The sequence below is a fragment of the Hyaena hyaena genome, unplaced genomic scaffold (assembly GCF_003009895.1).
Source record: "Hyaena hyaena isolate Hyena2069 unplaced genomic scaffold, ASM300989v1 scaffold_356, whole genome shotgun sequence".
NCBI lineage: Eukaryota > Metazoa > Chordata > Mammalia > Carnivora > Hyaenidae > Hyaena > Hyaena hyaena.
The window spans coordinates 643,673-787,851 of NW_024080985.1; the positions used below are offsets into that span (position 1 = coordinate 643,673).

The 144,179-nt window shown below is 39.3% G+C and overlaps 2 protein-coding genes and 1 pseudogene across 3 annotated transcripts; all 3 read left to right on the forward strand.

Annotated features, from left to right (window-relative positions):
- Positions 1–1,825: 1,825 nt before the first annotated feature.
- KLHL2 (kelch like family member 2) lies at positions 1,826–112,493 on the forward strand. Of its 2 annotated transcripts, XM_039249954.1 has the most exons (15): positions 1,826–1,945; positions 15,179–15,304; positions 27,165–27,271; positions 43,879–44,000; positions 63,589–63,751; positions 86,630–86,739; positions 93,222–93,338; positions 94,787–94,936; positions 99,867–99,984; positions 103,506–103,703; positions 104,348–104,449; positions 105,708–105,836; positions 106,451–106,591; positions 109,644–109,787; positions 111,375–112,493. In XM_039249954.1, the coding sequence occupies exons 1-15, from the start codon at positions 1,920–1,922 to the stop codon at positions 111,401–111,403; spliced, it is 1,782 nt and encodes a 593-aa protein (XP_039105885.1). In that variant the 5' UTR covers positions 1,826–1,919; the 3' UTR covers positions 111,404–112,493. The 2 variants fall into 2 exon arrangements, with proteins under 2 accessions (XP_039105885.1, XP_039105886.1); XM_039249955.1 differs by lacking the exons at positions 1,826–1,945; positions 15,179–15,304; positions 43,879–44,000 and having other exon boundaries at positions 27,182–27,271.
- Positions 80,237–81,278, forward strand: LOC120243723 (annotated as a pseudogene).
- A 4,109-nt stretch (positions 112,494–116,602) lies between the features above and the next one.
- MSMO1 (methylsterol monooxygenase 1) lies at positions 116,603–130,778 on the forward strand. The gene is made up of 6 exons (XM_039249956.1): positions 116,603–116,681; positions 122,008–122,287; positions 125,927–126,075; positions 127,080–127,206; positions 128,495–128,649; positions 129,765–130,778. Exons 2-6 carry the CDS (start codon positions 122,033–122,035, stop codon positions 129,958–129,960), a joined length of 882 nt encoding a protein of 293 aa, XP_039105887.1. The 5' UTR covers positions 116,603–116,681; positions 122,008–122,032; the 3' UTR covers positions 129,961–130,778.
- Positions 130,779–144,179: the final 13,401 nt, after the last annotated feature.

Genomic DNA, 144,179 nt, shown 5'->3' on the forward strand with positions numbered 1-144,179 from the left:
ATATAAATGATGACCACCCCCATGTACCCATCACTTAGCATCAAACATTAACCTTTTGCTCATCTTTTTTCTAAAGCTTTAAGTGTTTGTTTATTTATTTTGAGAGAGAGAGGGGAAGTAAGGGGGGGGGGAGAGAGAGAGAGAGAGAGAGAGAATCCCAAACAGGCTCCATGTTGTCAGCACAGAGACCAATGAGAGGCTCCATCTCAGAAACTGTGATATCATGACCTGACCTGAAATCAAAATCACCTTAACTGACTGAGCCACCTAGGTGTCTTCTTTCCCATCTTTTTTTTCTATTCTCTCCCCCTCCCCCATTTTTTTGTAGAGTATTTTAAAACAAATACCAGCAAAGGTGTCCTTTTAATTATCGGATCAAGCTGCTCACAACTTTCCTGTTGATTCTCGGTAATAGTCAAATCCTTTATGATGGCCTTCAAGGCCTTTGTGATCTGTCAGTCCCACACAGCATGTCGTCTGTTCCCTGTCCTCACTCTGCTTCAGCTGCACCAGAGGTTCTCAAACCTTAGCGCACATCGGCATCATCTGGAAGGCTTGTTACAGCAGACAGCTAGGCTCCACCCCCAGAGTTTCTGGTTCGGTAGATCTCACGTGGGCCTCCAGAATTCGCATTTCTAGCAAATTCCCAGATGCTACTGTTGTCCAGCGGGCACACCTGGACAACCACCTGCTACACTGTTCTCCTTCCTATTCCTCAACAAGCCAGGCAAGATTTTGCACAGGAGTCTTCGCATGACTCTTCCCTTGCCCTGAGCAGTCTTTGCTTTTCTCAAGATTCATTTTATTCCATCTCGGTCTAAATGACATCATTGGCGGGGCCTTCTGTGGCTACTCCTAAAATAGCATCCCATCTCCTCACTCTGATTTTCTTCATAGCAGGCATCGTTCGTTCGTTTCTCAGTCCGTCTAGATTGACAGCTCCACAAGCACACAGACCTGGCTTTGCTCTCTCATCGTATCCCGTACCAAAACCTTGTCTAACAGTAGGTGCTCACTTCACTTCCCCAGCGAATGCATCAGACACTGAGGAGGGAGGCCCGGCTCCTTGCCTGGAACACAGGACAGGCAAATTCATTTCTTCCTGCCTCAGTTTCACCATTTGTAAAGGAAGTGGCTGGTTATGCCTACCCTTCCCATCTCCCCGGGGAATAGGCTCAACTCAAAAGGGAAGGAGGTGAACACGCCTGCAAAGCAGAGCAGTAAGTGAATAGCGAGCGCTAATATGCTGTGCTTTCGGGTGCCCTTTTTCCGCACAGACACCTCCCCCTCCCCATTTTGTAGCTCCCCCGCCCGGGTGACCCACAACCCCAGCTGCGGGCGGCCGCCGCCCCCGTCCCGCCCCGCGGGCCCGCGTCTGGGCACGCCCGCCCGCCCGCTCCTGGCTGGAGCCCGCCCGCCTCCACCACCAGCAGCAGTAGCGGCGGCGGCGGCGGCAGCAGCACCCTCAGCAGCAGCAGTAGCAGCACCCTCCGCCGCGGCAGCACCCTCAGCACCCTCCGCAGCGGCAGAGGCAGGAGGAAGGGGAGGCGCCGAGGGAGGGGTCCTCGGCTGCCGCGGGAGGCCGCATCGCCGTCCCGTCACGGCGTCGGCGCGGCCGGGGCCAAACCCGGAAGTGGCCGAGCCCGCGCGCCCGCCCGTCCCGCCGCCGCCGCCGCCGCCACCGCCCGGCACTCCAGCGAGCGCGGGAGCCGCGCAGGCAGACGGAGCGCGCCCGGCCGAGCGGGCCATGGCCGCGGGGGCCGCCGCCGCAGGTGGTGGCGCGCGGTGAGGCGAGCGCGGCGCCCCCTCCGGGGCGGATGGAACGCGGCTCGGCGGGCGGGCAGTGCCGGCGTCCGCGGCTGGAATGGTGCTGGCGGCGGCGGTCGGTGCCTGCGTTCTGAAGCCCGAGAGGAGCCACAATGGAGACGCCGCCGCTGCCTCCCGCGTGAGTGAGCGGGCGGGCGGGCTGTGCGGCTGCGGATGAGCGCGCCGCTGCGGCGCGTGTCGCCGGCCACGGGCGCCGCTCGGGAACGGCCGCCCGGTGCCCGCCGGCGGAAGACGCCCGGAGCCGCCGGGGAGCGGACGCTGGGGGCGGCGGGAGGTGGGAGCTGCGGGGCGTGACGAGGCGCGGTTCCCGCAGTCCTGAGGCGGACGCGGGCGGCAACTCAGGCTGGCCGGGCAGCGACTTAGCACCCTGGCTGGTATCTCGGGAAGGGTCTTCCCGATCCCAGGCGAATAGAAGATTCGGGCTGGGATGGGCTTGGGGACTCTGCCCGTCCTGGGTACGCCTCCCTGGAACGCATGGGTGGCTGGTGCCTAGCCTGCCACCCCCTTTCTCAGGGACGGAGATATGCTGCACGGGAGTCCGTTGAAAAAAGGGTACTGGAAAGTACCAGACACCGGTGTCTAAACGAATTGACCTTAGAATGCTTGTTTCTTCGAATTCCTAGCAAAATTAATATCTGAAGAGCTTTTACATCACTCTCAACGAGCCACGGCTGCTCAGGGCATGTGACCTCTTTTACCTGGCACTGCAGAAAATTGTATCCAGAAACCAGAGCATCTTCTGTTTCCTTGATACCCTGGGCAAATTAGTAGTGTAGCGACCTGCCAGGCACAGGTGTTTTTTTCCTTGGTACCCAGATCCATTCAAGGTACCTGCAGCGAAACTACTTTCCGGAAATATCAACAGCTGGACAATTATGTGGAAGCTATCGAACATTTGCATTATTCAGTACAGTGTATATTTTTTGAAAGTATTTGCTAAAAGTGGACTGTAAATCCCCAGGAGTTTTGAAAATTTCTATTTTGATTTGCCTTCCTTAGTTTAACCTTTATCAAGAAACAGGAGCCCGTTGAATCTGACTTTTCAGACCGCAGGCAAACCTCCTTCTGAGACCGGTGTACCTTTTCATGAGAGCTTATTCATGGAGCTTTATCGTTTTCCACTTAGATTTGGCCAGCTTCGCTCCTTGCCGGTTGTACCGCACCAGCCTCTTGTGGTTATTTGGCAGAATTCCAGCGAAAATATGGGTATTGGGCCTGGGCTGAATAATTTTTTGATGTCCAGTCCTTTTAAGGAGAGCTAATAGGATCCTGGGACTATAATGTCTAAAAGTGCCTTACAGAATTTTTAGCTTGAGTGGAACAGAGTCATGGGGATCTAAGGAGTAGATGATAAAACTGATGATGAATGGACCTTTCCCGGCGGGTAGAAGCAAGGGCTCCGTGGCTTCCTGATCACTTAGTTCTGAGGGCTTTGTGATCAGGTCATGTTCTTCAGCAGGTTTGGGAAGGCTCCTGAACCCCTAGGAAACATGATGGTGGATTGTTAGCATCAGCAGCGTGAATATAGCACCAGCACATGGGTTCTGTCCAAGCTCAGAGACAGTTAAGGCAGGAAATGCTTCGTGTATATAGACAGCACATAGTGTATAGAATATATCATGTAGGCTTGTTATCTGTAGTAAACCTGTTCCCTTTGTATCAGTTTCCTGCAGTCCCCTTTTACTTTTGGAGCAGGGGGGGGGGACTACAGGAAAAAACAAGGGGCTCTTAGAATGCAGGTGGAAAAAGGGTGTGGACAACAAGCAGCCTCTGGAGGAAGGGACTAGAGACAGAAAATGATTTAAATAGAGGTAATTGAAAATGAAATGGACATGTGCATGGAAATATTGATACACTCAATCTAGGACAGATCAGTTAATCATAATTTTGGTATCCACCACAATTCTTTGGTATTGAGACTCCATCAATAATGCTGGAACAATGACAGGCTGAGATATAATGGAAAACAAGGAATGTCAGCAGGGATGAAAGAATTGTTAAAACTTCTTTTAATCAGGGGTGGCTAAAGTTGTGAGACTTCCTCATTGTTGATATCCATTTAATAATAAATACAAATTAGGGTTTGTTTTCATTTGGTCCATCCAGAATTAACCCTCATTCTGGAATTTGTTAGAATCAGAAATAGTTTCCCTTCCTACCCCTTGGCCGACTTGCCTTCGCTCCCGTTAGCTTACTTTTTCCTCTCACGCTAAATCATGGGTGCTGTATTCGAGAATTGAAGGCAGTGTCTTTGGGAAGGAGCTTTATTGGGCCTCAGTGGGCTGGAGTTGGGTAGATGGAGGCGGTCGAAGTTATTGGGAGGGCTCAGCTTTTCATAAGGTTAAGATTTTTAGCTTGAGCTTTAAGGCAAGGAAAGATGTTTGATGTGGACTTAAAATGCCTTGGGTGATGTGGTTGGAAGCAGGGACTCAGATCCTCTTTGGGCAAGTGTCTGTTTATTAGTTCGTTAATTCTGCAAATATCTGAATGGCCATCTCTGCCTGCCACTGTGGAGGGGCTCATGCTCGTCCTTCTGTAACAGCCAGGCTTACCCAGTTTTCAAATCCCACCTTGCTGCCCTTCGGCCTGGTAGCACATTGCCTTGTAGGAGTAGAGAGGACTGCCTGGGTTCCCTAGCTCCTTCGGGATGGGATGGGCTCATTGAAATTAGGTTTTGATCTCTTGTGCTCTTTCCACTCTTCACTCTTTGCCTCCAAGTTCTCTTCATCCTTTTTGATTCTCATATTGGCACTGGGCTTCATAGCTCTGTTTTTTTCCATCTTCTATGTGGCATTTAGATTCTCTTGCATTTGGGTGATACTGAAACGTGGGACCTTTGCCTCTGATCGAACCCAAAGATGTGTAACTGAAAATTAGATGTAGGATCAGTAAAGGAATTAGGGGTGGTAAACTGAGATGTGCAGCCCTGACCTCAGGACTGCTTTGCGTATTCTAGCTTTTTTGGCTCTTTTGGTAAAGGATTTTCATAACTATGAAATTGAGGGAAGGCTGAGGTATAGGATGGAATGCATCCCTTTGACCGCCCCTCACCGGTCAGTGTTTTGGTCCCTGTTTTCTTACTGGCTCTGCTTTTACAGGTTGGCTTTCTCTCTACAAACCTTACATCTTTGCTTTTCCTTCATAGAACTCAGCAAACATGTCTCAGATACAACCATCTCTTGGATCCGTGATTCCACATCACTGGAGACTCTTGGCATCGGGGTTGTTCAAGCGCAGGCAGACAGACATCCTGTTGACCGTGTTCTAAGGGATTTAGGCAGCCCAGGGTTGGTTGAATCAGAGCAGAGGTTTTCAGAATTTTGGATTTCACTGACCTGTGAAGTTAAAAAAAAAAAAAAACACCCAAAACTGAGGTCCATCACAGAATTGCTAAGTTACTCATTTTGGTCAGTAGAAAAAAAATTGATAAAGTAATAATTATAGCTGCTATCATTTTTTTTTTTTTTGTAAAAGAAAAGACAGTCTAGTGTCCCTTTCCGAAAACAAAGAAGGACATAGTCTCAGACTAAAAGATAGTTCTTATATTGAATTAACTTAGTTTTATGAAAACGTACTACATTTTCCTTGTTTGACACAGATGAGTAAAAAGTTTAGTGAAGCCCGACATTTGTGATCCACTGGGCCAGAAGTCCTTTAATGTTCTTTCTAATTTTAAGATTCAGCTACTGTGAATTTGGAACCTTGACACAGGTTACGCCAATATTCATTGGCTTGTCTATAGCACACTTGAATGTAGTCTTGTTTTTGTTTAGCTAGACATGAATGTAAATTGGGCATGTGTCAGATCATAGGTGAATTGCCTCAGTGACGGACAAAGCTATTTAAAATATGTGGAAGCAATAATGGCTAAGAAAGTAATTTGAAAGAAGACATGGATCAATGTGTGTTGAAAGAAGCATTATATAAGGAAAATTCTAAGGTGTATTTGGGAACTTAAGAAGTGGATTCTAGAAATGGGTAACATTGATGCAGTAGTCTTAAATTTTTCTGATGCTGGTAAATCACTCCTCCCTCTCCCACTAAATAGCCCCAAATCTCGTTTCTATAATGCACATAGTAGGCATTCAATAAATGTTAGTAAGCGTGCTTTCTTGAAGGTGACTGTAGATTTACTCATCTGTGGTTGTAATGGAATTGCACTAGCAGTGTTTATGAAAACAATTGAACTTCTTCCTTAAGATCAGGTGGAAGGTTCTTTTAAGGTGATAGAGAAAATGAAAATTGCTTTTCATATGCTTGTCTATAGAATTCTTCCAAATTCCAAATGTTATTTACTATTTATAATAAGGGAGATGAGGTTTTTCATTTGTGCTTACTGGGTGCTTACTATGACCAGACTTTGGAGCTATCTCAGAAAACAAAGTCTTTTTCCCTATGGTTGAAACTGATAGGAAACAAACATATGGTACAATCACTGTAGTGCTAGGATGAGTATACTTTGTGTGTTAACATGCTTTATTGTTTTACATTTCAGACAATTGGCATTTGCTGAAGTATTTTTGTGACCTATTCTTTTCACTGATCCTGCCTTGAAAATATGCCCTTGCTTTCTATGACACTACTTTTTCTTGGGTTCCTCCTGTAGTTTTTAGGTTGCTAATGTGATTTACTTTACTTTATTACTTTATCTCATTTAATCTTGTGAACAACCTTATGGTGTAGGTCTCTTATATTTTTTCAGATGGTAAATTACTTTTCGAAGGTTGTTAAGTAGGAGGTGAAGTTGGGACTCCCTCAGTGATCACTGTTTTCTGTCTTGACATGGCTTTTCTCCTGTTGCTGTTCATTGGCAGTGGCTGCTCTTCACAGATATAGGTTTTGGCCCGTTCTTTTTAACCAAGTATTAATCACTATGTTGTGGCTCCGTCTGTATCTTAAGCCTAGGCTCTAGATCAGTGCCTGGTCTTGAATTTTCAGCTTCTTACAGAACTTCTGCTCCTAGCTTCTATATCAGGTTCAACATGTTTAAAACTGAGTTCAGAACCTTTGCTCTCAAACTGATTTCCCTTTATAACATCTGCACATAAGCAATGGAATAATCATTCTTTTGGTCCCAGATACCCAAAGCCTTGGCATGGCCTTTGATTTCTCCGTCCCCCTCCCTCTCTCCCACCCCCTTCCTCTTCCTCCCGTTACCTCTCCCCTTCCCCCTCTCTCCCTCCCCCTTCCCTCCCCCTCCTCCCTCCCCCTCCTCCCTCCCCTTCCCCCTCCCCCTCTTCCTCTCCCCTTCTCCCCCTCTCCCCTTCCTCCTCTCCCTCTCTCCCTTATCATCCTCCACATTTTATCAGCTCCCAGAAACTGTAGTCTTGGTTTCAAGTATCCATTCTGACCCCTCCCATCCTGAATATATTTTATTCCTTGATACCTACATTTTTTTCTCTTACCTTTTCTCCTGTTGAACTCTATGTGTTGTTTCCTCACCTTTCAGTCCACCTACTATTTGGTCCCAACATCTTAGAGTCACATCAAGTGACTTACCAAAACCAGTTATCTTATCCAGAGGGTCAGAACCCGCTATCATTTTGTCCTAATCTTACAATGTGTTTAAAAGTATTATATGCTTTGACCTCCTAGAGTAAACTCTACCTTATCACAAGCCAGGAATCTCCAGCCTTTTCCCATTCTGTCCCCGGTTCAAACAGCTTGGAATTCTTCCGAAGCCCACTTGGAACCCTGTCTTCCTTCACAAAGTCTTCCCTACTCTAATTCATTCCAGCTGCTCTTCGCATTCCGGTAGTATCAGTAGCCCACTGTTTTTGCACCTGTGTACTGACTTGTGCCATTCCCTGGTGGTTGCAGATGTGCCTCCCCAGTTAGACAGTAACTGGAGAAGTGTCCTGCATTCAGCCTCCTTCATATCCCCCATTCTGCTTATGTCAGGGTATGCAGTCGGAGTCGAGGCAGTGCTTATCTACTTGATTTATTAGCACTGGTGGTTGTATGGAGTATTGCTAATAATTTTTAATTGAATGTTGCAATTAAAAACTAGGGAGGCCAATAAAAGCCATAAAAGTATATCTCTATATTCAGTTTGGCTCCTAACCTCAACATTTTTCTTCTCAACTCTGTGTTTACATTCATACAGTATTTAATGCTTGTACAGCTCCCTGAGGCAAGTAGGTGAAGTGTTATTATCTTTGACTTTCCTATTACATTTCGTATTAGACATTTTTGTGGAATAACAGCACCCTGTTTTATAAGTAAACAGTCTGAAGCCCGGAGAGGCCAAGTGACTACACCCAAGGTCACTTGGTTAGTATTTGACATGGACAGGAATACAGTTCAGGTCTTTTAGCTGATTCTGGTCCTCTTCTAGTGCCTTTCCATTCAAGTGTTGGAAAATGTAGCCTAGATAGCTGAATTGTCAAATCAAATTGCTGCCCTCTCTGACTAGCCAAGTGCCCATAATACTAGGGAAAGTGGCAAAAGAAAGGCCAGAAACGAGGGTTGATAAAAGACATGGGAGTGTTTGAAATAGATCATCAACCTCCTCCTCCCTATTTTAGCACATCACAAATACCCCACCCTGACAGTGCTTTGTTAACTGTTTGTTTATAACATATTCTTGAAAATAAGATTGATCTTGCATAAGACATGCTTTTCCCCTGGTCCCTTTCCTGGTAATAGTCACTGCCAGGGACAAAAAGTGCCTGATTGTGCTCTGTTTGTCATGTAGGTGGGAGGGAAAGAGGGAGAGTGAGCTGAGTTGAACTGAAGCAGAGCTTTTTACAGCTCTATTGTTCTACTATCAGAGAGCAATTATATTCCAACTTCCATCAACCTCTCCACTTCAGACATCTCAACCACCTCCTCCTGCCAGTGCTTCTCCGCACACTTAACATAAAGCCACACAACTAAATCCTAGGGAAGAAGGGGTGGGGAGATCTCCCTCTGTCCTCCAGTAGGTTCAGTGCTCTGCCTTAGCTGCTAATCCTTTTAGGAAAATCAGGCATTTCCAGCTCTTCCAGCTCAGACAAATCTGAAACATAACTTTTGGGAGGGTATGTGCTGTACTGACGTATTCAGTGGCATTCCCTTCTATTCTGTCACCATGCAAAGCTAATACAGTATTACAGTATTGACGATAATTCCTGTGCTGTACTTTTCATCCTTGTGACTTATTTTAGAACTGGAAGTTTGTACCTCTTAATCCCCTTCACCTAGTTCGCCCACCCCGCCAAACCTTCTCCTCTCTAGCAACCAGTAGATTGTAGTCTATAATCATGAGTCTTTTTCGCTTTTGTCGTCGTTTGTTTGTAGTTTAGATTCCACATGTAAGTGAAATCATGTGATATTTGTCTTTGACTTTTTTTCACTTAGCATGATACCCTTTAGGTTCATCCATGTCGTTGCAAATGGCAAGATTTCTGTGGCATTATGATGTAAGGTGTTCTGTGACTGGATAGCACGATTTGGTTTTGTTTTGTCTCACAGGATGTCTTATATTCAGTTCTGTGGGTCTCCAAATTCTTACATGTAAATAGGGTAGACATTAACTTTCTTTAAGCTGTATTTATTTGGTAACAGGACCATATGTTTATAGATGGTAGTCTGCTGGCTCTATACCTAATGAAAGTTTAAATTCCAAACAATTGAAGAGAATCTGCAGAACATGTCTCTTTGTCTTTAGCTGATTACAAAAACTGAAGCCACAACTCTACCACAAACCAAAACACATTTCCAGTGGAGAAAGCCCTCTATTTTTACAGCCTCTAAATACTAGGCGGTCATTTGGGTGAGATGAAGGATGTGAGAGTATTTCGTTGGGAAACTGTCGAGTCACATGACATACTAGTTAAAATATTGACCATAGTGGAATCTCTCTACTTCTGATATCTTGGACTTGCAGATGAGAGCGGTGTTAGTCTAATCAGCTTCTGAGTGGAAGTTTAAGCTAGGGAAGACGGCAGAGAAAATGGAAGAGATATTATAAAGTAATGGAGAAACTTCAGAGCAGTGTAGCATGGATGGTGACTTTGAAAACAACAGCTGCTGATGTGAACTTGGCAGAAGTTTGTGAGTAATGGTGGGTGACTCATTGTGAGCAAGGGAGTCTTGCAGCTTTTGAAGTGAACAGGCAGAGGGGAGAGCAAAGAAGGTGGCCACCCAGGGGCTAAGTATTTATGTCCTAAATGTGAAAACGCCTGGTCCCCTGTTAAATTTTGCAGCTGCATCATTCACATGAGTTACAGCATTGTTTCTACCAGAAAACCCTAAAAACATGAACAACCCATATTATCTAAAGTGTTTGTTCTCAATCTGAGATGATTGTCCCGGGTGGGAGATAAGTGGGAAGTGGGTGGTGGGGATATATGACATCACTTTTTTTTTTTTTTTTTTTTAAGTATTATACATAGCTGCCTCTCACCCCTGCTCCTGGAGATGCTGTCATTCAGATATACCTAGTCTTATAAAAAGGGTTTGCCTGAATCCTTGTGGGAAAAGGGATGGTTATGTGCAGTTTGAAAAATTGTTTGGGGGTGCCTGGGTGGCTCAGTTGATTAAGTGTCTTGACTTCAGCTCAGGTCATGATCTCACGGTTTGTGGGTTTGAGCCCTGCGTCAGGCTCTGTACTGACAGCTAGCTCAGAGCCTGGATTCTGCTTCAGATTCTGTATCTCCTTCTCTCTCTGGCCGTCCCCTGCTCACTCTGTCTCTCTCTCTCAAATAAAATAAAAACATTAAAAACAATTTAAAAAAAATGAAAAATCGTTTGGGTCATCGATGTAAATTTTTTTTTAAATTAAAAACAGTTTTTTAAATTTATTTTTGAAAGAGAGACAGACAGTGTGTGAGCAGGGGAGGGTCAGAGAGAGAGAGAGAGGGACAGAATCTGAAGCAGCCTCCATGCTCTGAGTTGTCAGCATAGAGCCCGACACGGGGCTCACTCAAACTCATGAACCATGAGATCATGGTCTGAGCCAAAGTCATACGCTTAACTGAGCCACCCAGGCACCCCTAAAATTTTTTCTGAATTTATTTATTTTGAGAGAGAGAGAGAGCACACACAAGCAAGCAAGCATGAGCAAGGAAGGGCAGAGACTATGGGAGAGAGAGAATTCCAAGCTGACAGTGCAGAGCCTGACACGGGGCCCCATCTCATGAACCATGAGATCATGACCTGAGCCGAAATCAAAAGTCAGACACTTAACCAACTGAGCCACCCAGGCGCTCCTTGCCTGGGTCATTCTGATCCTTCTGCCCCCCACCATTAGGGATCACCATGCCAGAGCCAGTAATAATATATATCTAAAGAAACTATGCCTCATTTCTAAGATGGCCTCAGAATTCTTGTAGTAGATTTAAACCTTTGCTTGATTACGGATCTTGACTCTTTGAGGGAAACAGTCCTGTTAGAAACTTTGTTTTCTTCTCTGAGAATTCATTTCTGTCACTAGCGTGTTTTGGGACAGAGTTAGAGTTACCTAGTTAGCTAGTCTGAAAAGCCGACCTTGCCCACAGCTGGAAATTTGCAGAAGAGTCAGTCATTGAAGGAAGGCTCAAAGATTATCTATTATAAAACATAGGCATGTATTGGGATCCAGACTCTTGGAAGCCTCAGCTATTTTGAGTATTTTTTGATAATAGTAGGCTATAGGATAGTTTTAAGACTGGTTGCGAGTTAGAGTTGGTGAAAGACTTAAAAATGAAAGAACCTTGAAGAAGTATCTCTTCTAGATAATTTTAAAAAGGCGGTTCTCAGAATGAGAAGTTTCTCTGGAAAAGGCTAGCTCCCTGCTTCAGAAGGGAAGCAGGGAGAAGGTTTAACTGCACTTACTGATGTACCTTAAAGGGTAAACCTTGACCTCCCATTTAGCTGCTTCCTAGTATATGTTCATTTTCCACGTCTGTAGTTTTAGGCATGATGTGTCATTTTGTTACTCAGTTCTGCTTCTGAATGAAAGACTGTCTAACACAAAACCACATAGGAAATGGAAAATTGTGGAAAGGACGTTAGCATTGAAAAGGTAGCCCGGTGCAGCAGGGTGCTGTATTTGTAAGTAGCTCTCAGTACAGAGAACACTTAAAAAAAAAAAAAATCAGTGTTATTTCTTACTTATTCCTTTAAGCCTTTGAATAAAGTCTTTTCTTTGTAGAGTTTCTGGAGTACATCAGAAAAAGCAGGAGCTGAAAATAGCTTTAAGAATGTGCCAGTATAGATATTGATTGTTGTATGGTAACTGTCTTAAAGTTAATTCTCTAATGCAGGGAGTTTTAATTCATAATTTCCTAAGCAAATATACACACCCTTGGCTCTTAAATAATGGTATTTTTCTAGGGCTGAGTTGCTTTCACTTCCATTCTGAGCATTAAACTAGAAGCTGATGTAAACCTTCTTAACTTGCTATACATGTGGACATTCAGTGTTAAGTGGTCAGAAAGTTTGCATCGGTTGCCTATATCTATATAATTTCCCTTTCTTCCTACTGTTTTCTTTATGAAAGGGTGGTGGGAAATAGCCTTATACTATAAAATGTTTCCCAGTCCCCTCTGCCAGATCTGAATGTTCTTTCATCTTTGGCTTCTAGACTTTCTAGCTCTTTTTCTCAGGCCAGTGTAACTCTCCCTCTCCACACACATGTGCGCACACATACACACGTACACACACGCATGCACACACACATGTGGCCACAGGGAGTAGGATGTACCGTCCATTCCCATTCCAGGAATGTCCCATTCCAGCTATGGGCTCACCCCATGGAGTCAGGGTCTTGTACCAATTTGCTTGTAAGGCACCCTTTAAAATCTTTCACATGAAGGGGAAACAGGACTTATCTCCACTTCTGGTATGCAAACCCTCGAAGAATCAGATGCCTCAACTAGTGTTGATTCTTGGGGAACAGAGGACCGAGCAAGGATAGCATCTGTGGTTAACGATGGAGGTTACATTAATGTTTGAGTGCTTGAGTTCCATTGCTTCATGTACCTTCTGTGTAATCAATGACCCCCATGTTTCTATCCAGCTGAAGTTTTCTATCCAATTCTAGACTCTAATATGCCAATTTGATGTCTTCACTTGGATGTCTGGTGTCTTAAAACCAACATGTATGAAGGCTTAGCTCTTGACCTTCCTACCCCCAGCCTGGTTCCACCTGCAGCCTTCCCCATCCCAATTAATGGAAACTCAATCTTTCCAGTTGCTCAAACCAAAAAATTTCGAGTCATTCTGATTTTCTTTGATGTGCCACATGCATTTCATCAACAAACCTCGTTGGCATTACCTTTAAAATATACCCAGAACCCAGCCACTTCTCATCACTGCTCCTACCGTGCTCCAAGCTCTGGCATCCCCTACTGACTCTTCTAAATAGTTAACCCTCTTTTATCTTTGCCCACATCGGCTAGTCTCAGCCAGCAGCCAAAGTGATCCTTTTGAAAACGTAAGTTGGATTGTGTCACCCTTCTGGGATGCCTCCCTATTCACTCAGGGTAAAAGCCAAAGTCCTTATGGTGTCCCATAGGCCCTACGTGATCTGCACTCCTCTCTGTCCCCTGGCCCCAGCCCTGGCCCCACTGTTCCTGGAACACACCAGGCACATACAGGCCTTTGCTCTGGCTCTTCATTCCTTCTCGATCTTCTCTCACCTCCTAGTCCTGGTTCAGGTCACATTTCTCAGTTGGACTATTGGTGACCTGATGACCCTGTTGACTTGTGCAAGTTGTGTCACTCCATCCTCTTGATTTTTTTTACCCTGCTCTTTTTCTTCTATCCATAGATCATTTTCTGACGTGCTTCCTATTTTAGTGATTGTTCTGTATATCATCTCCTCCTCGTTGCCCCTGCTGGACTCCAAGCTGTGTGAGGAAAGAGCCTTTTTTTGTTCATTGTTCGCCTGGATTCCAAGTGCCTAGAGTAGTGCTTGGTACATAGTTGGCATTCAAAAAATGTTTGCTGAGTGAATTCATGAAATGTAATACTTTAAAAAATAAATGATTCTTTCAGAATGGGTCAGGAAAGGAAGAGGAATGAAGAGAAATGTGGCAATAAGTAATGATGCTTGCCTGTTGTTCTTTGTGTGATATATATGCAAGTGTGATTTCTTTAGGCTTAATTTGGTATCCTGCTTTTTTTCTTTAATAGCTTTATTGAGGTATAATTTACATGCCATAAAATTCACCCATTACAGTTGTACAATTCAGTGATTTTTAGTACATTTCTAGAGTTGTGCAGTGGTCTTCTCAAAAAGTTCCCTTAGGTCAATTAGTAGTTAATCCCCACTCCCTGCCATGGTACCCTGATTTTATTTGTTAATTTTTTTGCTCCCAAGTCTCGAAAAAGTAATTTATACAGCAATATTAATTAGAGTCTGTGCTCTTAAAAATTGTTTTTTTTTTTTTTAATTTTTTTTTTTTTAATGTTTTATTTATTTCTAGGAGAGACAGAGAGACAGCAGGAGCAGGGGAGGGTCAGTGAGAGAGTCACAGACTCTGAAACAGGCTCCAGGCTCTGAGCTGGCAGTCAGCGCAGAGCCCGACGCGGGGCTCGAACCCACGAACCACGAGATCATGACCTGAGCGAAAGTCGGACGCTTAACCGACTAAGCCACCCGGGCGCCCCTTAAAAATTATGTTTAAATATGAAGTTAAATACCATTGCTTAAGGTAGAAAATGGTATTGAACATTAGTGAAAAGAATGAACTCAGAGTCAGACTGACTTTGCTCTTACCCAGCTCTATGATTTAGTTACTTAAATTATTTTTTGCCTTCATTTTTTCATCTGTTACATGGGGATAATAATAGTAATGAGTTCACGGAACTGTTGTGAAGATTAAGCAAATAATGCAAGTAAACAACAGCACAGTGGCTGCTGAATAGTAAATACTCAATAAACTTCGGCTAATAGGATTCATCTTTCATTACAAGAGTAGGTCTGAAATATATGGGATAAATAGCCTGGTAGTAGAGAGCAAAATTCAAATCCGATTCTACATTTTTGAAGTTTGTGTAAAATATGATTCTGTTCCTGTCTTGGTTTGTAAATAATGTATGACTATAGCAGATTGTTAAAAGCAGGTTAATTTCCAACAGAGATCATTTCTCAGCATTTTTATTTCAAGGTATCTGCTGAACCACTTTTCCTGAATTTTCTGAGCTCCTCTGTGGTAGAGCTTTGACACCATGGAGGTGATTACCCACTTTTTTGTTGAAATCACAGTGACCATCAGAAAGTGCCCTGAATTGTTTCTTCATCTTACATTGGGATACACTGTGAGACTTCCTCTAAATGAGTTTGAGAGATTCGTTGTATCTCTTGTAGCCTAATTACCTGAACTAAATTATTTTTAATAAGATCTTTTCTGTTTTTTTTTTCCTTTTCTTTTATGTACAGATGCACAAAGCAGGGTCATCAGAAGCCTCTCGATTCAAAAGATGATAATACTGAAAAACACTGCCCAGTGACAGTGAATCCTTGGCATATGAAGAAAGCTTTTAAAGTCATGAACGAATTAAGAAGGTATTGTTACATTAATATACATGTAACCATGGATCTCCTCCTTTTATTTTGTAGTTGTTTCTAGTGAATATTCTCTTCATGCCTTATTGGTTCTTTGATATAGAGAACATTAAAATCATTTTCTCCAGGTTTTTTTTTTTTCTTTTATTAGAAGCATGAATAGTATAAGGCTTTCTGTCTGATATGGTAGCAACTAGCCACATGTGGCTAATCTGAGTTAAGATGTTCTGTAAGATACCATATGTTTTCACTCATATGTGGAACAGGAGAAACTTAACAGAGGACCGTAGGGGAGGGGAAGGGGAAAAAAATAGTTAAGGAATGGGAGGGAGGCAAACCCCAAGAGACTCTTAAATGCTGAGAACAAACTGAGGGTTGATAGGGATGGGGGAGAGGGGAAAATAGATGATGGGCATGGAGGAGGGCACTTGTTGGAATGGGTACTTGATGTTGTATGGAAACCAACCTGACAATAAACTATATTAAAAAAAAAAAAAAAAAAGATGTCTGTAAGTAGAAAATACAAAATGGATTTCCAAAATTTAGTACAAAAAAGATTGTACAATGTTTCATTAGTAAGTTTTGAGAATACTGACTACATTTAAAAATAATATATGGGATATTTTGGGTTAAATAGAATATATTGTTGAAATTATTTTCACTTGTTTCTTTTTTAATGTGATTACTAGAAAATTGTGAATTGCATTATATTATATATTACATATACTATATTTCTATTGGACGGCTTGGTTTCTCACTTATCACAAAGAATATGGAAAGAGAACTGTCAGGGAAAAATGAGACAGTTGGCCCAAGGCCAGAGTTTGTCCCTAAATCTTGGTCAACCACCTCAGGGGAAGGTGTCCCCTTCCCTGAAGTTTAGTGAGTCACGCCTGGGTCAACAGAGGCCTACTCACACCAGTTGTTTTGAGGACTGGTGACCTGCCCATTGTTAATGTAATTCTCAAGTATGGTAAGAATCACTGATATGAAAGGAGTGACTTTAAAAGTTGATTGGAAAATGAATAGTTTTTTTTTTTTTTAATTAAAAGACTAATGTGTGTATTAACCATCTTGGTTTAGTTTTTTCAGCCCTTTGTGAAAGACCTCTATTTTTCCCCCCATTGTTCTCTTTGTGAAAGTACATATATTTAAAAGCTTGGGGGGCGCCTGGGTGGCTTAGTCGGTTAACTGTCCGACTTTCGCTTAGGTCATGATCTCGCGGTTCGTGGGTTCGAGCCCCGCGTCAGGCTCTGTGCTGACTGCCAGTTTGGAGCCTGGAGCCTGTTTCAGTCTGTGACTCCCTCTCTCTCTGACCCTCCCCTGCTCACGCTGTCTCTCTCTCTCTCTCTCCTAGAAATAAATAAAACATTAAAAAAAAATAATAAAAGCTTGGGCTAAAAAGAAGGGGCGCCTGGGTAGCTCAGTGGGTTTAGCGTCAGACTTGAGCTCAGGTCATGATCTCATGGTTCGTGGGTTAGAGCCCTGTGTCAGGCACTGTGCTGACAGCTCAGAGTATGGATGGAGCCTGTTTCAGATTCTGTGTCTCCCGCTCTCTCTGACCCTCCCCTGCTCATGCTGTCTCTGTCTCTGTCGCTCTCTCTCTCTAAGAAATAAATAAAACATTTTTTAAAAAAAGGGAGTGACAAACTCTTCTTCAGTCTCTCTGCTATGTCTTCCTAAAAGTCCACCCTTTAGGCCCATCATTTGTTTGTTTTTTCTTTACTTAAAGATTCAATAAATATTTATCTGTTGGGTGCTGGAGATACAATGGTGAGCATGAGACACATAGCTTATGGTTGAATGCAGGAAGCAGGCATTAATCAGAGGAATACACACATAATTTACTGTAAATTTTCATGGCAGTAAGTGCTACAAAGTAGAGCTGCCTGGTGCTGTGAAGGTTGATAACAGTGGTCAGGAAAGGCTTCCTTGAGAAGATAGAAATAATTATGCTTAGAACTAAAGCAAAACAGAGGTGAGGAACTGAAGGCAGGATGGGGGTGGGAGAGGTTAGAAAACTGTTCCAGGCACAGGGAATGGCACTGCCCAAGTCTGGTGGTTGGAGGGAGCTGGCCTCATTGGAGGAACTGAGGGGCAGCTGGGCAGCTGGAGCATACATGGGTGGGGGGCCGGGGAGAAGTGTGTGGGGGGGTTGTGGGGAGCGTCACTGCAAGAGAGGAGCCTGAGTGGGCAGATGGGGCCCAGCATACTCAGGGCCTTGCACATTCCGCCTTTATCAGGAGTTGTCATGGGAGGAAGCCACTGGAGAGTTAAGCAGGGTAGTGACTTGATCAGAGTTGTGTTTTTTTAAAAGAACATAGTTGCAGCTAGGAGGAGAGTGGATTGGAGAGGGACAAGAAGGTTAAATTGACTAGCACATACTTGATTTGCTTCCTAGTCATGCCCTGACAGTATTTTTAATGTTTTTATTTAGTCTTTGGGAGAATATGCAGTTGGGATAATTCAGCAGGTCTGGGTGTGCTGTTCTAGTTTTTTAATCCCATTTTAAAAGTAGTTATTGAATGTAAACTGCAGTGGTTACTAAATGGAACTGAAAGAAAAGTAAGAAAAATAGTCTGATTATTTAAAATTGTTTTTAATTTAATGTTTATTTATTTTTGAGAGAGAGAGACAGAGTGTGAGCGGGGATGGAACAGAGAGAGACAGAGACGCAGAATCTGAAGCAGGCTCTGGGTTTTGAGCTGTCAGCACAGAGCCCAACACGGGCTCAAACTCACGAACCACAAGTTCATTACCTGATCCGAGGTCAGATGCTTAACCGACTAAGCCACCCAGGCAACCTTAGTTTGGTCATCTTAAGACTGAGATTTTTAATGGCTCTTCTTTTCCTTTGAAAAGTCTAGAAAGACTGACTTTTCTGAAGCCTGTTCACATTTCCTCTCCCTACCCCCTCCTGTGGGGGCGCCATAGCCATGGCCTTCCACTGGTGTGAGTAGGCCTCTGTTGACCCAGGCGTGACTCACTAAACTTTGGGGAAGGTGACACCTTCCCTTGAGGTGGTTGACCCCAGTTTAGGGACAAACTCTAGCCTTGGGCCAACTGTTTTACTTCTTTTAGGCTTAACTATAAAATGAAGGGAGGAGACAAAATGGAATGTGAGGTTCATTGCTGCTCTGATATTCTCTGAGTCTGTGAGATTTTCCTGCTTACCTGCGTAGCACTGATGTCCTTGCTTCATCCTGGGATTATTTTGTTCTAGCCTTCATGTACCTATTTGTCCTGTTTTGGGTGTGAACTATATGGCTGTGAAACAGCGTTTTATGTTTTATTCTTTGTGTCGTACCATTTCAGGAACTAATGTGTTCCTAGTTCCTAGGCTAGTTAGTTGATGCTGATTTTCAGAACAAAGAACGACCTTTAAATGGCCGGAGGGTGTTCACTGCCAGCTCTATATATCCAGGATTGTTTTGATAAACTCACTAACTGATTTGTTGTTGTTTTTTTAAATGAACTCTTCTTTGTGATTCATCAGAACTCTTTTTGTTTAGTTTTAAACATCATTCACTTCTCTCTTGCCCCTTATGGCCCATTTGAGTAATTAAAAAAAAATATCTTGGAAGAGGCCTACTCCTTAAACAGCTGAAAGAAAATCTTTGATTTCCTGCCATTGCATCAACTTCCTGCTGCCAGGAAAAGGTAGCTGAGAGTGGCTTCCTGACTTCTGGGAAGAGAGAACTTCCTTGTTCTTACTGGTCTGCTCTTGGGCCCTCACCTCTCACTGGTAGAATAACAGCTGTACACTAGAGAGTGTTTTTATGAATGTTTAGCTGATGGAAGTAATATTTTAGGAGTAAAAGACACCTTTTTTCCAATTATGGTTGTTGTAAAATGTGGTTGGAGGACTGGGGGTGAGTGGGCAGGAGTTTTGTAAAGTTTAAGTTCAAGAATTATAGTTTATAGAAAAAGAATGTGGCATTTTCTTTAAACTAGTTTTTTGTTTTCTTTTTTAAGCAGGAGGCCCAGGTATAGCCCCCTGTCCTAGCTCAATATGAGCTTGAATAACTTAAAATTACTTGGTTTAAAAACCCTGCAGCCACTTCTAAACAGTGTATTCTACAGGTGTTTGTAAGCAGCTGGTTCTCCTTTGAAATCAGCGAGCATACGCAGCTGTGCAGGAGCCAGAAACAGCATCAGACTTGGCCCGGGCCCTGTGGATGTCTAGATTGCTGTAGGTGATGTCCAGAGGAGAGGATGAGGTGGGAAAGCGTGTGTGCTGAAGATGTTCCCGGGAGAAGTCCACAGCAGCCCAAAGGAGAGGTTTCTGCTGGACCTGATGGCGAGCAGTAGGATTCATACAAAGGACAGGAGAGGAAAGGCAGTTCCTGGCCTGGATCACTGCATAGGCCACGGAGGGGAGAAACGGGGAGAGACAGCTTGTTGGTTAAAGTGAATCAAGAGTTGGTGCTGGGGAGTCTGTGCAGAAAAGGTTAGGAAGCCGGAGAAGGACAGAATTGTGCAAGTTTAAATAGTGTGATGAATTTGGACTTAATCCTGTGGGCACTGGGAATCAGTGAAGGTTTTTGAAAAAGGGAGCCACATTGTAAGATGAATGGTGTTGGAGCCACAACCTGGCAGTGGAGTGAAAGAACGGGTCTTTTTAGCAACGCATCTCTGGCAGGAAATTCAGCTCTTTCAACTTCCCAAGCGTGAATTGGTGGGGGTAGGACTCTTTCAGGATACTGACATTTTCAAAATTGAATCAATAGATCTAATTATGTACAAACCACTATATTGAGTCTGTGGAGAAGACAAGCAGACTAAATCTCAAGACAGGTTTTATTGAGAACTTTATGCTGTGGGCTTTTTGAGCTGGCCCAAAAAAGCAGATGTTAAGAGGTAACTTTTTGCCTTTACATTTAAAAATAAACAAAACTTCTGTTTTCTAGGTTATGGTATAAGACTGTATCTGAGATTTGAAAATTTCAGTGACTGTTAGGGCCAACCTGTTGCTTATTTAGGAGGAAGATAATTTTGATCCTTAAGTTATATTAAAAGTTTTTAGTAAGGATATATTAACGTTTTTATTAAGGATAAATCATTTGAAGCAATTCAGGTGCTCCTCTGTATATCATACGTAAGTCATAAATAGTAGGTCAGTTATAACAGCAGTTTTTATGAATATAATTTAACCAAAAAAGCCTGAAGCTCCCTCTTAAAGGAGTGCTTATTGTATTTTTCCCCCAGGACGTTTAGACATTATGGATCCAGATCACCAGTATGATTAAGTTATCTGTTGTGCATCTGTGAAAAGTTTGAGTTGTGGCTCTTGAGTTATTTGTACTTGGTTGCTTAGATGGCAAGTGAATTAAAGAACAAACTTAATTAAATGAGTCCACCTTTCTCTTCACATCTTTATATATGTATGTTTATATAATACAATTTACATATTTATGAATTTTAAAAAAATGTTCATTCTTAAGAGAGAGATGGAGTGCGAACAGGGGAGGGGCAGAGAGAGAGGGAGACACAGAATCTCTAGGCTCTGAGCTGCCAGCACAGAGCCCAACATGGGGCTCGAACTCATGAACTGTGAGATCGTGACCTGAGCCAAAGTTGGATGCTCAACCGACTGAGCCACCCAGGTACCCCATATGACTGTTTTTAAAAGAGATTTCAAGAAATTACATACGGTGTGAATTTTTCAGTTGCTCTAATATATATACTTTTCTGTAGTAAACATTGTCAGGTTCTTTTGTTTTCATGTTATACTAGAGTAGGATATAAAACATTCCTTGAAAGACAGAGCAGTTGGGGAGAGCCCTAAATCAAATAGACTTATTTGTTTAGAAAGTTTAAGCTACAGTTTGAAGCTTCTAGTCTCACTTTAACTTGTAATCTTCTGCAGTGTTTCTTAAGGACATGTGATTAATCTCTTTTAAGTGGTGTTTATTGAGCATGGATAGGGTCATTGAACATTTCAAAGAATACAAATAATGGGTAGTAGTAAATTAGTTTACTGACCTAATTCGTTTCTTTTCCCTTTCTCCATGTTGTTGAATACCTACCTGCTTCAGAGCCCGCTTTCACTATGCCCTCTTAAATAAAAAATCAGAAGATCTTACTCTAGCTTTTTTCCTTAAATTATTATAACTAAGAGTACCTCATGATTTATTTCACCAATTAAAAAATCTTGTAAAGAGGAAGTTTCCTTTGTATATATACATCCTACATTTTCTACCACAGAGGCTTTTCATCCGCATGTTCAGAAACTCATCTCTGTATTACTGTTCCCCACCCCTGAAATCCTTCACCTTCCGCATTTCTCAGTTGTTGTTCTCCCCATCAGCTTTTCTCTCTCCCTAATCTCTTCTTTCTCTTTATTTCTAATTATTGTTGGCATCTTCTCTCAACCCTGACCAAGTGTTCTTGCAGGTCCTCAAATCTGTAGATGTTACCTTCCCTTCTCTGCAGGTATCCAGTAACACACTTCCCTCCTTGTCTTCCTGGGGCTCCATTTTGTCACTTTTCACTGTCACTCTTTTTTAAATTTTGTAATTTTTTTTTTTTTTTGACAGAGAGAGAGTACGAGTGATTGAGGGACAGAGAGAGAAGGAGAGTAAGAGAGAATCCCACGAAGGGACAAAGAGAGAGGGAGAGAGAGAATCTTAACACAGGCTCTGCACTGTCAGTGAGGGAGCCGGAAGCTGGGCTTGAGCTCACCTAATACAGAGCTTGAACTCATGAACCGCGAGATCGTAACCTGAGCAGAAGTCAGATGCTTAACTGACTGAGCCACCCAGGTGCCCCTCACTGTCATTCTTAACTGTCGTTCTGCTGTCTTGATTCTGTTTGAAAAGAATAATCTCTATATTCTGGGACCCTTTACTAGTTTAAAGCCATTTCTAAGTTATTGACTGTAGTAGGTTTTCCTACAACTTTCCAAATTGTCACCACTTTCTGCTTCCTGTTTGAAAATTTTAGCAGGTGCAAACCTGTTGAGCGGGATGTAATGTTTTTCAGGACTTTTTCTGTGGTGGTGAATCTGTGTTGGGTAAACCCAGCATCTGAGTTTTTCCCTGTGCTTAACTGCCACAGAAATTCAAATTCATATCAAAATCGAACCGTCATGGTTTTAGGAAGAAAAAGAAGAAAGACAGCGGTGACATGGGCCGTGAAGTTGTGTTAATCTCCGAGATTACTGACATTATAAGCCAGATTGCATCTCCCTTGTCTGTTAAGTGAAATTGTCAGTTAGAGGAGCTTTGGTTAAATATGGCTAAGTAAAGTCAGCAGTTGTGAAGCCTCTTGCCTTTAAACCAGCTCATCTCCCTTCATGCCAAGTGGCCCATACTCACTGACACAGCCAGCTCTACATCTGGCTCACCCCCTGCTTCTTGACCAGTTTTTAAATTTCTTGGCTTCTTTCCTCCTTTCCTTGACCTCTGACCCCTTGCCTCGTTTCTTTTTATGTCTTGGTATTGTTTCTTTATCCTAACACCTGTTGCTGCTGCAGAGATGACTTTGGACGCATTCCTAGGCTATGGTTTGGGGATTGCCCCTCGGTGGTGGCTGACAGCTCATCTCAGGAGCCTGGCACTTTTAATGTTACTCCAAGTCCACTCCATGTGGTAGGCAGTGCCTTTAGGTTTTCCGTGGTGCCTGAGGAAGAAAGATGGACAGATGCCATGTGATTGCCTCACCACACCCCACTTCCTGTAGAAAGTCAGTTCTTGTTTCACTGACTACTAATTATTTTTGACCCCTGAGAGCCTGATGGCATATTTTCCTTTAAGAAGATACATACACAGCAGCGATTGGATTTTCTAGCCTTAGGAATTCATGACTCTGTGTCAGGAAACTGAAGGATGGCTTGGTATGTCAGGCATGTTTCATTAATTTTCAAAGCAGTATTTTTCCTGAGAAGGAACAATTTGCATGATGCTGTTTCATTTAGGTTTTGGAGTGCCTTTCATTTTTCTAGGCAATTTGAGTGTTACATAAGGCCTATATAATTTTTGTTCTCTGTATTTGAGCTTAGAGGCATCTTCCTTTGCAAATCCTCCTTAAGGTTGGGCTTGGCACCTCTTAATAATGTTCCCAAACATGCCACACCCGCTTCATCTTACTTGTCAGCTTGTCTGCTTCTCTCCACTCCATGGGGAACTCCTTGCTGTCATGGACCTTGTCTTGCTATTGTGGTAAATGACCATAGTGCTTGGCACACAGTAGCCACACTGGATGTTTGATGAATGAATGAATAAGTGCAAATTTTGCTAAATAGCAACTTTATTTGTCTTATTATTCTGGAAGACTTTTCCTTCTACTGTTCATTCTTTCGTTGGATTTCAGGTAATTGGAACATAAACTCAGAAACTCACTCTAATTTGTAGCTCTCTCCTCCTCATCCAAAAGTTATTGTATTTCTAATAAACGTACACATTGGAAAGAGGTAAGGGCCATACTCAGATACACACTGGCTGAAAGAAAGGATTAGTCAGATATCTCTTGTCTTTTTTTTTTTAAAAGAGAGAATGAGCAGGAGCCAGGGAGAGGGACAGAAGAGAGAGAGAGAGGGAATCTTAATCCATGCTAAGTGTGGGTCCTGACTCAGGACTTAATCCCATGACCCTGGTATCATGACCTGAATTGAAATCAAGAGTCAGACGCTCAACCCACTGAGCCACCCAAACGCCGCTGGTTTCTCTTGTCTTTGAATGCTGTTTTAAAATACATTATTGCTTGGGAATCTGGGTTGCTCAGTTGGTTAAGCATCCAACTTCGGCTCAGGTCATGATCTCACAGTTTGTGGATTAGAATCCCTCGTCAGGCTGTGTGCTAACAGCTCAGAGCCTGGAGCCTGCTTCAGATTCTTGTCTCCCTGTTTCTCTGATCCCCCTCTGCTCATGCTCTGTTTCTCTTTCAAAAAAATAAATATTGAAAAATTAAAAAAACATTAAAAAATAAAGTATATTATTGCTGAATACAAAAAGATAAAAAATGAAGCACTGGAACTAAATATGTTATTGTTTTAGAATGTGACCCTTAGATTCTTTGTGACCTAACCCAGGATGTGGCTACATACTAATTTGGCAGTGTTTCTTACCTTCCTAGTTAAACTGTCATCAGCTAATAAGCTAGTAAGGCTGAGCTGATTATGTGACAGCCAGCAGGTGTTACGTTAGATGGTTTCAATCAATAAGTAATTGTAATTGAAGCTAAGTGTAATTAATTATGTGATTTTGGGGTGTTCAGGTGTGATTCCACTTGAGTTCCATCTTGAACTTAGTGCTTTAGAGCACTAAGAAGGATTACCACTGACAAAAGGAAAATCGGCATAAAGATGTACTTGACTCATGTTTGAGTTGTGTCCAGAGGCGCTGGCCACAGTAGGAAAACCTGACCGGCCCGTCCTTGAGAGACTGTGTGCAGCTCTGCTGACCTCCTCTTCGATCGCCCTTCTTTCTCTCTATTTTTCTTTTTCCAAGGTTCCCCATTGTGCTGTGTTGCCTCATGTCTCTGTGCAGTAGCACATACTGTTCTCTCCGGTTAGGAGTTCTCTTGCTCTTTCTCTATCCTGCTAATGCTTACTTGTTTTTAGAACTCAGCTTAAGGCCAGTAGCTGCAGGAAGACTTTTCTCACCCCCAGTCTGATTCAGATGTTCCCCCATAGCACCTTTATGATGATGTTTTCCACTTTATCCTGGAATCTTGGCACTGTCATTCCTTTCTGCTAGACTCATTTTTAAAAAAAAATTTTTTTTTAATGTTTACTTTTTGAGAGAGACAGAGCATGAGTGGCGGAGGGGCAGAGAGAGAGGGAGACACAAAGTCTGAAGCAGGCTCCAGGCTCTGAGCTGTCAGCACAGAGCCTGACATGGGGCTCAAACTCATGAACCACAAGATCATGATCTAAGCTGAAGTCGGATGCTTTAACTGACTGAGCCAGCCTGGCGCCCCTCTCCTTAAGGTCAGAGATGATCTTGCAGCGCTTTGTTGAATTTGATTTTTCTAAATATTCTTGTAGAGGTAGTGCTAGAACTCCACTAAAATCAGACCTTTTATAAACTATATATAGAACTTTAAAAAATTGTTTCTAGTATATAGTATGTCAAATAATAAATTGATGTTATTTGATTTATACTTTTTATTCCGTTTTATTCAGGCTTTAATAAGTCTTAAAAATACACAGGTGGTTTTGTGTCAAAAGACTTTGGAGCCAGTCTCCATGGATTTGAGTCCCGGCATCGACACAAGTGGGGACTTAAGGCTGATGTTCATCTTTAATCTTGAATGCCTCAGCTTTACATTTTGGGGGTGAAAATCATAATAATACCTACCTCATAAGATTGTGGTGGGTCCTAAATGAGATAATACATGCAGGTAAAGCTCTTGCATAGTATCCACCACTGACTTTCCCTACCCTGGTTACTTGTGAATCCATGGAATTCATAGAATTGCAGTATGGTTATTATATTCTCAGAGCAGACATAGACTTTGTCAGTTTTTACAGTGGAAGAATCACGAATAGTGACCTTAGGCCACCTTTGATGACTAACGTCCGTGACTCTAATGTGGGACCTGCCTGATTTCTCATACAGCATCGTGAGCCATTAAATTGACACCCATAAGCCATACTTTGGTCTAAAGGACACAGCAGGCTCATCAGCAGTGAGGCCCTGGAGCCCAGTTAACACCAGTGCTGCACTGTTCCTTTTTCTTACGGTTTCTCCTAGACAGAGGGAAAATCAATGCTGGTAGGATCTCCAAAAGCATTTGATGTGAACTCTACAGAAGTAAGCAGTGTAGAAAAGTGGGAAACTAAGGATTTGGTTAAGGTCATGTGAAAATATGGCTTGTGAGGTACTAGAAAAAGTATAGCAAGCAGGCAGGCCACCCTTGTAGGAAATAGAATAGTGGAGGGGGAGGTGAGAGTGACCTGTGTGTGCTGTACACACACATTCATGCTTGGGTATTTGAGGTGTGGAAAGGACTTTTGGGCTCACCACGCCTGTTTCAGTTATTAATGACATGACTACCAGTATGGTCGGTTTTAGGCTGGAGCCTCCTGGCTTGTTCTGGAATAAGCATCAGCATCACTTTTTGCCAAAAAAGATATTCTGTGACATTCTTATTTAGCTGGAGAATCTCATCTAGCAGCTTGTGTAGAATGTAGAAAGTGTTCACCACATGGTTTTGAATAGTTCAAAATGGATATTTCAGAACTAGAGGTATAATTATGCTTGCTGAATAATGGTTTGTTTTAAGGTAACAAAATGCTTTTTAGTTTTGTATGTGGTAATGTTTTCCAGCTTTGAGGGATGAGATAGTTTGCACTGGTAAAATGTTCTGATTAAGTTAAGCTTCAAATGGCTTCGGTGCCTTTTAAATAGTGGGTGTAATTGAATATAGTTTTACCTTTGCTTGATGACCCAGCATCATTTTAAGTATCTTTTTTAATTTTTTGGTACTTTGACCCAATTTGGTTTTCTACATACATTTTATTTTGTCTCATCTTAATGTCAGACTGCCATCTGCCACTTCTGCTGGTGCTGTTCTTAATTCAAACATCTTCCCCTTTTACAATCCATTGATGGTTTGCTGCCAGTAATTTATTTAGTTTGAGAAATCAGTAATCAAGTTGGGAAAGATCTCTCTGTTGAACAAAGGCAAGATTCTGAGTGAGGGCCCAATGCATGACGACGGGTCTTCGTCGTGACCATTTTCTGTGTGTTTCACTTTAGGAATTCTGTTTTAAAGGATGGCAGTTTTAAAAGTCTCAACCTCAGAAGAGAGTGATATTTTGTAATTTTTACTATAATCCCCCGTTTGCACAGCATGCTCAATACAGTTTTTATCAGTATCATTAAAACTTTCTCTCTCTCTGCTTTGTGAACAGTCAAAACTTGCTGTGTGATGTCACGATTGTGGCTGAAGACATGGAGATCTCTGCTCACAGAGTGGTGCTGGCTGCCTGTAGTCCTTATTTTCATGCCATGTTTACAGGTATGAAATGTCTTAGTTCTGGGTGTTCTTCAAATGTATACAGATCTGGGCTTTCTTTCTTTGCCACACTTTCTTTTCTTATTAATATTTTATTGTTATGAAATGAAGTACTGTCATGGCAGGAAGCGATCTTGCTTTGTTTCAGGTTCCTCCTCCTTGTTGTTTGGTTTTATAGTCATGTGTGTTCATGTCCATTGTATTCATATACTCAACAGTTTTATGCTAATTTTGTATTTATATTTACATATACCAGCCCAATTTATTTTCCTGGCAATTATAACAACTTTTAGCAATTGATTATTTTGGCAAAAGAAAAATGCTTTTAGTGTTTTCCATTGTTTTTCAAATGATTTTCATATATGCTTCATTGAGTGTTTACAGTGGATAAAGAGATGTTTATTTAACATCCTTTGATTTAAATATATATAAAAAAATAGGGTGATCACTTAAGTAACTATAAAAATATATAGAATGACTTTAGTACTTTTGGAAAAAAAGTAATTTCTGCTTGCTCTCATTCTCTTAAAAAATTAAACATATATTACTGTACAAAGAAATGAAGTTATTGTCTGTTGGAACAGTTAGTTTATAATCTTAAGAGTATTGGTAGGACAGACAAAATACTTACAAATATAGGCGTGTTTGGGTGGCTCAGTTGGGTGAGCGTCTGACTCTTGATTTTGGCCAGGTCATCATCCCAGGGTCATGGGACCAATCTCTGTGTCAGGCGCCACGCTAAGTGTGGAACCTGCTTACGATCTCTTTTCTTTTCCTCTCCTCCCCACCCCCACACCTCGTGTGCTCTCTCTCTTAAAAAAACAAAACAAAGCACTTATGAATACAAATATAGTTACGTGAAAAAGCACAAATGACAAAGATATTCCTACTTTGGAAATCATGAAGTATTTCTTGTGCCTAACACTTTGCTTAGATACTACAAGAGTGTAAGTGTGGCCCCCACCCCCAGTAACAACATGCACACTTTACATATGTAGTAGGGTATGGAAGATCTGGGTGCCTACACAGTGATGCAGACGGAGAAGGCTGTGATGGGCAGCTCCGAGAGAAGGGGATCTGACCTTTCCTGAAGCCAGATAGGTTTAAAGCGTTCACAGTGATGAAGAGAAGTGTAGACGGCCACGCGAAGAGGATGGGCTTAGTGGTTTGGGAGTAGAGGTGAGTCTGGAGGCCCCTCACTATTCAGCCTGTTGCAGCCTTGCTGTTCCTAAACAGAGTTAAATAATCGAAAATGTAGGAAGGGTAACGGGCTGTGAGTCAAGTTGGGAGGGTGTCTTAGCTGAGGCTGATTTGAAAAGTCAATACTAATGATGTGGAACTAGTCAGATTTTTATGTTCATTTCAGTCTCGTGGTTTACATCTTACATCTTTTTTTTTTTTTTTTTTTTAAGATTTTTTTATTTATTTCTAGGAGAGAGAGAGAAAGACAGCGTGAGCAGGGGGAGGGTCAGAGAGAGAGGGAGTCACAGACTGAAACAGGCTCCAGGCTCTGAGCTGGCAGTCAGCACAGAGCCCGACGCGGGGCTCGAACCCACTAACCGCGAGATCATGACCTAAGCGAAAGTCGGACGCTTAACCGACTAAGCCACCCAGGTGCCCCTACATCTTACATCTTATTTATTTCCCCTGGATAGTGCTCTAAACAGACTTTCCAGGTTTATGAGGGGAAGGTTCTGGCTGCAATGTGTCAGCCTAATTTAGGAATTCCCTAGTATAGGGCTGTCCCCTGTAGGTGGCATTCTCTTACATGACACTGCTGTTGCTACTTCCTTGTTGGAAACCATGGGAAACTCCTGTCATCAATTTATGCTTCAGTTTTCCCATCTGGAGAAAAGGGGGATGATAATTTTACCCACTATCTAGGATTTTTGTAAACATTAAATGAGATCATACATGTGAATTTCTTGGCACTCTACTTGGCACAAAAAATCCATAATTAATTTTGGCAGTAATTATGTCATTATTATTATTATTTGAATTGAAGAAGAGCACACACACAGTGTTGTGTTAGTTTCAGGTATACAGCATAGTAATTCTGCGTCTCTGTGTGTTATGCTGTGCTCACAACAACCGTAGCCACCATCTGTCACCATACTATGATATTATAGCATGTGTTCCCTCTGCTGTATCTTTTATCCTCATAACTTATTGCCTTACTAGAAACTGTATCCCCCACTCCCTTTCCCCCCTTTTGCCTATCATGCCCCCCTTTCTCCTCTGGTGACCGCAAGTTTGTTCTTTGTATTTATGGCTCTGTTTCTGCTTGTTTGTTTTGTTTTTTAGACACCATATGTAAATGATATATGGTGTATATCTTTCTCTGTCTGACTTATTTCATTTATCATGATACCCTCTAGGTCTACCCATGGTGGCACAAATGCCAAGATCTTATTCTTTTTTTATAGCTAATATTCTGTTGTATACCAGATGTTCTTTTTCCATTCATCTACTGAAGGCCATTTGGGTTGCTTTCATATCTTGGCTGTTGTAAATAATGCTGCAATAAATATAGGGGTAAATGTATCTGTTTGAATGAATGCTTTTGATGTTTTCTTTTTATATAAATCCAAAATATATAAAGAACTTTTATAGCTCAGTACCAAAAAACCAAATAATTCAGTAAAAAATATGCAGGGGACCTGGATAGACATTTCCAAATAAGACCAATGATGGCCAACAGACACATGAAATGGTTATCAACATCACTAATCATCAGGGAAATGCAAATCACACCTATCAGAACAGCTAGAATCAAAAGGACAAGAAATAACAAGTGTTAGCAAAGAGGTAGAGAAAAAGGAACTTTTGTGCACTGCTGGTGGAAATGTAAATTGGTGCAGCCCCTATGGAAAACACTATGGAGGTTCCTCAGAAAATTAAAAATAAGAATACCATATGATGCATTTTTTTTTTTAACTCTAAATTTCTAAATGTCCCTATATTTTGTAAGAGTAGAAGATTGAGGAAGGCTTAGACTAGAATTTCTTTTGATGAATGTTTTCTTTTCTGTAGAGCTACACAAATATATAGTGATTAACTTAAAACTGCAAGATCAAGGTTAGATTCCTTCCCTTCAAAAGGCAGTACTTAGAGTCTCCAATCTACCTGAGCCTTAGATATCCAGAGACGTGAGTGCTAAATAGAGATGGGGGCTCTTGTTGTATATATCTTTGTCTTCCTTTTCTGTTTACCTTATGATCTAAACTACATTTCACAATGTTTTAGCTTATACCCAATTTATGAATAAGGGGGCTTTGCCTAATGATAGGAATGACAGGCCCTGAAGACATTCTGATTCCCTAAGTATTCCTAGTTCATTAGTTCATTGGCAGATGGGTACTTCTTGCAGAAGTAACAGAATCCTGTTTCTGACTGAGAATATACCTTTTGCACGTAGTCAAATTTTAGATCACGATATTTTAAGGTGAATGCAAAATAGGGATACTATATTAATTTCTGATACACATAAAATGAGTTGAATACTTCAGTTGTGTTTTTTTCACAACTTTTTTGAGGCATATTTTATGTATCATAAAATCTACGCAATTCTAGCATAGTAGTCAGTGAGTTTTAGTAAATGTACTTAGCGGCCATCACCATAAATCAATTTTGGAACATTTTAATTCACACATTAATGATTTTGGGGTTATATATATAAATTACTTCTGTGTTATAGTATTTATCATGAGTTTGTTCTTTTTTATTGTTAAATATAAACAGTTGTGTGGATGTATCACATTTGGGCTGTCCATTCTCCGGTTGATGGACGTTTTGGTTGTTTCCAATTTTTGGCTGTTGAGAATAATGCTGATGTGAATATCCATGTGCTGTTGTTTGTGTGGACATTTATTTTCATATCTCATGGGATTAGATACCTAGGAGTGGAATTGCTGGGTTCTATGGTAAATTTCTTTAAACTTAAAAATGACTGTTATGCTGTTTTCAAAGGTGCACCATATTACATTCCTACTGTTATTGTAGGATGGTTCCTATTTTCTCCACATCCTCATCAACACTTATTTTTATTTTAAAATGTAGTCATTCTACTCAGTGTAAAATGGGATCTCTTGTTTTAATTTGCACTTCCCAGATGACTGATGATGTTGAGCATCTTTTCATACACTTGACTTTTTATTTTTAATTTTTTTATTGTTTATTCATTTTTGAGAGAGAGGGTGAGAGACGGAGCATGAGCAGGGGAGGGGCAGAGAGAGAGGGAGACGCAGAATCTAAAGCAGCCTTCAGTCTCCGAGCTGTCAGAGTCCAATGTGGGGCTTGAACTCATGAAACGAGAGATGATGACCTCAGCCATAGTCGGTCACTTAACCAACTGAGCTTGAGCTTTCCATGTGCCCCTGATTTTTTGGTTCTTTAGCCATAGATACTATTCACTTTTCTGGCAGTCTTTATACATTTCTACTTTTGAATCCACTGAATAACCCATCATTTGTCAGAGATTAGGTAAGGAAGATAAGGAGATTTGGTGTTTGTGGTTTAGTGTACATGTATTTTTTTTATAATTTGCTAAAAAATTAATCCATTGTTTCTTTTTCTGGTTTTTTTTTGTTTTGTTTTGTTTTCTGTTTTTTTTTTTGGGGGGGGGGCGGTCTGAAGTCCTGTTAAACTTTATTATAAAAAAAAGTAGAGTGAGGCCAACCAGTAGGCCTTTGCATGCTTCCATTCCATCATACGTTTTGTGGATTGATGTTCTCCTGCCCAGTGGGTAGTCAGAAGTGCCTGCAGTAGCATAAGGCATCACCCTACTCTTTCTGTGTTTTCCTAGGACTCACCTATTAGGAAATGGGGAATATGAAGAGGTTCTTTTTTGGCCCTTGTTTCTAATTTTCTATAAATTGTAGGGGAATTTTTTCATTCAAATTATATCACCTAAAAAAGAATTGTGTTACTCTTTGTAGTTCCAAGTATTTGGATAGAGAAGGGAGGTGAAAAGTAATTGTGTGATATAGTCACAGGATTTTACTCTGTGAAGTATGGGCCTATTTAGAGCAAGGCCAGGTGGTTTAACTGTTACTTGAGAAAGCATGTATCATTTGAGTTCTTGTGTTTCAAAATTACTTGTTTCTTATAAATGTGGAATTTAAAATGCTGTTTCTCTTACAAATATATTTGAGACCAGTTTAGTACCACAGGCTAAAATATCTGACAGCTAATGGGAAATATTGCATTTTTATTTTTACTCTTTTGAGCTTTTTGATGATTTCTTTTGTCATATTGAAAATGATTCTGTTAGGTTAGAATAGGAAAATGTAGATTATCATTTGAATGATTAAGAAGTGAGATTTTTATTTTACTTTCTTTTTAAAATTTAAATCCAAGTTACTTAGCACATAATGTAAGAATGATTTCAGGAATAGAATTTAGTGATTCGTCACTTACATATAACACTCAGTGTTCAGTCTAACAAGTGTCCTCCTTAATGTCCCTTGCTCATTTAGTCCACCCCCCTGCCAACACCTTTCCAGCAGCCCTCAGTTTGTCTCTGTATTTAAGAATCTCTTATGGTTTCTTTCCCTCTCTGTTTTTGTATTGTTTTTGCTTCCCTTCCCTTATGTTCATCTGTTTTATATCTTAAATTCCACATGTGAGTGAAATCATATGATATTTGTCTCTCTTGGACTTATTTTTCTTAACATAATACATTCTAGTTCCTTCCATGTTGTTGCAAATGGCAAGATTTCATTCTTTTTGATCACTGAGTAATATTCCATTGTGTGTGTGTGTGTGTGTGTGCGCGCGCGCGTGTGTGTGTGCGCCCGCGCACCACATCTTTATCCATTCATCACTAGATGGACATTAGGACTCTTTCCATACTTTGGCTATTGTCAATATGACTGCTATAAATATTGGGGTGTATGTGCCTCTTCAAAACAACACTCCTGTATCCTTTGGATAAATACCTAGTAGTGCAATTGCTGGGTCATAGGGTAGTTCTATTTTTAATTTTTTGAGGAACCTCCACACTGTTTTCCAGAGTGGCTGCACCAGTTTGCATTCCCACCAGCAGTGTAACGGAGTTCCTCTTTCTTCACAACCTTGCCAATATCTGTTGTTGCCTGAGTTGTTAATGTTAGCCATTCTGACAGGTGTGGGTTGGTATCTCCTTGAGGTTTTGATTTGTATTTCCCTGATGATGAGTGATGTTCAGCAGATTTTCATGTGTTGTTAGTCATCTGGATGTCTTCTTTGGAAAAGTGTCTATTTATGTCCTTTGCTCATTTCTTCACTGAATTATTTGTTTTTTGGGTGTTGAGTTAGATAAGTTCTTTATAGATTTTGGATACTAACCCTTTATCACATATGTCATTTGCAAATAACTTCTTTCATTCTGTCAGTTGTCTTTTAGTTTTGCTGATTGTTTCCTTCACTGTGCAGAGGGGTCCAAATAGTTCATTTTTGCTTTTGTTTCCCTTGCCTCCGGAGACACGTCAAGGAATAAGTTGCTGTGGCCAAGGTGAAAGAGGTTGTTGTCGGTTTTCTCCTCTAGGATTTTGATGGTTTCCTGTCTCATATTTAGGCCTTTTACCCATTTTGAGTTTTTTTTTGTGTATGTAGTAAGAAAGTGTTCCAGGTTCGCACATGTACCCCAATGTTCATAGCAGCACTCTCCACAATAGCTAAAACATGGAAAGAGCCTAAGTGTCCATCAACGGACAAATGGATCAAGAAGATGTGGTTTATCTATACCATGGAATACTACATGGCAATGAGAAACAATGAAATCTGGCCATGTGTAGCAACATGGATGGACCTTGAGGGTGTTATGCTGAGCGAAATAAGTCAGGCAGAGAAGGACAAATATCATATGTTTGCACGTATAGGAGGATTAGGAGGAACTTGACGGAGGAACAAGGGGGAGAAGAAGGGGGGAAATGGTGGGGGAAAGGGAGAGAGGCAAACCATGAGAGACTCTTGAATGCTGACAAAAACTGAGGACTGATGGATGTTGGGGGGAGGGGGGATGGGCATGGAGGAGGACACTTGTGGGGATGAGCACTGAGTGTTATGTGGAAACTAATTTGACAATAAACTATTTGTAAAAAAATAAAATAAAATAAAATAAAATAAAATAAAATAAAATAAAAAAGAAAGTGTTCCAGGTTCATACTTCTGCATGTTGCTGTCTGGTTTTTCCAACACCGTTTTCTGCAGAGACTGTCTTTTTTCCATTGGATATTCTTTCCTGCTTGTCAAAGATTTGTTGGCCGTACATTTGTGGGTCCATTTCTGGATTCTCTAGTCTGTTCCATTGATCTAAGTGTCTATTTTTGTGCCAGTACCATACTGTCTTGCTGATTACAGCTTTGTAATACAGCTTGAAGTCCGGATTTGTGATGCCTCCTGCTTTGGTTTTCTTTTTCAGGATTGCTCTGGCTATTTGGGTCTATTTTGGCTTCATACAAATTGTAGATTGTTTGTTCTAGTTCTGTAAAGAACTGGTATTATTTTGATAAAGATTGTATTGAATATGTAGATTGCTTTGGATGGTATCGACGTTTTAACAATATTTCTTCTTCAAATATATAAGGATGAAATGTCTTTCCCTTTCTTTGTGTCTTCAATTTCTTTCATAAGCTTTCTATAGTTTTTGGTGTATAGATTTTTCACCTCTTTTGGTAAGGTTTGTTCCTAGGTTCTTTATGGTTTTTGGCGTAATTATATTTCTGAGAGAAACACACAGCATGAGGAGGGGAGGGTCAGAGAGATTTTTTGGGTAATTATAAATGAGATTGATTTCTTGATTTTTTTCTGCTGCTTCATTATTGGTGTATAGAAATGCAATTTCTGTGCATTGATTTTATACTGTGGCTTTGCTGAATTCATGGATCAGTTCTAGCAGTTTTTTGGTGGACTCTTTAGGTTTTTCCACATAGAGTATCATGTCATCGGCAAAGAGTGAAAGTTTGACTTCCTCCTTGCTGATTTGGATGCCTTTTATTTCTTTGTGTTGTTTTATTCCTGAGGCTATGACTTGTAACACTCTGTTGAATAATGATGGTAAGAATGGACATCCTTGCCGTGTTCCTGACCTTAGGGGGAAAGCTCTCAGTTTTCCCCATTGGGGATATTACCTGTGGGTCTTTTGTATGTGGCCTCTATGATCTTGAGGTATGGTCCTTTTATCCCTACTGTCTTAAGGGTTTTTATCAAGAAAGGATGTTTTATTTTGTCAAATGTTTTCTCTGAATCTATTGAGATCATGTGGTTCTTATCCTTTCTTTTATTAATGTGATATATCACATTGATTTGCAGATATTGAACCAGTTCTGCATCCCAGGTATAAATCCCATTTGGTGTGGTGAATAATTTTTTAATGTGTTGTTGGATCTGGTTGGCTAGTTCTTGTTGAGAATTTTTTCATCCATGTTCATCAGGGAAATTGGTCTTTAGTGGGGTCTTTGTCTGGTTTTGGAATCAAGGTAATGTTGGTGTCATAGAATGAGTTTGGAAGTTTTGCTTTCATTTCTATTTTTTGGAACAGCTTCAAAAGAATAGGTGCTAACTCTTCTTTAAACGTGTGGTAGAATTCCCCTGGAAATATCATTAATTATGATATAATATCCTTCTTTATCTCTTGTTACATTTTTTATTTTAAAATCTAATTTGTCTGATGTAAGTATGGCTACTGCAGTTTTCTTTTGGTGACTATTGACATGATAGATCATTCTCCATCCCCTTAACTTTCAATCCACAGGTGTATTTAAGTCTAAAATGGGTCTCTTGTTAGCAGATATAGACGGGTCTTGTTTTCTTTTCCATTCTGATATCCAGTGTCTTTTGATTGGAGCATTTAGTCCATTGACGTTTAGAGTGAGTATGGAAAGATATGAATTTAGTGCCAATTTAATGTTGCCTGTAGAGTTGGTGTTTCTGGTGGATGTTCTCTGGTCCTTTCTAATCTTTGTTGCTTTTGGGTTTTTTTTTGTTTTGTCTTTTCTCCCCTTAGGGAGTTCCCCTTAAAATTTCTGCAGGGCTGGTTTAGTGGTCAAGAACTCCCTTAGTTTTTTGTTTTTTTTTTTTGGTCTGGGAAACTTTATCTCTCCTTCTATTTTGAATGACAGCCTTACCAGATAAAGAATTGTTGGCTGCATATTTTTCCAATTTAGCACATTAAATATATCCTGCCACTCCTTTTTGGCCTGCCAAATTTCTGTGGATATGTCTGCTAAAAACCTGATCTGTCTTCCTTTGTAGGTTGAGGACTTTTTTCCCCTTGCTGCTATTTCATAATTTTCTTGTCTATGTATTTTGTATATTTGACTATAATATGCCTTGGCGATGGTTGGTTTTTGTTGAATATAATGGGAGTTTTTATGCTTAGTGGATTTTAGTAACAGGCGAAAGATTTATGCGATCTGAAGAGAAACCAGAGCATATGCTTAGTGGATTTTAATATGTATGTCTTTCCCTAGATTAGGAAAGTTTTCTGCTATAACTTGCTCATATAAACCTTTGCCCCTTTTTTCTCTCTTTTATTTTCTGGTACTCCTATGTTTCAGATGTTAATCCTTTATAAAAGTTACTAAGTTCTCTAAGTCTTGTATCGTGCTCTTTTGGTTTTGTTTCTCTCTCTCTCTTTTTTTTTTTTTCTGCTTCATTCTCCCTAATTTTGTCTTCTGTCTTTCTGATTAGCTGCTCTGCTTGGTCCATCCTTGCCATCCTGGCATCTATTTGAGATTGCACATCAGTTATAGCATTTTTAATTTCGTCCTGACTAGGTTTTCCTTCTTTTATCTCCATAGAAAGGGATTCTATGCTTTCTTTCAACCCCAGCTAGTATTCTTATTATTGTAGTTCTAAATTCTAGTTCAGACATCTTGTTTATATCTGTGTTGGTTAAGCCCCTGGCTGTCATTTCTTCCTGTTCTTTCTTTTGGGGTGAATTCCTTCATTTTATTTTGGAGGAAGAAAAAAATTAATAAAATTAAAAATTAAAATGAAAATATTAGAAACAAAACAAAAAAAATCAAATAAAGGAAGCTAGATCCTAGGTATGTTTTAGTCTGCTTGTTGAAAGAAGCTTGGTAGAATAGAGACAAAAGAGAAAGAAAAGAAAAAAAAGTAAGAAAAATTAAAAATTAAAAAAATTATATAATAAAATAGAATAATGAAATATAGAAGATGAGATAGAATAAAAAATTAAAAAATAAAGATTTTAAAAATGAAAACAAGAAAAAAATAAATTTTTCTCTTTTTGTATCCAAGAACAATAAAAGAAAAGAAAACCAACAAAAATAAATTAAGCAAAAACAGAAGCAAAAAAAAAATGAACAAAAAAATGAACCAGGAAACAGAATGAAACTCAAGTGAAGTTACATCCAGTTTCCCCTAGAACTGAAACTATGAAGCCCTCTATATTCTGTACACTCTGCAGGTGGAAGGACTTGTCTTGGTCTTCTAGGGGATGTGCTTGGAGGGCACAGTTGGGTGGGCCTTGGTGTAATGGCTCTGTTCTCCGTAGGGTGGCACTGCTAAGCTTACTGGGGCGTATCAGTGTGGTGCATTTGTGGGTGTGCAGATGAGGTGGAAATGGCTTCACCTAGCTCTTTAGTCTCTGTAATAGGAACTTTGTGCTCTCACCCACCCACAATCAAGCACCCCTCCTTTGTGCTTCCTTCAAGCCTCCATCTACTCCCCACCTCTACCGTATGCAAGCTGTCAGCCTGCCAGGCGGCACCTTCCTCCAGAGTTTCATCTCAGATGGGGTTGTATTTCAAAACACACTTCAGAAACCCCTGTGGCTTTGACCTTCCCGACTCTCTGGGGGAGGGTCTTGCTGAGCAATGGACAGGTGCTGGCTTGCCCCAGAAAAGGTTTATGTGATCATGCAATGGCAGAGGATCAGAGATGTGGCAAATCACAACACACAGCCAGTGCTAGGTTTCACCACACTTTGGCGTCTTTGTCCCAATATCAGCAAACATGGCTCCTCTCCAGGGCCTTCTTGGACATTTGCCTATGGGGAGGCTGTATGACCTCTACCAAATGCTCTCCAAACAGGGGAACTGCTTCTCCCTGTGAGGCACACGGACCCTTCACATTCCACTGCGTGGTCCTGGGGATTCGCCCTGCTTCCTCACCAGAGCACAGGCATTGAGCTTTAAAACTTGAGATTGTGCACTACACTGTTTATAGAATCCTGGTAGTATTGAAACCCTCTCCTTTCTTCCCATCAGTGGTTTTGGAGAACAGATTTCTTGTTCATTCCTCTGCAAGTGTTTTTAGTCTTTCTCTCAAGCTACTTTAGGGGGAGCGTTTTTCCTTTGTCTTCTCTCTCCCCCTTTTCTCTGTCCTCTCTGTGCAAGAACAGTTTCCTACCCTTTGTGGCTCTTCTATCCCCAAGAAGTAAGAGTTTTCAGAAGTTGTATGCATGGTTATATTTGTCTAAGATTCATGCTTTCATTCACAGGGAATATTTATTTAGTATCTTCTGTGTGCTAGGCATTATCCTAGGTTTGGGGACATTAGACATAAATAAGACAGGCAGGTCCCTCTTCTCATGATTTTCTTTGGAAGAGGAAGAAAAGTTAGAAAGAGTAAATGCAAAGAAAAGATAATTTCTGGTATCATTGACTGCTGTGAAGAAAATTAAATAGGGTGTTGTGTATTAAGAGCCTAAGTTAGGATGCTTTAGTCTGAATATAACAGACACTGTACTTAAACTGGTTTAGATAGTAAGGAAATCTATTCTCTCATAACTGGAAAGTAGGCTGGACTCCAAGCATGGTGAGCTTTGCAGCTGAAGAATTTCATCAGGGATCTGCTTTCTTCTGTCTCTCTGCCTGCTGGCCTCAGTAAAATTTTATACCTAGGTTGCCACCCCTCATGAGTGCAAGATGCCTACCCGAGTCAACCCAGCATCTCAAGGAAGGAGAGAGATTGCTTTTTCTTTTTTTCTCCCCTTTAGGGCCTAGTAGACCTTCCCAGAAGTTACTCAAACTAGACCAAAAACTGTTAGGGGAATGCACTTACCGTGTTTGCCTCTTATTAGTGGTAGAATTGGGGAGTGTTATGTACCCTGACCATCAGAGAGAATGACTGGCAGGGGCATCCGGGCAGCATGCCAGAATGAAAATACTTGTGTGTTAGTAGCTTCTTTGTAACCCAGGACTAATGACAAAAGGGCAGTAGTGATTGAATTACATGCGAACTTGAAAGTAGTGGAATAAAATTTATTTGTTAAATGTAACCATAAATTTATCATTCAGTTCTTAGGGTTTCAGCATAGTAAAAGATTCTGTATTATATTTTTATATTTTCTCAGATATTTTTATATGCTAAACAGTAACTGAAGTTAGAGTCATAGGATTTTTATATTGAAATGGATCTTAGGGTTTGCCGTCTTAACCTATTCATTTTCTAGAACTTTAGAATGGATAAATAAAGTCACCAGTTTGTGCTGGACTTCTGGAGTCTTAATTAAACATCCTTGAGATGGAAATGTATTCACATATTCACAGATATGTCCATAGACTTTTACAATTTGGAGGACCTCATTTTTTTTCTCAAAAAAAGTAGATATGGTACAGTATTCACTAGTGAAGTGCTTAGCTTGGCCTGGAATATATAGTGGATATTCAATAAATATTGTCTGAAATCCTTCATAGCTAGAATACTCATGCTCAAGACAAATTCAAGTGTTAATTATGTTGAGTAAAGATGCTACGTTTTAAATTGGCTCGTGTTTTACTTTTAATTCTTTAGCCATTCATTTATGCAACCAGAATTTACTATCTACAATAGGTCAGGCATTGTGGCATCCAGGGACAAGATGAGAAAGACATCTTACTCTCAGGGAGTTCAAGAATGGAGGTGGGGAGAGCTAGGTATAGTATAAAACAGAGTGGATTTGGAGTAGGTACGCAAGTGTACCCAGGGTGGGAGCTTAACCCAGCCTTGGCTCACTAACAGGGAAGCCTGCCTGCAGAGGGTCCAGCTGAATCTTGAAGAATGGAGATTAGCCTGGGGAATGAGGACATGGGGAGAGAAAGAGGACAAAACTCAACAAAGGCATCAAAGCAGGAAATTGCTTGCTGTCTTTGGAGAACTATGGGAAGTTCTTTCTTGGAACATTTAAAGGCCAGAAGTGGGAGAGAGAGAAGAAGCTGGATAGCTAAGCAGGGACGGGATGTGGAAGGGGCTCACACACCTGGACCGGGAGCGGCTAATGGCTTTTGAGTGCCATGGTCAGATCTGTGGAGTTGTCCTGGGGTTTGGGAAACAATTAGGAGGTTGCTGTGGTGGTGTTAGCAGGGACCCTCATGACACAGTGGTGGAAGGGATTGGAGGGGGGGGGTGTATTTGATTTGAGATCTCCTTGAGGCTAATTCTGCAGGCATTCTAGTGAATGATGGGATGGGTGAGTAAGGAAGGGGGGGAGTCAAAAGTGACTCTCAGAATTTTAGTGACGATGTCTGTGTGGATATCTGCATAGAGCTTCAGAGGTCTACCTGATCAAAATACAGAAGCATAATCTGGAGAGAGACTCTGTGAAGTTAAAAATGATACCAGGTAAACTCTGTACAGTATCATTGGATATTTTTTAATTAATTTATTAAAATTTTAAAAAATATTTATTTATTTTTGAGAGTGAGACAGAGCACAAGTGGGGGAGGGAACAGAGAGAGAGGGAAACATGGAATCTGAAGCAGGCTCTAGGCTTCAAGTTGTCAGCACAGAGCCCGACACAGGCTTGAACCCATGAACTGTGAGATCATGACCTGAGACGAAGTCGGATGCTTAACCAACTGAGCCACCCAGGTGCCTCTGTTGTTTTAATTTTTAAATGTTTATTCATTTATTTTGAGAGAGAGGGAGGGGGAGGGGCAATGAGAGCGGAAGAGAGAGAATCCCAAGTAGGCTCTGCACTGTCAGCACGAAGGCTCACATGGGGCTACACAGGGCTCAGTCCCACAAACCGAGAGATCATGACCAGAGCTGAAATCAAGAGTTGGATGCTTAACCACATTGGGTATATTTTTTTATGTGTTGTCAAAAGTAATTCTCACAAAGCCATACTATTTTAAAGGTTTCCTCTATAAACAGCAAAGAGCAATAACTCTAAAGGTGGTAACCCTAGTTTTTATAGAGTGGTATACCACCAGTGGTGTACCACCTAAAGGTGGTATATAAAAACTAGAATTAGATCTAAATCTACTTTAAATCTAAAGCCTTTACAACTGTCTTTGGTATGTCTTTAGTATTAATTCTTAGTATTTACAGGAATTCTTAAGCTATTAATGCAGTCTGTGACAAGCTATTTGATACCATTTTTGTACGTTAAAATGAAACATAAAGATGAAAACATTTCTAAAGCAGCATATGATAGAGATTGAATTCTTTGGAAGTAGGTGCAGTTTTCCGGGGAAAGAAATAATTCATATTAAAAACGATCCATGGAAAATATGAATTAGCAAGTTATGTCTTATAGTAATACTTTAAAATCTTTGATATTAAAAAACTGCTTGGCAGAGGACTAATTTTTCAGTCATTTATATAAATTAAAGTCAGACTTATTTTTGTCTAAACAAAGTCATGCCTAAGTCCTGAGAGGTGAATTCACCCTTTGAGAACTAAGTGCATGGCTTTATATTTGTGTGGCCCCAGGCCCTGAAGGGCTTTATGCATCGCTTGAGCCCTATTGATGAATTAGATGTGGCCTTTGTCTAAAGTCCAAGTGAGAATTACCCAAGTGTCTTCACTCTTGGCGCACAAAAACTTCCAGAGAATACAAATCCCATCTGTCTACAAGATCCAGAGAGAGTAGGATAGAGGAACGTGCCTCATGTGCAGATGAAGAATTATTTTTCTGTATTTCTCAACCCTTCTGTTCTCCCCCTTCCCCCCCTTTTTGTTTTGGTGGGAAAAATGTGCTGAGGCAGCAGACTCATAGTCCAGTCCCCTGTCTTCTGCTGTGGAGGCATATATACCTCTTTCTCATTAACCAGTTCCCTTCCCTTGTCATACAGACGGCGCTTTCCTCCCCTGGGAAGTGGCAGGAGAGTTTTGAGATATTTTTGCTCTTAGGAGAACAGCTTCTTTCTGAGATCTTGTCAGAAATAATCTCCAGGGAAGCACGCAGTTAAAATGTACATCATTATTATTTCTCTCCTCCCAGGGTTTGTGTTTACGAAGGAATTTGGTGTAATTATGGATTCCCGTAGGCTTTTCTGATAGCTTATGGTCAGTGACAGTGTACTGTGTCTAAAAAAGAAATGAACTTTCAAGAAATCCTGAGGCTTAATGATGTTGTTCTTCTAACAGGAGATGCTGGATTAAGGTGGAGGTGAGGGGTGACAGCAGCATTTCTGGGCTGCTTCTTTGATCTTTGAACCCAGAATTCCAGAGACAAACCTTTTCACTAAAGTGTTTCATAGCAAGCAACATAATTTTTAGACTGCCTCTGTCATTTTTTTCCCTGCCCTTGTCATTTTTGATTGAAGTTTTCTTTCCCTGCCATTGGAAAGTTTGTTTCCCTATGTCTTCGGTCATTTTCTGTTGTCCACACATGTGTGCTCAAACCTGCTGCTTTCTCTCTCTATGTTCCCTTCTCTTTTCTGCTTCCCTGTTTCTTTCCACAAGAGAGGATCTTATTTATGATACTTGAATGCTTAATTAGTTCAGTGAGTAAAGCAGAGAGGTTGTATAGCACTTTCTAGCAGGCAGTGATGCAGAAGAACGTCTGGCTTTAGTTATAAATCCTGGTACGGAAATGACTTAACCATTTGTGGATAAAGTTACCGTAGAGGACAAAGAGGAACAGAACTTGGGCTATAACAAGCCCTTGCCATTGACTAACCTTTTTATGATCCCTCTTTTGTCTTGTATTCCCTCAGCATCTTCTGTCACATGTGTTCTAATTGTTTTCCGCACGAGGGTTGTATCATCCCCGAGGGCAGAGCCTCTGTGTCCAAGCCACTCATGCCCACGGCAGGCACTTCTGTGCTTGTTGAATGAACGCTGCTAACCCAGTGAGTTCTTTCTGGCAAGTACTCATTGCTGTTAGCAAAAAGGGTTAACACTGTGACTCTTCTAATCATGAGCAGAAATCCAAAAACAAAACAAGATGCTCAGAAGCATGGACCAGGGGCACCTGGGCGGCTCAGACGGTTGAAAGTCCGACTCTTGATTTTGGTTCAGGTCGTGATCCCAAGGTCATGGGATCGAGCCCTGTGTCGGCAGAGCTGGTTGGAATTCTCTCTTTCTCTCCCTCTGCCTCTCTTCCTGTTTCCCTCTCTTTCTCTTAAAAAAATAAAATAAAAAGCGTGAATCAAAAAAAAGCCATGGGCAGCATCAGATACTGAACTTGCAATGCTGCAGGTATTATAGGTGGCACGTTCAGTGTGGCAATGTGATTTTCAGGTATAGGTGGGTAACAAAAGTACAGATTATGGTTTGCTCAGGTAAGCTTTCAGGGGAGGTAATGAAATGTTGCAGGCCTGCAAAAAGTGGCTGATTGTGTTGCCTTCAAAATACAATGAGTGGCAAGAAAATGGCTGAGTCTGTCTTGGCGTTGCTATTTTCACAGCAGTGTCTCGCTGTAGCATTACTCTTACTCTTTTGTGTTTTAGGTGAGATGAGTGAGAGCCGAGCAAAGAGAGTTCGAATAAAAGAGGTAGATGGCTGGACCCTGAGGATGCTCATTGATTATGTTTACACTGCAGAAATTCAGGTTACAGAAGAAAATGTACAGGTAAGAATAAACACCTCAGACCATTTAGCTCTTTATATGTGCCAGGTTTTTAAATCAAAAGAGCACACCCACAGTATACTTTGTGTACCAAAGTAATAGAATTCATTGTTAAAACTGAATTTTCAGGAAACATTTGGAATGATTATATCTTTTTAGTAATGTTTCTGATTTCAGTGTCTTTTATAAGCTTAAAGTTGTAATCTTTTAGTTCCCTGAGTGATGGGTTGTTTGTGAAAATGCTGTCCTATTCATTTGTAACTACTCATTGATGCTGCCCACATCTCTCTGTTCCCTTGAGGTTAAAATCTACAGGGATGTTTCTGACTGTCAACAGTTTTTACTTCTTTTACTATTGAAGGATATAAGTAATTCTAGAGCTTAGCTAAAATTTGACATCGCATTTTCTTACTTTCTGTAAAGAACAAATGTTTTATAATCTGTGATGTAAGTGAATAATACAGGTGGATTTAGCACAGAAAGGGATGGTCCCTATTTTAAACTGCCCTTTCTTTCTCGCCCATCCCAGCCCACACACATTGATCCACTCTCCTTCCCCAGAGGGTAGCTTCTGTTACCTGCTTGGTGTGAATCCTTTCAGACCATTTTCTGTGCAGTTTTATGTACACATGCATTCGCACACATGCACAGTTTTCCTGACGTAAGTATATTCTTCCAATACCTGTTATTCTGAAACTTGCTTTTCTCACTGTAAAAGTACCTTGAAGTTCTTTACACATCAATACTGTGGGTCTAATCCATTCTTTTGAATGGCATCCCATATGTTAATCAGCATATATGGGGGCGCCTGGGTGGCTCAGTCGATGTAGCATCCGACTTCGGCTTAGGTCATGATCTCATGGTTCGTGGGTTCGTGCCTCGCGTCGGGCTCTGTGCTAACAGCTAGCTCAGAGCCTGGAGCCTGTTTTGGATTCTATATCTCCCTCTCTCTCTGACCCTCCCCTGTTCACACTGTCTCTATGTCAGAAAAAAAAAAAAAAAACCATATAAAAAAATCAGCATATATGATTTTTCTACCTTTATAAAAATACTACATTAAATGAACATTTTTATATTTACATAAAAAATGTCATATGATAGACTTCTCAAATGTAACTGGTGGATGAAAAGGTACATGCATGTTTTAATTTTTGATAGGTATTCAAAACTGCCATCTGAAGTTTACATTTATACTCCTTCCAACAGGTAAACTGTGTTTTGAAGACAACAAAAAAGAATTAGGACTATTTCTTAAGACGTGGTCTGTACATTCTACTTGCTCAAATAGGAAAGTCTGGGCTTTCCCTTTTGTCCCGTTTGTAATTAGTTGAAATGTGTTTCAAAATATTTGAATTTGGAGACCGAAATCTTTGAACATGACCTTGTTAAGAATGCTGTTATTAAATCTGAAATATTGGTAGTGGTCAGTGAGGCCTTCTGGTGATCTTTCCCCCAGTGGCTTCATTTGCCTTTGCTTGGCAATCCAGTTCATGAGGTAAGGCATTTGAAAAAACCTTAGTTGATATTCAAGTCATGTATAAAGGTGTGAACCACCTGCTAGGTGAACTTTTTTTTAACCTGGAGGAAGGTATTTGGGACATGTTATGAGGTCACAGTACAAACTTGTCATCTCAGTCTGATTTTTTTTAAATGTTTTTAATTTATTTCTGAGAGAGGGAGAGACAGTGTGAGCAGGGGAGGGTCAGAGAGAGAGGGAGACACAGAATCTGAAACAGGCTCCAGGCTCTAAGCTAGCTGTCAGCACAGAGCCCGACACAGGGCTTGAACCCATGAACCGTGAGATCATTACCTGAGCCGAAGTCGGACACTTAACCTGACTGAGCCACCCAGGCAGGCACCCCTATCATCTACTGGATTCTAGGGCGTCGTTTTCAACAAGAAGTTACCTTGGGTTTCTTTTGCCTCCTTTTTGAAATTCATTTGAGTGCATGGGCCTGATTGTGCCCTAGATCTGACCTTAACCAAATGAATTGCTGATTGGTTTCTTTGATTCACATAATATGTGCCATGAGGGAAACTTGTAAAAGATGATTTAGGCCAAAGAGAATAGACTGTGTGAATTCAGCTCTGAATGCTGTTTGTAGTAGCTCTTGCAGTGGAGACATGGGCCTATGAGGAACTGGGAAAACGCCTCGCATGTTTCTTTTAATAACTATCACGTTCCAGTCCTGAAATATTAGTCATCACAGCCTTTCAGAAAACCTTTTGCCATGCTGATTTGCCTTTTGTGTATGCGTTCAGCTCCTACAGGAATATATTCCAAAAGGTGTATTTGGCAGACTTATTAAATTATTAATATTCATGTAGTTTTTATTTTCGGGGGATGGGGAAGAGAGCATAGGGGTACCTTGCTGTGCAAAGCCTTACTTACTGTCCATCAAAAAATACTTATTTTAGTAAAGGCAGTTTGGAAATAAAATTGATTAAAATAAATTGTCTTTTTCATAATTGTTTTTCAGTGAAATAGAAGATAAGGGTTTACCTATTAAGGTACACCAAACTGCTCTCTCCTCTGGTTTGTGTATTTTTGTCTTTCTGTACTTTGTTAGATCTTTCTTATAAGTGCTGTTCACCTTAGGGAAAGGAGTAGTCTGGTGGAGGTATCTGGTGTTATTATTAAGGGTTAGCTAAAGTTATAAGTGGCCCCAACTGGGAGCTTCCCCTGAGTATATCTGTTTTGAGAGAACTGACTGTGGGGATAGAACTTTCTGTAATTCAAAAGTTTGTTGTTGTATGTATATTTTCTCATTACAGCTAGAATCAAATCTCTTGTCAGATCAACTCTCTTTTACTGTTTCTGTTTTAGTAATAATAAAATGCAGTTTTAGGAGAGCAGGTATCTTAGCCTTTTACTTTGGTATTCCATATTTTGATGTAGAATCATAGTGCTGCGGAATGTTGAAGTCCGGCAGTCTTAGTTCGTGACAGAACAGAACCATAATCCTGATTTCCCTGATTCCTAGTTTAGGGTCCCTTCTGTGATACCATAAAGTCTCCTATTACACAAATTAAAAAAAAAAAAATATATATATATATGTAACAGCTATTTAAAGTAAAGGTTACCGAGTCAGAATGAGGAATGAATTAATTTGAAGAATTAACTCCAAAAACAGTGTAATTGTTACTGTGTTATATAAGTAATAGGACTTTAATTCTTGGCTGTTTATGATTTCCCTGAATTTTTGCTGTTGTTGGTTTTTTGTTTAGGTTTTTAATCTTTGGCTTTGAGTTTCGGTATTTGCTTTGATTTATGGCAAAGTCAGGGAATAATTTGAGCCAAATGAGTTTATGTATTTTTTTTAAAGGAGAAATAAAAGAATATATATCTTATCATGACCATGCTTTTAATGGAACACTTTTGTTGTTGGTGCTATTGAGTAATTTAAATTTAACTTGCGTCTAGAGTTTCCAGTCAAATTTTATAATCTATATATCTGGGAACAGAGAAAATAAAGCCAAGGGCTATTATAAAGTAGTTTTTTTAAAATTTGGGGTCATCATGGATTCCTTTGAGAATATGATAAAAAACTATGGACCCTTTCTCAAGTAAAGTACATATAACCATTTATACACAGAGTTATGCATATATATATATACTTTTAGAGAATTCATGTACTTTGTTGTCTCACTCACTCTCCCACTGTTAGGAATACTTGGAAATATATATGAAGGTTTTCACATGAGTTTATTTTCAATTATGTGCTAGGCATTTTCCATAAATCTCTGTTGATATTCATCACCTTTTTAGGTGGGTTTTATTCCATTTTGCAATTAAGGAAGCTCAAGAAGGTTAAGTAATTAGTTAATTATCATACAGCAACTGTTAAGTTGTCATGAACTAGTGTTGCTTATAAATTTGAAAATAAAAGTACCTTTATAACTAAAAATATTTTTTTCATTGTCCAAAAATTGTTGAAGTTTTAACTTTCCTTCATTCTTTGTGTTGATCAACATTTTTGGAGAATCCTAAAAGCAGCTTGAATTTTTATAAACATTTACTTCATTGCTAAATTTGTGGTTTTATTATATACATTTTGACTTCTCAGCTTTTGGGTATTTGTTTTTTCTTGCTAAAATTAGCTAAGAGTTTTTTTCACTTGATGTAAGTGTGAAAAACAAAGGTAAGGTTGTGAATAGGCAGTGCCAATGTAAGTAAGTGCTCTTATTCCCAAATTAATATTATGAGTGTTCATCTACAAGCTCTGTCCGGATTAGAACTTTTATCATTTAAGAAGAACTTAAGCGTCTGATAATTGTGAATGGATAGTTTTAAACGGTTCAGGAAACTTATATGTTGCATGAGTCGAAATTGTTTGAGTTAGAAAATCCAGTCCTTTTAGAAAAGGAACAGAATTTAAATGAGTTTTTCAAGAGACATTTAAAATTAACTTTTGGCAATAAACACACCAGAGTAATTTACACAATCTCAGTACAGTAGAAAATTAAACATAGTGTGTCCATTTTGTTGGTGGTGTAGGGCAGGCTATTTCTGTTTGTTTCAGACCAGAAGTGCTGACAGCATGTTGTTCTATAGTGTTTTACCAGTGAGGCAGTCCTAAAACGAAGACATCACAGGGAGGGGCACTCACAGCGGGAGACTTGTTGACGTGGGTGACTCCGTAATCAACAAAATATTGTTCAAGTGGAGAAATCATCAAAAAAGGATACACGTGTACTCCAAATATTTTATTTTAACCTAAAACATGCAACTGCACAATTGTATGCCAATTTTTCGTTGTAAAACTTAGTATGGTCAGCTGCTTGGAGAGCTATATGTTTTTTTGCACATATGACGACATAATGATGGATCAACTCTATTTTTAGTTTTTAAAAAAGTACAGCAAGAGCTGAGACACTTGAAATCTCAGTGCTAAGTCATCTTTGAATTACACAATTTTTCTTTCCTTCTCCCTATGTATAATTTGAGAAACTTTTTTTTTTTTTTTTTTTTTTTTTTGCAGTAACACGTTGATCAAGTCATTCTAAAGCAGTCAACTTGGTTTTCGTAGAAACAGCTCTCGTTTTACGTTTACATTTCATTGGATTATTTATGTTTATTTAACTTATAGTAATTTCATGGGTCACCTGGGTGGCTCAGTTGGTTAAGTGTCAGAGTTTGGCTCAGGTCATGATTTCCCGGTTTGTCAGTTCAAGCCCTGTATCTGTCTCTGTGCTGACAGCTCAGAGCCTGGAACCTATTTCGGATTCTATGTTTTCCTCTCTCTCTGCCTCTCCTCTGCAGGTGTGCGCTCTTTCTCTCTCTCTCTCTCTGTCTCTCTCTCTCTCAAAAATAAACATTAAAAATTTTTTTAAATTATGTAATCTCAATAACAAGTGCAAGTGTCATAAATAGATTTGGGAGCAAATCCAAAATGTATGAGTTGGTAAAATGCAACTCACCTGGAGGGGCAGAAGTGTGCAAACACACTGGAGAGTACAGAGGCATGGGAGAATTGGTTAATCGAGTGAGCAGGTGAAACAGGTTGGTAAACAAGTGCTTTTGCTGTGTGTTTGCATTGTGTAGATTAACACTGAAATGAGATTCCCATTAGGTAGATACTTGTTTTAAAATGGATATCGAAGACACCCTATCCATTAAGCAGACTGATGGAGTATCTGCTAAGTCTTCAGCCCTGTGCTAGGTCCTGATACTACAAAAAATAAGGAACAAAGCCTAGTGAATAGAGTGTGGACCTTGGCTTTGCTATTAAAATACCATGTGATTTTGTCTAAAGTTCTAACTTCTCTGAGCCTCACTTTCTTGTCTGAAATAAGAGGATAAATTCTGTTCTTTCTTATGTAAGAGCTGGTGAGACATCACTTACTAGAGAGCTGGTTTATGTAGAGCTGAGACATGCCAGGGCCTCACTAAAAGGCTAGTTGGAATTGAGGCTTGAGCCAAAAATGAATGGGGCCAAGAATAAGGGTACTGATCTTGGAGAGCAAGCACTCAATAAGTAATTTTTTAAACGCAGGGCAGCATGTAATCCAAATGAAGGTGCTCAAGGATGAGTAACAAATTCAGGTCTGAATGAGATGTGGCAGAGGCAGGAGAGCAGGAAGTCTTCATGGTGGTGGTGCTCATGTCTGCCGTTGGGCTGATGGCGGTGTCTTTGATCCAGGAAGAGCTGCCCTGAGTGAACAATGAGTCAAGTCTACAGCCCCCATGCTTGCTGGTCTGGAAAGAGCCTTGGTAAGGGCTAGGCAATTGTAATTCCATTGCTAAGTAAATTTGGGATCGTGGGGAAAATATATTCCTGTTAGGGAACCAGGTAGCAAACCCAGGATCCGGGCCATGCTCAGTCCTATGGACTTTAGGGCTCACCATGTGCCTTGGTGAGCATGAGGATGCTTTGGGGGAACATAGCACATTTAAGGCAGCAAGATTAAAGACAGACTAAAAGCACTGATTGGGCACCTAATAAACTTTGCAGCCTTGGTCAGGATTAGTTTAGGGGTGAATTGGACTGAACTTGAAGATCAAGGCTTTTAACAGCACTAGCTAGATGAGGATATAGATGAGGTAAAGATTAATAACCATTTCACTGCTCTTTTTTATACATGGCTTGCTCTTTCCCTTTCCTACTTCTAAGATACTGAGCTTGTCCATTTTTCCATTGCCAGGATTGATCCTGATGAATTCCAGTTTTCAGTAATAATTTATTAAAAATTTATGGGCCATCTGTTTTATGCCAAGCAGTGTTCTTGCCATTGGTGATGCAGTATCCAGTAAGACAGACAAGGCCCTTGTCCTAAGAGTCTTGACAGTCTGTTACTTTACAGGGTAATGGTATTTCTAGTGACTGTACATAGTGTGCATCATTCCTAGGACCTAAGTATCTAAGCAATAGACTTCTAATCAGAGGATTGTTTGGTGAGCATGAAGTCATAGAGAAGGGAGGTTACTTCAGATGGATTAAGGGGGACCTAATGGACTATCATTCCAATGCCTCTCTATCCTGTGTGGTACCAAGAAAAACTGACAAATAAGTTCTCTTCAGGTAACCTGTTTCTGAACATTTTATTATCTGTTAGTTGTCTTTTCTATCCCCAAACACCTGAGGCTGTAAGGAGTATTACCAGCCATAGTGGTTCATTGAAGCCAGGATTCTTAACTAGAGAGTCGGGATGCAGTATTTGGAATTCTTACCTGTCTCGATAAAGGGATGGTATAATAGGAATTATTTTGCATTTATGTTAGAAATGGTTTCTTTTCGGTCGCCTGGGTGGCTCAGATGGTTAAGCGTCTGACTTCGGCTCAGGTCATGATCTCACGGTTTGTGGGTTCCAACCCTGCATCTGGCTCTGTGCAGACAGTTCAGAGTCTGGAGCCTGCTCTGAATTCTGTGTCTTCTTTTTCCTCTTCCTCTCTCCTGCTAGGCGCTTTGTCTCTCTTGGTCTCTCAAAAATAAGCATTAAAAATTTTTTTTAAAAATGATTTTTTTCTGACAGAGACTATAACTATACACTTAGTTATGTTTTAACCTAAATTATAGTCACATTCCAGATCTGCTTTTTAGTTATCTTGATTGAATGACTGCTTTACATTCTCAGCCACACAATTAGAAGTTGCCCAAGTACCAAAGGAGTTCAGTAGAAGGCTTATTATCTTGAGGGTGAACAAAAACATCTACTGAGTGGTTTTGTAAATGTTTTTAGTTTCAGTAAAATCATTTAAATTAATTATATAATATTGCATATTTAAATTTCTTTTGGAAACTCAGAAAAATAATACAAAGCCCCCCTTAGATGCTCTCCCTGCTAGAAAACTTTCACGGGCTAGTGGACTCTGGCTAATTATTGTATTAGAATTCAGAACTCAAATCTCGAATTTAACCATTGACTTCAGGAATGGCCTTGAGTGAAACATTAACCTTTCTGTTTTGAGCTATGATAAGTAAGGCTAATAATACTTTGACACCTCACAGAAATGCTATGAAATATACCAGTTAAAGCTTATAAAGATATTGAGGTGCTCTATAAATGTTGAGTAGAAATAAGAAATGGGGCAGCAATAAAAAGTCTCGAGACCATGAGAAGAAGAACCCACTGAGATTGTTTCGGATCACTGGGTAGAAAAAAAAAAGTCTCATGTAACCTTTTCCTCATTTTGTATATTCTGAATCAGAAAATATATTTGTGACCAAAAAAAAAAAAAATCTTAATTTGCTATAGATTTCTCTCCACCCAGAAGACTTTGTTTATTTGGGTCAGTGTGGAGGCAGCACTGTGGCATGAGTGCAGGACCAATTTCTAACACCCTTTTTTTATTGGTTTGACGTGCGGTGGCTCAAGGAAGAGTGACATTTTTCCTAGCAGAGTTTATGGAAGCCTTGTTGTTTTCCCACTCATGTTCTCTCTCTTATGAGATTAAAAGTAAGTTCTTTGTGACCAAAAGAGTTTGGCAGATGATGTGCTTAGAAACAGGTTAAAACTTAAAAAAATACATAAAAATGTATTCAATCAAACTTTGGGGATTGGTAGTTGTTTATGGGATAACAATGGGAAATCCCATCAGTGAAGTGAATTTATCTGACACCCTAATACCCAGAAAACTGTTAACCTAGTATTTTATCACTTTACCAGAAGAGTGATCATTTTAGTTTATTATTATCCAGAGGCACCAAGTGGTGAATTTCTTTTATATTAATAATTACTATAGGGACACCTGGGTGGGTCCGTAGGTTAAGCATCTGGCCCTTGATTTCCGCTCAGGTCATGATCTCACAGTTCATGAGATTGACCCCGCTTTGCGCTCTGGGTTGACAGCATGGAGCCTGCTTGGAAGTCTTTCTCCCCCTCTCTCTGCCCCCAGCTTGCTCATGCATGTGCTCTGTCTCTCTCAAAATAAACTTAAAATAATTACTGGACAATTTAAAATGATTTACAATTGAATTTTGATGTTAATTGTATTTTAAATTGTATTTTATTATATTTTAAGTCTGAACTTGGTAATCCTCATAATTTTAACCAGCCAGAATATCTGTTCTCCAGTCATGACAGTTAAATTATGTTTTACTCTGTATAAGTTAAGAGTATAGAATAAATGAAAGCTTACTATTTAAAATTTAGTATGGAAGAGCCATTGGAGGTCAGCTAGTTTGAGAAAAATCTAGAAGCTTTGTCATCATAAGACCATATTATAGGGGTCCCTGGGTGGCTCAGTCGGTTAAGCGTCCAACTTTGGCTCAGGTCATGATCTCGTGGTTCGTGGGTTCGAGCCCCATGTCGGGCTCTGTGCTGACAGCCAGCTTAGAGCCTGGAGCCTGTTTGGGATTCTGTATCTCCCTCTCTCTCTGACCCTCCCCTGCTCACGCTGTCTCTCTTTCTCTCTCTCTCTCCTAGAAATAAAAAAAAAAAAAAATTAAAATAAAATAAAATAAAATAACTTTACAAATACTAGCATAGAAATTTGGTTATATAAATACATTTTAATATGGTTTTTTTGTTTATTATTTGGGGTTCTAGCAAATAAGATTATTATTTTCCATTTAAAAACTTTGTTTCATAATTTATAAATACCTTCTATTGACTTCTGGTTAATCTTTGTGTGGGCTTAAAACACTATTTTTTTCCTAGTGGGCTATTGTTCATACATCATGCACCTTAACTGTTCACGTTGCTCACAGTTTTAGCAAATGCTACTACACCCATTAACCACACCCAAATCAGGATGTTGATCATATATAAGTAACTTCAAGCCTCTTCCTAATAAATTCCTCACCCCTGAATCCAAGCAACCATTGATAAGATTTCTGTTATAACAGATTAGTTTTGCCTGTTATTGAACTTTATTTAAATAGAATCATACGTAATGTTTTCTTTTGAGGTTGACTTCTTTGGCACCACATAATATTTGTGAGATTTAACTGTGTTGCTGCATGTTTCAGTAGTTAGTTCCTTTTTTTAAATGCTGAGTGTTCCATTGTATGGGTTTATTGCAGTTTAGTGATGATGGAGATGTATTTAAAGTTTTGGATTGCCTTGGGGTGGCTGGGTGGTTCAGTCTGTTGAGTGTCCTACTCAAGGTTCTACACTGTCACAGCTGTCAGATCACAAACTGTGAGATCATGACCTGAGCCAAAGGTGGATGCTTAACCGACTGAGCCGCCCAGGACCCCCTGCAAATATTTTAGAAATATTAGTTTTTTAAAACCATAATTAGTCTTCATTGTCATTGATTATAATGTTTCATCATGTTTTAACATAATTCACTTAATTGTTGTCATATTGTTAAATCCATAGTTGTTTCTGGTTTTTCCCCTAGGAACTCTTATAAATAATGCTAAAATAAAATTTATGGATTTAGTCTCTTCTAGTTGTTGAACTATTTTCTGAGGATAGATTTTCCGGAACATACTTCCAGCAGCAAAGTCTTTAAACTTCTGTATTTTTTGGTAGCTCTTGATGAATATTGCCTATTTCCTTTCTTTAAAATTTTTTTAAAAATATTTATATTTGAGAGAGAGAAAGACAGAGAGAGACAGTGCGCAAGTGGGAGAGGGGCAGAGAGAGACAGAGACAGAAGCAGAAGCAGGCTCCAGGCTCTGAGCTGTTGGCACAGAGCCTTATGAGGGGCTCAAACCCACAAGCTGTGAGATCATGGCCTGAGCCAAAGTCAAATACTCAACTGATTTGAGCTGCCCAGGTGCCTCTTGCCTATTTCCTTTCCAAGAGAGTTGACTAGTTTACAGCAAAGGCAAAAACATGATAGGGGCGAAGGCTTATTATACCTTGACCTGAATATATGTTGTTAAAAGTATCAGTAGTTATAAAATGCGGTCTCATTATTTTAATTTATATATATTTAATAACTAGTGGGATATCAAATATATTCCCCATTTTATTTTTTAATATTTATTTTGGGGAGAGCACAAGCGGGGGAAGGGCAAAAGGATGGGGACAGAGGATCCAAAGCGGGCTCTGTGCTGACAGGCTGACAGCAATGAGCCAAAGTCAGATGTTCATCTGACTGTGCCTCCCAGGTGCCCCTATATTTCCCATTTTCATATGATGTGTTTGTTCTTTTCCAAAGTGTCCTGGATTATATCTTTTACTTTGGGAATACTTGTTCAAAAAAGAAAGCAACCTTATGCTTATTGTAAATGATCTGGCATAGAACATCATCTTGTTAGGGAGAAAGGAAATCCTGGCATTCTCTTGTCATGGGATTGAATGTTGGATTCAATCCAAGAAGCAATGCCTTGAATTGGAGCTAATGCGCTATTCTGCCCTGTGACAGGCACTGTGTTGAATGGTAGACAATCATTTAATTTTTTTCAACAACTCGACAAGGTAGGTGCTGCCTTTGTTATACATTTGCGCCACTGTTGAATAAGTTAGAAATTTTAGAGAAAACTTAGGTTAAAAAGAATGGAAAAAGCAGTTGTTAAAAGGGTAGTATAGGACAGGTGGTTTTCAGCCTGTGGGAAAGCCACATTGCCTACATATTTCCTCTTTCCATACCACTTTTGCCTTTTTGCTTCATTTATTAGACTATTGGAAATGACCTCAATTACAGATATATTCTGCTTAATAAGAGTTAGCCTCTCTGAAAACTTTAAATATCCCTGGAAGGGATTTGTCCTGGAAGGTGATGCGTTATTCACAATGAGTATGAATTAATAATAAGACGGCTTTCATTTTGATTCTGCTGGCAGTAGTTTTCCTGAGAGATGGAGCTTGGGGTGGGGGTTGTTGGGAGGAAGGAAGTGAGGTCAGTATATTTATAGGATGAAACACTTAGTCAGGAAAGGCAGATCTGTGTGGAGAATCATAGCTGGGTGCACAGAGCACAGGCTGACTCCTGGTGGCCAAGGTTTAGGGCTTTTTTTTTTTTTTTTAAAATATTTTTATTAATTTCTAGGAGAGAGAGAGAGAGAGGGAAACGCAGACTCTGAAACAGGCTCCAGGCTCTGAGCTGGCAGTCAGCACAGAGCCTGACGCGGGGCTCGAGCCCACGAACCCCGAGATCATGACCTAAGCGAAAGTCAGACGCTTAACCGACTAAGCCACCCAGGCGCCCCAAGGTTTAGGGCTTTGAGTTGTATAAATGTGAATGAGGTGGCAGGATGCCAAGGCAAACACTTCCTATGTCAAAATTCTGCCCCCACCCAGGCCTGCACCCCAGAAAGAGGAAGGAAACTTTCATTCTCCTTCTTTCCTGTACCCAGTGCCGCGTAGAGTCACAGCAGTCCAGTAGTAATGTTATATCCGTTGGTTTTGAGATTTATAACTTTTAATACTGTTTCTACGACTAAATGAGTAGTAAGCAGCCAATTGAAAAAGTAAACTTGTGAAATATGACTTATTTATAATTTGGAGGCTACAAGCAGATTTTAGAAGATGTATGCTAATAAAAGTTAAGGTTTTATTTCATAGTGAGGCTTTTTTGGTCCAGCAACGTAGAGCTTCTTTAAGTTTGGGGATAATTTCTTCCTCCTCTGTGTGTACTTTGAACAGCTGTTTCATTGTTTGTTTTCAGGTCATTCCTGGCACACAAGGCCCTTGCTCTGTAAACAAACAGGTGCTTCTGATGTGAATATAAAATGGCTGGAGAATTAATAAAAAAAACCCTGCTTTTTACCAGTGCACTTACTGTAAAGTTAACAGTGACTGAGCTGTTTCATATCTGCATGCTTTCATAGACATCTGGAAATCTTGTCTGTGGAGCCGTCAGACCCCTTGGTAGTCTGTTCTAATAAACACACTGCTAATGGCTCTGGATTTAAAGACTTACTACATAAATTATTTCCCACTATGGAGTAAATGCCCAAGCTGAAAATAAATTGCAGATCCTCATAGCCAAGCAGAAGGAGTGTACTTGTCTACACGAAACATCTTCTGTATAATTTGGCTTGTCAAACAAAGTGAAGTAGGATGAAAGCATCTTACTTTAAAATGTGCAGCTGCTGTAAGCGTGTCACACGGTTGCTAATTGTTTGTCTCGGGTGTCTTCCATGTCTAGCGTTCTACTTGTCTTCTCTCATCAGTGGTAGCTCCCCCCCTGCTTCTTTTGTTCATTGCAGAATGTGTCTCCGCAGTGCAAAGTGTTCAGGCTTTTATTGTCTCCACGTTTTGGAAGTCAGCATATCTAGGTGAAAATAGTTTTTTTCTATTGACTAAAGTGGTAGATTTTAAGTTTATTTAATCAGCTGGTCATGTTCTTTTTTTTAAAATTTTTTAAAATGTTTTATTTATTTTTGAGAGAGAGAGAGAGACAGTGTGAGCAGGGGAGGGTCAGAGAGAGAGGGAGACACAGAATCCAAAACAGGCTCCAGGCTCTGAGCTGGCTGTCAGCACAGAGCCCGACGTGGGGCTCGAACCCACGAACCATGAGATCATGACCTGAGCCGAAGTCGGACGCTTAACCAACTGAGCCACCCAGGCGCCCCAGCTGGTCATGTTCTTTTGCCTCATGTTTTTCCCAGCACTTGGAGACAGTGCTATTCACATGAACAAGAAGAGTAACGTGTGGATCCTACGTAACACTCTACAAAATGCCAGTTTGATCATCATAGGCCTTTGAGACTCCTGATACTCAGAGTACAGGTCAAACTGAGGCAATGTCTGGCAAGCAGTGGGTGATAATTATTAAATACATAGCTCCCTTCGCCGTTGCTATATTGTCTGGAGTTCGAGATCCAGAAAGGCAGTCTTTTGCTTGCTTCTCCCCGAGTTTCTTTTCAATACTGTGTGACTATTTAAACAGTGCATATTCATTATTGAAAATTTAGGAAATGCAAATAAAAAGAAGTAAATAGATAGTCTGGATACTGCCACTAACCGGAGATAATCCCTCTTAACAATTGAGGTATATTCCTCTTGTGCTCTCTATGTTGTGTCTGTGTGTTTACAGAGAAGGGGATTGTATTGTATACTTTGTTTAGAAATTATCTTTACATATTAAGTGTATTAGGAATATTTTTCCAGGTCATTAGATATGTGTCTATTGTATCTCTTTTAACTTTTACAAAGTAATCAATTTTACTGATAGTGCAGAATTTATTTCATCTATCTTTTGTTATTGGACATTTGAGTTCTTTTCAATTTTTAATATTACAAACAGCACTATAATTCATATTCTTATAACTAAGTATATTCACATTTACAGTTTATTCCATGTGCAATGTAATGGTCTGGGATTCTCCTGAAAGCAAGCTTTCATGCAGTTAGTTTATTTCGAAAGTGATCCAAGAGAGCAACAGTGAATGAACAGGGAATTTGAATTGGAAAGGAGGGAAAACCAATTCAAAGTGTGGTATAGATCTGGTCACAGCTAAATGTAAGATGTTTGTTCTTACCAGGACCTTCTGAGGAGGCTTATGAAGTGTGTCTTAGAAGTACCTGCTTAAGAATAAAGAGAGGAAGCACCTGGCCATCATCTTTCTTTGGACCATTCTCCATAGGTCAGGGTGGGCCCATAAGCATTATGTCCCCTCTGCTTCCAGGTAGTGCAGGTGTGAGTCCCCAGTGCATTCCCTGGCTAGGAAGACAGAGAGTTCTGGTAGGAGGTGGGATGAGGCAGGGGTAAGTTACATTTTTACAAAGCTGATCAAAGTCTCCTTGGACCTGGTTGCTGCAATGGTGGCTTGATCAAGAGTTGGGGCTAAGAGGATTTGCAGTAGGACACAGGTGTCCCATATAGTCTAGTCTGGAAATAGAGTTTGCATTTCTGGGTTAAAGGACATCCAAATTTATATCTCTCTTAAAATATAAATACCCATGAGAGTAACACATTAATTTACATTCAGGTTGATTCATTTATTGTACCTCTAGATACTCTTGTAGTACCTGAGGTTACAATGGGGGTAAAACAGATGTGACCCCACTATTCCAGAGCATATATTATTTTACAGGGAGAGAGACAGTAGACATGCGAGCAGATACATAAAATCATTTCTGACATTGGTGAGTGTTACAAAGCAGATGAAATGGTGTGATGCTGTTAGTAGTGACCTGAAAGGGACTGAGAAATCATGATGAAAACACCAGGATCCAAGTGGACAAGCTCTGGGTAGATAGAATAGAACTAAAGGGGAAACAAGGGAGGAGGCTACCGGAAGGAGAGGGAAAGGCTGGGTCCCAAGACATGCTGCCAACTTTGTATTTCTTCTTAGGGCTTAAGATAATCGAGAGAAATATTTCAGCTTTTGGAGTATGGCCCTCCTTTCAGTATATGTACTATATGTGGGAATTAATCACTTTTTGATTCTTAGAGTATATCATTAATATTTGTATTACATAGCAAATATGATTGCCTTTTCTTTGATGTTTTGGAATATACTTTAGATCTTAGAGCGCCTTAGGGTATTTTCATCAATCTCAGGGTGAATACTAGTGTTTGGAAAAATGGAGCAAGTGGAAATTTCCATTGGGTCATAATACTATGTGGCTAGAGGCTTATCGTGTCAACATAATTCTACTTCATATAAGAAGCAGCACTATTCAACTGCACCTTTGCTCTAGGGAGCTCAGAAAAATTAGTTTTAAAGGCATAAATTTATTCTTCAGACCTCTTAATTACAATGCCCAAGATATTTTTGTGACCTAAATAGCCAATTAAGAGACCACTTCTTTACATTGCTAGGTGTTTCCCACATTTGTTACTAATAGTAGAGTTTATCCACTCTTAGAAAATATGTCAGGGGACTGTGATAGCCCCAGATTAAAGCACATCCTTCCTTTTCAGTGGTATGTAAAAACCGTAAGAATCAGAATGCTGTCAGATATTGAAAGATTAATATGATTTCTCAATTCAGAGTTTTTTTCTTTTTTTTTTAAATTCAGAGTTTTCTAAAGTTTAGTAGTTTGTGAACACTTCCATGATTTTGCTATATTCTGTATTGCTGACACTTTATTAAATACTTAATGTTTTTCTCTACATTGACTCAATTCTTAAATAAATGTTCTTAAGATAGAATTTATATTATTGAAATAAATAGTTGGTAACTTTACAATCATATCCCTAATGTAAGAATGTCTATCTGTGTGCCACCTAAAAGCATTGTAACTCACTATGGCTAAATACTGCTCTCACAGCAGGCTCAACCTGTTCCTTTGTGACTTTGGGCAAGTTACCCAACTTCTCCAACCTTCTCTATTCACTTGTGTAAAATGGGGATAATGAAGTATTGCCTGCCAAGTGCTTAGCACAGTGCCTGATGTAGTAATTACTTGGTATATGGAAGCAATTGCAAGAATAAGTTGTTGAAATCATTGTTGTCTTTAGTACTCTTGCTGAAAAGAGCAGTGTTGGAGATTTAAAACTTGGACAAGCACTTCCATTCTGCACCTCCAGATAGGGCTCAAGGTAGTAGAAAGACCAAAGAGTTGGTAAATTTGATTATACTCTTTGCTTTCCACTGACCAGTGGTATGGCTTGGTCAAGTCTTCCAGCTTCTTCTATGGTTTGGTTTCTTTATCGGACAAAATAGAAGATTTGATTTCATTTGATCCCGAGGCATCCAGCTCACAGGCTGCCAACCGCGTGGTTCTGATTGTGAGATGTGGTTCATCTGAAATTAGGAGCACTTTTTGTTTTGTATTTGCTGTCTGTCTAATACATAAAGTTGGTGTGGCCCTGGCGGTGTCCCTATTTCCATCATGAGTGGCTGTGGGTCATGGTAGTAAGCCCGGGCCAATTACTCATTGTTTTTGAAGCTGGATGTAATTAATAATTAGGAGCTATTGAAATTAGTCCTAGTAAAATAATATCATAAAACTGAGGCAGCTTGAGGGGATTTACTGACAACAAAATTATGAGTAAGCTTGTCTTATACATTTGACTAGCCTTTAAGGTGTATTTAATATATATTGTTTGCAAACATGGAACCACTTGACTCATCATTGTCATTTAAGAATTAAAATTATACATGACTTTCTAGCTACATGGCTTACAATTGGAATAACTTTTCTATTCCTGGTTTATATATTCCACAGTTTTATTAATTCGAGTCTCCTGATAAGGTAGATCTGGGCTTGGTAGTGATGAAGTTGAAAGTAAGGAAGCAAAATAAAAATTTTAAAAGCTTGCTGTAGCTGCTTTTTTAGATGGATGTGTATATAAGTGATGGACTATATGTGTACTTTAGGGTGAATCAGTCACTAATTTTTTTCACTGAAGAATGTATTTTAGAAACTGTCCCATTCATATAGTTTTCTCATTCTTTTGAATGACTGCAGAGTATTCCATTGAAAGGATGATATTGTTTAATTGGTTTCCTTATAGTGGACATTTAGGCTTTTCCCTAACTTTTGCTATTACCCACAGAAGTGCTCCAATTGTCTTGTGCATGTGAGATTTTGTGCATTTGTTAGTGTATCAGTAGGTTAAATTGCTGGGTTGGAGAATATGTGTATTTGCATTTTTTAAAAATTTTTTGAGGGAGAGAGACCTTGTGAACAGGGGATGGGGAGAGGGAGAGAGAGAATCTTAAGCAGGCTCCATACTCTGTGTGAAGCCCAGTGCAGGCCTCAAACCCACGACTCTGGGATCATGACCTGCGCAGAAATCAAGAGTCAGCTACTCAGCCGACTGAGTCACCCAGGCATACCTGTGCATTGTAATTTTGATTGAAATGGGCACATTGTTTTTCAAGAACTTTGAGTCAGTGTACACTCCTACCACCAGTGCGTGAGTGAGTCCATTTCTGCTCAGCCATGTTTTTCCCCCAAAACTCCTGTCTTTCTCTATTACCAAGCAGTTTGAATACTACTCTACCACACCATATTGTATCTGAGAAAATGCTGATTAGATGGGTGATCATTACTAGTGCAAATTTCACAGAGATTGAATCTTACACCGAAGACCACTTTCTTAACTGTATGTGTTTGCTGAATTAAATGGCAGTGCTGTTAAGCATCTTGGAACGTATTTTACGTTGCTTCAGAGCACAATTATACGAGTGTAGAAAAACCTCCAATTTGCAAATTATCAACAACTAAAGGTTTCCATGGAGATCATTCTCATAACATAATGAAACACGCTATACATAGTATACAAAAGATTTGACTAGAAACAGCATTATTTTCACTTTACTTTTCTTAAATTCAGAAGGAAAAGCCCCCTAGATACTGTTTGTATATTTTTAGAGAAAATTGGTATTAGTTGGTACAGTTGCACTAAAACATAAAGTTATTCTCTCAGTCTTTAAATCGTGACCATTTGATTTTATGCATGTGGGTTAATACACACGCACCCTTTAGATTTGAAAGTTAAAAGTGTGGTTCCTTTAAAAAAATAGAGTAGTTTCTGTTTTGGAAAGACACAAGCATATCTTTTCTTTTCCACATTTAGGACTTATTACATAGATACAAGAAAATTATAAAACCTTTCCAGAACTACTGTTTCTTTTCTCTTTGGGCTACAGCTTGGCATCTATGAAAGTCAATTCCTGAAGGAACTTAGGTTTTACTTATTTTTTTATGCTAATGTGATCTTTTCTAAAATTGACCATTGTTCTAATAGTTGAGGCTTATTTTTTTCTTTTGCCTTTCGTAAAAGAGCAGCAGATGTTCAAGAACTTCGTTTTTTATGAAGTTTTCCCACTTAATTTGACTTTCAGATGGGTTACTTAACATAACTTCACAGTAACTCACAAGAAAAAACGTTTCCATTATTGACCTGTTTGAGAAGTAGTTGTGGTATTGAATATAGTATTTATAGTCAAGATACTGGTTAAATCCCATAGAAAAACCTATAATTAATACAAAATCTCTTGAAGTTCTACAAATAAAAATACGAATTAAAAAGTTCATATTATGTAATTACCTTTTGTGTTCTCTTTTTTAGCACATATATTACATTTGAGAAAGGCTGTCTGCCTGTACAGAGCCTGTTGAATTTAAAACTGTTCTGTCCTCATAAGGAAAGCAGTTTGTTGTGCTCTTCAGACAGGGGGAGAACAAATGAGGCTTTGTTGTGATATGTATTACTTTCCCTACACATCGCTGAAGCTCATGACTACTTGAATTAAGGGGAAAAAACCTTTTCACTGAACCATAGCACCCCCTAGCATCCTAATAATTTATATTTTTAAAATTCAAAGTTGCATTTGGTTTATGCTTATAAAAAGAACCATTAATCTAATATGATCTGCTGTCTCTTCTATTCTTTTTTTTTTTTTTTTTTTTTTTTTTATTTCTAGGAGAGAGAGAGACAGCGTGAGCAGGGGAGGGTCAGAGAGAGAGGGAGATACAGACTATGAAATAGGCTCCAGGCTCTGAGCTGGCAGTCAGCACAGAGCCCGATGCGGGGCTCAAACCCACGAACCGCGAGATCATGACCTAAGCAAAAGTCGGACACTTAACCGACTAAGCCACCCAGGCGCCCCTGCTGTCTCTTCTATTCTTACGACCAAGAAGAGATCTTTGAAAGATACTGTAGAAATTATGGAGAATGTGGGGCATCGCCCTTTTCGCTGATGGTTGTTACATTCCTTTCCTATGGAGTGTTTGGGTCTGGATGCAGATAGTAAGGTCTGGCTGCACCTGCAGTGCCCCATCTAGGAGTGGTAAGTAGTGACTGTTCTTTCACCCACCTGCCTAACTACTTCCTTGGATGTTGCAGGTACTTCTCCCAGCAGCTGGGCTGTTACAGTTACAGGATGTGAAGAAGACTTGCTGTGAATTTTTGGAATCTCAGCTTCACCCTGTCAACTGCTTAGGAATTCGGGCTTTTGCTGATATGCATGCATGCACAGACCTCCTGAACAAAGCCAACACCTATGCAGGCAAGTAGAGTAGCCCTCAGCTGAGTTTGGGACAGGGAGGAATCTGGAACTCTGAGTTCTGAGAAGATTCTGTAGTGATTTTTGAAAAGTTATGTCATGTTTCTGGATCTGAACTTTATAAAAATACATTTAAAGTCTTACCATGTATCACTGCATAATTAAAGCATGCTTATAAAATTCTGGCCTTAAAAAAGCTTTATGAATTGATATGGGCCTAAAGAATAGAATAGCAGTTTTATGCAAGTATTGAATCCCTACATCTTTTTCTTTCAAACTGTCAAATTAACAGGCATGAGACAATATTTGCATATGAAATTAAGTCATTTCATTTCTGTGGCTTCTTATACCTTTTTCTTGTGCCCAGGAGAACAATTTGGTGGCTTAAACATTCTCAAGGTGGAAGAAATCTAGTTGTCTTTGGGCAGAGTGGAAAAGTACATCTCAGATACAGGCAACTTTCTCTTAGACAGTAGTTCTCAAGACCTCCTGCTGGCACCTCGTCCTGTGGTAGAGGGCGGCCCCTTGCTCTTGTCAAGGAGGCCATCACTTTGGTTGCTGTGTAGGACCTTCTGATCCCCCCATCTCTCCAGTCCAGGAGATTTCTTGTTACAGCTTTGGGTGTAGCTAAAGAACACAAAAGTCACCTCGAATTGATTTTGCTCTGAGTTTATAAGCATTTAATAGATACATATTAAAAGTGATTATTAGGAAGTTTCTAATTTTTTATATAATCTTTGAGAAGGTAAGCCTGGTGGAAGTTGCACCCCACCATCTCTGTCCTGTGCTTGTGAGACCCAATAAGAACAGAATCCTAACTTCCTTCAGCCTTCAAATGTGAGAGCCCCTTGTCTATATTGTATTTACTCTGATGGGTAAAGGACATTGTGGCTCATAGACCTGGGCAAGGTGTGTGTGTGTGTGTGTGCGCGTGCGCACGCGCTTCTGTGTGTGCAAGTACAAAGCTTTGGAGAGGAGTATTCCTAGAATCCCGTTGCATTTTTCGAAGAAATAATGGTAAGGTGGCTAGTTGGAAAAAAGAAAAGAAAAAACCCACAATGCTGCAGAGAAGCATAAAAGGTCCAGTAAATTTGAACTTTATAGATTTCTTAGGGTGGCCTGACTGAACTGACTGACTACCCTTTATAAAATTCTTTCAGTGGGAAAATGTGATCTGAATTTCAGAAAGCTTATTTAGAGATGAACTTTTAGCACATAACCCTTCTGTAAGTTGGGGAATGCCTGTCATATATAATGATATTCATGTAATCCTTTTGAGTGGGATGAGGCATTTTAAGAACAACCAAAGACAAATTTGGATTCAGTGATGTGTTCCAGTGTTCTTCAGCTGTTCTTCAGCTAAATAGAAAATTTTCCTTCTAAATCTGTAAGATCCATTAACTCTAGACATAATGTGCCTGTTATAAGTGATTTATATTGGGAGAATGAAGGAGGCTTGTATATTTTTGGATGATTTTTTTCTGCAGGAAACAATCACTGTTTAACATATCTTTCTTGGGCAGCTCGTTGTCTCATATCACTTGATGCACATTACTGACTTTTAAGAGGTAGGGAGAGGGGCTGGGGACAGAATGAGTAAAGCAGCGTTTATGCAAAAGATGCCCACGCATAATTCACATGATATACTGGAACTCTTAGTTCGGCTCCTATCAGAACCAATTCATTTTCTGTGTATTTAGGAGGTTTTTATTAGATTTAATTCTTTCTTGTATTTAAAATCTTAAATTTACTGTATAGTACAAAATATGAAATTCTTTGCCAGAATTTGAACATCTCTATGTCTTAGTTTGTAAGTCCTTCATAATTTTGCAAAGATGTTTTTGTGGAGAGTTTATTGTCACTTTCAGCAACATTATGAGGAAAAAACATTTTTTTAAGCTAGATTCCATGCCCAATGGGGGGCTTGAACTCATAACTCTTGAGATCAACTCTACCAATGGAGCCAGCCAGGCACCTTTTAACTAATTAATTAATTAATTAATTAATATTTTAGAGAGAGATAGAAATGGGGAGAAGGAGACACACACACACACACACACACACACACACACACACACAGAAAATCCCAAGTAGGTTCCATGCTTAGTGTGGAGCTCAACGTGAGGCTCATGACCTGAGCTGAAATCAAGAGTCAGATGCTCAATTGACTGAGCCACCCAGGCGCCCCAATTCTTAACTTTTAATGTACTATGTTTTAAATCAAAGTCTAGTCTTAAAGGATATACTGTTTTTATACCATGCATTTAAATCTTATATTTGCTTGAGTTTATAACATTTTACAGCATCTTTTATTATGAAAAACTGTGACACATATAAAAATAGAATAGTGTTCATCATTGAACTTTAAGTGTTATAATTCATGGAAAATCTTGTTCAACTATATATCCCTATGTTTTAACTGTCCCCCTCCTCTGTTACTATTTTTTATGTTATTATTTTTAATGAAATCTAATGTGTATATATAGAAGAGTACAAATGGTAAGTCTACATCTTGATGAATTTTTGCATATTCTTATATTATTTGAATATGTATTATTTGAATTGTATGCCATTCTGTCATATTATCTATGTATTTCACTCTTATAATTTTAAAGAAATAAAACTGGAGTGACCGACTTCATATAATGAAACTATTTCCATATACTTTGGTATATTAATAACAAACTTTCTAAAATACGTAATTCAGTAGAATACTAAAAAACAGTTGTTCTTCCTAGTGAATATAATCTGATTGTTGTTTATATCTTAAGCAAGTAGGAGGTGATGAGGTCAGGAGTCCATGCAGGAAGGTAACTGTCTTTTTTCTTCTTGTAAACTAATAATTGTTTTTTAGTCCTACCCTTCTTTCTTTGTACAATTCAAGAACTTTATGCATCTGCCCAAATTCCTCAATGGCTTTCAAGTTCAAACCATCCAGCAGGTGAAAAAATCTGGCAGGGTAGAGGGGGACAATGGCAATTGAGAAAGTTAATACTTTACTTTTTCATTTTTCTGTCCTAGATAGTGGGCTAGGTAGGGCCTGTGACAGGCCTTTCTAGGCAAGAAAGAAAGGAAGGAAGGAATACAGAGCAATAATAGATGGGTTCATACAGACATACTTACACACCAAGAAAGAAGAAGGGAGGAGAGAGGGGAGCTGGCAGAGAGAAAGGATGGGCAAGGAAAGAAGGCTTGCTTATTAACCTCAGGGTACTTTCTGATCCAAAGTATGCCTGCATTTCAGAGACTGGAGCACTCCTGTCCTTCGAAAACTCACCAGAGATTCTGGACATAAGATCTGCTTTATTCTTGTTTCTTGCAGATCAATAAAGAGCTCTCTGGTATTTATTGTAACTAAATTAAATTATACAGGTGTAATGAAAGAATTAAGATGTTCCGTGGAAATCTCTTATATGAACTTGTTATTTTTTCATACTATCACATTTTTAAAGACAGTAAAAATGTGAGAAACCAAGTAGGCAGGATAGAAGGTCTGGGCAGGGAAGGTATAAATGCTGCTGCTCTCGTGGCTTCAGCAGCATGACGCTGGCAGTCACAGCCTGTCACACGGGTCCACTCCGCTTCACCAAGGCATGTAGTGATATGTTCTTCAAGTCCTGGACAACGGAGGGCAACCAGACTGGCCAGGGAAGTGATCTGCATGCTGAGGCATGGTGTTCTGGACTGTCATCAGCCTTTGTTGTGTTCTTGAATGGTTATTTTCTTAGCTAAAAGCTATATGAAATTATGTTTGCTTCAAACCTAAAAAAAGAAGACATTCCCACTTAATTGCAAGTTGTATAGAGTTGTTTGGATAATGCTGGATTGTAGACGCTTTTATTTACCATGTGTTTTCAGTGTCATTCATATTTTAACCATGTCCCAAGTCACAAATACCTTTAGCATTTTCTTCAGGATATAAATATAGAGGAGATAAAAACCAAAGTTACTAGTTTTGAGGTATTTAATAGGCCCAGACTGTTTTGGAAGTTAGATTTTAACTTGAAATATGAATTTTATTTAATCTTCTATGTTGATAAATAAAAGCCGCCCGTTGTAGAATTATAAGAATTTCAAACAGATTTAAGGGAAACAATAGTTTTAGATTCTTAGTCATCCCTTCATTGCACCACTCCGTACATGAAAAATTTGAGAAGCTACTTAACTGTGAGTTCTAAGTGATCTCTGGGGAAATTTGCAGTATCATTTTCAAGCCAGTGCTCCAGCTGAAATTCTGGGATTGGTGAACACTCTGCATTCTTCAGTATCAGGACAACCAAAAGAAGTCTTCTCCAGTCACTGCCATACTTTGCAGTTAATTTTTCATTCTCCTCTTGCTCTTAACCCTGTTATCTCTTTATATCCTGGGCCCGGGCTGACCTCCACTTAGCCTTTCCACTATACTTGTACTATGAACAAACTTTTTCATATGCCCACCTGCTTTCATGTATGTCCCCTCACCCTTCGTGTTAAATAAAACTTTGCTTCCCGGACACATGCACCCCAACATTTATAGCAGCACTATCAACAATAGCCAAAGTATGGAAAGAGCCCAAATGGATAAAAAAGATGTGGTGTGTATGTGTGTGTATGTATGTATGTGTGTGTGTATATATATATATATACACACACACACACACACACACAATGGAGTATTACTCAGCAATCAAAAAGAATGAAATCTTGCCATTTGCAACTATATGGTTGAAAGTGGAGGGTATTATGCTATGCAAAATTAGAGAAAGACAGATATCATGACTTCACTCATGAGGACTTTAAGATACAAAACAGATGAGCATAAGGAAAGGGAAGCAAAAATAATATAAAAACAGGGAGGGGGACAAAACATCAGAGACTCTTAAATATGGAGAACAGAGAGTTTCTGGAGGGGTTGTGGGAGGGGGTGTGGGCTAAATGGATAAAGGGCATGAAGGAATCTACCGAAATCACTGTTGCACAGTATGCTAACTAACTTGAATGTAAATTATAAAAACTAAATCATAAAAGGTAACAGGTAAAAAACAACAAACAAAACTTTGCTTCTCCCCCAACTTGTGTGCTGGGGGCAAACGTTTTTAGGGGACCACCAGACCCGGGAAGGTGGGTAAGGGGATATGACTTCAGACTGTTGTTCCATCCCAGTCACCATCCTTGGTTCTGCACTGGCTGGCTGTCAGCCTAAAGCATTTTCTCTGCAGCCTGATTTCTCTCCAGGCCTCTGTGTCTACTTCTGTCTTTGACATCTAGATTGTCTCTTCCGTCTCTACTTCTTTTCTCCTGGCATCAGCAATTTCACAGTCTATATCGTTGACTTCCTTGAGACTCCTTTATAGTTGCTTGTGACTGCCATCTTTCCTCCATAAACCTACCTGCCACCTTAAAACCCAGTTCTGGGGTGTGGTGAACCTTGTTGGTATTTGGGACGCCAGGGTCTCAGCCTTTGTGCTGACAATATTCCTGCCTTTTCCTGCTCTTGTATTTCTTCATAAATCTGTACTCTCTGATGCCAGTACCCCAGTAATCTCTTGGCTGTTCAGCCTAGACTCAGTGGTCAGTCATTTCAAAGCTCCCCTCTTTATGTGCCTTCTACCCAGACTGCTGGGGGTGATAAGAAGCTCAGTGTGATGTAACCCCTGCTTACAAGGAGTTTATAGGCCAGTAATATTCCACTTACATCCAGATTCACCGTGTCCACATTATGCCTATTCTCTTATAAAAGCCGTTCCCATAGCCTTTTTTTCCTTTGCAATCATTTGCCCACTCTTCTATAATTTAGGCTAGGAGTCACTGCTTGGGGTAAACATCTGTCAAAATAAGCCCATGATTTTGAAGGCTGCCCTTTTGAAAGAAACTTGTGTTGAGAGAGTGCTTTTTTTTTTCCTTAATGTTTAATTTGAGAGAGAGAGAGACCCAGTGCAAGCAGGGGAGGGGCACAAAGAGAGGGAGACACAGAATCTGAAGCAGGCTCAGAGTCCAATGGAGGACTCAAACTCACCAACCGAACCGTGAGATCATGACCTGAGCCAGAGTGTGATCCTTAACCGACTGAGCCACCCCGCCACCCACAAGAGTGGTTTTAATAATAGTATTACTAGCCTTGACTGTATGATATGCATACTAAAGAATAGGTGTGATTATTTGAGGGTCTATTGCAATGTTAATTTACTGACAACAGAAGATTCTTCCTTTGGAGAACTGTGAAAGCATTTGACATACAGCACTTCTTGATGAATTCATGCCAACTTAATTGATGCTTCTTACAAGAGTTAATCATTTTTATATTTTTTACATTCATTATGGTCCTCATTTGTGTCCTGTATCTACATGCAATCTCTTCTACTCTGCTTTGTTGATAGTTTTTCTCATGGAGAGGAGTTAGCTGTTTTTAGATTTCACCAAAGCTATCTGTGTTAATGGAGTTGCTGGAGATATATATATATAATATATCCAAATACATACATACATATATATACACACACGCATATATATAAATACGTACACATATATATGTATGTATGTATTTGTCATATTCAGAATGAATCACAGAGTATTAGTACTTGTAGGAACCTCAGCAGTTATCTGCTAAGATAACTTTTATTTTATTTTATTTTATTAATTAGGAAGATGAAGACCAGAGAGACTTTTATTTTCCCAAAAACACTTAGTCTCTCAGGGATGAGCTTTTTGTGGGTTAAAATACTGCTGTTATCCATGCACTTACCCTCACTCCTCAGATGGAATTCTGCACCAGATGGAATGTAGAGAAATTATAGGAATTCTTCATGGCTTAATTTTGATCAAGAAAGTGTTTGGTGTTAAGAAATCAAACATAAAGGGTACTTTGTAGCTTATCACTGGGCACAAAATTGAACAAGAAAAACTTTGGACTTTATTATCAATTTCATTAGACGTAATTTGGGATGAGAGACCAGAGCTAATAAGCCCAATAAACCTGGTGTAACAAATCCTATGGGTTGTCTTTATTTGTTTTCAGAATTTTTTAAATTTTAGTTAACATACAGTGCAATAATGGTTTCAAGAGTAGAAGTCAGTGATGCATCGCTTACATACAACACCTACTACTCATCACAGTAAGTGCCCTCCTTAATGCCCATCACCCATCTAGCCCATCTCCCTCCCTTCTCCCTTCATCAACCCTCAGTTTGTTCTCTGTCACTAAGAGTCTTTTGTGGTTTTGTTTCCCTCTCTTCTCTTCCCTTATGTTTATCTGTTTTGTTTTTTAAATTCCGTATGTGACTGAAATCATGTATTTGTCTTTCTCTGATTGACGTATTTCACTTAGCATAATACATTCTAGCTCCATCCACATTGTTGCAAATGGCAAGATTTCAATTTTTTGATGGCTGAAAAATATTCCATTGTATATATGCACCACATCTTTTTTATTTTTTTTAAGTTTATTTATTTTTGAGACACAAGAGAATGCAAGCAGGGGAGGAGCCGAAAGAAAGTAAGAGTCCCAAGAAGGCCTTGTACTGTGAGCGCTGAGCCCACAAAGTGGGCTTGAACTCATGAAGCCATAAGATTATGACCTGAGCTGAAATCAAGTGTCAGATGCCTAACTGACTGAGCCACCCAGGTGCCCCAACACATCTTTATCCATTCATTAGTTGATGGATATTTGGGCTCTCTATTTAACTTGGTGATTGTTGATAATGCTACTGTAAACGTCGGGGTGCATTTATCCCTTCAAATCTGTAATTTTGTCTCCTTTGGATAAATACCTAATAGTGCAATTGCTGGATCATAGGGTAGTCATTTCTTGATAAGCTTATTTTAGTTGCTGAAGGGAAGCAGGCAGCAAAGTGTGGCTGCCCTAGAGAGTGAAGAGAATCCTTATCAATAAGGAAGAAGGGATCTGTATGTCCTATATGTACAATATATGTGTTTAATGTATATTGCATATTCATGGTATAGTCTGTACTCCTGGGAACTATGCCTTACTGCAGTTGTGGGATTTGTTTAGAGAAAAGGAATGATTATTGAATGCTAGCATAAGTAGGTTGGCTTTACTCAGCAGCGTGGAACACTAGTAAGGGCAGGTTACTGAAGTCACAATGAAAGCTCTGTGCTATTAAACAAGAGTAATCTGTCAGCATGTGAATGAAAGGATTGGAAACAATAGTTGAGGTTGGCAACAGAAAACCATGATAATGGAGATAGAGAGGAGGTGACTAAAGCAAGATTGGGGATGTAGAAACTAACCCTGGATGTGAGTAAAGGAAACACAGTAAACTCTGATATGATCTGCACTTTAGCATTACCTTTTTTTTTGTTTTTTTTTAAATTTTTTTTACAAATAGTTTATTGTCAAATTAGTTTCCACATAACACTCAGTGCTCATCCCCACAAGTGCCCTCCTCCATGCCGATCCCCCCTCCCCCCAACATCCATCAGTCCTCAGTTTTTGTCAGCATTCAAGAGTCTCTCATGGTTTGCCTCTCTCCCTTTCCCCCACCATTTCCCCCCTTCTTCTCCCCCTTGTTCCTCCGTCAAGTTCCTCCTAATCCTCCTATACGTGCAAACATATATTTGTCCTTCTCTGCCTGACTTATTTCGCTCAGCATAACACCCTCAAGTTCCATCCATGTTGCTACACATGGCCAGATTTCATTGTTTCTCATTGCCATGTAGTATTCCACGGTATAGATAAACCACATCTTCTTGATCCATTCATCTGTTGATGGACACTTAGGCTCTTTCCATGTTTTAGCTATTGTTGAGAGTGCTGCTATGAACTAGCATTACCTTTTAAGTAAATATTTTGTGGGTGTATTTTAGTGTGTGCATATTTTCAGTCTGCAGTAGCTGTTAATAAATACCTTACCCTGTTGAGGTGCAGCAAGCTGAAAAAGAATTCATTGGGTGAAAAGAAAAAAATTCTTTATCTTGGCTTTATGACAAGTATTAGGCTTGTATTAGCCTAATACCACAAATTCAAAGGTGTGAGGGATTTAGTTGATATTATATTCAATAACAGTATTGTAACTATGTCTAGAAAGACATAAGGTGATTATCTCATTCTGTTCTTCCCGGGTCAGACTATATCTATGAAGTTGAGTTCATTTTCAGGTTACATATTTTGAGAGAGACTGAAGACCCCAAATGATATTATACAAGGACTGCTTGAAAGACTTATGAATTTAGAGACCTTGGGAGGGATATTTGGGAGACTATAATGCTCTGTAAATGTTTGAAGGAATTTCATGAGCAAGAGAGTAATTTCATTCCGTGGAGGGCAGAGTTAGCATCAGTGCTATAGAATAAGAGCGAGAAAGATTTTAGTGCAACATAAAGCAGAACTTCCGCTTACAGTAAATGTTCAAAAATGGTATGATTGTCTTGATGTCTGTTGATGTCTGTAAACTATACCAGATATCCACTGAATATGAAAATTTTAGAGGTTACCCTGACATAATAAAATTGTGTCTGGGGACTTTTCAGATCCCGTATCCCGCTGAATCTTAGAATTTTCTATGGCATTACAGAGAAAGAATCAACAGGATTTGCAAAACAGTTTATTTTCAGGTTTAAAGAGAGGAAGGGAATATAGAAGGGGGAAAAGGGTATAGAGCTTCATATTTGCAAGATGAAAAAGTTTTGGAGGTCTGTTTCACAACAATCTGAGTATACTTTATACTACTGAACTGTATACTTAAACACAGTTAACAATGCTAAATTTTATGTTATAAGTCTTACCACATAAAGAGAGAAAAAGGAGTGAGGACTCAACTGAGATTTCATTTAGCCTTGGAATTGGTGTGGATAGGAGAGCCAGTAAGACACAAAAGGAGTACAGGAGGGCAAGCAGGTGTCTGGAGGAAGGTACTGACCCCGTTTCAAGTGTAGGTGGGTCTTGGTCTTGATTGCTTGAGGGAGAATGAGCAGTGAAATGCACTATCAATTATAGAAGTTCTTCCACCGGGCAAGTTTATGCAATAAGCAAAGACAGCAGGCTAGTGGAAGACCTTGATTTATTTTGAGGAGATAATCAGACCTAGCCAGAGAATCTTTGCCAAGAATCCAGCCAAGGGGAAGAAAAATGCACAATGATGAAAAATTAAGACAGTACAGCTCAAAGCAGGCCATGGTAAGTGGCCTAAAGTGGTGAATAAAGTGAGGGTTTTAGAGGGACTGCTTGTGTGTATTGCTGGGTACACAGCTGGGGGTGGATCTGTCTGTTTAAAAGAGCCATTATGCTTAACCAGATCATGTGGAGACTAACAGATAGCTGGAATTCAAAATACTGAGTTTTGGGAGAGAGGTTGGATCTGGGAGCAACCATACTGGAGTGCTAGTTAAAGATAACTGGGACACACAAATGTGGATGAGATACTTAAGGGATAAGAAGGAGAAGATGAAAAGAGGGATCAGGACAGTCAAGACCATGAGTAGTACCCAGTTTTAGGGAGCTGACAGAGACAGACTGAGTGATCAGAAAGATTAGAGGGGCGCCTGGCTGGCTCAGTTGGTAGAGCATGTGACTCTTGATCTTGGGCTTCAGAGTTCAGGCTTGAAGTCACATGTTGGATGTTGAGATTACTTAAAAAAAAAAAAAATGTTTAAAAATTTTTTGGGGGGCGCCTGGGTGGCTTAGTCGGTTAAGCGTCTGACTTTCACTTAGGTCATGATCTCACGGCTTGTGGGTTTGAGCCCCGCGTCGGGCTCTGTGCTGACTGCCAGCTCAGAGCCTGGAGCCTGTTTCGGAGTCTGTCACTCCCTCTTTCTCTGACCCTCCCCTGCTTACGCTGTCTCTTTCTCTCTCCTAGAAATAAATAAAACATTAAAAAAAAAATTAAAAAATTTTTTTTGAAAAAAGTATTAATAGAATCCAAACTGGGAGAGAGTGACCTTAGGGTTAAACACTGTGCAGGGGTTGAGAAGTTTTAACCACAAGAAAAAGGATTTCCAAAGAACAAATTCAGGGGAAGGGTGGGCCAAAGGCTGTGTTACAACAGATAAAGATGTGGGTGTTAATCAAAATACAGAGGTTTCATTATTAAGATCTGCCCTAAAGAAGTTTGGTATAAAGGCCAGCAAAGTGGGGCAGTGGCCCAGGATGGGGAGGGAAGCCATTGTTTTTTCTCTTACTTAGGACAGCATTTGTCCACTGAAGTCAAGACAGTAAAATACATTGTCTATAGCAATACTTTTCTTTCCCATTGGGGATGGAAACTATTTGGGCCTAGTTTGGAAATATTTTGTTATTTTTTCTTTGTGTTTAGAATTTTAATCATTAATCTTTTTATATGATTAAAAACATTTTTTTAAGTTTATTTTGGAAGAGAGAGAAAGCAGAAGCCGAGGAGGGGCAGAGAGAGAGAGAGAGAGAGAGAGAGAGAATCTCAGTCAGGCTCCACACTGTCAGTGCCGAGACTGATGGAGGGCTCGAACCCACACACTGTGGGATCATGCTCAGAGCTGAAATCAAGAGTTGGGTGCTTAACCAACTGAGCCACCCAGGTGCCCCTAAAACATTTTTTTTTAAATCATGGTGGCATAAGACATCCCTTGTTTTTGCCCCACCACCCTCAACAACAAATATTCTGTATCTATCCATGAACAAAGTGCCTTTGTGGGAGCTGTAGGATTCAACACCATACACCAAGGAATCTGGTGGGAGTCTTGCCCACCTGTGTGTTGAATAATAGGCAGACAGACCACTGTCCCAGCTATGGACCCTGAAATGACCCATGAACCAGTTCTAGCTCCTCTTGACTGAAGTCTGGGAGCCACTGGAAAACACCTAGACAGTTACCTATGGACAAGAGAGCCTTTGTAGAAGTCCAGATTTCCAGAGGTTAAGGTACAGCACTTTATTAAAGAGAGAGAGAGAGAGAAGAAAGAAAGAAAGAAAGAAAGAAAGAAAAAAACCCAAAACATTTGGACACATTAGAGTGGATCAGAACAGTTTGACTTTACCCACATCACACCTTCCCCAAGGTGGTATAGCCCAGGGCCAAGAGAGATCTTTCTCAGTCTATAATTCTTTTAGTGGGGAAAAGAGAGAGTGTGAAAGTTAGCACCCACATTTCCCAACTGTGTAAATGCTGCTAAAAGTACTTGTTTCTCTTTGGCCCCAGTACTAAATCTGGAATTCCAGGATTGGGAGGCAGAAGTCTGAGAGAGTGACACATTGAACTCTGAGGACATAAAGAGGACACGTCCCTTACTGCATGGTGTACTCCACCAAGAAGCCTGCCCACTAGCTGCTGGGAAAGCCCCACTCATGGATCCCCCTCAACAGGCCCATGGGCACCCCCATTCCCTGTGTGCTGTGCCATCCACCCCCACCGTGTGGCCAGCTTTCTGTTTGTTCTTTTGTGGGAAGTAGCGAGAGTGAGCTTTGGAAGATGACAAATAAGCATATGCAGCAGGCCCAAATCTGTGAGCTAGGGAGAGACCACAAACTTCAGCTGTAGCACCACCTTTGAGAAAACAAAAGAGAAGCTGTCAGGACTCAACTTGTTGTTTTGTAGGATGAAGATAGGCCTATAAGCTTAGGATCTCTTCCACAAAAGGGGGCAAGAAGCTTGGAGCAGAGGTATCCATAGAAAGTCTAAGAAATTCTCAGAATCTCTAGCAGGGCTGAAGGAAGGCATTACTCCAGTAAAGACTGGAGGAGATGACTGTTACTTCAGATGCAGAGACAGCAGCACACAACCCCAAGAAACATGAAAAATCAAGCTAATGTGACATCACCAAAAGATTATAGCAGTCTTCCCATAACCAAACTCAAAAACAATGAGATCTGTGATTTTCCTGGTAAAAAATTCAAAGTAGCTGTTTTAAGAAAACTCAGTGAGCTATAAGAAAACACAGATAATTCAGTGATTTCAGGAAAACAATACATGAATAAAATGAGAAGTTTAACAAAAAGAAATCATAAAAGAAAAGAAAATCAAGTTTTGGACCTGAAGAATTAAGAATTTAATGAATGAAATGAAAAATGCAGTGGAGAGCAACAACAGACTTGATCAAGCAGAAGGAAGAATCCATGAGATTGAAGACAGAAGGTTTGAAATTATCCAGTCTGAGGAGAATAAGGGAAAAAGATTGCAAGAATGCATGTTCTATGAGATACCATCAAAAGGAACAACCCCTGATTCACTTGAGGTCTAGAAGGAGAAGAAAGGGAGAAGGGGCAGAAGGTTTATTTAAAGAAATAATGACTGAGAACTACCCAAATCTGGATGAAGATTTGGATATCTAAGTTCATGAAGCTTTTGTAGGACATCAAACACAATCAACTTAAAGAAATTTTCTTTAAGACACATTATAATAAAATAGTCAATAGTCAAAGACAATGAGATAATCTTAAAAGCAACAAAAGAAGAAAAAAAAACCTACAAGGGAGCTCCCATAAGGCTATCAGGGAGATTTCCTAGCAAGAATTTTATGGGCTAGGAGAGAGTGGGATGATCTATTCAAGGTCCTGGAAGAAAAACAAAACAAAACAAAACAACCCCTGCCAACCAAATATACTTTTTTTTAAAAAATATTTTTATTTATTTCTAGGAGAGAGAGAGACAGCGTGAGCAGGGGAGGGTCAGAGAGAGAGGGAGATACAGACTCTGAAATAGGCTCCAGGCTCTGAGCTGGCAGTCAGCACAGAGTCCGATGCGGGGCTCGAACCCACGAACCGCGAGATCATAACCTAAGCGAAAGTCGGACGCTTAACCGACTAAGCCACCCAGGCGCCCCCCAACAAATATACTTTATTTAGCAAAATTATCCTTCAGAAACGTAGGAGAAATACTTTCCCAGATAAAAAAAAAAAAAGCTAAGGTAATTCACCATCACTAGACTTGCCTTAAATGCTGAGAGGGGCGCCTGGGTGGCTCAGTCGATTGAGTGTCCGACTTTGGCTCAGGTCGTGATCTTGCAGTTTGTGGGTTTGAGCCCTGCATCAGGCTCTGTGCTGACAGCTTGGAGCCTGGAGCCTGCTTCAGATTCTGTGTCTCCCTCTCTCTCTTTGCCCACCCTACCCCCCCACCCCACCACTTGTGCTCTCTCTCTCACTCTCAAAAATAAACTTAAAAAAAAAAAAAAAGAAAAAAATGCTGTGAGGAGTTCTTCAAGCTGAAATGAAATGATACTAATTATTAGTAACATGAAAATATGCAACACATTGGTAAAGGCAAGTATTAGCCAAATTAAAAATAAACTATAGCTACCATAATTTATTTGTGAAATATGCAGTATAAAAAGAGGTAAATTATGATATCAAAAACTATGAAATATTGGAGAGAGTAAAGGAGAGTTTTTGTATGAGATTAAAGTTAAGTTGTTATCAGTGTTAAATAGACATATCTCTAAGGAGTTTTATGTGAGTCATGGTAACCACAAAACAAAAACCTACAGTATGTACACAAAAGATAAAGAGAATGAATCCTTCAACAGTTCAAAAGAAGGAAGTGAGATGAAAGAAAGGAACAAAGGAAATAAAAAAGAGCCTGAAAACAGTTAATAAGATGGAATTAGTAAAGTCTTATCAATAATTACTGTAAATGGATTGAACTCTCTGATCGAAAGACATACAGTGGCTGGATGGATTAAAAAAACAAAACCCTACTCTATAGTGACTACCAGAGACTCACTTTAGCTTTAAGGCCTCAGAGCGAAGAGATGGAAAAAGATATTCCATGCAATTGGAAACCAAAGGAGAGCAAATGTAGCTATACTGATAATCATACAAAATAGAATTGAGCCAAAAATGGTTAAGTAGAGACAGTATAACTGGGGTTCCTGGGTGGCTCAGCTGGTTAATTGTCTGACTCTTGATTTTGGCTCAGGTCATGGTCTTACCATTTGTGAGATTGAACCCCATGTCAGACTGCACAGACAGTGCGGAGCCTGCTTGGGATTATCTTTCTCCCTCTCTCTCTCTGCCCCTTCCCTGCTCATGCATGTGTGTGTGCTTGCACTTTGTCTCTCTGAAAATAATTGGGGGAAAAAAAAAAGATATAACAAATAGGGACACCTGGCTGGCTCAGTGGGAAGAGCATGCAACTCTTGATCTTGGGGTTGTGAATTTGGGCTCCACATTGGGTGTAGAGATTACTTAAAAAAAACCAAAATCTTTAAAAATATGATAAAACAATTATAAGTATATATGACCCAATATTGGAGTGTCCAAATATATTAAGAAATACTAAGAGATATGAAAGGAGAAATAGATAACAATAAAATAATAGTAGGAGACTTCAGTATCCACTTTCAAAAATGGATAGATCACTTAGAGTATCAACAAGGAAACATTGGATGTGAACCATACTTTTGACCACGTGAATCTAGAAGACATATAGAACATTTCATCCAACAACAGCAGAACATACATTGTTCTCAGGCACACACAGAATGTTCTCCAGGATAGATCATATGATAAGTCACAAAACAAGTCTAAGTAAATTTAAGATTAAAATCATACTGGGTATTTTTTCTGACCACAGTGGTATAAAACTAGAAATCATACCACTAGGAAACTAGAAAATCACAAATGTATGGAAATTAAACAACATACCCCTCAACAAACAGTGGGTCAAAGAAGAAATCAAAAGGGAAATATAAAAACAAACAAAAACAAACAAAACAAAAAAGCATACAAAAACAAACCTGACCAAAATCTATGGGATGCTGCAAGAACAATTCTAAGAGGGAAGTTTACAGTGATAAAGGCCTGTTAGGAAAAAAGATCTAAAATAAGTAACCAATTTTACACCTCAAGGGACTAGAAAAAGAACAAACCAAACCGAATGTTAGCAGAAAGGAAGGAAATGACAAAAGTAAAAGTAGAAAAAAATGAAATAGAGAACCAGAAGAACAGTAGAAAATGTCAGTGAAAATAAGAGCTGGTTTTTTTGCAAAGATAAAATTGAGAAACCTTTTAGCTAGACTAAAAAAAGGGAGACTTGAGTAATTAAATCAGAAATGAAAAAGGAGACATTACAGGTTATATCACAGAACTACAAAGGATCATTGAGACTAGTAAGAATACATATCCAGAAGAAATGGATAAATTTCTAGAAACATGCAGTCTACCAACACTGACTGATGAAGAAATAGAAAATCTGAACAGATCAATAGCAAGTAAGGAGATTGAATCAGTAATCAAAAACTCCCCGAAAGATAAGTTCATGACCATATGGCTTCATTGATGAATGCTATCAAACATTTAAAGAATTAACACTAATCCTCCAATTCTTTCAAAACATAGAAGAGGAAGGAATACTCCCAAACTCATTATGCAAGGCCAGGGTTAAAACTCTGATACCAAAGCCAGTGGTATTATTCCACAAATAGGAAAACAATCCTAAAAATTTTATGGAATCACAAAGGACTCCAAATAGCTAAAGCAGTCTTTCTTAAGAAAGAACAGCCCCCTTCCACACGGTCATGCAGTGTTAGTACCCATGCCTGGAATCAGGCATAACCTTAGCCGTGCCCTCCGCCTGCCACCTCAGGACCATGGACCCCCACAAAGTGAGCAAGCTTCAGACCTTTGTGAAAATATGGAAGCAGGATCCAAGAGTTCTGCACATTGAGGAAATGTGCTTCCCATAAGTGTGTGGAGCACCTGCTACTCAAAACTAAATGAGAAGACAATATCAAGGAAGAAAAACCAGTAAGAAGGCAGAGGAAAATAAAGACAGATGAACCATCAAGTGAGGAAAATGATCTAGAAATTGACAATGATGTTGTAATTGAAGCAGATACTGATGCCCCTCAAGAAATGGGAGATGATAATATAGAGATAACAGGAAATGATGGATCAAGCAAATGATAGAACAGTGGCTGCCATTGATGCCCTAAATGATGGTGAACTACAGAAAGCCATTGACTTGTTCACAGATGCCATCAAGCTGAATCCTCACTTGGTCATCCTGTATGCCAAGAGAGCCCGTGACCTCATCAAATTACAGAAGCCAAATGCTGTCATCCCAGACTGTGATAGAGCTATTGAAATAAACCCTGATTCAGCTCAGCCTTACAAGTGGTGAGGGAAAGCACCACAGACTTCTGGGCTATATGATCTTGCCCTACTTGTAAACTAGATTATGATGAAGATGCTGGTGCAATGCTGAAAGAAGTTCAACCGAGGGCCCAGAAAATTGCTGAATATTGAAGAAAGTATGTGAAAGCTGGAAGAGCAAGCGACCAAAGAAAGAATAGAAAGGGTTAAGAAAGCTCTAGAAGAACATAAGAGAGCCCAGAGGAACGAAGAAGCCAGAGGACAATCAGGAAGGAGCTCATTGTGGCTCTTTCCCAGGTGTCTTTCCTCAGAATGCCTGGTAATTGTCCTCAAGGAATGCTTTGAATGGCAGGAATGCCTGGGATCAGTGAAATTCTCAGTGACCCAGAGGTTCTGGAAGCCATGCAGTATCCAGAAGTGATGGTGGCCTTCCAGGATGTGGCCCGGAACCCAGCAAATATGTCAGGATGTCAGAGCAACCCAAAAGTTATGAATCTCATCGGTAAATCGTCAGCCAACTTTGGAGGTCAAGCATAATACCTTCCTGACAAAGAAAGCCCTTGCTGAAGGAAAAGCAACTTAGATCACCTAGTGGATGCCACAATAATACAAACTTTGGAGGAGAAGGAGTCAGTGTACCTCTGACCTTCTCATGGAGAAAGTTGGGGTGCTGTAAAGATAATCCCTACCCTTCTGCCCCACATGCAGCTGAAACATTTTCCAGTGTTTTGCCATTAGGGTGTTTGTTTAGATAATGGTTTCCTACTGGGAATTACAAACTTTAAACACTTTTTAAACCTTAAAAATATTTAAAGACATGTTAAAAGGGTTTGTTAATCCCTGTATTTTTCTTTACTAATCATCTCCGTTTTTTTCCCTTTGGATTAATTGGGCAAGGAAGATACTTCAGTATGGAAGATTTGTTGCTCAGTTTGAGTGAAATAGAGGTTTATTAGCAGAAGGCAAATATAACATTTTAATAAATGCAGTTTGAGTTGGATGTATGGTTACTGAGGCATTTTGACGTGTCTTTTTTAAGTGCTTTATTTTTTAAACATGATTTATTTTGATAAAACCATTGGGACCGCCAGTATTGCAGTAGGACCTGGGTAGGGACCTGAAGTACTGGGCAGGGCAGCAGCCACCTCGTTCCTTCTATATAGCGTGCACCTTGTACAGATGCATTTACGCTTACACTGTGGTCAAGGGAGGATTTTTATAATGCTGCAGTAGAGTTGGATTACTTAGTTGTGTTCTTGTCTGATACAGAAAATGTTTTGCCTCGTTAACACGCAGTGGGATACTTTTCTTTTTATATGTCTGTGTTTAAAATGACCTTTCCTTGTCAGAAAATGCCCATCTCTTCGTGTACTTTCTACTTGTTTTCACCACCCCCATCCTGCCCCCATCCCACCCTTACTCTTTTGTGCTAAAGGTAGTCCTTTTTTAACTGGCATCATCACTGCTATCACCATTCACAGCATAATTATGCAAGCGTATGTAATGCTGGGTTTAATTTAATATATAATACACATAGTGATTATGTAAGGAAATACCCATAGCAGCTGTAATTTCTTACTTGGCCAAGAGATTTCATACTTAAGTGTTAGGTTTCCACTTCAGTGAAATATTACTGTATCAAAAGATGTTGGAAAGAGGGATTCCCTTTGGTATTTAGTCTTCTACTCAGGAAGTATCTTTTATTGTTAGAGTTCAGCTTACATTATTCATCTTCATATTTTGGAGAGCATGAGGTTTGAATTCATTGATCTACGTAGAAGGGAACCAAACTTCTTGGTCCAGCATGAATTATAAAATTGATGAGTTCCATGGTTCTTCAGTGTGCAGTTGATGGTATTATGAGTCATTGTGCTCCTGTTCATCTCTTAAACTCTACACCGTATTTCCATCTCTCCTGTTTCTCCCTCGTTCTCCTACAAGGATAAAGAAATGATAGATTTTCTGTTGTACATTTCAACTCTTGCATTTATTAAGTCCAGGCACTGTACCAGGAACTGCTAAGTTTCTACGTATCTTCCAATTTAAAGTGCTGGTGTTTAAAAACAGTTTTAAGGGATGAAACCCTCTGTACTTTGCTTATTTGAAGAAATAATGATAGGAGCAGTGAAGAAAATTCCATGGAGTACATTTCTGAAATAGCACATTTCTGAAGTCATAAGTAAGTTGATTCAGGTTCTCACCCTTTGCTGTGCACAAGCAGATAGAAATGCATCTGTTATACAAGTGAGAAAAGGCTGTATGCTAACTGAACTTGTTTTTTAAACCTTTTAAAAATACTCAGCATATAAATTTGCATTTGATCTTGCCAGTGTTTTTTGTTGTTGATGTTGTTAATGTGTGTTCTCTCTAAAAATTTCTAATGTGTGCTGTGAATAACTCAAGACCAGTTCCTTTTGGGGTTCCTTATTTAATTTGCTTAATTATATATTACTTAAGTATATTCTAGCATTGCAGATATTACCACAAATGGGTAAAAGTAAAATTTGTGGTCTTCTGAAAATGTGTTCTGTGCTTTTAAGTTCCACAAATACAAAGTACCCTCATTTTCATAGAAACTCAGTATCATTTCTAAACCAGAAATGTTTTTTCTTATGCTAACAATGCTGTAAGAAGAAAAAGTAAAGGAGTTTTTTTCTGCTTAAAAATACATAGTTATTGGATTTCTAGCTACATTAAAATTAAACTATGGTTTCAAACTGGGAAAAAAAACAAAAATGGAAGCATCACACTTTCTGATTTCAAATTATATTACAAAAGTATAATAATCAAAAGAGGGTGGTATTGGCATAAGGTCCTGGCCTGTGGGCCAATGGAACAGAATTGATAGCCCCAAAGTAGTAACATGGTCAATTAATCTATGACAAAGGACACATTGGTGAAAAGATAGTCTTTTTGGTAAGTGGTGCTGGGAAAACTGGACAGTGACATGCAAAAGAATGAAACTGGAATTGTATTAAGCCATACACAAAAGTAAACTCAAAATGGATTAAAGAACTAAATGTAAGGCCTGAAACCGTAAAACTCCTAAAAGGAAACATAAGCAATAATCTCTTTGACATCAGCTTTCACAATGTTTTTCTGGATATATCTTCTCAGGAAAGGGGAAACAAAAGCAGAAATTAACTAATGGAACTACATCAAACTAAAAATTTTTATGAGAGAAACCATTAAGAAAAAAAGAATGAAAAGGCAACCTACTGAATGGGAGAGATGTTGGCAAATAATATATTCTGTAAAGGGTTAATATCAAAAACATAAAGAACTCATGGGTGCCTGGGGTTTCAGTCAGTTAAATGTCTGACTCTTGACTTCAGCTCAGGTCATGATCTCACAGTTCATGAGTTCGAGCCCCATGTCAGGCTCTGTACTGACAGTGTGGAGCCTACTTGGGATTCTCTCTCTTCCTCTCTGTCTGCCCCTCCCCTGCTTGCATCATGCTTTCTCTCTCTCTCTCAAAGTAAATAAACTTAAAAAAAAAACAAAAAAAACCTCCTGCAACTTTGTAACTAAAAAACAAATAATCTGTTTTAAAAATGGACAGAGGACGTGAATAGGCAATTTTCCAAAGAAGGCATACAGATAGCCGACAGACACATTAAAAGGTGCTCAGCATCACTAGTCATTAGGGAAATACAAATCAAAACCATGATGAGATATCATCTCATACCAGCCACAATGACTAGTATCAAAAAGACAAGAAATCAAAGACAAGTGTTGGTAAGGATGTGGAGAAAAGTGGTTTTGAGTGCACACTGGTGGGAATGTAAATTGTTGCAACCACTGAGGAAAGCAGTAAGGAGGTTTCTCAAAAAATTAAAGATAGAAATGTTATTTGATCCAGTAATTCCATTGCTGGGTATTTACCTAAAGAAAACAAAACCACCAGTTTGAAAAGATATATGTAACCTTCGGTTTATTGTGGCAAAACAAAACTGTATGTCCCCTTACGTTTATTGCAGCATTATTTACAATATCCAAGATATGGAAGCAGCCCAAGTATCTGTTGGTAGATGAATGGATAAAGAATAAGTAATATAGGTATGCAATGAATGTGATTCAGCCATGGAAAAGAATGAAATCTTGCCATTTGCAACAACATGGATGGACCTTTCTCAGAGAAAGACAAATACCATATGATTTCACTTAAATACAGAATCTAAAAAACACAACATCCACACATATAAACCTGGAAACAGTCTCTTGAATACAGAGAAAAAAGTGGTGGTTGCCAGAGGGTAAAAAGATAGATGGATGGGTGAAATAGTTGAAGGGGATTAAGAGGTACAAACCTGCGTTACGAAATAAGTGTCACGGGGATGAAAAGTTCAGCATAGGGAATATACTCAATAACAGGGTAGTAACTGTATGATGACAGATGGTAACTACACTTACCTTGTTGAGTACTGCATAATGTATAGTAATTGTTGAATCACTGTGTTATACACCTGAAACTAATATTAACATTGTCAAATACAATAAAAAATAAATAAGATAAACATATTCCAACAGAAAAAAATTGTGTCAGTTAGATTTTTGTAAATCCACATCATTTTATAATTATCCTAGAGCTGCTTGTCATTTTTAAAGTGATTTTGTGAGGAATCTTTTGTAAAGTGAATAGTTATGGAATTTATGTAAATGCAGTTTTTGAAGTGTTTCTGAGAGGGAAGCCAACTAATCCTTTCTGTGGTATGTTGAAATACATTTAAAATAAGTCTCTATTTCACCTAAGGAAGCCTTTTAACAAAATTACTATTAGAATATGATTAATTGTGAAGACCTAGAAAATACCTAGGTTTACTTTAGAATTTAGGGATTACAATACAGTTAAGAGCTAAATTATTAAATCCTTACTCTCTACCATACACACTGCTAGGTGCTTTATAAACTTTAGTCCATTTAATCCTCACGGCGGTCTTATTATGTAAGGTATTCTTGTTCTCAGTTTTATAGATGAAGAAACCAAGGCTTAGAGAAATGAAGTAACTCACCCAAGGCTTTCCAAGCTAGTACTTGACAGAGCTGGTATTTCACCTTGGTGTGTCTGACTCCAAAGTGCCACATTTCCTTGTGAGCTCATGTTTGATAAAGGAGAGCTGTTTTTGCAGGAAAGGTTACTTTGTCAATGACTGATTTTTAAAGTTGTAAACTCATTGATTATACTAATAGATTTTTTTGCACCCTTTGGAGAAGTGGGTATATTTTATCTCTGAAATCAAAGAAAGGCTTTTTTTAGTATTTTAAGAATTACTAATTTTACTGGTTTCTGGAAAGGGGTTGAGAGTTTAAAATAGTGTGATTTCTTTCCCAGATAAACTACCATAGAATTCAGAGCTATCTATATTATAAATCAATTCTGTTTTTTAAATGATGATCATATATTCAGACTGGCCTTTAAAATTTCTTTGTTTAAAGTTTTCAAGTGAAGCAGGCTTCCCTCCTTCCTCCATTATGTTCTGGAACCCTCTAATGTTTTACATTATATATTCAAATGTGTGAATATATAATACAATGTATTTTTTCTGATTTATGTAATCAAAAGGTTTTATTGATTTTAAAACTGATAGTCTTATTAGTGTATAAGGAATACATGTTTAAAATACCACCATGTAAAACACAAGTGATTCAGCTGAGTATGTGATAAGGCAGACTTTCTACTTGTGCTTCTGCTTTGTTATTCAAGTAGAGACTATTTCCCCAGGTGAGTTTGTTTGGGCTTTGTTAGCTCTTGCTTTGAGGAAGTACAGTTGTTTTTCTCACAAACAACTTGGGTTAGATTTAGAAAAACCTCTTCTTTTTTTAAGCAGCTTGAAGCTGGATAATGGAATGTTGGTGTTAATGGATTTTTATTTTTAACCTCCAAACAGAACAGCATTTTGCAGATGTTGTCCTTAGTGAAGAATTTCTCAATCTTGGCATTGAACAAGTCTGCAGCCTAATCTCAAGTGACAAACTTACCATTTCCTCAGAAGAGAAGGTAAGGAAATTTTTTCCCCTGGTATATAGCCATGTAATATTTTTCCTTTATTTCACGTTGTTTTGTAACTTTGTAATCCTATATGTGTAGTGATAGCCAGTGATCTTTGATCTGGAAGGTATTAAAACTCAGCTAGTTGACTTGTTGATTATCTATGCAAATTGGTGTGTTTCTTCACTCCATAGGGGGTTCCCTAAGTTGGTAGACATTAGAGTTTTATTCTTGACTCCCATAGCAAGCTTGCACACATTAAACTGAAATAAGCCCTTATGGGTGTTGGGTTTCTTCCCACAGCTAGATGCCTATAAAAATTGTGATCTAAATACAATATTTCTCAGACCAAAGTAATTTCACCATGATGTGTGTTGGAGGAAGTTACCAAGGCTAACAAAGTTTTGCTTATTCTAGACTGAACATTCTTGACCATACTCTTTAGGTTGATCTCCTTCTACTTATACTCCACCCCACCCAGTGCTTCCCTCCTCCCTTCCAGACTGCTGTGCAGCTGCTTTGTCTGGTTGTAGCCTCACATCTCTCCACATTTGAGCTGCCTGTGTTAGCCACCTGTACCTTTCCTATTGACGGAGAAAGAGTCTTCTCTTAGTGGGTTTTATTCTTTGGGTAGGTGTTGTATCCTGTGGGAATCACAGCACAAAAGCTTGTGAAAACACTGACTTTGAAGGAAGTGAAACTTTTTTTCTTTCGATGCTTTGCATTTAAAAGGTTTTTTTTAAGTTTATTTATTTATTTTGAGAGAGAGAGAGAGAGTGAACGCACTAACAGGGGAGGGGCAGAGAGAGAGGAAAAGAGAGAATCCCAAGCAGACTCCTCACTGTCAGAGCAGACCCTGATGCAGGGCTCGAACTCACGAACCACGAGATCATTACCTGAGCCGAAATCAGGAGTCAGATGTTTAACTGACTGAGCCAACTAGGTGCCCCCTTTGATGCTTTGCATTTAAGGTATGAAATTTAGCATTATTCCTCAAGGATATTCGTCCCGCCTGGGCATAAAAAGACCTATATACTAATACTTACCATATGAAAAACCATGCGGGAAATGGTTGTTATGTGTATAATCTTAGCACTTTAGAAATACTGAGGAGAGGCCCCTGGGTGGCTCAGTTGGTTAAGCATCGGACTTCAGCTCAGGTCATGATCTCATGGTTCCTGGGTCTGAGCCCCGCGTCAGGCTCTGTGTTAACAGCTCAGAGTCTGGAGACGTCTGCTTCAGTTTCTGTGTCTCCCTCTCACTCTGCCCCTCCCCCATTCATGTTTTGTCTCTTGAAAATAAATAAATGTTAAAAAAAAAAAATGGAGAGAAGAGGAAGACATCACTATTCATGTTTAACGGACACATATTGAGTGCCTACTTTGTACCAGACACTGCCACAGAGTCCCAAATATGAAAAAATTAACAAAACAGAGTTCTTTACTCCCACTAGAGGGACAACCAGTGAGGTAAATAGATGATTAAGGAATGCTGTCGAGGGTACTGTACATTGCCTCATTCCTGGGGTGGGTATGGCAGTTGGGCTTGTTCTCAAAGGTATGATTGAAGTTTTAAAAAATGTTTATGACTTTTCCAGGGAAGTCGGGATGGGTGGGAATGGGAAGGACATTCCAGGAAGAGGTACAATACATAAATGTATAAAAGGTACGAATGAATAATTGCATTAGGTTGGTTCTTTATGATTAGGGTTTAGAGTATGTATAGCAGAATACTAGGAGGTAAGATGGGAAGATGACAAAAAATACCTTCTCAGCTGTATTAAAGAAACTTGGCTTCATCCTAGTAACAAAAAGCCTTTAAAGTGTTTTAAGTGGTAGGAGAATGCCATGGTAATACCTACGTTATAGAAACGTCACGAAGGTTGTTTTGATTTTCTACTGCTGCATAACAAGCCACCCCAAAGTATAGTGACACAAAACAATAACCATTTTTTTATGCTCACAATTCTGTGGGCAGAATTCATTCAGGGCGTATAGGTACAGCTTGTTCTGCTCTGTAGTGTCTGGGGCATCAGCTGGCTTGGCTTGAATATCTGGAGATATCAGCATGGTACTGGATTAGCTGTATATCTAGGGCATCAGTCCATCTGCAAATGGCATCTGGTGTGTCCAGAATATCCACGATGGCTCCTTCATTCACTTCTCTGGCTCCTGGGCTAGAGTTTGGTTGGTATCTCCCTTTCCTTTGACCTCTTCCTTCCTCCTTTTCCCTATCCTCCCTCTCTGTGGCTAGCTTGGGCTCCTCATAGCATGGTGATCTCAAGTAATCAGACTTCTTTTTCTTAATGCTTATTTATTTATTGTGAGAGAGAGAGAGCATTAGTGAGCAAGGGAGGGACAGAGAGAGGGAGAGAGAGAATCCCAGTCAGGCTCCATGCTGTCAGTGCAGACATGAACCATGAGATCATGACTTGAGCTGAAATCAAGAGTTGGCCAGTTAACCAAATGAGCCACCCAGGTGCCCCTCATGTAATCAGACTTCTTATATGACATCTGGCTTCCCCTCAGATGAGCATTTCAAGAGATCATAGTGAAAAAGAAAAGCTTCTTATGACCCAGCTTCAGAAGTCACACTGCTCTATGTCTGCCATATATATATGGAGATCTATATCTATATCTATATCTATATCTATATCTATATCTATATCTATATATATTTTGTTGTTGTTGTTGTTTTGTTGTTACACAGGGACAGCTTAGATTCCCTGTGGGAGGTTTACTGCATAAGATGTGGATACTGAGAGATGTGCTTTATTAGGGGGCCATTTTGGAGACCAGCTGTCACAGTGGTGGAATGCTGAATAAACAAAACTCCACAAAGTGTGGTGAGGGACACATAGGAGGATGTTGAAGTCACACCAGTGAGCAATAGGATCTGATTCAGGATGGTAGAAATAAGTGGAGAAGAGAAAGCAGAGCTGAGAAATAGTAGATAGAATTTACAGGATCCTCTTTATTTCTAGCACCCCAGCACATAGAGGTACTTGGTAGGTGCTTGTTGACTGAATAAATTAAGGAGGCATGTTAATTGCAGTGTGGATTATTTTTGGTTTCTTGCTATATTCCTGTATCAAAATAAATATTTTTTTGTTCCCAATAATCCACTTACTTGTCATCCACAAGCATTTTCTACAACACTTTAAAAATTATTGGTTTTATGTTCATCAATCTGGGAGGAAATTATGTAGTCAATTACTGTCTTCATATTAGCTTATTAGCTTTCTTATAGGTATATGTTAGGTTGTAATGACCTTATTACTTCATTTTTTTAAAAAATTCAAATATTATATTTTAATATATTCCATTGTGAGAAAAGAAAGTTTATCTATTCTGTAGACTCTTGGTTTAGAAGTGTATGGTCTAACATTTATTTGTAAACCTAAAGAAAAAGCCCAAAATAGTTGTTTATAAGGGTACATGATTTTCATCCCACAACACCACTTTGCTTTAATATTTGGGTGCTTTATTCCAAGGAGATTTGAAAATTATTTTTTAAGTTAATTAATTTTTAAAAATTTACATCCAAGTTAGTTAGCATATAGTGCAACAGTGATTTCAGGAGTAGATTCCTTAACACCCCTTACCCATTTAGCCCATCCCTTCCCCCCACAACCCCTCCAGCAACTCTTTGTTTGTTCTCCATATTTAAGAGTCTCTTATGTTTTGTCCCTCTCCCTGTTTTTATATTATTTTTGCTTCCCTTCCCTTATGTTCATCTGTTTTGTATCTTAAAGTCCTCCTATGAGTGAAGTCACATGATATTTGTCTTTCTCGGACTAATTTTGCTTAACATGATACCTTCCAATTCCATCCACATAGTTGCAAATGGCAAGATTTCATTCTTTTTGATTGCTGAGTAATACTCCATTGTATATATATATTTATATATATACATATATATATATATATATATATATATATACACACCACATCTTCATTATCCATTCATCTGTCAGTGGACATTTGGGCTGTTTTCATACTTTGGCTATTGTCGATAGTGCTGCTGTAAGCATTGGGATGCATGTGCCCCTTCAAAACAGCATAATTGTCTCCCTTGGATAAATTGTATGTAGTACAGTTGCTGGGCTGTAGGGTAGTTCTATTTTTAATTTTTTGAGGAACCTCCATACTGTTTTCCAGAGTGGGCTGCACCAGTTTGCATTCCCACCAGCCGTGTGAAAGAGATCCACTTTCTCTGCATCCTCACCAACATCTGTTGTTGCCTGAGTTGTTAATGTTTGCCATTCTGACAGGTGTGAGGCGGTATCTCATTGTGGTTTTGACTTGTATTTTCCTGATGGTGAGTGATGGTGAACATTTTTTCATGTGTTGGTTAGCCATCTGGACATCTTCTTTGGAGAAGTGTCTATTCATGACTTTTGTCCATTTCTTCACTGGATTATTTGTTTTTTGGGTGTTGAGTTTGATAAATTCTTTATAGATTTTGGATACTAACCCTTTATCTCATATGTCGTTTGCAAATACCTTCTCCCATTCCATAAGTTGCCTTTTAGTTTCGCTGATTGTTTGCTTCGCTGATGCTTTTTATTTTGATGAGGTCCAACTAGTTCATTTTTTCTTTTGTTTCCCTTGCCTCTGGAGACATGTTGAATATTACTGTGGCCAAGGTCACAGAGGTTTTTGCCTGCTTTCTCCTCAAGGATTTTGATGGCTTCCTGTCTCACATTTAGGTCTTTCATCCATTTTGAGTTTATCTTTGTGTATGGTGTAAGAAAGTGCTCCAGGTTCATCTTTCTGCATGTCACTGTCCAGTTTTCCTGGCACCCCTTGCTGAAGAGACTAGATTTATTCCATCGGATAGTCTTTCCTGCTTTGTCAAAGATTAGTTGGCCATACACGTGTGGGTCCATTTCTGGGTTTCCTATTCTGTTCTGTTGATCTGAGTGTCTATTTTTGTGCCAGTACCATACTGTCTTGATGATTACAGCTTTGTAGTACAGCTTGAAGTCCAGGATTGTGATGCCTCCTGCTTTGGTTTTCTTTGTCAAGATTGCTTTGGCTATTCGGGGTCTTTTCTGGTTTCACACAAATTTTAGGATTGTTTGTTCTAGCTCTGTTTAGAATTCTGGTGTTATTTTGATTGGGATTGCAGGAGACTTGAGATTTAAGTCTAAGTAAATAGAACCAAATTCAACTTAGAAAAGTTACCAACAGTGAATTAGATCATGTATTATCAGATTATTCACAGCTACCACTTAAGTTCAAGAAGATTAGATAATGTACTTGGTGAAGTGCTTAGTAAATACCAAATGAAAAACAAATACATAAAAGTGCTCAAAGTACTTACAAAATTAATAGAACTACCATATGCTCCAATAAGGCCACTTCTGGGTATATATCCAAAGCAAATGAAAACAGAATCTTGGAGAGACATCCGCACTTGCATATGCATTGATTCATTGCAGCATTATTCATAGTAGCCATGATTTGTAAACAGCCTGCTGTCCATCAGTGGAGGAATGCATAAGGAAGGATGACACACGCAAACACACACACACACACACACACACACACACAGGAATATTATTCAGCCATGAGAAAAGAGGAAGTACTGCCATTTGTGACATGTGCGGATCCTGAGGGCATTATGCTAAGTGAAATAAGACAGAGAAAGACAAATATTGTTACGGTATCATTTATATGTGGAATCTAAATCCACTGAACTCACAGAAATGGAGTGGTGGTTAGACGGGGTTGGAGATGAGAGAAATGGGGAGATTTGGTTAAAGGTGTACAAACTTCACATTATAAGATGAGTAAGTTCTGGGGAATGTATAGTATGGTGATTATAATTAACAAAACTGTATTATATACTTGAAAGTTGCTAAGATCTTGGATGTTCTCACCACAAAAAAAGAAGTAATTATGTTACATGATGGAGGTGTTAGCTAAAGCTTTGATGGTAATCATTTTACAATGTATAAGTCTATCAAATAAACACCTTAAACTTATCCAATGTTATCTGTCAATTATATTTCAATAAAGCAGGGGAAAAAAAGTACTTCTATCAAATGAAAAAAAGAAATAGACTGGATAACTTTTTAAGTACAACACAGGTCAGGATTTTGAAAACATTTGAGCCATGTATATTTTTTTATATGTTTATTTATTTTGTTTGAGAGATAGAAAACATGCATGCATGTGAGCGAGCATGAAGTGGGGAGGGACAGGTAGAGAGAGAGAGTCCCAAGCAGGCTCTGTGCTGTTTGCGAAGAGCCTGACATGGGGCTCCATCCCACGAACCTCTCATGAACTGTGAAATCATGACCTGAGCTGAAATCAGGAGTTGGATGCTTAACTGACTGAGCCACCCAGGTGCTCCTAAGCCATGTATTAAACTTGAATATCTTAGCAAGAATTACATATAAAATGTAATCTCATCACAATTTATTCAGATGCTATGGTACATAACTCATTACTTATTTTTCTTTTCTCCACATTTTCTGCAAGGTATTTGAAGCAGTAATAGCTTGGGTAAACCATGACAAGGATGTAAGGCAGGAGTTTATGGCACGGCTGATGGAACATGTGCGGTTACCTTTGCTTCCTCGGGAATATTTAGTTCAGGTAAAAGCATCTGTGAAACACCTGAATACACATGGCACTCTGTCACTGGGCTGACGGCATGTGGAGGCATGTAGATCCCTGTTACACGGTGATAACACCTGCAGATTGCTGACTGCAGGGCACAGGACAGGAAAGGCACCTGCAGGCCTCAGAGGCTGCTCCTTTGCTTAGACCACTGCCCATTCTTGGAAATTTGCTTCTCCTCACTTTAAAAAATTTTTTTTAATGTTTTATTTATTTCTGAGAGAGGGAGAGAGAGACACCATGAGCAGAGGAGGGTCAGAGAGAGGGAGATACAGAATCTGAAGACAGGCTCCAGGCTCTGAGCTGTCTGTCAGCACAGAGCTTGACGCGGGGCCCGAACCCTCGAACCGTGAGATCATGACCTGAGCCTAAGTCAGATGCTTAACCGACTGAGCCACCGAGGCGCCCCTCTTCTCTTCACTTGCAGTGTGGGCAGGCAGATACTAGAGCTTAATCGAGGCAGCATTTATGGTCATGTACACATAAATAAATGCACCTTTGGCTCAGGTCCCTGCTCTGCATCTTTTTGCCTTCCCTTTGATAGCTTCTTCTGAGTGATCTGCAGAAATGGAGTTTTGGCAATCGACTCAAATACTATCGAATTCGACTTCATAGTTTCACAGTGTCAAGCATTTGGTTTCTGTCTTTATTTCTAAAATGAGGAAAACCAGGTTATTTGAAATAAGTAGAAATAAATGAATCTTTAGCAGTCCATGAACAACTTTGAATTTATCTTTTTATTATTAGTATCCTACTAGGAACATTTCAACATTTTTATAATTGAAACCATCCAAAGAAACATTATTAAGAGATTCAATCTTAGCATTTTAAGATTCCTTGAAGTCTCATTATTTGTTGTGATCTGTGTAATCATTTAGCAATGATTACTCCTTAAGTAAATGAACAGAAAAACCTGTCCTGCATTTGAGGTCAGCAATAGCAGGTATAAGATTTATTTATGGTGTAGGCACATTGTTATAAAGTATTTTGAATTCCTCTTCTGGATATTTTATTTGCCTTTTTGTGTTTGAAAAATTGTCTTTAGCTTATTAGTATTGCCTTCTACACCTGAAGAACTCATTGTCTAATTTTTTTCTTACTCTTGGCTTGATGTTTGGAGATAAGAAATAGGTGAATATAGTATTATCTAAAGATTATTCTGTAGCTTATGTTGAGGTATATAGTTTTGATTGTAGTTCTCTTTATTACATACGTATGTTTTTCTCTGCACACCAGATACTTGAGCATTTTTTGGCTTCATTTATTTTTCTCTTAGTGATATTAATAAACTTTCCTTTGTAAGGGAAAGACTGAGCCAGAGAAAATAGTTATTGCTTTTTTCCCTCTTCTTTACTTCTGTTTCTTTGTCCGTTTTATCATGAAAAAGTTGTCTCCTCATGGGTATGTCTTCTCTCTTCTTACAGAGGGTTGAAGAGGAAGCATTGGTCAAGAATAGCAGTGCTTGCAAAGATTACCTCATTGAAGCTATGAAGTATCATTTGCTGCCAACAGAGCAGCGTATATTAATGAAGAGTGTCCGGACCCGACTGAGGACACCCATGAATCTTCCCAAAGTAGGATCTATTGTTCACACTTGTTATTACTTCATCTGAAAGGCCCATAGTGAGGCTGTTAATACTTTTACTCATCTGAGTTTCTGTGTGGCTGAGAATTCATTGTAGTGTATGTAACTCAACTTCCCTGTTGGGTTTGTCTGTGGAGGGTGGGGATTGTTTGGTTCATTTAATCTTTATAAACTGCATGATGTCACTGTTCTGGAACAGAAGGCAACTGATCTTTTTCCTTTTGAGTCTCATTTGCTTTAGGTAGGGTAGAAAGGAAAATCAGAGTAGGTAAAGAGATTTCTTTGTAAGCTGTGTGTATAGATAATAACTGAAAACCCAGTAGTTTCTCAGAATTAGATATTGGAGTAAAAGCTGATGAATAGCTGGTTCAGTTCCTTTCCTTCCTATTCCCTGTCATGTACTATTTGATGGTGCACTCACACATCCTATGTAGCCATCAGTGTAGGTTTCCCAGATGTCTTCCCAGGTCTCCAGTCTTCATATTTCCCTTGTGTCAACATTCATATTCTACCTTTATCTTTTTAGTTGAAGCCATGTATGTTTCACTGATTTAATTTTCCTTACAGAAAAAACCCTCATTTCTGTCTCTGTTTGCAATTTCTTGTACTCATTTTTCATCTTACAGTGCTAGAAGACCAGCACTTTATGTGTTATTTTGTGTGTAGTCCAATCAGAATGATCCATAGTGTAATGCTTTTATTTATGTATTTATTTTTAGCTCTTATATACAGTTGGGGCAATGATGGATTAAGAAATAAGAATCTGTTATTCGTTGTTGTTTTTTAATATAATCTTTAGTTACCACTCTATCCCTTCTATTAACTTATGTCTTTTAAATTCTTTCACTTAATGTTTTTTTATTTAGTGTTTTTTTTTCAAGCTTTATTTTTGGAATCTACATTTTTAATTTCTTCACATCTTTATTGATATTGTTTTTCTGTTCTGCCCGGTGTTAACATCAGTTCTTAATTTAGAACCAGCTGTGTATTTTGCCATTATGCTATTTACTCCTTTTTCTCAATCATTAGTAAACATTTTAATCTAGAATGGACCTCAGTACTCTCCTTGGTGATAACCTCACTAGAAATACTCACTGACATAGTCCATTTTTAGAAAATTTCAGTCCATATGATTATGTTTATTATCTAAGCCAAAAATAAGTAATTTGGTCTGTAATGTCCAGTGAGATTCAGGATCAAATAGACTCAAATTTGGCTTTTTTTTTTTTTTTTTAACATCCCTCTGCGTGTTACTCATCATTTTGTCATCTCCTAGAGGTTTGGATGCTTTTCTCAAAATATTCTAAATTTTTACTCAGAACTATTATCACTTAGGAGGTATTTACAAGGCATTCACTTCCTACCCTGTTTTGAGAATTGGTATTTGCCGTTTTTAAATTTTCTGATCTCTCCTCAGTTCTCCAAGATTTTTCAAAAATAATTGTAAGTGACTCAGTAAGTACATTAGCTAGTTGCCTTAACACCTTAGTATGCATGCCATCTGGGTCTGCTGATTTTATAAATGTTTACATTTTCCAAATACCCTTTTACCTGCTTTTATAAATAGCCATCTTTATAAGTCTTCACCACTTCATATTTGTCCATATTATTTGGTGTCAGTTTTTGTTCTGAAAAAAAAAAATATATAAAAGTGTTCATAGTCAGCCCATTTAAAATACTATTTTTATGCTAGCTTTGTCAGCTTCCTTCTGGTTTGTTTTATCTTTAATACTTTTTTACACATTTCATACTTGTGTATTCCCTTCTTCTGGCATCTTTAGCTTTGTTCTCTTTGCGTTGCAAAGACCTTTAGAGTGAAAACTAACTCTCTTCTAATTTCTGGAATAAACATGTCACTTTTGGAAACTTTCTAAAGAGTTCTTGGTAAAATTCTATCAGGTATTTTATTTTCTCTTCTGTAGAGTTGTGATTATCTGTTCGGTTTACATTGTTTCTGGGCTTTTCTGGTTATGGCTTTAGAATGGCCCTTCCAATCTTTTGGATTTCTCTCTCTCTCTCTCTCTCTCTCTTTTTTTTTTTTTTTTTTTTTGTGGTGAGTATACTGTCCATGAAGGTTCTCTTTCATTCTGCTTTCTCAGGTGGCTAGGGAGGAGGTGCAGCAGACATGGCAGATGGTAGTGAACTCTGCTGTTGCTTTGACCTTGCATTTGCATGATCCCTTCTCAAAATTTACTTACCTACACATATTTTGGAAAAAGTGCTTATGTTGGATGCTCTTTCAGCATTATCAAGTGGTTATATTCAAGGTTAATTCTGAGTAGATAAGCATGAAGCAAAGATTAATTTCCCATCCCTACATATTTCTTAGTAATGATAAGTAAAATCAGACAAAATGTGGTAGTGGTTCTAAGGAAACTTTTGTAATGTTTCAGTAATATTTCTACCATGACAGGACGTAGTACCTTTTATATTAGGCTCTGATTTTGTGGACTCATACATATTTGCATGAATGATTGTTTTTATATCTTAGACATTCGTTTTGCATCTTTAGTAAACAGTATGTAAGACACTCCCGGCTTTGGACATCATAATGACAAACTATGTGTGTTTGCTACTATATTTTCAAATGCTATCATTATTTCTGTGTATCTACTTTTCTATATTTTACCCAGGATATGTGTTGAGATCTCCAATTGGAAAATTATGAAACTGAAGTTTTCAGGAGGCACTTTCTAAGTAATACCTAATGGGTGAAGAAAACAAAAAAATGAAGTTTAATTGATCTACATTGTAGGATGCTCACTTGAATTTTTTAACTCCCTACCCCTTGCCTTCCTTAAATGTGTCACATTTAATTTTTTGATACCAAAAATGTTCCCAGTTTTCTATTTTACATTAGCATAATTAGTTTAGTGTTTCTCAAATGAGATCACATGTCTTTTACAAATAACTGCGGTGTCAGAGTCATGAATGAGCACCTCTTTGGATGGTTAGTAGCACAGTGGTTATTAGTGCAGTCTCTTGATCTCATACAAATATCCTTGCTCTCTTGTTCTTTGTCCCTGTTCTCTCTGATTCCTGGAGTCCCGAATCCTCACCCCATTTTATTTTTCTTGGGTGAGTATAGGACAGATAACACTACCATTCTCTGTACTCAGTAGTACATTTTCCCTTCCACTCTTATTTTGATACGCAAAAGTGAACTACTGCATGGAAAACATGAGATTCAAAGTTTAAGAATCATGAAATCTAATAAACCAATATTGTTTCTCAAGGTTTCTTTTTCAAAAATATTCCGTTTGGAGATTTTTAAATCAATCTTTATCAGAGAGATGTTAACTAAGCCTCTTTTAATCGTTGCCTAACTGCCAGGCAGTGTTTAGAAGTTTAAATTCAGACCTGTCTTATATAAACACCTGGATATGGTGTTGATCTTTCTGTCTGGACTACCTCTATGATTTTACAACCTTGCCGCCTTCCCTGTTTTTTCCTCTTTGATGATAGGTGCGGAGAGTATTGCGGATTTTCTTTGTTAATTCTTCCTTTTATTTATTTGCATCAACATTAGAAGAATGACACATTTGAAGAAAATCATGTAATCTATGCTCAGTCTTCTTTTTAAAATTCCTTCTACTGTCTGGTTAAAAATTACTAAAAGAGGCTTCTTTTTGAAAACTTGGGATTTACTCTGATTAGGGAATCCTGTTCTCTGTGTACCTGTCTTTCTGTAGTTCTAAGTACAGGTAGGTCATTGCTCAGTCAAGGTTGCAAACCTCCCCTCTTTGTATGTATCATTCCATCTTCTGTTTGTTTTGAGTTTTTATTTCCTTTCAACATCTATTTTCTCCTATCATCACTTCAACTTTCCCCCAAGGTCCTTGCCATTCTTTAAAGTTTTCCATATGTGACATCATTAACATTTATGTTCTTCTGATTTGACAGCTGTGTCTTCATTGTTACCAAAGAGTGCCCCTTTGTACTCAGTAAAAGACAAACACAGTGACTGCTAAATTCCATCTGTCTCTCAAGGTTCCACTCCCTCCAGGAAGCTTTCATTAAATTATGGCAACATTCCATTTTCTGATCAGCATTAGTGACCAATGTCTAAACTAATCACATGCCTTTTGGGTCATAAATAAATGTATTTTGTTCTTGAGTTACTTCATGGGTCTTGTCTCCTTAGTGAGATCTATAAGCTCTTGGGAGGTAGAGACTATGTCTTATATTTCTTACATGTATAACATCTAGCTTAGTTCTGGACAAATACAGATGACAGGCACTTAGTAAATAGTTGTTGGATTGAGTTGGATGGAAGAAAATTGTAGACCTTGTTTATTCTCAGCACCATACTGTTGTACATTCATTCATTATGATTTCTAGTATCTCCATTATTTGTGTGGCATCAAGAAAGATCTCTATTTGAGATCTAGGAATGTGTGCTCTCTTGTGAACCCCAATTCAATTATTCCTCGTTTTTCAATAGTTTTCCCCCCACTTCTTCATGTTTCTTTTACTACCTTATAGTCCTTTTCATCTCACCTACCCACTAATATAAATTTCACTTCTATCTGTTCTCCTGGATTGTGGAGATCTAACCCCTGGTCATGACAAAGCCAGGGTTTAGTTTATAGCAAGCCCTATGACATACTGCAGCCTTGCCAGTGCTGACTGCCTGCTGTTTTTTGGCTTTAATACTGCTTTTGCTTGAAGGATCAGAAACTTATTTTAGTTTCTGAAATCCTTATTTTTGACTAAATGTGCTAGATAATAGAATTGTAGTTCTAACATGTGCCCCCTTTGTTGATGTTTATTAAGTGTTGATTAGGTGGTTGTTTTTCCCCAGCTCACGCCACCATCTTCATCCTAACACTCCCCACATTTATGTCTTTGTAAGACATTGCAAATCCCGCAATATGCAATAGTTGTTTTTTCAAGTGTTTATGTTTCTGCCCTTCCAGTTGATGGTGGTAGTTGGGGGCCAAGCACCAAAGGCTATCCGAAGTGTGGAATGCTATGACTTTAAAGAAGAGCGATGGCACCAAGTAGCGGAATTGCCTTCCAGGAGATGTAGGGCAGGTAAGCATGATGCATAATGGTCATTTCTCTATGGCTGTGTCATTAGGAGCTTCTCTCTGGGGTCCTGTTTTATTAATTAGAATAATCTTTATTAGAAAAGCTTTGATTAAAATAGATGTGCCTTCATTTTTTTTTTTTTTAATTTTTATTTTTGAGAGACACAGAGGGAGAGAGAGTACGGGAGGGGCAGAGAGAGACAGAGAGAGAGAATCCCAAGCAGGCTCCATGCTGTCAGCACAGAGCCCGATGTGGGGCTCGAACCCATGAACTAAGATCATGACCTGACCTGAAATCAAGAGTCGGAGGCTTAACCAACTGAGCCATCCAGGTGCCCCAAAATAGATGTGTCATTAATGTCCCAAGACATTACTGGGGACAGGTACTCAGTCTTCATCTTTACATATCTTTCTGATTCTCTGATACAAGGTGGCATAGCTTAGCAATTTGGTGGATATTTTCCTAGTTACCTTCGCTGAAGTGTTGAGAAGTAATTTTTTAGAGTGGGACCCTTAGTTCTAAGAGATTCCTTCCTGACTTAGCTATAATCCACGGCTAGTTGCCTTCTTCCAGGCATGCATTTTATAAACATTTATTGAAATAGACTTATTTAGCCAAAACTGCCGTAAGAATAGGCAGTTGTAAACTCTAAAGATTCTTCCTGGGACTCAAATTTGGGTCTATAATTCATAGCTTCATAGCAAAATGGAAGGTAGTACTTTAGCAGTATTTCCTGGTGATTGTTTCCTGTCAGCATAGGGTTACCTCATTCTTTAAGAGCTATTTAGTATTGCTGGGGGGTGGGGGGAGGGGGGGCGTCTGGATGTAGTATATAATCTTTGCAAATTTATAATTGAGCATTAAAAATTGTTTTTAATCTTACATTATAAACAATGCCAGAATGAATTCCATATATATATATATATATATTCCATATATATGTTATTATGTACATGTGCCAGTACACTTGATTTGGGTAAAACTCTAGAACTGTAATAACTGATTCAAAGGGTATCCTAAGAGGAAACACTAATTATTACCACTAACAGCAAAATATGAAGGTGCCAGTTTCCCTACATTGCTAACAACATCTTGTGATTAATGTTTAGAGTTTTGCTAGTCTGGTAGGTGAAAAATGTTACCTTACTTTGTACTTCTTTTATTATGAGGCAAGTTAAAAATCCTTCTGAATTGTCATTTTATGATTTTTGCCATTTCTTATTATATTATTTTATTGATTTGACAGATAAGGTAAGGAAAGTATCATTTTTTTTGTCCGTCATATGTGGTATGAATATTTGTGTTAAATCTTGTTTGATTTTACTTGTGTTATTTTTGCTATGTGAAATTTTTGCCATTATTTTTAAGTTTATTTATTTTGAGGGAAAGAGAGAGTTTGTGCATGTGAACAAACGACGTGGAAGGGAAGGATGGCAGAGAGAGAGAGAGGGAGAGCGAGAATCTCAAACAGGCTTCATGCGGCTCGAATTTGTGAACGGCGAGATCACCACCTGAGCCGAAGTCAGACACATAACCAACTGAGACACCTAGGTGCTCCAAGTATCAGTTTCTTTTACTTCACCCTCCTCTCCACCCAGAGTGTTTGGACTCATATATTGAGACATTTATATTTTTCTTCCTTGTTACCTGAAATACCCTAACCCTTGGTAAGCATACTATACTATCTCTATGAAATGATAGATTTCTGTTTTCTCTGTAGAGAAAGGAAAATGAACATTGCAGTGGCCCAAGTTTCCACAGTGAACATTTCCCAGTGTTCCTTATGAATTGGGATATAGGAAATATACAGCCTGCAGTGTCCACTGCTCGCTGCCCGCCCTCCCAGGAGAGCTACCACATTTTCTGTTACTGATGGCACTCAGGAATCCAGGGGTTGCTCTCGAGCTTTTGTTAGTCCTCTGCCTACTTAAATTGTCCATTGCCCACAGCTTTCCTCAAACTGTCAAGGTTTACCAGAAACTAAGCTTGAGTTTTCATTTCCTGACGGAACCAGGGACTGGGAAATCATTCCTTTCCCTGAAAGGGAGCTGCCAACACAGCAGCTTCCCTGCAACAGTAAGGAGTCTTCATGCCATATGAAGGACTACACACCCGTATGTATTTTGGGAGCTGGGGGTAAAGCCGCAGCAGGGAAGACAGCCTCACCTGATGCTGTCATAGGAAACATGGAGCTTGTCAGCACTGAGAGCTGGTGATTCCTGTTCTCCCAGCTGGATTCAGAGGCCTGTGAGGCGCAGTGCCTGCCCTCGAGCTGAGCAGTGATATAAACACTACCGAACTTAACAACAATAAAACTTTGAAGGATTTAAAGTGATGATAATGCGGGCTTAGTACGATTTATTAACCTCAAATGCACTGTATAGAGAGTATTATTTGCTCTAGGGGTTCAGGAGCTAGAGGTAAGCCCTTCAGGCTAACGTGGTTTAAGGAAGGCCTCCTAGAGAATGTGGAGCTTTCACTAGGACTTGAAACTTGAAGAAAGCACAGTGGATGATGGTGAGAGGGGCTTCTCAGATAAAGGAGAAGCACAGGAAAAAGCTTAGAAAAGTGAAAAGGTGGTTGAAACTCAGAGGCTAGCAATTTGGCTTCTCCTCCGGGGATTCCCTAACCTCTCATTAGTCTAGGGTCAGCAAACTTCTTAAAGGACCAGAGAGTGAGTATTTTAGGCTTTGTGATTATTTGGTTTTGTCACTTGAGTTGTAATAAATAGATACTCATAAATGAATGGATGGGGCTGTGTTGCAGTAAGACTTTATGAATACAGAAATTTGAATTTCATATAATTTTTTATGTGTCACAAAATTTTCTTGTGGTGGTTTTTCAACCATTAGAAAAATGTAAGGGACACCTGCGTGGCTCAGTCAGTTAACTGTCCGACTCTTGGTTTCATCTCAGGTCACGGTCTCACGGTTGGTGAGTTCAAGTCCATCATGTTCCGTGCTGACAGTGCAAAGCCTGCTTGAGATTCTCTCTCTCTTCTCTCTGTGCCCCTTTCATGTGCACTGTCTCTCACTTTCAAAATAAATACATAAAAAAATGTAAAATCCCTTTCCAGCTCATAGGTTCTACAAAAAATAATCAGCCTGCAGGCTGTCATTACCATATCCTGATTTATCGCACTAACCATGATAAACCAGAAGTATATTATGTAAATTAAGATACACATATAAAGTAGAAGATCCAAAATTGAAAGCCATGGGAGCTGTATATAAGTAGTTGGCACACTGCTTGGCTCAGTATTTAAGTTTGTCAGTAAATACTTGAAAAAGCCAAGCATCAAAATAATACCTCAGCCCATACCATTGGATTTTTTAATAATCTTAGAAAAGAGGACAATTTATTGGTTAGATACTCTTGCTAATGAACAGAATTCTAATCAGTCAGCATTCTCACAAGAATAATTTGTATTCTGACAACAGCTGTAGACTTACTGGAATGCAGCCTTTAGATAGGATGGTAGTCTGCTTGCAGATTCAGCATTAACTGCTGGGTTTCTCTTGCAGGGATGGTCTACATGGCTGGGCTCGTTTTTGCTGTTGGTGGCTTTAATGGCTCCTTAAGAGTCCGCACCGTAGATTCCTATGACCCTGTGAAAGATCAGTGGACCAGTGTCGCTAACATGCGAGACCGCAGAAGCACTTTGGGGGCTGCTGTATTAAATGGATTGTTATACGCTGTGGGAGGCTTTGACGGCAGTACAGGTAACTTCCTTTCCATCTTTTCTACACTGCATTTGAGTTAACACAACAGCCACGTTTGGGGAATAGATTGTGGCAAAATTAGACATTGAATGTTTTAACAAGTATTCTAAAGATAAGTTTAAAAAGTCCCATCAAAAATTCTTTTAGGGGTGGCTGGATGGCTCAGGCAGTTAAGCGTCCAATTCTTAATTTTGACTCCGGTCATGATCCCACAGTTGGTGAGATCAAGCCCTGTGTGTGGGCTCTGCGCCGATAGCTTGGAATTTTCTCTCTTCCCCTTCTCCTGCTTGAACTTGTTCTGTCTCTCTCTCTCTCAAAATAAATAAACGTTAAAAAAAGAATTCTTTTAAATAGTGGAAGAGTACTAAGTATATAAATTCTCTTCCTTATGGATCACTGTCCGTCCTCTTACCACGCTTAAAAAGCTAGTAAGTGTGAGTAGCTTGGTTCGGGGCCCTGGGGAAGAGAGGCTATGCCTATTTATCAGATAATTGACATGTTTACCTTCCGCCATTTTCCTCTTTTAATTTTAGCCCAATTTAACATACCTGAAGTATTTTTCCCTACTAATATATATAAAAGAAAAATTACCTCCCTTTTTTTTTTTAAGAGGAAGAAATGAAGAGCATTGTGCTTTATTATAGGTTTATCATCTGTGGAAGCATATAATATAAAGTCTAATGAGTGGTTTCACGTGGCTCCCATGAACACAAGGAGGAGCAGCGTGGGTGTCGGTGTTGTCGGAGGTGGGTGCTGACTGTTCTTTCTGGTGAACATTTCCAGAAACGTGTGGCTTCTGGATTGCTAGCAGTGATTCGTCTAGTAATCTAAACACCGTTTCTAAATGGGCAAGCAAATGATCATTTAACAAAGGAAAGGAGTAGCCATTATAAAATTTTATTTATTTTTAAAAAAAGTTAGTTTTTCTATATAAAGTAGCCTATGTAAGGCCTTCGTTCCACCCTCCTCTCTCTTCTTTGCCCTCTCTCTCTGCCTCTCTCTGTCTCTCTCTCTATTTGCAACTTATATAAAACTGTTAACTGATCTTAATACAATTGCTTGGGGAACAAATCAAATGACATATATGCAAAGTTTTAATTCTAGAGAAAGGCTGCTTCACATTTAAGACGATGGATTCCACAATTATTTATTTATATCCTACTTTGTCTACCAACAGAGCTTAAGAAAGGCTATAAGTATTATTTTTTGGTGTGCTTTTTTATTTTATTTGCTTGGGCAGATCTGTGGGTTCTCACTCCCTCCCCACTATGGGTATAGTTCTTTGCAGCAAGGTTTTTTTTTTTTTAACAGCTTTATTGCGATACAATTCACATACCAAACAATTCACCCATTTAAAGTGTACAATTCAGTGTGCGTCCATCACCACAACTCATTTTAGAACATTTTTATTAACCCAAGAAGCAGCCTCACTGCCCTTAACTGTCACCGCATCCTCCCCAGACCTCGGCAGCCACTACTCTACTTGCTGTCTCTAGATAAATTTCCCATTTTTGGACATGTCATATTAATGAAGTCATGTAGTATGTGGTCTTTTGTGCCTGGCTTCTTTGATTTAACAGGTTTTCAAGGTTCATCTATGTTGTGACATTTACTAGCACCTCATTTTTTATTGCCAAATAATATTCTTTTGTCAATTGGTACTGATTCTTGATTTAACTGTTTTTCCCAAGTTACTAAGATTACGATATCTAATTCTGTTTCCCAGGATGTTGTTCACTTACCAAATGATGTTCTCCAAAGACGTAATGAGTGCACTTTCTGTTTTACAGTCAGATTTATTGGTGATAGTGTTAAATTCGTATCATCATATATGTTATATTCGTATCTTCATATGGGGTCTGGTAATGCCACTTTCACTGTTAGGCAAGATCTTCATAATTTATAAAAATGAGTAACAAAAGGGAAACTGCCACTGTGGAGGAAAATATGACTTGAAAAAATAGCTTTTTATGAATTTGGCTTTCTTTGTGATCCCGCATTTAGGCTTGCTGTACGCTGTGGGGGGGTATGACGGAGCATCTCGGCAGTGTCTTAGCACAGTGGAATGCTATAATGCCACCACAAACGAGTGGGCCTACATAGCAGAAATGAGCACCAGACGGAGCGGAGCTGGTACGTACGAAACTCCTTTAGCAACTGAAGCACAAAAATGATGGAAAAGAGTTAAACACGTGAAGTGATTGATCAGCATCTCTTTAGACCATCAGAAAATATATATACGATTTTAATGCCACTGTCAAATGTCTTGAATTATGCAGGTAGTGGTAGTAGTTGCACTTAAATATCACTTTGTAAAATTCCTAAGTGCTATATTAAAGGCTTCTTCTCTGTTTCATTTAATTATTTATATTTTTTTGGCATTCCTTTTAGTTTTTGAGTGCTTCTTGAACTCCATAATCAAGTCTCTTCATATCCATTTCTTACAAATTTTGTGCTTTAATACTGGTTTGCTTATACGATGAAAGTTGTTTTTGAAAGGATTCTGTTAAAGGGGTTGCCTCTCTGTGTTTCACATACATATTATTTTTATTCTATCTGCTATCCCTCTTTTAGAATAATAGTTCTTATTGGGATTCTCATTTGTCAATTCTGTTCATTTCCATTTCTTAGATTGTATGCTTTAATATAATTGACTTACTCTTACAAGTCATTTGTATAAACCCTAGTATGTTCTAAATTTCTTGTCCCTTTTACTCCGCTCTAGTTTGCTTCTTTGTGTTTTATAGGTGTTGGCGTGTTAAACAATTTACTGTATGCTGTAGGGGGTCATGATGGTCCTTTAGTACGAAAAAGTGTTGAAGTGTATGATCCCACCAACAATACATGGAGGCAGGTTGCAGATATGAACATGTGCAGAAGAAATGCAGGTATCTGTCTAGCTTACAATTAAGAAATGCATATTGATTTGTATTTAGAATTTCACAGTATTGCTGTATATTTATTCTTTTAGTGATTTGAGTTTTCTAATAGATTAGCTCTTTAAAGACACAAACTTCTGTAATAATTTTATATAGTGAATACCTAGCTTAGTGGCTACTCTTTGGTGATAATGTAGAGACTAAATTAGAGGAAGAGCCCTCTATATTTGATGCTTGAATTCACTCATTCTTAGCCACAAACATTTTTTATTGCATTCCATGCATTATGTACTAGAGATTACAGTTCTCAGGCAATTTAGTCTGGTTGAGTAAATATTGGTACCAGCTTAAAAGCTAGCTCTTTATCTGAATCTGAAGCCTGAAGAAGCTAACCCTAATTTAATATAGTTGGTGATTTCTAAAAATGGAAAAGCTAAAACAATAGCAACAAGTAATTTTAAGAAAACCGTGGTCTTCAAGATTAGAGAACTAACCACTTAGAAAGAAGATCTTTCTAAGGAAAGGAAATAGAAATGAAAACTAGATTCAGCATAGCTAGATAGTCTTTTCAGGAAATGCTAGTCTGTTTTAAAATGCCATTATCTTATTATCTTCATGCCATTTCCCATAGTCCAAAGGAAGTTCCTCATGATTCTCAAACTCACTGTACACCACTGGATGGTGTCGCAAGATGCACCCTCCACCCGCCCTCCCACCCCAAATGCTCTTCTGAATTTCTCTTTATTTTTACAAAAATTTCTATTTGGGACGCCTGGGTGGCTCAATTGGTTAAGCGTCCAACTTTGGCTCAGGTCATGATCTTGTGGTTGGTTAGTTTGAGCTCAGCATGGGACTTACTGCTGTCAGTGTGGAGCCCCCTTCAGATCCTTTGTCTTCCTCTTCCTCTCTCTGTCCCTCCCCGTCATGCGTGTGCAGGTACACGCGTGCACATACACACACACTCTCTCAAAAATAAACATTAAAAAACAGTCTGTTTAATTCAATGTGATCATGAGAGGAGACAAAGTACGTGGGACTGCAAGGACTGTCCATAACAGAACAGAATTTATAATTAATTCCACTTGACCTTTCCCCTCATCCAATCAATTGTATTTGGTGAGGTACCAAAAACCTCTCTACTATAGACAGTCCAGAACCATGGTAAGACCCACAAATTATTAAGTAGAATAAGTGTTTGACCCTAGTACATACTAGGTTAGAAAAGCCACAGTAATATGTGCATGTGCCTTGCTGGACTGGGAGATTTACTTGCATTAGCTTTCATTATTTTCCTAAAGATTGGAAAAGTCTGTGACTTTCTTCTCTACCTATGTTTTATTGTTTTCAAATCAAAAGTAGCTCATTTCTTCTAGTGAGAAGAATAAGGTGGTCATTTGTATATGTAAAACTACCATCTTGCTTTTCTTTTCAAGTGTTTGAACTACATTAAAATGGTATGAGTTTGCTTCCTGTCAGGTGACTAGAATAGTAACACAGTTGTATTTGAGTAGAGAAGATCCATTCCATTTGCACAGAAGATACTATTGCTCATCCACTTTTAAATGCTGCATAGAGATTTGAACTCATTATTTTGTTATGTTAAAAATCTGCAGGCATTGGTTCATTATGTTAGAAAAACCATCTACAAAACTACAGAGAGCAGCATGTGGGCAGCATCCTCTGGGTGTTTTAATGCCCTCCAAGTACCAGTTTATAATAGCTCAGAACCCCTTTTGAAAATTATTAAAAATATGCTTTTAAAATATACATTAAAATTAAGAGCTTTTGAAAAGTGTTCATCTTGGCATGCCTGGCTAGCTCAGTCAGTAGAGCATGTGACTCTTGATTTCGGGGTTGTAAGCTTGAACCCCACGTTGAGTGTAGAGGTTACTTAAAAATAAAATCTTAAAAGAAGGTATTTATCTTTTTAACTAAGCAATTTTCTTGGTAAAAATATATAATTAGAAAATAGTTGCACATATGCAAAAAAGTATGCAGGAGGGATTCTTGTTCATTGTAACATCATTGATAGGAGCCAAAAAAAAAAAAAAAAAAAAAAAAAACCTGAAAATAACTGAATACCTAAAAGACAGATTATGGTNGGTATTTATCTTTTTAACTAAGCAATTTTCTTGGTAAAAATATATAATTAGAAAATAGTTGCACATATGCAAAAAAGTATGCAGGAGGGATTCTTAAAAAAAAAAAAAAAAAAAAAAAAAAAAAAAAAAAAAAAAAAAAAAAAAAAAGCCCTGAAAATAACTGAATACCTAAAAGACAGATTATGGTATTATCATTGATGGGGTACAATGCAGCCATTATAAATTATGTGGACCTGTATTTATTGACATAGGAAAGTGTCCAAGGTGTATCATTTAGGAGTGGGTGAGTAATAAAGTAGCATGTGTAATATAAGGAACTTTGAGGTTAAAAAAAGAAGTATCTGAGTATATATGCATAGAAAGGAGTCCGCAGGAGTAGAGATCAGAATTTCACTGGTCATTATTCTAAGTAGTACAGAATTAGAGGTGATCTTTTTTATATATGCTTTTCTAGATGTTTTGAATTTTTCCAAAAAAACTGAGTTATTATAGTAAGAAATAAATAATGTTTTCTCCTTCTACAGGAGATAAAATAGCTAACCATTCAGTATTGTTTCAGAACTCAAAATCAATTTTACCTTCTACCAATATATGTTTTTTTCTTTAGGATTCCTTAAGAAGCTGACTTTGGGAGAATTAACTGAACTTTTGGACCTTTAATTTTTCTTTAACAAAATAAGAATTAAAGTGGTCTCACATATAAAGTAAGCTTATTGTGAAGATTGACTGAAACAGTGCCTGTATAAGTGGCTATTGCCTAGAAATGGTACGAGTAGGAGCTCAGAAGTGGTGTTTGCCTCTCAAATATAAAAGGAATTGTTTTTATGTTCACCATCTTCTCTTGCTTCTTTGTAAGGAAAGAAGTGTCTCTGGAACACCTCACCAAAACCCTTTAGGGATATTTCTATTTGCCCAAAGTTTTAAAATTAATTGTTTTCTCTCTCCATGATTTTTTAAAGGAGTTTGTGCAGTTAATGGTCTGTTATATGTAGTTGGAGGGGATGATGGTTCCTGTAACTTGGCATCAGTAGAATATTATAACCCAACGACTGATAAATGGACAGTTGTGTCATCTTGTATGAGCACAGGGAGAAGTTATGCAGGTAATAATTGTCTAATTGTCTTCTATTCGAATATGAAAAAGATGATACATCTTTTTCATATTCTAAAATATATTCTATATTTTATAGATGTATATATTCTAAAATAAAGCACTGGTAATTCTTTTGTCATTCTGTAGTCATTTGATTTCAAAATCCCAAACCTTTCCAGTGCAGAACTGTATAATAAAATTTAATGTGGCTAAAATCTATATACAGTAGACTGGAGTTCACTGTGTGGCAAGGCTTTAATTACTCAGCTATCCAAGAAATATGACCACTAGTTTCCAAGATATAGGACCACGAGAACATCTCCCCTGGCAGGGTGCCATGTGATAGTAATGTGGTGAGACTGTGGAATAATTTTTCTTACTTAAAATACCATTTTTGGTCCATTCTTTTAGTAAGAGAAATGGTAATAATCTTTAATAAATATAGTGATGAGTCTTTAAAATTGTATGTTGCATATTATTCTGATGATAGATATGTATGTATAGCACTTTAAATTCTAATATTCATTCTGATAGTAACCCAAAAGTGGAGAGAAAAGAAGTTTATACTAACTAACCACTACTGTGGTTTATGTATCATTCAAACACCCAATACCAGAATTATATATAGTAGGATTCCAGAATAACACAGCTCAAAATTAGGTGAAATTTTTTAATAGCTTTATTGAGACATAAGGGACATAGAATAAAAAGCATATATTTAAAATGTAGGATTTTATTACTTTTGACATGTGTATATACCCATGAACCCATCATCACAATCAAGATAATGAAAATATCCATTGCCCCCAAAAGTTTCTTGTGTCCCTTTGAGTATTAGGTGGATTTTGATATTTCCTGAGTAAAATTATTTTCCCTTAATTATAGTTATAGAGAGCAAAAGGTTAGTTCTGGATTAAATAGTCTGGTGTAGTTCTGGTCCATAACTGGAACAGAGATTTAACTGTCATTTAGATTATAATGACAGTAGTATTAAGTAAAGTTTAAGAAAGAGACCTTGAAATGTTCATAGCAGCACTCTCCACAATAGCTAAAACATGGAAAGAGCCTAAGTGTCCATCAACGGACGAATGGATCAAGAAGATGTGGCTTATCTATACCATGGAATACTACATGGCAATGAGAAAGAATGAAATCTGGCCATGTGTAGCAACGTGGATGGACCTTGAGGGTGTTATGCTATAAGTCAGGCAGAGAAGGACAGATACCACATGTTTGCACGTATAGGAGGATTAGGAGGAACTTAACAGAGGACCAATCGGGAGAAGAAGGGGGGAAATGGTGGGGGAAAGGGAGAGAGGCAAACCATGAGAGACTCTTGAATGCTGACAAAAACTGAGGACTGATGGATGTGGGGGGGAGGGGGGATGGGCATGGAGGAGGGCACTTGTGGGGATGAGCACTGGGTGTTATGTGGAAACTAATTTGACAATAAACTATTTGTGAAAAAAAAGAGAGACCTTGAAACACCATGATTTGTTCAGTGCCTCTTGTTTTTGTAATAAAGAATTCACTGCTTTCTCAGAGATCCAGAATGCTGCCTGTGACTTCTGTTTTATTTCTCCATGTCTTTGTTCAGGGGTCACAGTTATTGATAAACCGCTATGAGCCTGAAGGACATTGTTGGCATATTTACATAGGAGAGACAGGCTTCACCAAGTATTTCTGAAGTGACTCAGAGCCTAGCACTTCTCCACTTGTGGCTGCACTTTACGTCTCAGCAGAAGCTACGATCGGCTGCCCTGAGAGGCCTCAGACACTGAAGATTATTTTTGGTAGAAGCACCGCATAGGCTTTTTCTGCAATGAGCAGCAGCTGACTGAATTTTAATAAGAAACCTCGACTGCAGTACTTACTCTGTAGTCTTTAGACAACAGTTGCTTTCTTAAAGACTAGTTCTTACCAACCTTGAATGACTATGGATTATTTTGTGAAGGAAGATAAAATAACGTGTGTTCTTGTAAAATTAAATTTTATCTTTATTCTTTCTCCTGAAAATCTATAGACACAGGAACTGAAAATCTTTGAACAGGTATTAAAATCTATGTAAGTACACAAACTAGGTGAGGGATAAAACTGTTTGCTTTTATAAAATACCTTTGATTACATGAGTATAATAAATTGTGTGCATATAATGTGTGTCTATATGCTTTCCTTTCAATATGTTTGAAAAGATGTTTGAAACTTGATTATACTATTTATAATTGGCACAGTACTTTGAATTATGCCAGTACTACATTGTAAAACAGAGTTGTATTTTTTGATATTTAACAATGCTTAACACTTTAAAATGCCACTTCTGAGGAATGGACATGGTGTAACACACCTGACTATGTGTGATGCCAAACTTTTTTAAATAAAATATAAATTATGCTTATTTATTATTTTCTTTAGTTTAATCTTGGTCATGTTTTGGTGTGTATTTTTAATTTTTTTCTTAAAGTAACTCTTTGGCATGAATATTACTGCAGGTTTTTGATGAATATAATGAATGTATGGAATTCAACTGAATTTGCATGGTCTTAAGAATTTTTTCTGTGTGTATAAATTTAGCTGCTATTAACAGAAGAGAGAGCTTTCTGTGAGTAGCCATGTGCGTTGATCAAATACAATTTTTCTGAGATCTTCAATTAATCTCACTTTAAAATGACCAAAACATGTCTTTCTTGGATATCTTTGAATAAAAGTTTGTATATTATTTGTTTCATATTGTCCTTGATTTGTATCTATTTAGTTTCATACTGAGAAAGTTGCCCACTTCGTTTTTCTGTTCTTTTTTAAAGTTTGCATTTTCTCTAACTTCACAAATCAGTATTTTTAAGTTGATCCCAAGGTAACCTAAAAGGCATATCTGCTATCAGTAACTGAAGTCATTGAAAATTGTTATCCAAGAAAAAGTTAACCTCAACCATCAGGGAAAAGTCTCCCAAATATTGGTGAAATTTAAGGTTTTTATAGTCCTCTGTCCCCTATCTAATAAGCACAAGATAACAATAAAACAAAGAACAGTGGACCAAAAAGAAAAAATATCTGCTCTAAAGCAACCGAGAAATAAATTGTGATTTTGATACTAAATAAAAGGAATTGAGGGAATGGGGCGTTGGGGAGTGAGATGGACAGCGGAGGTTGTGGACCCCTGACTGGGTGCAGAGGGGAGGGAAGGGGGAGAAAGGGGAGAGGAGGAGGAGGAGGAGGAATGAGGAAGGGGATGGGAAGGAGAAACTGTGATGGCATTTGGTGGCTGTGCCTCAGAAGAGGAATTTAAAAGGTCAGCATGAACAGAAGCTTAGCCAGAACAATCGATAATCAAGAGGAAAGAATTATACCTATGATAAGATTTCCACTTAGTTTAATACAGAGTACTGGAATTTAAACAGAGAACCATATTTAATACTTATTTGAACTTCCAATTATAAATGGAAATATAAAGAACCTAATCAGAAAAAGAAAAAAACTTCTGTTTACCTTATGAAAAAGTCAATGTCTGCATTAGCGTGGCTCCAAGCACATTTCATTGTCAACCAACATGTTGAGGATCTAGTGAACGTAGACCACTATTAGCTGATTGTGACAGTGGCATCAAGGAAAATGTGGGACATTATCTTTCCTGAACACTTCTAAACACTAATGTCCTATGAAGCTCTCTGAATTATCAGTTAAAGACTTACTAAAAACTAAATGTTTAAGCTTTTCTTAAAATGTAATCTGTTAAGGTAATGGAGACATAAATACTTAGCATGTCAAACACCACTTTGTCTTTACTTCCTTTGAAGCATTAATAGCTATACTATAAAGCAGTTTTGTTAAGTTTTGTCAGTAGGTGGATTCATAACTGTTTTCAGAGGCTTTGGACATACCTGTTCCCCCATACTTCTCTGTTTCTCTGTGTTTTTTTGGAACACCCCCCTCTTTTTAAAAAGGCACATAAGAGCATTTCCGGTATGTTCTATTATTGTACAAAAAAGATCAGAATTTAAGACAGGCATATTAGAAATCCTGCTAAGGAAACAGCACCAAGTTTGAGCAGAGTTCAAGACTAGATTTGAGTATCTGCACTGGGAAACAAACTCTGCTGGCCTGTTTGTTTTCATCTCTGCCTTCTTGGCCAAATCCACTGGGGCTGAGGGTACAGGTGGGCGGTGTGCATACTGCTAGGAGACTCTGACTTCCCTTCCTGTTCCTATGGACTCTGGCATATGATTCCTCGCTTTTATTATCATCTCTTAGAGCATGAGGGCCTGGGTATTCATAATCCTAGTTGTTGATGAGCTATAAGACTTTTTAAGCTTATTTATTTTGAGAGAGAGACAGAGAAGGGGAAGGAGAGAGTGAGAATTCCAAGCAGGCTCCCATCCCACGAACCATGAGTTCATGACCTGAGCTGAAACCAGGAGCCAAATGCTCAACCGCCTGAGCTGCCCAGGCCAGCTGCCCTGAGTCATGAGACTTCTTATTTTATTAGATGCAGGGGTAGCATAATATACAGCGATGTGCTAAGCTTGACTTTGTTTCAGCCTGATCTTGAGCAAATTACTTCCTACTGACTTTTGTGGCTGCCAGTGCCTCATTTGAAGAGGCGATTACATGGGAGAGTGGAATCACACTTTGAATCAAGACTGGGGTTCCAACCCTGGCTTCATGACTCTAAGGAAGAAAAAAAGTGTGTATTGGAAGACGCATGGGCGTAAGAATCAGAAGACTCTAAATTTATATCCGTCTTCAACAGCTGCTTGCTGTGACTTTAAACACATTACTTAACCTCTGACTCTTATTTAGTCTTCTCTAAAATGGCAACAATAGTGTCTGTGTCACAAGGTTACTGTGGGACTTGAAAGAAATGATGTATGTTAACATGCTTGAAATGCAGAGGACCATCGATAGATTACTGCTTTCGTTGCTCTTCTCGGATCGTCCCATTTCTTCATCGTAGGGAAATAAGTGAGTTGGGCTGCCATATCTGTATTTCCTTTCAGCTCTAAGATTTAAAAGAATAATTTGACCTCTTCGATACATACATCTGCTCTGATTTAGAAAATCTATCTACTGTGGTAGATATGATCAGAAATGATCACTAAGCACTTTACTGAGCACTTCCTGTACTCCAGATACTGTGCAAATGAGATGTAGGTATTATTAGAATACCCATTTTACAGAGGTACTAGACAGAACTTTGAGAAGTTACCCAAAAGTACCCTGCTAATTGAGCAAGCCTAGTAAGTCACAGCCACAACCTCAGCCCAAGAGAGGACGAGCTCTGGAGCTGGGCTGCTGGCCCAGCAAAGTAGTCCTAAATTAGGGTGCGTGGATGGGCTTTGGTAGTGCAGCATCACCCAGTCACTGGACTCAAGTTGCCCCCTGGAAAGGGGGTGTGCCAGTGGGTAGAGGTGGCTCTCTTTGCCAACACTCCGAAGCTAAATGCCTGCTTCAGGCCTGAAGAGGGGGACTCGGGTGGTACACCACAGCATCCATTCCAGGGCACCATTCACCTGCCTGCCTGCACAGGCGTCCTACAGGTTTCCAAACACCAAAAGTGCAGATTCAATTTCTTTTCATTTGATTTGAGCTCACTGTCCTGATACTTCAGAAAATGTGGTTGGTTGAGGAGAGCCACTGAACCTGTTGAGAGACATCCACCAGGAGGGGCTTCCTCACTGGCAGACAGTACCCTTACTCTGGGAAAGGGAAGAGACTCTGGCTGAGTACTGCAGGTAGAAGAAACAGTTTGAGCATAGCCCTGAGAGAAACAACAGCGCCCTTTTACCAGAAACTGCTGAATAGCAAGTGCCTTCACCTAGCCCATATGGTGCCTTTGTGCGAATTTTTAGAAGGCCCTGTCCAGTTTAAATTCGTATGTTATTACACCATCTGTACACACTACTCTTATTGCCTCGTACGCAAGTATTTTAGTGTTGAGACATGGCGGAGATGAGGTTAGGGCTCCCGACAAGTTGCAAGTGTATCAAACCCTCTGCCCCCGTCTGTCGCACACCTGGATTACACCTTGTATATCGAGTGGGCATTCTCTCAGGCCACCCCCCCCCCCCCCCCCCCCCCCCCCCCCCACTGGCTAGGTTGACGCCTTAACACACGGGGGCAGCGGCCGTCTGCCAAATCAAACCATTTGCTAAACTTTTCTGAGCTTCGTGTTTTCTCATCTGCAAAATGGGGATAATCATAACTAACTCTCCTGGTGATCACAGGAGATCTGTTGCGCTTGAAATTCTCCATCTTCCGTATATAGGGGATTATTAAAGGGCACCGGGGAAACAAGGAAGAAGAACGGTCTAAATCCAAGGTAGATCAGAGGAAGGCAAGGCCCTCTCTAAACACAAAACAGTCAAAACATACCTTAAAACCCATTTATACTATTTCTTCGCAGGTTTTTCTGCAAAGCGACTGCTACACAAGTCCCATCTTTAAGTTTCGCGGAGGGCAGCCTGGTACCCTCTTCCCCGCACTACGCGGGCGCGGGCAGCAACTCCCCCAAGAACCTTGGTTGCCACGGCAACTCCGTGCGGCGGCTCTCGCGTAGTGGTAGTGTCCGCCCCCTCACGCCGTCACGCGTCCTCGCGCTTCCCCGCCTCCAGGCGCGCTGCGACGCTGGCTACTGGCTAGACGCCTCGGTCTCACTATCCTCACTCCATTCGCGGAGCCAATGGCTGGGACCGCCAAGGATTTGTTCACGCGAGTCACACGATTCCGGTTACCTCGAGGACCAATCACAGCGCTGGGAAGGCGGGGTGGGAGACCTCGCAAGCCAATAACGGCAAAAGAAGCCGCCTCGCGCTCTTAGCTCCACCCTCTAGCCGGCAAGGCAGGGTCCGAAGCTGCTGCCCCGGGTGGAGTCTGGGTGACGGTGGCCCGCAGTTCCCGCGCCGTCGTCCAGGTGAGGGGGCTGACAGAAAGGCTGGTGGGCCAGGAAGGGGGCGCGGGCGGGCTCCGGCCAGCCGCTCCGAGGTATTGAGGGGAACGGGGTCGGCCATGGATGCGCGCTCGCGGGGCGCCAGTGTCCGCTGTGAGGACGGAAGGCATGGGGAACAGGTGAAAACTGTGTGAAATCTCAAATGCTGAAATTAGGCTGGGGCGTGTTTCTTGCCCTTTAAGACTTTACAGCCCTCCGAAGACAGGATATGTTGGGAGATAGTTCACAGGGTGAGGGAGGGATGAAGGTTTGACGAAAGCAGACGCACTGCTGGGGAGATAAGATCTGTTGCGTCTGTGCGGTGGAGGTAGTGGGGTTGGGAAGGGCGTCTGAGAGGAGGTCACCGAAGAATGAATGAGAGTTGGATGGGGGACGTTACCGACGAGGGAGTGCTGTGCCCCTTACACGCGAAGTGTGAGAATACAGCGGGAAGGTGGGAGATGAGAGGCGAAGAGTGAAGGCCTGGCAGGGCCTGTTAAGCTTCGCTCAGGGCCTTGGTTTTTTATCTTTCAGGGATGCAGTCCCTTGACATTTTCTTAAAGAAGGGGGTTGACTCCGCTGTGTAGGTCGATCCTGCCATTGTTACCTTAAAGGCAGTGTGGAAGGAGGGCAAACTTAGAGATTGGGCAACTCCAGCCAATGAGGGAACTGCTTGCTGCAGTCCGGGCTCAGCTGAGGTGTATGGGCCCAACGACAGACACAGGCCCGCGGTGCTCAGCCAGACTGCAGAGTTTCTCAGAGAATCCACAATAACGATTTTTTTTTTTCTTTTTCCCTGAGGACGAAGCAGGCTTCCGGTCAATCAGGTTGTCTAAGGATAAGAAAAGGAAAAGAAAACTCACTGTTTCCCCTCCCCTCTCCTCTTTAATTCTTGCGTTGTTTGGTTTTGTTCATTTGGCGAAGATGTATGTATCCACTCTCCTTTCTTGTGTTGGGAGAGTAAACCCCTGAATGTTAATTACGCCAGGTCTCTTTAAATTGGGTGCCAGTTTTGAAGGCTTGACCTAGGCAGCAGAGGAGAGACCGGGAACATTCTTTCAGAGATGACCAAGTAGATGATGGTACAATTCACCAAATGAGTGGTTAAAGAAGACAGAATATTTGGGCAGGGTTACAGAGAGCAGTTGGCCGATTTGGGGCATGTTGAGTTTGATGGCCCCCTGAACTGTGTAATTGAAGATGGTCAGTAGTTTTAGATAATCAGAACTTGGAGTTTAAGAGAAAGGGCTAGGGATGGAAACACTATAGATATCAGCGTATTTAAGAAGAAAATTTTTAAAAAATATTTATTTTTGAGAGAGAGCGCGAGCAGGGGACGGGCAGAGAGAGACGGAGACACAGAATCCCAAGCAGGCTCCAGGCTCTGAGCTGTCAGCACAGAGCCGGATGCAGGGCCTGAACCCACGAACTGTGAGATCATGACCTGAGCTGAAGTCGGACGCTTAACCCACCCAGCCACCCAGGCACCCTGGTGATCAGTGTCTTGTTTAAATAGTTTAGGTCACCCCAGATACTCTGGAATAGTTAGAAAGTAGTAAGGAAAGCATTACTGAGAAACTAGCCTCAATTCTCAAGTCTTCCTTTCTCCAAAGCTGTGGCATAGATATTCTAAATCAGAAAGTGCTGTATTCTTTCTCGTCTCCTGGTTGAGTCTTTGGAGCTGATGTGCCCTCTACTCAAAACATCACCAGTTCTTCCCACCCACCCACTTTATTCTTTTTTAATCTGGTTCCCTCCCTCTTGTGCTCTGGGTCTCAATTTAGGTGGCATCTTTAAGAACTCTTTCCTGGTCCTCTGTTCTAACACTATTTCCACCCCATTTATTGTTCTTATCACATAATTTTATGATAGTCTCACTGCTTCTTTCTATTCCTCATTAGATTTTACACGTGGAAGTCAAGGGTGAGGGCAGCAGCCAGCACAGTGGCCGCACATAGTAGCACAAATAAAATCTGAGCGAATACATGTGAATCCCAATGTCTTTTAAGGACAGACATATCAGCTCTTCCAGATTGGTCAGCTAAGACACACTGTAAAGAATGTTTCTTGGATCTGGCAGCTAGGAGGTCCTCAGTGATGGTGTTGGTAAGGGTAAATGCAGCACGGTGATGACAATAGAAAGCAGATTGTAATCACTAGAGAAGAATAAATGGGACATGTGAAAACAAAGACAGCCTCTACAGAATAGTCTGTAAGGAGACCTGGGGAAACTATGGGAATTAGTTCGTTCTTACTATAATTTTATCGTGTGCTTTATTATTGATAGTTACAGTGGAGCATAGTGGATGAGTGCATAGTCTCCCCCAGTTAGTATGTTTGTAACTAGGGTTAAGAAAGTTGCTTACTCTTTCTAAACCTCAGTTTTTCATTTATAAAATGGAGATAATAAAATTACCTGCTCTGTGAAGGACCAAAGTCTTTAATATAGAGACAGCATGGAACACTCTTAGAACACAGTTCCTGGCATATAGGAAGTGCCCAATTATTGTTAGCTTCTTAAAGCTACTGTGTGTCAGGCCCTAAGTTAAGTACTTCATATGCCGTATGTCTTGGACTCATTAAAACTATTGCTTTTTCTTTTTTCAGCTTTAAAGTGTACATTGTGCGGTATCTATATACGTATGTATATATGATATATATATATATATATATATATATATATAGGATGTACACATATATACACACACACATACATTGTGAAAAGATCCCCACCGTCTAGTTACTATTCTGTACATTTTGCAGATGATAAAACTGAGGTTCAGAGAAGTTATATAATTTGCTCGTGAAAAATGAGGATTGGAATGACTTTTATCTTGTGAGTTAGGAGACTGTGAGTGGAGCTAGATTGCAAGTGGTTGAGTGAGTGGTGTGGGTGAGAACAAAGCAGGGAAAGGCTTTTTGTTAATTTCTCCCTAGAGGAAAAAGAGGTTGGTTCAGAGAAGAAGGGAAGTGGGACACTGGCTTGGAGAAGGCAGAGATACAGGTTAGGAGACTTCTTGTGAAAGTACAAGTATGAAAACGTAGGAGTATGTTTTCTAAACTTGAGGGAATGGCCTCAGTGAAGAGGGAAAGATGAAAGATCAGAAAGGATAAGTGACAGACAAGTTCTTAAGGTAAGATAAGAACATAACACGAGTCACTCTCAGGGTGAGTGAGAAAAGAGAAATGTTGAGGTTGGACTGGCTGGGATGTAACTGTAGTCCCATAGTATAAGCCATTTGAGAACGAGTATCACGAGAGAACTAAGGATACAGAGTGAATTAAGAGACCTGAGGAAGTTGGTTGAACTTCCCAGTACCCTCTGTGAGGAAAGGTGAGAGGTCAGCATTGGAAGTGGGGCATTTTAAGCACTATTAAGAGTGCTTCTAGGGCGCCTGGGTGGCTCAGTCGGTTAAGCATCTGACCTCGGCTCTGGTCATGATCTCACTCATGGGTTTGAGCTCCCGCATCGGGCTCTGTGCTGACAGCTCAGAGCCTGGAGCCTGCTTGGGATTCTGTGTCTCCCTCTCTGTCTGCCCCTCCTCTGCTCATACTCTGTCTCTCTCTAAAAAATAAATATTAAAAAAAAAAGTGCTTCTAGAGGCTTAAAATAATTTGTTTTTTAAGTTATCCATCATAATTTGCAAGTTAGAAACAACAGTGAACGTTTTTAGGAAAGTGACATTCTTTATAGGTTTTTCTTTTTTGATTTGGTGACCCATTATGCTTATTTATTATATAGGTAAAGTAGACTCATGAGAAAATTATAATTGTAAGAAGGTATAAAATGGAAAGTAGAATTTTTCTCCTCTCCTCCCTCACCGCCCCCCCCCCCCACCTATGTGTGCACGTGGACAAGACTGTACATCTCTTACCTCTCAATCTCTTCCCCTAAGGGTCACCACTCTAAGTCGTTCCCTGGATACCCTTCCATACATTCTGTGTGTGAGTGCGCACAGATAAATGCATAACCTTTTCACAGAAACACAAAGGGGGGTGCCTCTTGTTTTGGGTATTACTCTACAACTTGCTGTTTCCTTCAGCACTGTACCTTAGACATCTTTCTGTGTAGAACATACACATGTTCCCTGTTCTTTTAAGTGGCTGTATAATTGCCTGTGAAAGGACTTAGGATTTATTTAACTCCTTTCTTGTTGATGGACTTATTTATGTTATTTTTCTTTTTTCTTCGGTTTTGCTGCTATTAAGCAAAGCTTCCTTCGGTCTTTGTGTGAGTGTCACTGTATACCTGAGTGAGAAAATTGCTGGGTCAAAGGGTATATTTGAGTTGTGACAGTATTGTTAATTTTTCTTCAAAGACATACTAATCTTTCCATCAGCAATGTATAATGATACCTGTTTCCCCAAAGTGTTAACGTTACTAATATTTTGTCCTGAGCACATTGGAACTTTTGAAGGTTTTTTGGTTTAGGGTGTAGTTCTTTAAGTAGAACCGAGCTGCATATTTATTTAGTGAACATTTGTATTCTATTTATTTTTCCATGACCCCCTTGGGAATGGCCTTTGTCATCTTTCTATTGTGTTTTTAGCCTTTTTCTAAAGCACACTTGGTAGCCTTTTGTCATGAGTATTGGAAATATTCTTTTCCAGTTTGTCATTTGATCTTTGGCTTTACTTATAATTATTTATCCCCCAGTCAGAAGTATTTAATTTTTATGTGGTCTTATTTGGCAGATGTTTTCTTTATAGGGTTTTCTTGCTTTTAAGTGACACTCAAAACTCCGTTATTACGCATTGAAATTACAAGATTTTCCAAGGAGACCACACTGCAAAGTCTCTATAAAGATACTTTGAAACTCTTTGTCCACTGGTATTTTTGATCCTGCTCTTGAAAATTAACATGCGGCTTTTAAATCAGTGTCTACAAATGGACATGGTGATCCAGTAGCTGACTTTTTAACCCCATGTTTAGGATCTAAGGAATGGTACTTCTTTAACATTTGTTGTTTTTAAAATTATCAGAAGATGAATCTTAAAAGGCTTATTTTGCTGGAGTTTCACTGTTTGGTTTCTTTCTTTTCTTTTCTTTTTTTTAATATTTTTATTTATTTCTAGGAGTGTGAGAGAGAGCGAGACACGTGAGCAGGGGAGGGTCAGAGAGAGAGGGAGACACAGACTCTGAAATAGGCTCCAGGCTCTGAGCCGGCAGTCAGCACAGAGCCCGACGCGGGGCTCGAACCCACAAACTGCGAGATCATGACCTAAGCGAAAGTCGGACGCTTAACCGACTAAGCCACCCAGGCGTCCCACTGTTTGGTTTATTTCTTAATTTATGTATTTATTTTTACAGACTTCTTTCTGCAGAGATTTGAAAAATGGCAACCAATGAAAGTGTCAGCATCTTCAATTCCGCGTTCTTGACCGTGGAGTACGTAGATTCACTTTTACCTGAGAACCCTCTACAGGAACCATTTAAAAATGCTTGGAACTATATGTTGAATAATTATACAAAGTTCCAGATTGCAACATGGGGATCCTTGATAGTTCATGAGGCCCTTTATTTCTTGTTCTGTTTGCCTGGATTTTTGTTTCAATTTATACCTTATATGAAAAAGTACAAAATTCAGAAGGTGAGTGTGATGGACTTGCAGTGGAATGTTATCATTTATGTTGAATATTTTAAAAGTAAACCTCACTTTGTTTTGAGAGACTCTAGGTCAGGGCTGCCCAATGGAAATTCAGTGAAGGAACATACATAATTTTATATTTTCTGATAAAATACATAAAAAGGTATAAAGAAATAAGGAAATTAACTTTAGTATTGTACTTCCTTTAACACAATAAATCTAAACTATTATCATTTTAACAAGTAATTAGAAAATAAAAGTAGTTAATGAGATAGTTTATGTTCTTATTCTCACAGTAAGACTGAAATCGGCTGTGTATTTTTATATTAATTTTAGCCCATCTCAGCTTAGACTAACCGTATTTAAAATGTTCAATAGCCTCACGTTTCTAGTTCTACCACATTGGATAGTACAGACCTAGATCATTATTGCTACTGTTTCAAGAATAACTTGTTAAAGTGTGCTTCCGTTAGGTGTGACATTTGTCTAATTTGGGCTTAGAAATTTTAGTCTTTAAACTAGCCGGAAAGGAAGGTTATGGGAATTTGTAGATAATTTGCAATTCACTCCTACCCCTGATGTCTCAGCTGCTAAGTGTATGTTAATGTTCTATGATCTTGATCGGGGTTATTAAAAGTTTTGTTTTTTCCTTAAATAATACGGTGGTGGTTGGACGGCATTCATGTCATCCCAAATGAGGAAGTCCTGAGGCTCCTAGTCTCTAGGTATTTGTTTCAGCGCACTAAACTTCTTGCGACCCCACCGTGCACGACAGAGTGTTGAGATACACAGGGTGCCTCTTCTCAGTTTTAATCGCAGGGAAAATGGTGAGCTCTGCCAGTGTGTCACCTAGAGTGCGGCAGGGGTCCCAGCAAAGAATCTGGACCAGCTTATTAGAGATGTTTAGTCAGCACTTGACAAACCCGTGATGGTTTCTAATGCTTGCTGTGTACTTTTCTAAAAAGTCACGCCAAACTCAGACTCACGGACACGTGGTCTTGGTGGAACCTCGGAGAGTGCTCCTCTGTGGAGACTAATTGGCGCTCACCAAGGCCCTGTCAGGTGGCAGGCAGGGGGCACGTTCTCTCCCATCGGGCTGTTAGCCCTGGTGCCTCTCCCGGTGAGTTTCGCTTTCAGTGCTCAGGCCACTAGACTCCAAGCCAAAGGAGGGAAGAACCCAGAGAAGAGAGAGAAAGTAAAAAGGGGCGTGCCCAAAGGGGAATATCCTCTTACCCGAAATTAAGGACGCACGTTCCAAAATGCTTTTTATAACAGGGCCCGCTTTGAAAGGCAGAGTTCAGTTTGGATGTGTTGAGTCCTCATTCATGTTTGGGGTGATTCTGACCAAAGTGTGTCACCCCTTGATGTGTTTAGAGGGCTGATTCGTGGTATGTCTGGCCAGGCCAAAGTGTCCCTGTCCTTCTTCTGCCCTCCACAGTTGAGTCACTGGTCAGAGGTGGTCACTCTTGGAGAGAGAGGAAGACCTTTTTCAGTCATTGTTTTATGAATGACGTTAAAATATAAGGTGGCAAAAGACAGTACCAGGAATTGTCTAGCTGGTTACAGGTGGACTTACAAACAAAGGGAAAGGCCGGGTGCTATGGCCTCACGCTGTCTTGTCTTCCTTTGAGTTTCACAACCATTAAAATCCCTGCTTTGAGCCTGTTTGATACTAACAATGACCTGTGATGGTAAATCAGTGCAAGTTTGCACAAAATAAGAGGGTTTAAAACCAAGCAACAGAATCAGTGCAGTTAATTACAGGTTTATGCGTTGTGAAGGCAGAGGCCCTGAAACACTGGAGGGCACCGAGAGAAGCTGCCAGCAGTGAGGAGAGCAGCTTTCAAACAGCACAGACCATGGGACGGTCAGTGTGCGTGCTCGCCAGTGCGAGGGGGATTTACAGAAAGCCCCACAGCTTCTTAGTTCTCTAGCCATTTTCCTCAGGGATGTATATACTAAAAACATTCAATTGTCCTACTAATGGCATTCCTTCATATTATGATACAGTTAGATAGAAACTGTAAGATGGTAAACTCTGATGTGTTCCACTAGGTGGGAGTTTCGATTGTTCACTATCCTTTTTTTTTTTTAAATATTTATTTATTTATTTTGAGAGCGAGCGAGTAAGGGGAAGGCCAGAAAGAGGAGAGAGAGAACTCTAAGCAGGCTACCCCTTGAACTACCCAGGTGCCCCATTCATTGTTCATTATCTTTTGAACTAATTTAGGTACACTTGAACCAAGTGATTTTATAGTTGACTGATTTGTGTGTTAATTTCTGCAGTTAAATTACGGCATCAGATTCAAGCTAGGATATTTAAAGTCTGTTAAGCAGAATTTTTATAGGGAAAATTTGCCCCAGCCAAGCTCTTTAATTTATTTTATCCCCAGTCACAGACTGGAGGTTTGGAGTAGTGAGGTCAGATAATCTCAGAGTAGAGTTAGCCAATTAATAATGATCTTGTCTAATCCCTTCATTTTATTGTTGAGGAAATGGAGTTGTGAGCATCTCAGACTTAGTTAGCTAGTAAAGGTGGCCCTGAGATTGGAGGCTGACTCTAGATTGGTTATCAGTTGAATGCTTTTTCTTTTTTGTTAGGGAAGACAAAGAATTTTAAGAACAACAAAAAAGAACTTTAAGACCAGAACTGGAGACCTAGATTTTAGGAAGTCCTGGTTCGTGTCACTGCCCATGTGATCCCGGGCGAAGGAGCTGACCTCTTTGGGCTTCTGTTGCTGACCAGTAGTTTCCATACATGGGGTATTATGGTTTAGTTAACGTTGGGCTGGCAGTTGTCTGGATTTTTCAGTAAGGATATTCAAAACAAAGCAAAACCTAATATATATTATCACCATCTTTTTTGTGAAACCAGAAGCACCTTTTCTTATCTAACTGCAGCCCTTTAAATCAATAAATTTAGATTTTTAAAAAATATATCTTGCTAAGCAAGTCGATATCCCGATGAGGTTTTTTTGAACATTGTTACTACATCGATCTCACTTTTCTCGTTTTGGTTTCATCTCTGAATGTCATCATCTGTGGGCAGTAGCTCTCCATTCTTTGGGAACCACTGGACTCATTTCTGAAGTGTTTCCAGCTCAGAGAGTTACAAATCTGTCATTGGATATGACAAAAATCCATGTATTTCTGGGAATACACTTATTTCTGAGTCCCGCTGAATGACTGGAGGTATCACTTCACCTCTGTCGTCCGGACTTCCAGTGCGGTCTTTACAGCAGCTGGGGAGGACCTGCCTGTAATGTCAGCATAACACATTCCTTCTCTGAAATTCCTGCTGACAGAAGTGAGGGCTTGCGGGGCAGCAGAGACCGAGGAGTGCAAACAACACGCTGTGGGGTTTTTTTCAGTTTGTTTGTGACCTTTATGCCTGGGTTTGCCTGGGAACAGTTTCTTCACCTATTTAAACCCGTGATGGTAGTTATCAAGAATTCAGAGGGGAGGGTGCTGTGATTCCTGGCCCTTGCTTATTATAACATAGTCACTGTAATATAATAAGATTAATTAAATAACGTAGAATTACGGTCACATAGAAACATTACAGAAATAATTAGAATTCACTCTGATTTTCAGGTCAAGTTACTGATCCACAATACTAAATACTGTGATTTTTCTCCCTAGGATAAACCAGAAACATGGGAAAACCAGTGGAAATGTTTTAAAGTACTTCTCTTTAATCACTTTTGTATCCAGCTTCCTTTGATTTGTGGGACTTACTATTTTACAGAGTATTTTAATATTCCTTATGACTGGGAAAGAATGCCGAGATGGTATGTAGATAAAGATTTGATTTTGATACTCAAGTCATGGTTTATTATCTAGTTACAATATCCTCAGTATTGACCTTTTTCTTTCATTTGGTTAATGTTGGTTCTAAACTGTAGGAGTAAGTGTAGAAAAATAAACCATTAGTAGAAACTTCAAGTGTTCCCATTTTTTTGTCTTTCTTTATATGATTGTATACAGATCCATATGCTTCAGCCAAGAAAAACTATTACATTTTAAGTCTAAAATGAATAAAAAGAAAAGAGTAATTGTGAGAGTTATAAAAGTTGTGTCCATATAGACCCATGTATATAATCTGAGCATAAGTATTTGTGGTCAAATAACATTTGTGTTCAAATGTTTGTTCCTGATGTACTCAAATACAGATATACCAGTATATAGGTGTACCCTTTTTCTTTGTAATGTATGTTTAACATATAAAAGAGTTGTTGTTTGTGTGTTCATTTGTATATAAGTTTTTTTTTGCCCATTGCACTTCTGTCCCTCTCTTTGGTGGAAAATGATGATTTTAACTATTAATAATCTCAGTTCAAGCCCTTCATCAGCATTACTCCTTTCCTAGAAGTTTTGGATTTTGTTTAACTCTGATTTTATACATGTGAAATTTATCTCAGTGTTTTTATTTATTTATTTTTTTTTTAAGTAGCCTCCACGCTCAGTGTGAGGCTCAGACTCAAAACCCTGAGATCAAGAGTCACATATTCTACCTGCTGAACCAGCCAGATGCCCCTATACATGTGCATTTTTAAAAAGTGAATTAGAATTGCTACAGTGGTCAATCTCTTTACCCCTTCTCAGATGGTATTATAGAGCCACGTTGTCATAGCAATTTGTTTATTGATCAGTGTGTCCGTAGGAAGGGAGGTAGTTAGTGGGTATTTGGTTTCATGTAATTCCTCAAGCAGTGATCTCACATAAAAGTAAGTTATTTTATACTCCTTGTTTAAGTAAATTATTTTATACTCATTACAGTATTTTCATCTTAAAGGTATACACTGTTGATAAAATGCTTAGGCTGTGCAGTGATTGAAGATACCTGGCACTATTTTATGCACAGGCTCTTACATCACAAAAGAATATACAAATATATTCATAAAATTCATCATGAGTTTCAGGTATGTTAGAATTATTTTTAATACTTTTGTTTTAAATCTTCTGAGCTTTTAAAAAATTGTCAGTGATGTTTTTATTTCTTTTTCTTTGGCATGAACATGTTAAGACCATAAAACATACACACTCACACATACACATACAACCAGTTCCATAACTTCAAGAAAAATGTTATATGAATAGTTCAGTCTCTCATCTTTGAGGCCAGAGCACTATCGTGTCACAGTTTGTACATGGCAAATTAATAAGAGGCCACAGTGATGTTAAGGTCATTTAAACTGGATCCCAAAACAATGAACCTGCCTCTTTAAACTTCTAAAACGATTACTGACTTATTTGATTAACACATTTCCACCTCATTCTGACCCCCACAAAAACTGATTTGATCAGAACTGCTTTCATGTACCTTTATCAGACTGGTTATGTCAGTGTGTTCCACCTCAGTCCTGATTCCATGGTATAATAAATCAAGTGTCCCTTTCTGGGCAGAACAAATTCAAATGCATAAACCATAGTTAGAGTTTAAGTTGTTTAATGTTTTTATCTAAAACTATTAAAGGCAGTTACTAAGATTTTATTAAGAATATCTTTAGACCTTTTGATGTTTGGAAGAAACAAAAAGATGTTTGCTTTATTTATTTTTGAGACAGAGAGAGAGAGAGTAAATGTGTGAGCACAATCAAGCAGGGGAGGGGCAGAGAGAACGGGAAAGAGAATCCCAAGCAGGCTACACACTGTCAGCACAGAGCCCAGTGCGTGACTCAAACTTACGAACTGTGAAATCATGACCTGAGCTGAAATCAAGAGTTGGACACTTAACCGACTGAGCCACCCAGGCGCCCCACAAAAAGATATTTTTGCTGAGAATGACTGTTATTGTTTATGTATCTTGGCTAGATTTATTGTCATTACATAAAGAAACAATATAATTTTATAAAGCTATATGTATAAATAAATTAGAGTATATGTATTAGTCATGGTTCTCCAGAGAAACCAAATCAGTAGGAGACACACACACACAGACTGATTTTAGGAAATTGGCTCATGTGACTGTGGGGCCTGGCAAGTCTGACGTTTGTAGGACAGACCACAGGCTGGAAATTTGAGCGGAGTTTCTCTATTTGAGTCTTGAGGATTCTTTCTTCTTTTGATGTTAGGCACATCAAAAAAGTACTTTCACAATCGTATCCAGACTGGTATTTGACCAATCAGACCGTTGCACACTGGCCTAGCTAAGCTGACACAGAAAATTAACAGTCACAACACACTGTCATTTTTATCTACTTATTTTAGGCTCCATTTGGAATGGAAGCTGAATATGCACATCCCTTGGAAACTCTGATTCTCGGAGCTGGATTTTTTATTGGAATCATGCTTTTATGTGATCATGTCTTTTTTCTTTGGGCATGGGTGACCTTCCGTTTGTTGGAAACTATTGATGTCCATAGGTAAGCTACGGTTTCTATTCAGATATAAGGTATCATAAAATATATCTTTGTTTTCATGGTCATGAGATTATCTCTCTAAGCAGACTAGTAGGACAAATTAGTTTTGTTATTTTTACTTAAAACAAGAGAACATAATCATCGGACAAACAGTATTCTGTATATCCCTGTCTCTGGCAGTTGTCATTTTTACAGGTGGAATACACTCATGTATTACTTGGTCAAGTGAAATAAGACTTTGATACTGCCAAACTGCCTTCCAGAAGGGCCCCTCTTACCTTCCCAGGAGAAGCATATAGGAGAATGCTTGCCCTCACACAGCACCACCAAGCTGAGTAGATGCAGTCTCTTTACTCTGTGTTCTTAAGAGAACAGGAGGGTTTTCAGTGTTGTGATCTGCATTTCTTCGGGGACTTGAGAGGCTGTGCATCTGGGTGTGCCCACTGACCAATGTGTTCTGTCGTCTTTGAGCAACCCTTTTATATCCATTTTTGTTAGGTTATATGTCTCATAACCTCTTGGGTCATGTTAGTCTTGTTTGTTACATATGTTTTGTCTTTTTAGAATATTTTGTTTAATTTTTTTATTTTGAGAGAGAGAATTCCAAGCAGGCTCCGTGCCATCAGCGCAGAGCCCAATGTGGGGCTCCATCTCATGAAGCATGAGATCATGACCTGAGCCGAAATCAAAAGTCAGACAGTTAACCAACTGAGCCACTCAGGAGTCCCCAATAACTCCTCTCCTTTAACTTTTCCTAAAGGACACATACTTTTATGGGCATTACAAATGGTGGTGAAAAAGCTCCTCTAAAATGAAAAGAAAACTAATTCTTAAAAGTCTGTGTCTAAAGATTCATTACTATAACCCCTCTCTTTGATCTCACGATACATGAAATTAAGTTACAAAGATCTATCAAGGTTTTTAATTTCTTAAAATAGTTTATAGAATATGTACCCTTTTTCTGTGAGTTTTTGTCTTTTGTAAACCTGTCAGAAAGAAAGTGACTTAGGTGACCTGGAATGTTACTTGAACCAGTTAACAGGCAGATGACTCAATGAAAATGTCCATTATTTGACGGGTATTTATTTCCTTCATAATCTTTACCATCTTTATTTCAGTGGTTATGACATTCCTCTCAACCCTTTACATCTCATCCCTTTCTATGCGGGCTCTCGGCACCACGATTTCCACCACATGAACTTCATCGGAAACTACGCTTCAACATTTACATGGTGGGATAGGATTTTTGGAACAGACTCTCAATTTATTGCCTACACTGAAAAGATGAAGAAGGCTCCGAAAAAGACTGAGTAAATAAATAGCTCATCTAAACCTTCCTGAAGATACACTTTCCCTAATTGAAGCGAGTAGCTAACATTGCTTCTGCGGAGCAGAAATAAACATGCGTCTTGGCTGCCAGGTGATACAAGGAACATTAATGACCTTTATCTTCCTACTGGGAACTTTTTCTACTCTACATAAAAGCTCTGTATGTGTGGAAATAAGTAAATAGGTACTGAAAGACAATTTTCATGAGGAAGTTTCAAAGGCCACGTTGCTAACCTTATGGAAAGGTTTGAAGTAATGGGAGAAGTATTAATAATCTATGTCTTTCCCCCAATAACACCTCATAGTCCTGAAGTGGAAATTGGTCTTTAAAATCTTTTAAATCTGTGGTGGCCATTTCGGAAACTCTTAGCAGGGTGTTGGCCTCATATTGAACTTCACACATTTTTTAGAATTTGCCTAAACATCAAAGTATCATGGGTTGGACCACATCAACTGACAGTGTGAGTGAGGCTGCCGAACGAACCAGGAAGGGCCCGCACTTCCACTGGCCTCGCCCTATGCTGACTGGCTTGGGGAGATTCTGTCTCTTTGAGAAGTCCTTTTGGATTGCAGAATACTACTGGTATCCATAAATGAAGGCATTTCTGAATTGTTGTAATTGGAATATTTTAGTCTAAAGGTTTTTGGGTCACTTGAATTTTTAAAACAATTGAGCTTTATTTCTCCTGTTCACCCTCTCGTTTTTGTAAATCAAGTAACTGTATCTTGAAACATTGTGGACTGACTTGCTGTATTTGCACTTTGAACTATTGAAATAAATGTGATTTTTTTTTGTCTGATTATCTGGTTTCCAATTTTAGGCATCAGCTGTCATTTTTTATTCTTATAAGGAAAAATACAGAAATCGTTAAGTTATTAAGTTTTGTAATAAAAGGAATAATTCTACTTTTTTAAGTGCTTCATTTGCTGAACTTTTTTGGCAGTTTCAACATGTATTTATAAGGCTATGGTTGTGGGCAATTCCATTGAGTTAATAAGGTGGAGGATATTGAGACAACTCTTTTCTCTGCTTTGAAGATGTATGTTTTCTGTGCAGGTGGAAGAATAGAGCTAATCTCTGATAGAGCTGATTTAATCTGATACCTAGATTCCAACTCAAAAAAGTTGATAAATCTACAAAATTGTAGTACCAAATTGTTATTCATAATATGGAGCCATTTTCTGGTTTCTTTTCCTTCTTTTGGAAACGTACAGTAAGGGGATTCAAACAAGGATTCAGAAAGTTGAACTGAGAATATTCTGCTAGACCATGTTTTCTCATTTGTACCTAGTCCATATGACCCTTTTCATTCTTTATATCCTTTCCCCTTCCTGTGCAGGTGTGGGTTTAAAATGTTAGCTCTTAATTCTCAAACAGCAATTTTGGGGCTGTATTTAAATATCATGTTGATTGGCTATCTGTAGGAATTTTTATTCCCTACCTTTTGTTCCCTAATATTCACGGAACACACAGACATCTGGATTAGTAAAGGGTGACTCAGTAGGTGGGGGGAGGGTGACATCTACTGTTGGAAATGGTGCTAAACAACTCAGTTCACCTCATTCATTCTAGTTAACTTTCTGAGCACTTACTGTATACCCTGACTTCTGCCATGAGCTTTTATTTATTTTTTTAAATTTTTAATAGTTTATTTATTTTTGAGACAGAAAGAGACAGGGCACGAGTGGAGGAGGGACAGAGAGAGAGGGAGACACAGAATCCGAAACAGGCTCCAGGCTCTGAGCTGTACAGAGCCTGTACAGAGCCCGACGCGAGGCTCAAACCCACGAACCATGAGATCATGATCTGAGCCGAAGTTGGATGCTCAACCGACTGACCCACCCAGGCGCCCCTGCCATGAGCTTTTAATGCATGATCTCATTTAAGTCTCTGAGGCAAATGCCATTCTCTCCATTTCTATATGAGGGCATTCATTGTCGGAGAGGTAAAGTGACTCAAGATCACAGGGCTAGCCTTTTGACTTCAGAAGCCGTGCTCGCGCCTAATACGTTCACTGCACTGGAGACTTGCATCTTCTGTAAAAATCTCAGGGGATGGGTCTCCAAAAATTTCCCTTGTCATTATGTACAGTCTTTTGAGAAGAAAGTTCTAAACCAGTAGCTTCCCAGAAAGCAAGGCTCACACACAACACTTTCATACAAATACATTTTAATGTGATTTACTGGCCAGACCTCTTAAAATTCCCTGGATCAAACGCTTCCCTGTTAGCATTTGACAGTGAGACAAAAATGAAACAAATATGAGGACTAGAGTACAAATACAATACATAGCTCTCCTACACTAGAAAATAGTAAAATCTGCTTCTTTGGTTATCTGTTTTGGATTTTATCAAAAGTAATGGTAGTGGTAATGAAGTGGTAATTTGAAAGCTTAAGGTTAATATCGAGCTAAAATGAACTAGTATTTTGCTCTTCTACATATTCTGGTGAAAGACATTCAGACCTTTAAAGAAGTCTGGGCTTGCAGTATGTCACGAGACTTCCCCTGTCCCGCATCTCCCAGTTCGTATGCTCTTACATCAAGCCTACGGTTGTTAAATCCATGTTCAAGTCCCATATCCCCCCAGCTGGAGAAAGACTAAACCATTCATGAGCAAGGGGTCAGAGGGTTGTATGTTCATCCCTGAGGATTTAGCTCCTAATCCACTCTTCCAATGATCCTCTCTGCCAATATTCGGAAGAGTGACACGCCATTGATCACGTGAATGGCAGGGGCCTGTCAAATGCTGACATTCTTCCATAAAATCACTGGACGACCATTTGAAATGTCTTTAGGGCACCACTGAAGTCCACATGACGAAAGGAAGGGGATGTGGGAGGCTAAGATGCAACAAATGAAATTACCTTAAACCTACTAGGAAAATAAGCAGAACTTGGGGCAGATGCATGTTCACTGTGTATGGGAAGGAAAGGGCTGCTGAGATAAGAGGAGCACAGGATAGTAAACAGGAGCTGCTCGCTCGTGGACTGAAAGCAGCACTGCAGGGGCAGTAACGGGAGAGGTGAAGCCACAGATGTCCTACCAGCAGGTCTCGCTCCTTTGCTTTTCCCCTCCTCTTCCTCTAAACCCATTTCCTCGTCTATGAAATGGGGATAATAGTAACTCATAGGAGTTTTGCGAGGATTAAGTAGGTTCCTGCATGTGAAGTATGTGCTGCTGTGTGCAATAAATCTTAGCTGTTCGTTCCGGACCCGGCTCAAGCCTCACCCCACCATCCCCACCTTCTTATTCCTATAAGGTCTTGTTCCCACTTCAGGTGACAGCAGTCTCCCCGCTCTTCCCACTGTGGGTTCTCTATCACTCCGTAGCACAGGCTACTGTGTGTTGCTACCTCATTTTAGCCAAAGTTACCTATTTTGCACTATGTACTTCTGTACCTTTGCTCATGCTAACCTCTCACCCTGAAACAGAGGCCCAGTGAGGGTTATCAATATGGTCAAAGGCACGCAGGTCATGAGCGGCTAAACTGCCTGTAGAGCTGGGATTTTCTTTCCTATTCTTGTATTTTTCCCTCATATCCTTTGTACATCTGATGTGATGATGCCTCCTATGTAACAGGAGTTCAAGAAATATCGATCAATTAAAAAAAGAGGAGAGCACATAACAGCATCTTAATGTAGGATTTGGCAATCGTGCTGCCATTTTAACGATCAGTTGAGAAAGTCTTAAGCAATAATGGCAAATGGTAGGGAGAGCAGAGGCCAACGGGGGACTCCCCTTGAAGCACATGCCAAAAGTGAACCTCTGCATCGGGGCTGCCTGGGTCAGTTGAAGTCTGGCTGCACTTTAATGCTTTGGCAGCTTAGAGTTTGACTTCGTTGCTGTAGATTCTTACGGAGTATGCAGCTTGATACGTTTAGAGGGCATGCATGTCTGTTGAGCTTGACAAAAGACTGTGTCCACCTTATAAAGAAAATTTTAAATTTTGTTTAACCTTTTGGGAGATCTGAATGAGCCTTCTTGTACACCATGAAGATTCAGTGAGCTTCTTTTGCTACGAAATAATTCATCTGCTAGTAATAGAAGAAGTAGAGAGTAAGAGGTAAGAACAGGACATTGGTTACTGCTCACCAGTAGATGATGCTCTGTTAGCATATAGAGTAGCAGTTGGAACTACTCAGCTCTCATACTTCCTTATCAAGGGAAAATGATCTGTGGTTGGAAAAAGGAGCAAGATTGCCCTGCTAAGATTGAGAACTGAACCCCAGGAGAGAGGAGGAGCTATTTAATCAAGTGCCTAATAGCTTTAAATGTACTTTGAAAGTTCCAAGTTCCTGAGGGAAACCATTTGCAAGTATGACTGTGAAACCATTTTAGATAATCAGGCAGCAAGTTAGTCTTTTCAGCCTTTGTCTTTTTTTTCTTTTTTTTCTTTTTTTTTGTAGGTTGGGTTCAGTTTCTCCAGAGAAGACTATTTCACTCTCTGTCTGGGGAAAAATACATCTTGATGCCCAGATTCATTCTGGGAATCAATTCTGGAAAGAGGCTTAGGATCCCTGGTTTGGTAGGTAACCTTTCACAGAATCCGTCTGTTCTCAGCCTCATGTCCACCTGATCCATGGCCTCCTCAGTATCTACAGATACCCTCACCTCTTCCGTTCAATTTCTACTCACTTCTGATGATCACTTTCTAACCTTTTCTCTTCTGGTCAGACATGGGTCCTTCTCTGAAGTACTTCCACAACACTGTTGACTGCTGACTTCTCCTATCACAGATCTCAGCACACTGGATGTGTGTTGTTCTGTGTCTCCAAGTAGACTCAGGGATTGTCATAGCGATGATCTTACCCATAGTAGCCATCCCAGTCCCTACACGGTGTCTGGGTATTCTAGGAATGCTAAATAAAATTAAATCACAACCATTTTGGACTGAAACCAGAATACACTGACAAACACTTCTAAAAAAAATGATTTCATTGTAAATATTTATTAAGTGGATAATGTTTAATCAATCATTGTTGACCCAAGTCAAAATACCTATAGTTATATAGACTTTTCAAGAAAGTGAAAACACTTGGCAGTGGTTTGATAAATAAACTGAGAGAGAGAGAGAGAGAGAGAACAGCAGTGTTTAAAACTCAGTTAACATGCATTCTGTTAGACCAGTACTATCTGGATTCCAAAACCAGACAATAACATAACAATAAAGAAAAGCTACAGATCAATACCCCTTATGAATATTTGCACAAATTCGTAAGAAAATACTAGCAAACCAAATCAATTATGATACAAAAAGGATTATACATTATCAGATGGGATTTATCTCAGAAATATAAAGTCCATTTTGTTGTTCCTGTTTTTAATATATAGGTTTCAAGTGTAGAGTTTTATGATTTGACATCTGTATCCACTACAAAGTGATCACCCCCACAAATCCCGTTACCATTCAGCACCATACAGTTGACCTCCTTCCCTTCTTGGTAACCACTAGTCTGTTCTTTGTATCTATAAATTTGCTTCCGGGCTCTGAATTCTGTTCCATTGATCTGTGTGTCTGATTTTACATCAATTACTAATGCTTGGCAGTATAGTTTGAAATCAGGAAGAGTGATGCCTTTAGCTTTCTTCTTCTTTCTCAAGATTGGTTTGACTACTCAGGATCTTTTGTAGTTCCATGAAAATTTTAGATTTGTTCTAGTTCTGTGAAGTATGCTATTGAAATTTTGATAGATATTACATGGCTTCGGTAATATGGACATTTTAACAATGTTAATTCTTCCAATCCATGAGCACAGAATATCTTTCCATTTATTTGTGTCTTTTTCAGTTTATTCATCAGTGTACAGGTCTTTCAAAGTTGAGTATGATGTTAATATATGACCTTTATTATGTTGAGGTATATTCCCTCTATACCCACTTTGTTGGGAATTTTCATCATGACTGAATGTTGCATTTTTTCAAGTGCTTTATCTGGATCTATTGAGATGGTTATATTATTTTATCTTTTATTTTGTTAATGTGGTGTATTATGTTGAGTGACTTGCAGATGTTGGACCATCTTTGCATCCCTAGAATAAAATCCCATTGATTGTGGCATATGATGCTTTAATATCTTTCCATTTATTTTTATCTTTTTCAGTTTTTTTTTTCAGCATGGATCTGGTTTGCTAATATTTTGTTGAGGACTGTCTCATCTATATTAATCAAACATATTGACCTGTAATTTTCTTTTTTTGTTGCATTTTTGTCTGTTTTTGGTATCAGGTTAGTGCTGGCCATGTAAAATGTGTTTGTAAGCTTTCCCTCCTCTTTAATTTTTTTGGAAGAGTTTGAGAAATATAGGTATTAACCCTCTTTAAATATTTGGTAGAATTCAACTGTGAAGCAACTTTTTTTTCTAGGTATGTCTCCCCTGGCAAAGGAAACAAGAGCAAAAATAAGCAATTGGGACTATAGGAAACCATCAACAAAATGAAAAGGCAACCTAGTGAATGGGAGAACATATTCACAAATTATATACCTAACAAAGAGTTAACATTCAAAATAGAGAATTCATACAAACTCAACACCAAAAAAACCAATAATCCAGTTAAAAAATGGGAAGAGGACCTGAACAGACATCTTACCAAAGAAGACATATAGATGGCCAATGGGCACATGGAAAGATGCTCACCATCACTAACCATCAGGGAAATACAAATCAAAACTACAATAAGATATGACCTCACACCTGTCAGAATGGCTGTTGTTAAAAAGACAAAAGATAAGCACTGGCAAGGAAGCGGAGAAAAGGGAATCCTCATGCACAAAAACTTTAAAAAATCAAGTCTTCAACTTGACTGGAAGTTTTACATGAAATTATATTTATCAGCCATTTTATCAGTTTTTCTTACTTTTGTCCAAATGAATCATGTTTTATTTTTGCAGCATCTCTTACAACATCTCACCAATGAAGTGATTTTCTTGCTGTGAGGAGTGTTATGCTGGATTGAAAGCATAAAACAACTCTGGAACTAGACGTCCAGGTGGCTATTCCCCCAGATAATTTAATTTCCCAAAGCAAATGATCTTCTTAAGTCTTGTTCATGCGACCCTAGTTTACTTTTACCATTTAATCCAACAACAGTCTATAGCCATCCCTTACCTACTGCACTAAGCTTACATATTAGAAAGAATTCCTTAAAAGACTGTGAGGATTGAGTAAGAATGGTTTTCTTTTCTTTTTTAAAAAATTTTTTTCAATATTAATTCATTATTTTGAGAGAGAGAGAGACAGAGAGAGAGAGAGAGAGAGAATGAGCAGGAGAGAGGCAGAGAAGAGAGGGAGATACAGAATCCAAAGCAGGCTCTAGGCTCCGAGCTGTCAGCACAGAGGCTGATGTGGGGCTCGAAGTCACAGACTGTGAGATTATGTCCCGACCCGAAGCCAGACACCCAAGCAACTGAGCCACCCAGGAATCCCAAGAATGTTTTTCTAAATTACTAATTCAGTGTAGTGAGGACAAGTCACAAGACGACAAAATACTCTGAGGCTTCACTGTTCTGAGACTTAACCATTAAAAAATATTCCTTTCTAATATGGCCACATGACAGTTCCACAGCTTTAATTGTTTATAGCCTGAAGAGTCCCAGACTGGGAACTTGGCGATGATTTCCATCTGATTCCAAAAGCTGTTGTCTTCCAAAAACAAGGATCAAGCTAGAAAAAAGTAACAAAAGAAAACAAAAAAATCTTCTTTACTTAGACAATGAACATCATTTATTTATTTATTTATTTTTAATTGTTTTTAACATTTATTAATTTTTGAGAGGCAGAGTGAGACAGAGCACAAGTGGAGGAGGGGCAGAGAGAGAAGGAGAGACAGAATCTGAAGCAGTCTCCAGGCTCTGAGCAAATGGTCAGCACAGAGCCAGGCCCGAGGCTTGAACCCACAAACCGTGAGATCATGACCTGAGCCGAAGTCAGATATTTCACTGACTGAGCCACCCACGCGCCCTGACAATGAACACTATTAAAGGCACAACTCTAGTCTCTAGTCTATGAATTCTTATATAAAGCCTGAAAACACAGATAACATTATTTTTTATTACAGATTGGATATGTTTTCGATGATAATGTACCTTTGCCTGTATTTCTAGTCTTTATAGATACCCCATTGGAGGTTTTACTTGTTCCAGGCTTTTAGATTAAAAAAAAAATGTAGGTGTAACCTACCATGATACCCTATTTTCTTATCTCCAGGGATTGGCCTGAGAATAGGCACCTAATCCAAGCCTGCCAGCTGATCCATAATCTTTCATTGGGAATGTATGTATGGGCATTGACAGAGAGTGCTGAAGGGGTCTGCAGAAATCCCTGCAGAAGTCCTTCTCCCTGGCTGGAGTGAAGCTAACACAGAAGGTTGGGGCAAGAAAGGGGCCAACAGGTGGATGGATAGCTAGATGGAGATTCCAGGGGCTGGTGGAGTTCTTGGAAGAAGTTGGGAAAGAGGTCAGCTCCATTTTGTGAAGTAGTTTCCTTCCTTCCTTCCTTCCTTCCTTCCTTCCTTCCCACCTCCCTCTGCCCTTCCTTCCTATATTACTTCCTATTTACTTAGACCATTTTTAAAAAAGTTTATTTATTTTTGAGGGGGGGCAGAGAGAGAGGATCTGAAGCAGGCTCTGTGCTGATGGTTGAGAGCCCACTATGGGGCTAGAACCCATCATCTGTGAGATCATGGCTTGAGCCAAAGTCAGATGCTTAACCAACTGAGCCACCCAGTTTGAATTCAGTTTGTTTTAGTTGTAACAAAGCAAGTCCTGACTAGTTCAGCTGCTCAGGACTTCAGAGTCAGTAGCGTTAGAGTCCAGGTTCCACATGAACTGGCAGGAAGAGGCAGTGGTGATGGTTCTTCCTCGAGTTCAGGATGATCCCTCAGATCTACGTGCATCCATAACCTCGGGCTGTTTCCTGCAGTTATGGAAGCAGTTGCAGTTTAATGGGTGTAGTTTTTGAACAAGTTATTTTTGAATGGTGGAGCATCAGATGTCAACTGAGGAGCATAGCTTGATCTCCTCAAGAATACATATTCATGCAGACAATGAATATTTGCTTAGTTTTAGTTTTGTATCAAACTGCTAGGCAGTAGAAGACACTGGAAGGCATGAGAAACATGATTTTGCCTTCACAAAATTTATAGTATAAAGGAGATTATGGTAAATGAAATGAGTAATTATTTAAAAGCTCAGACAGGAGAGAGGCACAAGGAACTTTGGGATCACATAGCCATGGGATCTTTCTCACCTGATGGAAGCTGTTAGGGAAGGTTCCCCCATAGGATGTCTAATCTGAGGCCTGAATGACAACAGAAGTTACCCAGAAATGGACTGGGGACAGAGGGGGAAAAATAATCACAGTAAAGTGAACAACATGCACTAAGACCCAGTCAGACCAGGAATACGCCACATACTAAGAGAAGGATGGAAGCGATGGGAAGAGAAGTTGCAGAATAACACTAGCTCATGATGTGACTTGGAGTTTGTTCCAGAAGATTTTAGACAAGAGAGCTTGCTGTGCTTTGAGGCGTGCACATGAGACAAGCCAAGGTGGAAGAATGGCCAAGAGGCCTGTTGCTTATTTTCCAGCAGAGCACCTGTGACTCACTCCCGCTTGCCCTCAGTTTCCTGTCCTACACACCCCATCAGCCCAAGATACCATGTGAGGCCTTGTCTATGTGGTGCTGTTGTTTCTGGCCCAGTTGGCTGTCTAGCCAAGTGTGGGTTAGTCATAGACATCCAGGGGTCGGTCAATTAAGGGAATGATGAAAGAAAGAAATGTTGGGAGGCAGCCTGAACACAATAAGGAGATAAGAAACTACTTCCTAGAAAGAGATAAAGCTAGATTAAAGAGGGGGCCGTAGTTGGGCTTTTGGGGTTTCTGCAAGTGTGAAATAAAATGTAAGCAAAGTCAACGAGTCAGTATATTAATTTGCTGAGCAAAGGAACAAGACAATAAATAACACGCTGAAACTTGAAAGAATCCTTCATGAAGCAATTGTGAGCAATGTGGCAGCTGAACCTAATTGGTTTACCCAACTAACAAGACTGAATGACTCAATGTGTTTGGTAACACTTCCTGCCACAAGTCGGTTCCCAAGCCACTGGGGTGGGGTGTGCTCTGAATCTGAATTAGTTATTGGACTTTATATTGGACATTGTTTTCAAAGTGTTTAAAATATTCAACAAGTCCCATCTTAACAGGATGTGTTTTTCCAAGATTTCGATTCTCCCACACCCTAACTGAATCAAACTCTCCTCTGCATGGCGATGCGTTCTGGCCAGAGAACCTGTGTATCACTGGGCAAGGCAGTCTTATGTCTCTACACTGGAGAGTGAGCTCTGAGCTCTTCTCTGTCACGGACTACATGTTAATCCATTTATATTCCTCACTGACTACATCCCACCAAGTAACTACCAGTACCTGGCATATAGTGGGTTCTAAATAAAAGATTGTTGAATGAATGAATGTATGAAAGAACGAGTGGAAAGCCCATATCATGGAAATGATGTTGTTTATCCATCAGCCTGACTTCATCACTTCCTATTTATATAAACTTGTACTAATTATTTAACATGTCTCAACTTAGTTTTCTTAGTTGTAAAATGTGGTATAAGGGTAGAAAGTTAAAGCCAATAATTAGTACAGTGCCTAGTTCAAAGACTGTAGATATCGGGGCGCCTGGGTGGCTCAGGGGATTAAGCTTCTGGCTTTTGGTTTCAGATCAGGTCATGATCTTGAGGCTCGTGAGTTCGAGCCCCACATTGGGCTCCACACTGTCAGTGAAGAACCAGCTTGGGACTCTCTCTCTCTCTGCCCCTCCCCTGCCCATGCTCCCTTTCTCTCAAAATAAATAAATAAACTTAAGAAAAAAAGATTGTAGATATTAAGCCTATTAGGGATAATATTCTTCTTTTAGAGGTGGATTGGTTATGTCCTTAAAGTCTTTAAAGTTTAAAAGGCATAAAGTTCTTGTGGACTTGAGTTAAAACGTCAGGACATATGTCTTATTGTTTTCAACAAATATTTCTGGAATCTCTTTTGTAAGTTAGACTCTAGTGTCAAGAACCTACCCTCAAGATGCTTATCTTTTATGGGGGGGGGGAAGCAACACAAGTAAAGAAACAGTATTTTGTGTAAGAGTGTTGAAGGAAATGAACAGGAAGATATGATAGATAGTACCTGGGAGTTCCCACTGCACATAGGGATCCCAACAGAGTGGTTATTGAAGGGATGAGAGAGGCAGGCAAGGCAAGAAGTTGGGAATTTGTTCCAAGTACATTGGAAAGCTCCTAGAAAGTTTTAGCAAGGGAGTGATGTAATCTGCTTTTCAAAATGAAAATGGGCTGCAGTAGGAATAATAAGTTCAGTGTGGACAGGTATAGAAGCAGGGAGATGAGTTAGAAGGTGATCGCAATTATTGATGTAAAAGTTGGTGGCTGAGATTAGGGTAATGGCAGTGGTTACGGCAAGAAAAGATGGAATCTAGGGGCACCTAGGTGGCTCAGTCGGTTGAGCATCCGACTGCAGCTCAGGCCATGATCTCATGGTTCGTGGGTTTGAGCCCCACATCAGGCTCTGTGCTGACAGCTCAGAGCCTGGAGCCTGCTTTGGATTCTGTGTCTCCCTCTCTCTCTGACCCTCCCCTACTTGCATTCTCTCTCTCTCTCAAAAATAAATAAAGACTTAACTTTTTTTTAAAAAAGAAGGGGTAGAATATATATATATATGATAAAATTGATAGAAATTGCTGATGAGGGGCGTGGGGGAAGAGGGAAGATCAAGGCTGTCAACTGGAATTTTATTGAACAATTAGAAAATGAGGCCATTTCTGAGATGAAATACCCATGGAGAAACAGGGATTGTATGTGTGTGTGCAGGGAAGGGAAATGGGGGTCAATACTTTGACAAGAATATTAAAGATCCAAGTAGATATGATTGTTGATTATGTTGAAAGGTTAGTGTACTGCTGTGTACACCTGTGTAATGTTTAGTTTAGATTCCTGAGCAACTTAACTTACTCCTTAAAGGCCCTATTTAGTTACAAGATTTATTAATTTATAAGAGTTTAAAATGTATATGATGGCCAACATCGTATAGCTAAAGAGAAAACTAAGCATCCTTTGTGACATTTGTCTCATGAGAGCATGGCATTTGAGTTTCATTTTGATGATTTCATTTTTAAACACGGGTATGTGAGAGAAGATGCACTTTTTGAGGTATTATATTAGTGGAAAAATTAAGGCCAATAAAGCAATGCATTCCCTTAGCTACTAGGGCCTGGTATAACATTTTATAATGTTATTTATAATATTTTTATATATGATATAAGTTATTATATCATATTTTTAATTCCATTTTTGGTATCTGGTTTTTAAATAGCAGAGTATATAATTTTAATTGAAGTCTAATGAACCCCACATTTTATAGTTGGCAAAAACACAGACATAATAATTTTTTCACAGAGAGGAGGAAGACACAGAAATTCACTTCATTCTTGGCTCCTAGTAATGTGCTCAGACTTTAGATTTATCGTACATTTTTCAAAAGTAAAATGAGCTCAAGTCCAAAAAATTAAATGAGGGCTAGTTCTAAAATACATCTTTGAGTTAATGCTATTTCTCTTTGATTTCATGTATCCTTGCTTGTAATTTTATTCAGGTGGCTTATCTGTAAAATGTGGATAATAAAGTGAGATCATTGTGAGAATCAAGTTAGAGAATGGAGGAGAAACACTTTGTAAACACTGCAATGCTTTATAAATGTTATGCTTTTTTGTTTTTGTTATGCTACTATGCATCTTGAATAAGATATAGAGACTCTCCGGTTCGATTTAGGACTAATCATCCATAAAGAAGGTAAATTTCCTATACATTTCACACTAGGGAAGATGAAGTTTACAAAATTTCTAAATCCCTTGAATAGAGATGGTACTGGATTTTCTTTTTTTTTTTTAATTTTTTTTTAATGTTTTATTTATTTCTAGGAGAGAGAGAGAGAGAGACAGCGTGAGCAGGGGAGGGTCAGAGAGAGAGGGAGATACAGACTCTGAAACAGGCTCCAGGCTCTGAGCCGGCAGTCAGCACAGAGCCCGACGCGGGGCTCGAACCCACGAACCGTGAGATCATGACCTAAGCGAAAGTCGGATGCTTAACCGACTAAGCCACCCAGGCGTCCCGAGATGGTACTGGATTTTCAACTGCCTTACTTTTGCTTTTTCTTCCCTTCTCTTTCTCACCTCCTCCCCCTCATCTTCTCTTCCTCCTTTGCCTTTCTTTGCTCTCTCTTTCACTAGTCTCTATCCACCCTTACTCCTCATTCTTCTCTTACACAAACCTGACCTAAGTTCTCACCTGAGCTCTGTTCTTTTGATCACAGATTCCCCTGGAAAGAGACCATCTGTGAAGTCACTCACAAGAAAGGCAAACCTGGCCGCAAGACCTAGGCTCAGCCCTCCCCCTTCCCCCCTCCTTGAACTGTTCTGGGCGATGATCACTCCATACCTTCTGGCCTCTCATCTGCCTGGTGGAATGTTCCACCCTCTTCCAAATTACATATCTCAGGATGCAGGCCTCTGGAGTAAATCATGCAACCAAGGGGGGAACCAAACCAAGCTTGGACCAAGACTCCACATACAGATTGTTTTCAACAAAAGGGCCAGTTGAAGGTCCTTTTGTGTTTGGAATGAAGGAAAATCCTGATTCAATTTCAAGGACCAACCAGTCAATACTGAGGTGCATAACAGCAAAAGTTATGTATGGTACTGTATTAAAGTCATAGCTCTTGGTGAATATTGTTTGAGTATCTGCTTGATGAATGTGTTGTGTATGTTTTTCTCTTTTTTGCCAATGACAATGTCACTGACCACTCACCTGCCCACAGACAGCCGTCTGACTTAAGCTTTCAGTGGAGTTGAGTTTGTTGTCACACACAATGCTTTTTTGAAATTAAGGGTATAGCCCTGGCAATGAGTAAGAGGTTTGTTTGTTTTGTTCTCTGTGTATATGATTAACATCATTATTTTTGACCTAATTAGCACATTGGTCAGTCCTTCTAGGAGCAGGGAATCTTCCAAAGTGTGGTCAAGGCAGGAGATACTTTAACACGTATGTGTGCACACAAAACATGTTTACGTGCATTGCTAATTTTGTAGTCTTGTAAAGACATGAGCATCTTTCATTAAATAAGAAACTGTTTCACGCCGAT

Excerpts from the sequence above, each read along its gene's own strand:
- MSMO1 (XM_039249956.1), top strand. The coding sequence starts at position 122,033 with ATGGCAACCAATGAAAGTGTCAGCATCTTCAATTCCGCGTTCTTGACC. Across the intron at positions 126,076-127,079 it reads TGGGAAAGAATGCCGAGATG|GTATACACTGTTGATAAAAT; the intron begins GTATGTAGATAA and ends TTCATCTTAAAG. Across the intron at positions 127,207-128,494 it reads AAATTCATCATGAGTTTCAG|GCTCCATTTGGAATGGAAGC; the intron begins GTATGTTAGAAT and ends TACTTATTTTAG.
- KLHL2 (XM_039249954.1), top strand. The coding sequence starts at position 1,920 with ATGGAGACGCCGCCGCTGCCTCCCGC. Across the intron at positions 27,272-43,878 it reads TTTTCATGCCATGTTTACAG|GTGAGATGAGTGAGAGCCGA; the intron begins GTATGAAATGTC and ends TTTGTGTTTTAG. Across the intron at positions 103,704-104,347 it reads AGGCTTTGACGGCAGTACAG|GTTTATCATCTGTGGAAGCA; the intron begins GTAACTTCCTTT and ends GCTTTATTATAG.